General features: G+C 43.9%; 1 protein-coding gene across 1 annotated transcript; it reads left to right on the top strand.

The window, feature by feature from the left end:
• Positions 1–48,922: 48,922 nt before the first annotated feature.
• LOC133774237 (chondroitin sulfate proteoglycan 4-like) lies at positions 48,923–128,561 on the top strand. Its single transcript, XM_062211898.1, has 10 exons — positions 48,923–49,001; positions 57,071–57,234; positions 57,657–61,214; positions 63,075–63,545; positions 70,317–70,493; positions 87,055–87,253; positions 91,059–91,190; positions 96,970–97,142; positions 123,828–124,011; positions 124,979–128,561. Exons 1-10 carry the CDS (start codon positions 48,923–48,925, stop codon positions 127,024–127,026), a joined length of 7,185 nt encoding a protein of 2,394 aa, XP_062067882.1. The 3' UTR covers positions 127,027–128,561.
• The last annotated feature ends 15,618 nt before the right edge of the window (positions 128,562–144,179 follow it).

The raw sequence follows: 144,179 nt of genomic DNA, 5'->3' as shown, positions 1-144,179 counted from the left end.
CAACCTGCAGTGCCGGTATCCCATATGGGTGCTAGTTCAAGTCCTGGCTGCTCCACTTCTGATCCAGCTCTCTGTTAATGTGCCTGGGAAAGCAACGGAGGATAGCCCAAATCCTTGGTCCCCTGCACCCATGTGGGAGACCCAGAAGAAGCTCCTGGCTCCTGGCTTTGGATTAGCTCAACCTTGGCTATCACAGCTATTTGAGGACAGAACCAGTGTGTGGAAGACCCCTCTGTGTCTCTGTCTCTACCTCTCTGCTACTCTTTCAAATAAATAAAATCTTTTTTAAAAAGAGTAAACTGGAAAACAACTGATATTTCTGTGCAGATCCTGTGTCAGAGCCTACAGGTGCCCATGAATGACATGTTCCCCACTTACTGGTCACAAGATTGACTGCATTTTGCACCCTTCCCAGCTAATAGGTGTGGCTGTGACATGGAGTTCTAGTCAATGAAATGTGATTGAAAGTTATCAATGTCACTTCTAGGCCTGACCCAAGAAAGTCTGTTTGCTAGAAGCTTTATATCTGTTTTCTTTTCTGAATGTTCACATGTCTTTGACCCTTGAGGACAGAACCACAAGATGGAACACATCTGGGTCTTTTACATCTTTTTCAAAATGTTTTGTTTGTTCATCTTTTAGATTTATTTGAAAGGCAGGGCGAGAGAGAGGAAGAGAGAGAGAGAGAGAGAGAGATTCCATTTGTTCCTTCACTACCCAAATGCCTTCAAAAAAAACCAGAAGGTCTGTGCCATACTGAAGAAGGAGCTAGGAACTCCATCTGTCAGTACTACATGGGTGGCAGGGACTCAGATTCTTGAGCCATCACTTGCTACCTCCCACGGTGTGCATTAGCCGGAAGTGGGATCAGAAGTGGAACCAGGACATGAATCCAGGCATCCCCATATGGGATGTGTGCAGTGCCCTAGGAGAGCAGACACAGAGAGGGAGGGGCACGGGTGGGCACGAATCTACCCAATCATTCCCAACATGTCCAGTGTGACAGATCTGGTCACAAAGACTCAAACGGGGAAACAAAAGCCAAGTGGTCAGTGCCATTTCTTTGTCTGACAGTTGATTTTCCTTGGTTGGCAAGACCTGGGTTGAGTTAACAGACAATGGAGGTTCCCATTGTTTGAGTCTTCACTTCCTGAGAACACTGTTCACAATTTTGTGGCACACAGCATTATCTCATTACAACTATTTCAGGCTTTTCATCACCTCTGTTGTTAGAAGTCATCTGATGTTAAAACAGGATCATTTTACGACTAGATTTCTAAGAACTTGGAGTGGGAGGATAGAACTAACTTCTTCCTTGTTATTTGCTATATTTCAGATACCTTACGAAATATGATTTTTTTCATGTGACACTCTGATGTCATAATTATTTGCATATTATAGGTAAAAAATGAGATTCAAGAAGGTTAATAACTTCAATTAGGTCATTGCATGGTAAATGATAATGCTAGGTGTTGGATATAGAGATTGTTTCACTCCTAAGTACTTTAGAGTTAATAAATGGCTACCTCAGTTTATAAGTAACAAGTCTTGGTTCATGAAGTTTTTTTTAAAGATTTATTTATTTTATTTGAAAGGCAGAGTTACAGAAAGAGAGAGAGAGATAGAGAAGGAACAAGAGAGAGAGATATATATAGAGAGAGACAGAGACAGAGAATCTTCTATTTGCTGGTTCACTCCCCAAATGGCCACTAAAAGCTTGGGCTGGGCCAGGCCACAACAGGAGCTAGGAGCCTCATCTGGATCTCCGACATGGCTGGCAGGGGCCCAAGTCCTTGGCCATCTTCTGCCACTTTCCTAAGCACATTAGCAGACAGCTGGATCAGAATTGGAGCACCTGGGACTTGAACCAGTGTTCAAATGGGATGCCAACATTACAGACAGCTTAACTACTGTGCTACAATGCCAGCCCCAAAATTCTTTTTAATTATGCTTGCCTTAAAAATGATCATTTTATAAAATTTCACAACACTCATTCTAGGTATATAGCATCAACACTGTCTTTGGTTTATGTCTGAAGGAAACCGAGGTAAAGAGACATCGAATGAATTTTTCTAAGTCAATAAATCAATTTTGAACTTGTGTAACTACTGAACTCACTTATTATATCTAGCAGTATTTTTCGATAAGTTCATACACAATAATGGTTTTGGCTAATAGTGAATATCTTGTTTCTTCCTCCTTTGTAATCTATGGCCCTTGTATTTCCTTTTCCTGCCTTTATTTAACTGAAAAAAACTTTAAGATGATGCTGAATGAAATGGGAAAGGAGATTTAAAAAATTCATGGTAGATACAGAATATAGATGACACATATGCTTTTCATTGGGTCCATTTTGTTGATGGTTCCCAGCCTGGATTCCCTGGTCCTGAAAGAGTATGGACTCTTTCAGTGTAGTATGGGAGCACATATACTTTTTCCACCCAATGTTCAAATACAGAAAACAAAACAAAAGAAAAAAACCCCAAGCCCAGATTAAATAAAGAAGCAGGCTTTCCGACATACTTCTGTGGTTTGCTCCTAGCACACTTTTTTTTGTTCCATTTTTGGCTCCTTTGTTGGATTCTCCTTGTCTCCTTCTCTCTCTTTACAAGTTTTTTTTAAAAATTTACTTGACAAGTAGAGAGACAGAGACAAAGAGACAGATAAAGAGAGCCCTCCCATCTACTAATTAGTTCCCTAAATGGCCTCAACAACTGGGCTGGACCAGCGCTGGGCAGGAGCTGGAGCCAGTAACTCAATCTGCTCTCCCACGTGGTTGGCAGTAATGCAGTTACTTGAGCCATCACTGCTACCTCAGAGTCTGCATTGCTGGGAAGCTGGAGTCAGGAGACAGAGCTGAGAATCGAACCCAGGCACTTTGTTTTGGGATATAGGAATCTCAGCCACTAGTCTGAGTGCCTCTCCTCTCCTCCTCTCTTAATGTTTGAAGTGTCCATGACTTAAGCCTTAGACTAAGTCTTTTGCTCCACACTAACTCCTTTGGTCATTTCATCTTGTCTCATGACTTTAAATATATTCTTTTTTTGGACAGGCAGAGTTACAGTGAGAGACAGAGAGAAAGGTCTTCCTTCCGTTGGTTCACCCCCCAGATGATCGCTACGGCTGGCGCGCTGCGCTGATCCGAAGCCAGGAGCCAGGTGCCTCCTCCTGGTCTCCCATGAGGATGCAGGGCCTAAGCACTTGGGCCATCCTCCACTGCCTTCCCGAGCCACAGCAGAGAGCTGGACTGGAAGAGGAGCAACTGGGACAAAACCGGCGCCCTAATCGGGACTAGAACTTGAGGTGCTGGTGCTGCAGGCGGAGAATTAGTCTAGTGAGCGGTGGCGCCAGCCAACTTTAAATATATTCTACATGCAACAAAAGTATATTCCAGTCCAAACTCCTTTCCCAAGAAAATATGATAATGTCATCTCTCTGGGCTCCTACATCCAAATGCATACATGACAGCATCTCTTGGATTTCTAATAGACTTCTCAAAATTAGCATATTCCAAACTGAATTCCTGATCTTCAACCACTGTGCTGAAAAGGCCCAGTGAGGAAAACAAGAGCAACACCATGCATTCCGATACAAGGAAATATCTTAGGTGGTAGACGACCTGAAAGTACAAAGAAGTGGAGGTGTCTGAAGGGAATACAAAGGGTATGACACCCAGGGGTCAGGCACTCTCAAGCCTGAATTATCGGAGGTCCTGTTGTGTCTGATCTGGATCTGCTGGGTCACTATGGAAGCTGCCAGAAATCTGCTTGGGGTACTGACTTCTAGACTCACCCTTACTCTCATGTTAGCAATTGCTGGCAGCCACCATAGGTATGGAAGTTGGAAGACTCTTTCACCTTCTGATCTACGACTATTACTTCCTAATAGGAAGCCGCATGGCCAGGGAGCCTGAGAAGTGTAGTTTTCAGGCCTTTACTCCAAGAAGTAGAGAGAGAAGAGGAGGGCAAGTGGGAGACTGAGAGTCAACAGTCAGCAACCTGTGAGCTCTCCACAGCTGCTCCACTCCTGTTCTTGCCCATCTTGGGGAAGCGTAGTTCCATTCTCCCGCTCCTCAGACCCAAAGCTTAGGTGATATCCTTGACTTCTTTCTTCCTAAAATATTCTAGCTAATGCAGCAGGAAATCCTATTGGCTCCACATTTGAAATTTATCTGTAATCTGATCACTTTTCATCACCCCTGCCTGACCCGAGCCACTCTCTTCTCCTGTCTGGATTATTGTAAATGTGTTCTACTGGTGTTCCTGCTGCTTTTCCCAATATATCGGGCATAAGTCAGACTATGACATTACTCTGCCCCAAGCCTTCCAATGGCTTCTCTTTTCTCCCTGAATAAAAGCCAAAGTCTTTCACATGGCCTATGAAGTCATCTATCTTCTCCCCTTACATTTTCTCCTCTGAACACAAGATGAGTACTTCAAAATTCAACCTGCCTCCCTTCACCATCCTTTCTCTCCCCACTTTTCCTAGAACATCACTGTCAACCAACCAAATGTTCACTCATTCATCCCATGTATTGGTCATTGTCTATAGCTTCTTGATAGAATGTAATCTCCAAATGGAAAGGCTTTCTGTTTACTTTGTGCATGGTTCCATCACAAACACTCACAGAACAGTGCCTGGTATCACATGGGGGCACTCAATCTGTATTTGTTCAAATCGGTGTCAACTGTTACATGCACACACATGCACACACACAAAATACTATATATATGTGTGTGTGTGTGTGTATACATATAAAACTTATAACATAATTTATGGGAATAATATACAACTATAGATTACAAAGAGGTGTTTATAATACATGCTATAAAATATATTTATTCATGTGTATCCCAAGACCTCTATTGAAAGAGGAAGGAGAAGGTGAAGGGAGAAATAAAATAGGGAGGGGGAGATAGTGAGGTACAGAGGATCAACAGAGAGGAGGAAACCTCTTAAGATGTTACTCCAGGAATGCCACAGTAATGGCCGCTGCTTTTCAAACCATATCTCCTACCCTCATAACTACTCACCCTATCTCTTGTCATTGAACACTCTAGACTTTCATATCTATGTTGGTTGTTTCAGATCTTTAAATAACAGACACAACTGGTCTCCAGGGCTTCCCCAGAAGTGCCAGTCACAGATAGAATTCAAAAAGTGCATAGTGAGCTTATGCACTGGTAGCATTTCCCATGCTCTACCACGTCCTGAATTCTGTATGGGCCACTCCTGACCTCATCACTGATTTCTGCCTCGTCTTTTGTATGTTTTGGTGCATGTCCAGTCTCCCTGGTGAGAAGGAGTTGAAGCAGCTGGCCTATGATCTATTTCTCACCCCATTCTTGGGGGATGCTCCCAAGGGAAAGAAAAGAAGGCAGACAAGTGGGTTGAATTTCCATGTCAACATGAAACCTGGACCTGGAAGTAGACCTGTGATGTTTCCTAGGAGGAGAGTACTTTTCTGTGGATGGCTCTTAACAGAAAATCTTCAGTTTGCTTAGGGAAACACACCTAGGCTCTGTGGTTAGTGAAGCTTGGTTGCCTGCAGAATGTTCTTGGAAGTGGTGATATGCCCCAACTTTTATGTTTCCTGCTATCAGGTGACTTGTGGCTCTCACTTGCAGACTTCTTCTTAATATGGCAAAAAGCAGGTGTCTAGGCTGGCGTGGTGGCTCACTAGGCTAATCCTCCGCCTGCGGCGCCGGCACCCCAGGTTCTAGTCCTGGTTGGGGCGCTGGATTCTGCCCAGTTGCTCCTCTTCCAGGCCAGCTCTCTGCTGTGGCCCAGGGAAGGCAATGGAGGATGGCCCAAGTGCTTAGGCCCTGCACCCGCATGGGAGACCAGGAGGAAGCACCTGGCTCCTAGCTTTGGATCGACGCAGCACGCCGGCCGTAGCAGCCATTTGAGGGGGTGAACCAATAGAAGGAAGACCTTTCTCTCTGTCTCTCTCTCTCACTGTCTAACTCTGCCTGTCAAAAAAAAAAAAAAAAAAAAAAAAAAAGCAGGTGTCTAGTGTGGGAAGAAGGACCTGGGGAGGCACATGCAATGTCCTCAACCTTCTCTGCTTTGTCTGTACTCCCTGAATGTTTGTATCTTGGAATTATTAATACAACTTGATCTTGAGTCAGATCTCTAATCCATTTGAATTAAAATAAAAGTCTTTATATTGTTAGCTCACTGTCCTATTTGATCATGGGCTCCAAGAGCACCAGAATTCTACACAATTCATCCCTGTGTCCTCTGTGTGCCTGGCATTGTGTCTTTTATATGATAGCTACTCAGTAAATAACTGCAACAAAAATATTAAATGATTGATGGATTATAAGAAATCTATAAGATGAAGACCTGATGGAAAATGTAAGAAAACACATTTATGCAAATAGAAATGATGTACTTGCCAGTATTCTGACCATTTTTTTACCATTCTCCCTACTTTGGAAATAATGTGCTTTAAATGTAAGTGTGGTTTATCTGCACATTAAATTTGACATTTCTTTATATGTGAGCAATGAAAACTATAAAATGGTTTTGGCTTTTAAAAGTTTTCCATCTTAAATTCAATTACAAGGCTCATAGACACATTTTAAATGCTGCTTAACTAATTTGGCTCACAGCAGGTCATCAATCAATGGATGTACCCAGTAGTGCCGATTTTGGCTTTCCTCAGCCTTTACCACATTCATCATTTGAAGTTCAAATTGATCTCCATGGAGAAAAAGAGGTTTGTGTTTCTGCTAATGAACAAAGCAGCTGTCCAGGCATGGAAACTCAATTTCAATTTGTTCCATTGTGATAGTCATTCTAAGTATGGTAGGCTGTTTTCCAGTCTTCACACAGAGCAAAAACTCACAGGTATGGGCATAGGCGGTGTGTTTAAGGGTTATTTATAGTGTTATATATCACAAAGTATCTCCTCTATTGGTCTAAAATTGTGTCCCAGATCACCAACTGTGTTGTCACTTCTGGCTATTAAAGGATCCCCTCCCCACAGAAGGGGCATCTGTAAGCACTCAGGTCTAACCTGAAAGGGAAATGCAGTAGCACAATGACCTGCTGACAGATAGAATAGGACCTATCTTGTATGAGTTCCCCAAAGGCAGGCCCTTGGACAAGTGCTCTGATGTTGGTAGTTTATTTGGGAAATGATTCACGGAAGATGGAGGAGGGAGAGAAGGAAGTCAGTGATAGGAGAAAATCCGTTAAGATGTTGTTAAAGGGAGAGTTACTACTGTTGGCAACCAGACCTCCTTCCTGTTGAATATCTTCTAAGGAAACAAGAGAAATGCACATTGGATCTGTTCCTTTGAAAACTGGTTACTTGCATTCTTTTTATTATTATTATTATTATTTGACAGATAAAGTTAGACAGTGAGGGAGAGAAACAGAGAGAAAGGTCTTCCTTTCATTGGTTCACCCCTCAAATAGCTGCTACAGCCAGAGCTATGCCGATCTGAAGCCAGGAGCCAGGTGCTTCCTCCTGGTCTCCCACACAGGTGCAGGCCCCCGAGCACTTGGGCCATCCTCCACTGCCTTCCCGGGCCACAGCGGAGAGCTGGACTGGAAGAGGAGCAACCAGGACTAGAACCCGGCGCCCATAGGGGATGCTGGCACCGCAGGCGGAGGATTAACCAAGTGAGCCAAGGCGCCAACCCCATGGTTACTTATATTCTGACAGCCCTTCCTCATTGGTTGAGCTTTGTCCCCGGGGGGTATTTAATCCCTGAACTTTCCAGAATGCCAGGTGTATGGGCTGAACAAGTTCCTATGTCACAAGAGAAAGGCCCAGGCAGAGGACGGAAGGATAGGGGAGTTTAATGTGGACACAATGCACAGGACTTCTCCTCCCAGCTTAGGTTAACGAGGTGAGATTGAAAGGACGTGAATTGGGGCATCAGCAGTGTTTGTGTCAGTTTATCCTGTGGCCCAGCACAAAAGTGTGAAGGAACAAGGCAGACATCAGGTACGAGTTGATTTGGGGTGGGGAGAGAAAATGAGAAAGAGAAAAGTGAACGAAGGCTGGGATGATGCTCCTTGAATGTGAGTGGAGGGGTGGTTTCTGTTTGGGAATTCTGGGTCTGAGAACCCAGATAGGACAACTTTGGAGGACATGCTTCATTGCTGTTCTAGAATTTTCCCTGACCCCTTTCCTCTTTCTGAGCTTCGGGGATTCTGTCAACAAACTAAGAGAGTCAGACTCTGTATAATGGCAGAGTCTTATGAGGTGTCTCTCAGCCTCATCATAATCGTTTTCTCACTTTGCTCATCTTCGTTCAGTTCTCATCACTCATCGTTAGTGAGTTGGTTCCTAGCTCTCTCTTCTATGGGCTTTCGTTACATCTTTGAGGGCTTGGGGTCAAGTGGCTGAGGCCCACCTTTCTATACATGTGGTTGGACAGGGAACAAAACACCAAAACTATTTCACCTTTAACATCTCGCTTGTTTTTTTAATCACTCAGTTCAAACTTTCAGGATGACTTGAGCCCTTTGAATGTTTTTCTTCAGCAAGAGTGCAGTGTTTTGTTTTACTGACACATCTACATTTCAGTGCTCCTCATCCCTCCTTTCCTTTGAGTGCCTGTTTAGACTTCTACCCAAATCCTACCTGGATCGTCATGGTCTCGTCCCTAAAATAAAGTTGTATTCTCTTAAGTTACCTCCTTGTCTTCCCTTTCTTAAACATGATGAGCCACTCCATCCATACTTTCTTACTATTCTCCCTTCTATTACCAGATTAATCTTTTCTAACAGCTCTTATCACTCAACTTTACTGCTCAAGGTTACTTGCTGGTCTTCCATTGCAAACCAATGTAAGTACAAATTTCTAAGCCTGAAAATCCAATTTGTGTTTAATATAGCCCCAGTTCAGACTTATTAAGTGCTCCCCACTCTGTGCCACTGTTATATCACGTTAGTGGTTGCAGCCAGCTTGCAATCTGTCTAGTTCCAATCTGTATATTTTGTTCATTTAGCAGACTCCTTTTCTTAAATTAGCTGTTAGTTGCTCATTTTGGAACACTGAGGCATTTCACACATACAAAATTTGGATTTCCAACTTCCTCTAAAATATTGAGAGATCTAGCAACATAGGGTCCCGTCCATACAAGGTATGTGCAGCTGGATATGACTAGTAGCTACTACTTTTGGATTATTATGAGAACCCCAGTGTGCCCAATCCTCTACCCATTCATGTCATTTATACAATGTGTTAGACCTCTAAAGGAACTTGCTCTCCAGCTCTATGTGGTCCCTAATTCCTGCTCAACTGTGTAACTCAATGATATGACTCTACTGAGGAATTCTCTGGCCATGCACATGGTTGTCCTACACAAAAGCTAGACCAGAACAAGAGAGTTGAAACCCCTGAAAGTAGTCTGCAACCAATGATAATGGAGGTAAACACATAAATACTCTAAATTCCCCACTCTCAAGTGAGCGGGTTCTCTGGCATGCTCTGAGCAGTCTTAGAGTGGGATGGAGCACCAGTCAGCTGCACGGCAACCTGCTCATGTGATCTGCATTAAATAGACTTCCTTTCCCTTTCAAGTCTTTTTTTTTTTTTAAATAAGATTTATTTATTTATTTGAAACGCAGAGTTACATAGAGGCAGAGGCAGAGAGAGAGAGAGAGAGAGAGAGAGAGAGAGGTCTTCCATCTGCTGGTTTACTCCCCAGATGGCCACAATGGCCCAAACTGCACCCATCCAAAGCCAGGAGCCAGGAGCCTCCTCCAGGTTTCCAATGTGGGTGCAGGGACCCAAGGACTTGGGCCATCTTCCACTGCTTTCCCAGGCCATAGCAGAGAGCTGGATCAGAAGTGGAGCATCCAGGTCTTGAACCGGCACCCATATGGGATGCCAGCACAACAGATGGTGGCTTAACCCACTACACCACAGCACCGGCCTCTCTCTCTTGAGTCTTGACTCTTCTACTGAGCATCTTAGGATCGCTTCCCAAATTAACTATTATTTTCAAATATGTTTCTCAAGGTCTGTTTGTGTGGGAGCCCTACTAAGACACATTCCTGCTGCTAAACATTTCCTCCCTGTGACGGTACCCTCCTGCTTTCCCTTATCCTTTAACATCCACTTAATTTCCACAGTTCCTCTTCTCCCTTTGAGTTAGACTCTATGGGTTCCTCAGTCATGAACATTTTCCTGAGCCTTCTCATGCTTGTATTTACTGAAGCTTGTGATGCTGGTGAACCCTGCCTGGTAAGGATGCACGCACAACCCACAACGAGGAAAGTGAAGCTTTGGCCAGTGGGGCATGAGGGCCTGTGGATCTCTCCTCCCCTGGCCTAAGTGTTCTGAGATCTTAGCAGGCTTCTAGGAGGATGAGTCTGTGGAACTGTCCATCAGTCACTTTTAGTAGCAGCCACTTTGATAACCCAGGTCACATATTGGCTCTTCCTTCTCACTGCTGGATGGCGCTGCATTCCTTATGATAGTAAGTTTCAGCTTCAGACTCTGATTTCTGAAACCCCCAGGCTAAGATATCTGCTATATTATTGACAAACACAGTTCTTTGAATGATGGAATTGCACTTGGCTGATTTTTGTACTTAGCATTGTGCATACTACTGCACCATTTGTTTAATCATATTAGTTGATTTCTCTTATTAAAAAGTATTATTTTCTTGGGAGTTGATGATATTGTGTACAATGAATGGCTATCTATGCCTAGGAGTGTATGAAAACAAAAATCTTTGCCCCATGAACGAATTATACAATATCAACTTATAATGCACTTATCATGCACGAACTCCATGTCAGGAACTATTTTGAGATTGGGAAAAAGCCTGTTCATACATATAAATGAGGGGTGAGTGCTGTGGTGCAGTGGGTTAAGCTGCCACTGGGATGCGTGTATCCCATCTTGGAATGCCTGGTTCAAGCCCCAGCTACTCCACTTCTGATCTGACTTCTTGTTAAGGCACATGCTTTGAGGCAGCAGATGATGGCTCAAGTACTTGAGTCCTTGCCTCCCACATGGAAGACCCAGATGGAGTTTGGGATCTTGACTTCAGCCTGACCCAGCCCAGACTGTTCCTGGCATTTGTAGAGTGGACTGGTGGATGGAAGATCTGTCTCTGTCTTTCTTTATCATTCTGCTTTTCTAATAATTAAGCATTTTTAAAAGGTTGTAGAAAATGGAATTAAAAGATTTTTTAAAGGTAAAGAAAGAAGGGGGGAAAATGGAACCTAGGCCCTGTTTAAACAATTCATCACCTACAGTGAATCACATATTTATAGAGCCTGAAGTTTTGTTTATACAGTCAGTACTTCTAACCTGATCCCGTGCTTCTACAGCAATTAATAAAATAAGGCACTTATGAAATATTGGAGCCACTTGTACTGAATAAATCTAGTAGGGAAGTCTAAACTTCAGAAAATTATAGGAGATGGTAGATAAGCTTTCAAAGAGAATAGTAAGGGAAATAACATGAAATAGCAACGAAATGAATCAGCACTAAATCATGGGCAAAAAAAAGTGCCCTTGGTCCACTTCAGAGATGTGAAACAGAGGAGAAAAAAGAAGGAAATGGTCCCAGAAGTGTTTGGTATTTGAGAAAGCCCAAACGTCAGAGTCTAGACTCTGTATTTTTCCATGGCAAACACTTTGATATCAACGATGCTGGATGTTATCAATCTGAGATGATATAATAAAAATTTTTGTATTATCTGAGTTAAGCTCTGAGGTTGGCAAATGTGAGGAGGGAGCCAACCTTTTGCAATTCAGTAGTGGAAGGGTGAGACATTGAGAAGCTTATCCTAGGGGCTTCCATCATAAACCCATGGAAAGGTTACTGGGGGTGGCAACAAATACATATTATGAAAAAAGTATGCAGAGGTTTCAAAAATGTTTGCACCAAAATATACTTTTTTAAAAAATTATTTTTGAGAGGCAGAGAGAGAGAGAGAGTGCACCCATCCACTGATTTACTTCCCAAGTGTCTGCAATAGCTGGGCTGAGTCTGGCCATAGGTAGGGGCTGGGAACTCAATCCAGGACTCCCACATGGGCAGCAGGGACTCAATTACTTGAACCATCACCACTGCTTTCCAAGGTCTGAAATTAGGAGCCAGTTCTGAGCCCGCTCAGGAGCCAAGTGCTGGGAATGCAATCCATGTCTCCCACGTGGGTGGCAGGAACTCAGCCAGCTGAGACATCACTACGGCCTTTCAGAGTCGGCACTGATGGAACGCTGGAGTCAGGAACTGGAGTTTGGGGTTGCCTCCAGGTACTCTGCTCATCTTTTACTCCATTTTCTCCAAACTTCTTGAAATGTCATGGTAGAGTGCCATCTTACAGAGCAGGAACTGGGTCGGCATTGTTTGTTGGAATGAAAGTAGTTAAAACATTTTTGTGTCTTTTTTTCCAGAGACACAGAGTCATCTATCAAGGTTTTTACTTTAGGCATACCTAGATCGCTACCTGCTTCCATTAGCAATCCATGGCTGGAGGATGGTTGCCTGAATTTAGGAGCAAGTAGAGCTGCAGAGAAGTTGTAAAGGAAATGTAAATGTAAAGTTGTAAAGGAAATGCCCGGCCATTAACTCTGCTCCTTCCCAGGAACATGGATTTAGATATCTTCTGTGCAATGATGGCATAATGGGCAACTGTGAGTCCTATTTTGAATTCTCTTACCCACACTTGTCTTTTATTCAACCACACATCAGAACTAAGTCTAGAGATTCCAAGTGGCATGCCCCGACACCAACCCATCCAAATTTTTTGGTATCAGAAAGATAAAAAATGTGATATGGAGTTATTTAGAGATAAGCTGTTTAGTCAGGATTACTGGTGTGTTGATGGGAATGTAAATTAGTACAACTATTATGAAAGATAATATGGAGAATGCTCAGAAATCTGAAAATTGTCCAGCTATCCCAGTGTTGGGAATTAACCCAAAGGAAATGAAATTAGCATATGAAAGAGGTATCTGTACTCTCATGTTTATAGCAACTCAATTCACAATTGCTAAGATAAAGAATCAACATAAGTGTACATCAACTGATAACTGGATAAAAAAATATGGTATATATAAAAAATGAAATATTACTCAGCCATAAAGAAGAGTTAAGTCCTGTCTTTCCCAACAAAATGGATGCAGTTGGAGACCATTATGCTTAGTGAAATAAGCCAGTGCCCAAAAGATAAATATTATGTTTTCTCTGATTTTTATAACTAATATATAGAGTACAAAAAATGTAGTGTATATGAGTGAAATTGAAATCTTGAGATTTGATTACTGTTTATAGCTCTTGTACATACTCCTGAGGAACAGTGGTCTTTTTACTTACTACTTGTTGAATTCTTTATTTAATAGAGGATTAAGCATGTGATTACAAAGTAAATTGAAAGCAAGCTATTGCAAAAATTAAAAATAAGAAAAGGAGAAGGAGGTGGAGAGAGAGAAGTATTATTATGTATTTAAAACTGTGTATATGAAACACATGAAATCTGTTTCCTTTATATAAATAAATAAAATAAAATAAAACTCATTACTGGGAATAAAAAGAGATTTTTACAAGAGCCAAGTATAAACTTACTTGGATTGTTTGTTACAATAAGTAGCCTCCCTGACTGGTGCAGCCTCTGTGAGATCTTCAGTCTGCACTCTGTAGATAGATTTGAATGTGTGGTCAATGAAAACGCTCAACACTAACTCCAGGCTGACCTAGTTTCAACAGAGAGAGAGGAGGGAAAGAAAGATAGCAAGCATGGGCTCTATTCTTTCTCCATCCACATGTAGATGTGGACAAAAACAAAATAAAACAGTTGTAATTATCACTAATGTATGCCCCTATGCCTGGACCAATTAAGGTGTCTAAAGTGATGAGATGATGGTACTTAGTGGTTAGGAACATGAGCTCTGAAACCAGGCCAGATGGATTCATGCACTATCATTTTCTACCTGGGACACAATAGACTGGCTGCCTAACTTCTCCTTTGCCCATTATAAAATGAGAATAATAACAGTACATACTGGCATTGGTGTGAGAAACAATGTTAATATATAAAGAGCTTAGACCAGGAACTGGTGCACAGAACAAGCACTTATATAACATTGGTCTAGCTGAGTCATAGGCTAAGAGTGTGTATATATGAGATATTTATAATAGGAAGAAATACCAGTTTACCTCTGTTATCGCATTTGATTCTTGCCTCAGTCCTACAAGGCAAGCCATATTGTTTTCATTTTACGCACGGGGAAGCAGAGGCACAGCTGGCCCTAGCTCACACGATGAGTGCACAGCATTTAGGAGCTTTCAGGATACCCTGAAAGGTCTGATGGACATTGCCAGATGATTATGTATCAAGCTTGCTCGAGCTGCTCAACACTGCTGGTGGAAAAGGCAGTCCTTTCTGAACTGTGATCTGAAGGCCTCCTCGGGCAACAGTTCACTGGCTACTGTGAAGCACCATTGTAGGCCAAGGAGCCGGCATTAGAGACACCTAGGCCTGTGTTGTACTTTTACCTTTTTAACCACTCATCGGCTTCGTGTTTGGGGTGACAAGGATGCTGGATCTCTGTGGATCTCACTTGGCACTCAGAAACATGTAGAGAGGTTGGACATGCAAAACCATCAGGGCACAGAATACAATTGCTGGTCTGAACGTGACTTGGGCCTTGTTTTTTTGCTTTTAAGAATCTGAATGCAGCACATTAAGGCGAGGGAGTCTTTGTAGCCGACCATTGTAACTAGAAGATAGAGACAAGAACTTGGACTCTAGTACCGGACACAGACCTGCCTTTTGTCGTTGTTTTGGCTTCTACGTTGGCCCTTGAGCATCAGATCGATTCACCTTCAGAACACGGAGGCAGATAGACAAAAACAAAACCAAGTTACTTAGATAGGGCCTTCAAGGTGGTCGCTTACTTGTAGAGAGTTCCTTAGAGCTGTGTAGCACTGTAGAGTTTGGTCTGATGTGCTGGGGTCCCCAGATACGGTGGCCATCACTTCCTTCTCTCCCTGTCTGAATATGCTGCCCCTCCAGCCGGGGTGGGGTCTCTCGTTCCTCTCCCCTCGAATCTGCTCTGGCTTGGTACCTTACTTCAATCAGCAGATTAGGTAGAAATGACTTGGCCAGCTGCAGGCCTACCTTTAAGGACTAGGGCAGCTTTTCTCTTCTCTCTAGGAAGCCAGACTCCATGTAAAGAGGCCCAGACGAGACCTGTGTAGGAGGAGTGAGTGTGTGGAAAGAGAGAGACCTCTTGGATGGAGACTGAGGGCCCAGACAGGTGAATAAAACCTTCTTGGACTGTCTGGCTCAGGTTGTGTCCATCTGAAGACAGCCCATCTGATGCCAACTGGAGCAGAATTGCCCAACCGAGTTGTAGGTCAATACCTGATCCACAGAATTGTGTGAAAGTGTGTGTCCTCGTGGTCAGCAGGGGGGCTATGGTCGGAAGTATCACTAGGTTCCTACATCTGCATATATGAAATTCCTTAGAGTTGTGTAGCACTGAACCTTAAGTAAAATTTATTTACCTTAAGTAAAATTTTAAAAATAGATTTTTAAAAAAGAAAACTGAAAAAAAGAAAATAAGAAAGTGCATGTCATTATCATGTTAAATTGCATACATGCAAATTGTATATATGAAAACATCTAAACTGTAAATATGAAATACATGAAATTTGTTCCCTTTAAATAAATAGAATATTTTTTGTTTTTGTTGTTTTAGCCAGGGAGTTTTGGGGTGGTTAATTATAGAGCAAGAGATCTTTCTGCAACATGGGGGTATCCTTCAATAGCTTCTGAAAGAAAGCCAACCTGTCCTGTATTCTTTTTTTTTTCAAAGATTTATTATATTTATGTGAAAGATAAAGTTACAGAAAGAGGTAGAGACAGAGAGAGAGGTCTTCCATCCACTAGTTCACTCCCTAAATGGCCGCAATGGCCAGAGCCGAGCGGAACTGAAGCCAGGAGCTAGGAGCTTCTTTCTGGGTCTCCCACATGGGTGTAGAGACCCAAGGACTTGGGCCATATTCACTGCTTTCCCAGGCCCACCAGCAGTTGGATTGGAAGTGGAGCAGCTGGGACTCAAACCAGCAGCCATGTGGGATGCCGGCCCCGCAGGCTGGGGCTTTACCCCACTGCAGCACAGTGCCAGCCCCTGTCCTGTATTCTTGACATTAATCCCAGAATGATGACAATGGAAAGCCAACCACGGCAAGTAAGAGTCACTGAAGGGCAGTGGTACTTGCAAAGACTGCGAGCCTTTCCCGTTTTCTCTTCTGAAACAGCATCTTCTGATGCTGGCATCCTACCCAGATGAATGCCAAATCTTCATTCAATTCAGTTAAAAAAAAAAAAAAGACTTTGTGAGCCCTTTCTTTGTACTAGGTTCTCTCCCAGGAGCTGGAGGTACAGCCCGAGACACCAGATTCAGGACCTCTGCTCCAACAGCGCTTCTAGTGGAAATGCCAGGGAAGCAAGCAGAGGCCTGCGAGTCGTACAAGGCACGCCCAGGGAGGTTTCTCTGAGGAAGTAAACTTGAGCTTGAGGCTAGCTGGGGAACAGAAGCCAGGCAGAGGATGAGGTAAAGGTGGACAGAGGAAGCCTGTGCAGGCGGAGGAACACGGAGATCGTCATCAGGCGTGAAGGACCAGGGAGCTGGGCCCAGCTCTGAGCTACCTGCAGAACTCAGGTAGCTTCCTTTCACAGCCTGACTGGCCCAGGGCAGCCGTTTCCAGGTGTGCCTTGGTTTTGCTCTCCTTCCAGAACAGAGGCCTGAAACCATCCTGCAGTGGTTTCTTTTCCTAATCCAACCTTTCTTCCCCTACAGATCTGGATTCTGTTCTGATTCTCATGGCTCCTCAGCTTATTTGACTTTTCCATTCAGTGCTTAAGGATTCCTCCTTAAGCAGGAATCCTATGATGGGCTTTTTCTTTGGTCTTGCGTGTAGAGCTTTTATGGTTTCTCCAAGTTCAACCTTCTTTTTGAATCAGCACAAATGTGGACTCACGTTCTTTCTGTCTCTTTCTCTGCCATTCTCCTTTACGTACATGCGCACCTGCATATGCACCAGTGTTCCCAGTACGCTTTCAAGAGCTCAAGGGGGAACAGAGAACAACGTGCTGTGTTGTTCTGTTTTTTTCCCAACCGCTGGAAAGCTTCAGGCTCTTTGAGATCAGAGTCATCATCCACTGTGGTCTCTATCACATACCCAAGATTAGGAAATCAGTAAGTCACATAATGTCTCTGAGATTCCGTTGTATCATTTGCTAACTGGAAAAAATAATAGCTTCCCAGAGTTCAAAGGCTTGTGAAGGATAAATTGATTTATACTCAGAAAAATACTATTCAAATATAGTGCTTATTATTCTTCCTAGTCAGAGAATCCAAAGTAGCCGGTGTCTGACACATGCATGAATCATGATACTGAAAAGGTTAAAACAACAACTGAAATGAAATACACCAGCCGGATGGAAGCTGGTCTCTGCGAAGGGCAGCTTCAGCCTTAGCCAATGATTGTAACTTAGGAAGTGGACATCTAATGGCTGGGGCCACTGGACAGGGTCCTTGGTTAGCAGCCAGAACAGCATGACCCAGACAATGGGAGCTTAATGAGCACTTTCTGTTTCTGGGGTTGCTGATGATGGGAGATGATGAGGATCTTCCAAGGTCCTCTTAGACAAGAAGGTCAATACATGAAGATGCTGTTGAAGATCACAAGGATTTAGTCATTTTCCTAATGGTGCTCCTGGGAGGTCTTCTCATGTCTAGATTCACTGATGAGTAGGCAATTATTTTCCACTGATCTGGCTGTCTTCTATGGCTTTCCAATTTACTGCCTCACTGCAGAGCCAATCAGTAGATATTTGTAGTGGAATCTCGCTGGTTGGCTGAACACTGTGTCTGACAGCTGTGCTTGGAGTGCCACAGGCAATTAACCACAAATCTCTCTTTTAATGAACCAGTTTTCCAGGGACTCAATGGTGGGCTGATGTCTTGTGAAATACTCTTGTGGGTTTGGAGAGAAGACAATGGGCCACATTTCATGACTCAAGGCACATGGCCACCTTGACTGTGCAGTCAAATTTCCAAGCATATAACCAGAAGAGTCTTAGGGGAAAAGCCAGGTGAAACAGGATAGTCACTGCAACATCAAGCGATACTTACTTCTGGTCTGTGAGACATCTCTGATGGCAGCAGAAGTTGCTGGAGAAAGTATACTAAGGTTTTGTGTTGCCAGGATGTAACTGAGTAAGTTATTAGTGTGTTCCAATAAATTAACTGGTGTTCTTGACGATTCACATTGGGGGATTAGTTTGATCCCTGCCTCATTTTAAAGTAGCCTTTGTTTCCCTAGGAAATACAACAGGGTTACAATGGTGATAAAATAATAATCTCCAGTTCAGCTTCTGCAAGCAAAATTACCATGCCCATTGCCACAGGCTGAAAAAATAGTGGTTTCCCCCTACCCCAGGGCATCAAGAATCTGACACGTGTCCACTGGTTGTTAAGGATACTCTCTCTTGCCTCTGCCACCATTCTTGTGCTCCCAGTTTCTGGCAGATGAGGCTATTCTATGTCTTGGCCAAACACTGGCTGAAGACTCAGAGGATGAGTTTAGCTATGTGACCCTGGGTAAAACACTCAGCGAGTTTCTCTCTGTCCAAGATGGGTCCATGGTCTGCTTTCTCTCTTTGCATTCTTGCCATTGGCAATCTCACAGCTGTGGCTGTTAGTCTTCATAGGTTAAATAAGTCAACATTCATTCCAGAAGTATTTACTAACTGTCCACTATGTGCCAGGCACTGTTATTAATGCTTGCTGAAACACACAGATACACATATACTCCTATCTTCATGGAGTTTCTATTGGCAGAAGGTGGACTCTGCACAATTAAAAAAAAAAAAGTAGGATGTCAGGTGGTGTTAAGGGGTGGGGAGAAAGACAATTCAGGGCAAAGAGACTCAGAGAGGGTTGGGATCACTGTCATTTTAAAGACTGGCATTGAAGAAGGCCTCAAGGAGAAAATGGTGTCGAGCATTGTCCTAACAAAGGGAGGCGTGGAGAGGGAGTGCATTCTTGGCAGAGGACACAGTGATGGCAAAGGCCCAGGGGTAGGGTGAGGCTGCAGGTGTGGGGTACAGCTAGGGGGCTGGTATTCCTGGAACTGAGTGGGCAGGGAAGAGGGCAGTAGAAGATGAGGATGGTTCAGAGGTGGGACTGGTCCCCAGCAAGTGGGGCCATTACAGCCTTAGTGAAGGCTTTGGTTTTACTCTGAGTGAGAAGGGAGGCAGGGGCAGAGTTGCAGCTAGAGAGAGATCTGGATGATGATTGGAAAGATCATGCTGCCTGGGATGAAAGGGGTGGTTTCAAATCAGAAACGGCCAAACCAGTTAAGTCATCTGCAATAGTCAGGGCGTAGAGCAATGGTGGCTTGGACCAGGGTGGTAGTGTTAGAGGGAAGGGAAAGTAGTCAGGTTCTGGGCTATTCAGGCTCCGCTAGGAGGATGGGCAGGACAGCTTCTCATGTCTACGTCTCCAGTAGACTTCTCTCCCAAGTGTCAGTCACGCACCCTGAAACTGTCTCTGAACAACTCCAGTGGCTGTTTCTGTAGTACTCCAAGTTTATCATGCCCATGACCATCATCCCTTGATCCCACTCCCACACTAACCACCTCTTCTCTCATTATTTTTCCTGGACATAGCACCTTAGAATCAAAAGAAAATATTCCCCATTCTCTCTATATAACTTGTAGTTGACAAATTCTATAGATCCTTTCTGAAATTGCCATTTGAAGCCACACTTCCTTTCCAATCCCACTGCCGCAGTGGTATTAAACTTTATCCTGCTCCTGAAGATTCAGTTCCTTAAGCACTGGGTATTTTGTATGGGCAAGGCATTGCTGAGTAAGCAAGGGAGGGTCAAACACAACCCCAGCCCTCAAAGTGGTAGTGAATTACCAGATGAGACCATAGTGAGGTAGGCAATCACTACCTGATCACAAAACAGTCATAACAAGGCTTGGACTCCAGTCCCCTGGTTACACTGGGGAAGGGGCTGGGGTTAATGCCACCCATAAGTGCAGGGCTGGCAGAAGAGGGCCTGAGGCACAAAACACTGATGTGTGCTTTGCAGAGCGCTTCCTTGGGTAGCAGCTTAAAAGACCCACAGAGAGACTGGACTTGCTGGGAGAACCACCATGTCTGGATTGACATAGATCAGAACTTGACTCTCAGCTCAATCATTCATCCCCTCCAGGCTTTTGGGTGAACTGTTTAGTTCTCTCCAAGGAAATTTCCTAGCATTTAAGGACAATAAATAGAAAAAGTTAGGATCTGTTAAACAGTCACAATATTGGGTGACACTTACTGGTCTACTTTTCACAATGTCAGTGGATTCACTTTCCTAAAACACAAGTGTTGGATTTTTTTGGTATGATAATTTACCACAAAATGCTTTGATATAAGGAACATAATGCATGTGTCTTAAACTTTAATGCACGCTTTTAAAAAACAGTCTGGCATCCTTATGTCTTTTTACCAATAGAAATCATCTTTTCTTCCTTTAAAGATTAAAAAAAGAGGAAGGATTATTTCCTTTCTTATTTCTCTTTGGAAAAAACAGCACATTTGAAAGTACTTATTTTGTGCCTGATATAGCCCTGGGACTGGGCAACAGGAGCTAAAGATTTAATAATTGCCTTTTGTTTTCAAGCATCGTATAGTTGAATGGGAAAAACAGGATTCGTATATGAAACTATAGCGCAATATAACAGTAAGGGAAAATCTAACAAATGAAATGATCATTGGAAAAAACAAAAGGCGGCTCTGTGGGAACCACAGAACTCACACTGAGGACCAGATATTGACAGATGGCAATAGATAGGAGAACATGGGCGGAAGGAATTCCACCTTGAATCAGTGATGCTCTATTCCATTCCTCTTTAACTCTCTGATACAGTCTTCCCTTGAACTCTGTACCATTGTCTGTTTTCCCATGTACTGTTACATTCAGCAACTTCTGCATCGCCACTGATGAAGATCTCACTTCCTCACTCTATCATAGACTTTAAAAACTCATTTTAGAGCTGCCACAAACCCCCTTCTGCAGAAGCCCTTGGCAATACTTGGGCATTTCAATCCTCCTGGTCATTTTCTACTATCTCTTGCTGAAAGTAGGACTCGTGTTGAACAAAACAAAGCCTGGTAAAGAAGCTGAGGTCACAGTTCAGAACTTTTCTTTTTCTCTGGGAGTTTCAATCACCCAAGTAAAGCAAAGCTTTCCCCATAGGACCCGAACAGCTTAGGTTACCAGTTTGAAGTTAGAAGAGCCCTATTATGCAATTTGTTCCCACTATTTTCCTCATTTCACACTGGAATGTTGATCTTAAGCAACCATCTCTTCTACAAAAATACACAGAGCATCTTTTCACACAATATCCCTTTTTATTTCATTTGGCTGGAGAAAGGCAGCTTTGTGCAAGGGAATTTAGAGCTTGTCAATGGAATCTTGTTAATCCCACGTGAGCTTAAAGAAACTAGATTACGGTTTCCCTTCCTTTTCCTCGAAGTGAGATCTACATTGTTTTATTTCGCGGATCTTCTTGGACATAGGACTGGATCCAAAGGTGGCACATTAAAGCAACAGGAAGCTACTTTCTTAAAACTTAATGGCGCCCTCAAGTGGCAAACTGAATTTCATGGTAGTCCTTTCAGGAATTCTTGTTTCTTAGCAGCAGGAGAAATTGTCTTTTCAATGGTCAAAGCTACCACTCAAGTTCATCCGTTTTTAAGATGATTATGTAAATGACCTGCCTTTTAGCCTTCAGTTCCTGGAGCCCTTGAGGGATTACGTGCTCCCAGGTGCCATGAGAACAAAATTTAGGTGCATGTACTGATGCTACAGAGCGTGGCAGGTGGATGATTTCTCAGAACCTTCTCATGCTCTCAGAATCAGTGACTCCCACAGAGCTGATGTGTGAAGAAGGGAGGGAATCTGAGAAAATGGGGAAATGCTTTGAAAGATGGTCTGGCCTTCCTCCGCCTCCACGTTCAGTTTCCAGCAAGCGCAGTGATTTACGCTTTACAAGGTAGTAAATAGTGCTGAATTCTTCAGTTTCCTCTGAAGTATCAGTGGTCAAGTTACTGGTGGGATCAGTGAACCACTTGGGTTATTGTTTTTCAAGGCTGACTTTGAACATAAAGTCTTTGAAGCATTCCAAGTACATGGATTCAGAGCTTCCCATAGACTGGTAAACCATCAACCAGACCCCCTCCTGTTCCTTGGCACAGTAGCAATGAGCTAGCTGATGTGAGAGATGAGACAGCCCAAGGCTGCAGCTGGGTAGTCCAGCACCTGTTGGTAACCCCCTGGCTTAAAGAATCAGCTCCCTAAGAGGCTGGGAAGCATTGCACCTCCCTTCTTCAACCAGGCTGAATGGTCTGATTCAAATCCAGTGTTGGCATAGCCCTAGAACCTAGGTCTACTCGCCCAGTACATGGCAAGCCAATTACTGACATTGAGGTGGTAGAAGAAAAGGCATTTATCGTAAAGGACCGAACAAGGGGTAGGAACTATTATAGATTGAGGCTGAGGTTGAGGCCTGACTTGGTAGAGGAAAAGAAGCTGAAAGACTCAAAAAGAAGAAAATACAAAATCAGATCTGCTTAGTTGGTACTAAAGATAAAGATTTCCTCAATTCTTGTACTCACTTCAGAAAGGGGAGCTGTGTACCTATTCCCTTTTTATTCTCTTGCCACATAAAGTTGACTCCATAAAATGAAAACAGACTAGAAGATGGAAGGGTTTCATCGTTAAGGGTGAAGACTCGTGTTCCATGCTTTCATGTTGTGTGCTGTGCTGGGAGTGGAGGGAGTGGGTACTGTGTAGCAAAGAAGACACCCCCACCAGCTCTTCCCTGGAAAGCTAAGCAGACACTGGGGACTGAGACCCAGAGGTGGATGTACTAAGATTTAGGCTCCTGATTCACGCAGGCCAATGGCGGCTCCCTCTGTGTAGACGTCACTGCCTAGAAGCCCAGACTCAAATGCTAGTCAAACAGATACAGCTTTGGAGGGACAACATTACAGGGTCTCTTAATGTCAGCATTATGGGTATTTTAAGGGCAGATCATCTCTGTGGTGAAGGCAAAGGCCCTGTCTGTGCATTGTAGAGTGGTCAGCAGTATGTCTGGCCTCAAACTACTAGATTGACAATCATAAATATCTCAAAATAAGAGGAACAGTTGTTTTTTCATATTATTTGTTGAACTCTTTACTTAGTGTAGGGTTAATCATATATGCTTAAAGTTAATTGAAAATAGATATTTGTAAAAAATAAGAATGGGAATAGGAGAGGGAGGAGGAAGAAGGGTGGGAGCGTGGGTGGGTGGGAGGGAGGGTAGGGTGGGAAGAATCACTGTGTTCCTAAATTTGTATTTATGAAATGCATGAAGTTTATATACCTTAAATAAAAGGTTTCTAGGAAAAGAAAAAGAAAAAGGAACAAACAAAAAAAAAAGCCCTCAATGTTGCCAAATGCCCCCTGTGGGATGGGGGAGGGGAAAAGAGGGCAAAATCATCTTTGATTGGCAACCACTGTGAATTGCATGTTGGAGCTAGGCATCGATCAGTCCATTGCTCTAAGGATCGTTCTCTAAAGACTCTTGTTAAGCCCGGGGTCAATGGCCAACTCTATCAAGATATCAAAGATACTCTGGCCAAGAGATACCAGTTACTTTCCAGTTAAATCCCAGACACAGGGGCCCCAGGCGAGATGGTTTTGATTGAGTCAGTCTGATCAAGTAGAGATGTGCATCCTGCCTTCTCTTTCTGCATCAGGTCTGTCCCATCTCTTCAGAGCCCCTCGTGTGGCTCATCCGAACGCAGGCTACCAAGAGGTGAGGTGGTCTGCAGACGTTTGCACTAGGATTTATGTGTCATCTGAACTACTTGCAGTGTATCATTGTGCTAAGGTATATGCATGTTTAAAATGAGGGAATGTCCTGAAACAACATGTTGTTCAAACCTAGTAAATGAACCTCGAACAGGAGAATTCTGGCGCTACAGAATCTGTAAAATGGGGATATTACCAGGGTTTACCTCGTAAGTTATTGAGTGAATAAAATTAGTAAAGCACTCACACTTAATATACTCTTAAAATGCTAGTTGTCTTGTTTTAGTTATAATTACTACTTTATGTTGTCTTACCTATCAAAGAGTCATTTTTGGGAAGAAGTAGGGTAGTTTATAGTCCTGAACCAATTTCCCATAGAGCTTTCCACATGTCTCATATCTAACCCCCAGGCCATGTGCAGATGCCTGAAACAAACCCACCCACTATACAGAACTCAATGCCAAAGGAAAAACTCACATTGAAATGCTCCCCCTTTTGAATTCTCTTTTGAATATTCTATCATCATTGAATGAATGAATGAACTATAGGTAAAGTAGAACAAATATTTTTGAAGCATCTATATTATTCAAGGTGCCACATCTGTATTATTAGGCATACATCTATCACGCAGGCACTCAAATCACCAGGCTAGCCAGCAGGGTGTGACGAGAGCAGAGAGTACGAGGTGCTCAGGAGGGACAAGGAGGGAGATGTGACTTCTGCACACAGCAGTTTGATGGCGAGGGTGCGTGGAGGGGAAGCGTATGCTGAGTCTTTCTCTTGGGCCCTTGGGTTTTATTGCATTACCAGGAAACAGCTGCCCCTCAATTACGGAGTGGAAGGCTCAGTGAGGTGGAGGTGTCAGTTTCCCACGTGCCATCTGCAGAATCTGAAACCCCAAACTCCTGCAGAGACCGCATCACACTTGCTGAACCTTCCAGTCATGCCGCCGGCATTAATGTCCTCCATGATGTCTGAGAAGTGCTCCACAGAGAGCAAAGAATGGAATCACAAGTTTTGCTGAGCCACGGAAACAGGAGCTCTCTTGGACATGCACAGAGGTTGCCTCGTTTTGTCAGTCCCTTCCAAGTTAAGCAGATAATTGTATTGAAAATCTCTCTCTCTCTCTCTCTCTCTCTCTCTCTCTCTGTGTGTGTGTGTGTGTGTATGTGTGTTTGAGAGAGAGAGAGAGAGAGAGAGAGAGAGAGAGAGAGAGAGAGAGAATTGCCAATTGCTTTACATTAGAGGGAAGAAGATGGGGTCTAGCCTTGAGAGTAAATGTTACTTGTATTGTCTGTGGAATAGTTTACTTAAAAATAATTTGTATAAGAGAGTAGATTCCAGGTACTCTGAATATGCACCTAAAAAAGAAAAGGGAACTCTATGTGATGTTACATTAACGCACTTGACTATAGTAATCACTTCACTGTGTGTGTATCTGTTCAAGATAAGAATATCAAACATCAGGTATATCCTAAATATATACGATAAAAAAAACAAAAATCTGTAATTTGTATAAACAATTTGATTTTTGTGTACAAGTTAACGCCAATTTGCATCCTAAGTGTGATGAATAATCTTTGAAGTTCATAGAGTTGTTAATTAGTTGTGAAGAATCCTAAACATTCCTAAACCTCAATCAGAAAACTGATTTCTTAGTTCTTATTAAATGATAAAACTGAGGAAGACTCATTGTTTAGTGGGAGAGATGCAGCTTTAAGCAGTGAAATCCACAGCAGGAAAAAGCATATGACTGAGAGCGTTAAACAGGGATTATTACTCTTTAGTGAACATTAAGTGGCACATGTGGTAAGCCCAGAACTGTATTATTTTTTAAAAATTTTATGTATTTATTTGTATATTTATTTTATTTGAGAAACAGAGACAGAAGCAGGAAGAAAGAGAGATGGAGAGAAAGCAAGAGAGAAAGGGAGGGAGGGACAGAGAGAGAGAGAGAAATCTCCCACTCATTAGCTCATTCCCCAAATGCCTGAAGCAGCTGGGGCTGGGCCAGGCTGAAATCAGGATCCCAGCACTCAATCTAGGTCTCCATGTGGGTGACAAAGACCTAACTACTTGAGCTATTATCTGCTGCTTTCTAGGGCACACATTAACAGGAAGCTGGAACTGGGGAGTGGAGCTGGGACTCAAATCCAGGCACTTGGATAGGGAACTCAGATGTCCCAAGTGATATCTAATCTCCTTGGCCAAACACTTGGCCACTAAGGCCAGAACTTTAACAACTGGTTTCCAAAGCTAAAATGCTCTGGGCCCACTTCCACTGGCTTCGTGGAAAATACTTTCACCAGACTTCATTGTAAAGGTGGGCGTCATCCACATGGAATAGACCTTCCATGTAAAGGTTGATCATGTGGCCAAGATGGAGAATAAGACCTCTCTCGCCATCCACAGACTATCAGACTGGGTTGCGTCTTTGGGTGCAATTTGTCCCTTTTGTCATTCAACACTTGATGGTGAGCTTATGGTGAAAGGGCTGTCTAACTCGCCCTGTTAGAATCATCAGAGGATCGGTTTTCGATATTTATCAAAGAATCTGATATTTGCTGAAAGACAAAATGGACTTAGGCCAGTTTGCCACAGAGTAAGAAGCCCTTGGATGGAAACTCTGGGCATGGGGAGGTACTATAGACACTTTGTTTAAAGGTCTCATTGGGGAATGCAGGCTTCCTGAGGAAGGGCTACGCTGGCTCCCCCAGCGTTCTGTGAAGCCACTGTCTGACAGAGTGGGCTGTCCTAAGAGGATCTCTTGAATCCTAAGGACCATTTGATGAGCAGCCACCCACAGTTGTGGCCCTGGACAGACGCTGGGCTTTCCAGAGCTGTCTCGGCTACTGCTTCATCAGAAGACGTCGTCCAAGCAGCTAGACTACAGTGTGTGGCACAGTACTGCAGACACAGGAGCAGCAGGGGCCAAGGGAGTTGGTTTCAGAGAGACTTGGCTTTCAGTCCTGATTCTCTCATCTGTAGAAGAGGAACAAAAGCAGGAAGGAGATCTACTCCTCATCCACAGGTCCTTGGTGGGAACCTATTTTTTTTTTCTACTTCATGGGAAATAGAATCTGTCTCTCAATTACTAGATAGGAAGGAAAGATGATGAGGTTTCAGGACTAGGGAATGAATGAATGACTTCATTATTAATGAGTGAAGGTGAGAAGCCTAGGTCGACTTTAATGGTGTTACTTGGGTGATGCCTCCCACAACTTCAACAACTGTTCCTGTATCTGGGTAGGTTGTGTTGAAGGACTAATCCCGCATCTAATCTTGCCTAGAGAAAGTACCTCACATGGCGCTGGGTCTCCAGGGCTGACTCTCAGAGGAAATTGATGAAATCCTCGCTGGTTCCTGTAAATCCACCCATCTGCCTTTCCTCCTGCATTGTTCTGGAACCTTCTGGGAGCACCGATGTGGACGTGGTCATTACTGATTATCTCGTGAAGAACACAGCTCATTTCTTCAGAGCAGGTTTTAATTATGAGAAATTAGGAAGAAAGCAGAGGAATAGAAGGGTCCCCACAGGAACAAGGGTAGAACTAGCATTTTGGGATTCCAGGATGTATATTTTACTGACTTTTAAATGTTCTAAAAATATCTGAATTCAAAAGTATTTCCTGATTCTCAAGTATTTTCCTATAAAACCAAACAAACTAATAACCTCAAATGGAATAAAATTTCTAATTCATTTCTTCATCAAGTATTGATTGTGTGCCTGCTGTGCAACAGCCCCTGTTCCAGACCCTGGGCATGACAAAGAGATGATGGTGCCTTGGATTAGGTGAGTAGTTGAGATGGAGTAAAGCAATTGATTTGGGGTCATGTCCAGATATCAAACCAGCAGGATGTTGAATTTAAGGATAAGAGATAAGCAAATATTAATTGTTAAGGTTTTGTTTTGAAGCACTGGATAGATTGTGGTGTCATTACAGAGATGGGGAGACAAAAGAGGACCGGGGTGGAGGCAGAAATCAAGGGTTCCATTTTTATTGTTGATTTTGAGATGCCTATTGGACATTGGACAGAAGGCCAGTAGGCTTGTCTTGGTCAGTTTGGGCTGTCATAACATAATACCACAGACTGAATGGCTTAATAACATTTATTTCTCATGGTTCTGGAGGCTAGGAAGCCCAAGATCAAGGGGCCAGAGCATCCTGGTTTGTAGACAGTCATCTTCCTGTTGTATCCTCACATGGTAGAGAAAAGAGAAAAAGCAAGCTCCAGTCTCTCCTTAGAAGGGCACTAATCCCATGTACTCTCATGACCTAATTACCTCCCAAAGACTTCACCTCTTAATACTATCCCATGCCATTAGGATGACAACATATGAATTTCAGGAGGCAAGCACATTTATTCCTTAAGTAGGCCTTTGGAAAAACAAAGCAGCCTAAAAACCAAGGGGAATGTTAGAACTTACAGGAATTAATTTGGGAGTAGTTTCCATGTAGTACTCCAACCTACAGGGTGGGAAAGAGTTTGTGGATGGAGAGGAAAGGAGCAGGCAGGGCTGAGCTCTGAGGATACAACCTACAGAGTTTGCCTAAGGAGCCAGAGCCAGTGGTGGAGACCAGGCAGGTGCAGTGGCAGTCATAGGAGGCCAACCTGGAGCTTGCAATGTATGAATGAAATGCATTAAAAGAGGGAACAGTCAACTTGGATGCTATTGAAGGTTGACTAAGATGAGAACACATGTATGTATGCCATTAGATGTGGTGATGGGCTAGTGTGATAAAAACAGGCACAGAAACAAGAAGGCCATGTTAGGGTTCCCAGAAAAGAGTCTGGGTGCTGGGGAAGTAGAGATGGCAAAAGGAGATGCCTCTTTCTAAAAACATCCCTTTTCTGGGGCCAGCACTGTGGTGTAGCAGGTAAAGCTGCCACCTGTAGTGCTGGGATCCCATATGGGCTCTGGTTTGAGTCCTGGCTGCTCCACTTCTGAGCCAGCTCTCTGCTATGGCCTGGAAAAGCAGTAGAAGATGGCTCAAGTCCTTGGGTCCCTGCACCCGCGTGGGAGACCTGGAAGAAGCTCCAGGCTCCTGGCTTTGGATCAGCGCAGCCCCGACCACTGAGGCCAACTGGGGAGTGAATCAGTGGATGGAAGACCTCTCTGTCTCTCCTTCCCTCTATGTAACTCTGACTTTCAAATAAAATAAATAAATCTGTTTAAAAAAAATCCCTTTTCTTTTATAGGAAAGGAGGTGCACTGGCTATAGAAATAGGGTGGAATTTGGAGCTAGGAGGCTGGAGTGCTAGAATTGAGACTCTTTCTGTTAGATGGTCTTGAACAAATACTCTTCCACATGTTGTTCTCAATATCTTTATCTGCAAAATAGAGTTGACAACGTTGCTTGCGCCACAGAGGATTTTTCTTGTTTATTTATTTTGGTCTTTAAATATTAGTATTTGTGGGGTGGGCATTTAGCCTAGTGGTTTATTTGCTGGTTAAGACACCCATGTCGCAACTTGGAGTGAGTAGGTTTGATGCCCAGCTCTGGTTCCAGCTTCCTGCTAATAATACAGACTGTGGGAGGTGGTGGTGATGACACAAGTAATTGGGCACCTGCCACCCATGCAGGAGACCTGGACTGAGTTCCTAGCTTCCAGCTTCACCATTGGACTAGTCCTGGTTGTTGTGGACATCTGAGAGTGAACTGGTATATAGAAGTTCTTTTCTTCTCTCCCTCTCCTTCTGCTGCCTCTCTCTGTAGTTCTGCTTCTCAAATGAACAAATAATTTTAAAATGTGTTAATATTTGTTTTATGCCCTTGATCGCAGGGAACTCAATGTAGTTTATCTTTCCATCATATTTTCCTGAGGTGAAAAAGGCAATTTGTTTAGTGACACTATAAGAATCAAGAGTGAGTGGGCTCTGTGGTACATTGAGTTAAGCCACTGTTTAGGATGCCTGCATCCCATATCAGAGAGCCTGATTTGGCGCAGGCACCTCTGTTTTTGATCCAGTTGCCTGCTGATGCACCTGGAACACAGCAGATGATGTCCCTAGAGCTTGGGTTCCTGCAGCCCATGAAGGGGACCCAGATGAAGTTCCTGTCTCCTGGTCTCATGCTGCCCTGGCTCTGGCTGTTCCAAGAACTTGGGGAAGTGAACCAACAGATGAATGATCTCTTTCTCTCTCCCTTTCTCTCTCTCTTTGTGTCTGTGTGTGTCCCTTTCTCTGTGTTGTTCTGCCTTTCAAATAAAAAAATCTTTAAAAAAAGAACCAACAAGTAATTATTCTCTTAGAATATCTCCTGATTTGATCATGATGGCTCATCAAAATTCCATGAGAGCAGACATGGAATTAGTACCCTAAGTATCCGCTATCCACTCATTCATCCAACAAATAGTACTCAAAAACCAATTAGGGTCCATGCACTGTTGTTGGCACTGGGCTTGCTACAGTGACAATCCAAGTCCCTGCCACCTGGAATTCACCTTACATTGCGGGAAGGCAGACAATACGTAAGGTGGTATATCAGGTGGTGATAAAAACTGTGGTGAAAAGTACAGCCGGTTAAGTGGGACAAGGCAGCTACATTTCTACAGGTGACTCACCAGTGAGAGAATGTTTAGGCAGAGACCTGAGGACAGAAAAGAACGAGCCACAGGGGCATCTGAGCCTCCTGGGAAGGGCACTGACAACAAGGCGAGTATAAAGGGGATGTGCTGTGCGCATTTGTTTCCCACAGAGCTGACTCTTTCTCACTACACCACTGATGTGTTTATCTTGTTGTTCCTCAGAACTTGCAGTCTCACAAAACGGTAGTTAGAAAAATCAAAATCTAGTAAAATGTTAGGTTGCTAATGTTTGGAAAAAGTGTGTAAGTGCCACTACTTCCATGTGGCCCTTTGAAGTGTGCTGATTGAGGGCAACATTTCCCACCCTCTGGCAATCCTGAGATTCCTCCTTCCCTGGCTACCACATCTCCCTCCAGTTCCACCTGTGCATTACAAAGCCGCTGGCCCCTTCTTGATACATAAGGCAATTCTCAGGTGCTGGAGGAGGGAGGGTGTCTTAGGTGGGATGAGTAGGGATAAGAAAGTCTACAAGGGGGTGAACTTTTGGTGCAACAGTTAAGATGCCATTTATGGGATGCTTGCATTCCATATCAGAGTGCCTGGTTCAAATCCCAACTCTTCCATTTGTAATCTAGCATCCTACTGATGTGAACCTTGGGAGGCATCAGATGCTGGTTTGAGTACTTGGATCACTGACATCCATGTGGGGTACCTGGGTTGAGTTCACAGCTCCTGGTTTCAGCCTGACCTAGCCCAGGCTGTTGTAGGAAACTGTGGCATGAACCAGCAGATGGAAGATTTCTCTCTCTCTCTCTCTCTGTCTCAAATAAATAAAAATTTTAAGAAAAGAAAGTTTTTGATTGGCATGTGTTAATGATCTAGGGTGTATTGTTCACCCAACACCTAGCCATTTCCTTCCGTCTTTCCTGCATTGTGGTGTTTATTGTAAATTCTGAGGCTCTGATCTTCTTTTCCAGAGAGGAGTAAATGGGAAAGGGATGACTGAAGGTCAGAGGCAGGTGCAGGTTATGTAGGGCCTTGGAGACCCTTGCAGAGGATATCGGATTTTAGAGATGTATAAAATCATGAAGTTTTCTTTTTCTCATCTTTGTGCAAAAGAAGCAACATAGAAGGGACAGCACTGTGACACAATGGGTAAAGCCAAGTGTTTGGGTCCCTGCCACCTACCTGGGAGACCTGGATGAAGTTCCTGGCTTCAGCCTGGCCCAGTGCTGGCTGTTGTGGGCATTTTGAGAATGAACCAGTGGATAGAAGATCTCAGTCTCTCTCCTTCTCTCTCTCTGTAACTCTGATTTTCAAATAAATAAATAAATGATTTTATTTAAAAAATAGAAGCAGCATAGATAGATGTAATTATCCCTAAGCTACCCTATTATCAGAACTTTTAAGTCTATTGATTTTCTTTCCTTCTACTTCATCTGCCTAAAAAACTCTCAACCCTGAATCCATACTGCACTCCACCTTCTCTGTGTTTGATGGAGCGGTCTGTACTACAGGAGAAAATAACACAATCAGGCTGGTTGATAAAACTAACTCTCTCTCTATGTCTGCCCCAACACACACACACACACACACACTCATCATATAATTTATTGTTCTAAGCAGGACACTGTTGGGTGTTACCCTGTACCATGAATAATCATGAGCAGACAATAGACATAAAGTAGAACTGTCTCAGACACACTAGGAGAAATGATCAGCCTACTTACCAACACAGAGGGGAAGGCAAGGAAGGCCCAAAGATTACTGCAAATGTTCTGGGCCTGTATGGTGCCTGGCAGCACGTGGCAGCCATCCTTGCATCCCATTTCACAGAGAGAATGGGGACTGCCCAACTCAGTCACACCCTGGCCTGTACACCTGCCATACGTGTGACTCATCCTCACCTCTGCTTCCATTCAGGGCAAACTTTCATTTCCATCTGAACCCCATGCCCTCTCACTTCTTTGAGGACCATTGCTAGCATCCCCCCCCCCCCAACCCCATCACCTTCAATCTCTCCCTTTCTATTTTTCCCAGTCTATGATCAAGTGCTAATCCAGAGATCCCTTTCTTGGTATTATGTTCCCCTCACTGTGTAGCCTAACTCTACCCCTACTCACCTAATCCTACCTCTTTGAAGCAACATCTGGACAGTGTCTCCTCTTCCTTGCACCCCATCATTCTGAGCAATAAAATTCTTGTCTCCTGCAGAGCTATAAAGCCACTCTCATCAATATTAGTGAGTTCTAGCCAAATCACCAAAACCACTGGGTGATCTGGGTCTTCATCTGGCTTGATCTCTCTGGCGCCCTTTGGCAGTGTTGAGCATCCGGAACGGGCACCCTTGACCTCCTCATCCTCTGTGTAGCCAGATTGGCCACTTCACTCATTGACTCTTTGAGGCTTTACATCTGCTGTCCCCTTCGCAGTCCATTGCTGCTGGTGCTTTCCCATTAACTAACTTCCCACGGAAAGATAAAACGCTCGGCTGTTTCTGCTTCCTGCAGATGGCGCCAGAGAGACGCAGGGAGCCTAAGCAGGTGGGCAGAAGAGGGTTGTGGCAAAGCCAGCAATGCTTTCCTTCTGCCTTGAAAACACGCAGCGTGCTGGATGTGGAGGGGCCATGTGGCCGAGGGATCTCTTTTGCATCCATTTCTTTCCAAGTCTCACCCAATTGTGGGGTGAAGGTAGGGCTGAGTCATACGTGTAAATTGCAAAGGAGGGAGGCAAATAGTAGTAAATGGCTCTATGGAAAGCAGGGTTCCACAATTTTAAATCGATTTTGTAGTTCTGAGATAGCCAAAAATAGCTTCCTGTGGCTTCTTATATTTCCTTAACTAGGGTTACCACAAGGCAGCTCTGTGTTAAATGTGCAAGTTCAGCAGAAACAGCTCTTTCCCTAATGAGGCCTGGTGCCTGTCGGGGTGATGTCTGAGTCCCGGGGCTGCTCAGTGGGGAAGGGTGGTGGAGGCAATCGCTGGTGTTCTTGTTGCTGTCAGGTTCACATTTCAATGGCCATAAACTTCCCTGGAGCTCAGGGACTCGGCACAGGGCTTCTGTGTGGGCCCTGACTCCATGCAGACCCTGTGGGTGGGTTTGTGGGGAGCATTTCACCACTCAGAGCAGGCTGGGTGGGCCCCCTTGTCGCTTGGTGGGTGGCTCCACATCACAGCCCGTGGCCTGATGGAGACTCGATTCTGAGCAAAGTTAAGCCCGAGACGGGGCAGTCGGAAGGCAGCGTTCACCCGTTGTGGGAAGGTTTACAAGGGTTCCTCTTGTGGCTTATAGACAAGAGCCCTCTTTGTGTGCTGTGTGTTCTTGAAAGAGCTCAGTCAAAGTTCACTGGCCACGGCCCCAAGCGTCAAGGCATCATGGAATGTCAGAGCTGGCAGGGCCTCAGAGACCTGCTAGCCCAGTCTTGTCGTTTTGCTCAATAAAGTTCTCAAAATGCGGCTGGTGGCTTGCCCCCACCATTGCATCAAGTCGTATGATATCAAAATGTTTTTCTTTCTGTGAATGGGAAGTGATTACCAAGTGAAGCAGGAAGGTTTTTAAAAGCTAAATTCTTAAAATGTGCGATATAGCCCCAGCACCCAGGACTTCCCACACCTTTATTAACCCATTGCCATAGCCATCTGTCCTCCAGGTTACTGGACACCACCCACCGGGCTCTGCCAAGGCTCCTCCAGGATCACACTTGTGCCTTGAAAGAATCTCCTCCAACTTCCTAGGCCCTGCCCTTTGGTTCTTTTCCTGTCTCTGATCACACACACACACACACACCAGCTTTCTGCCAGTTCAGGCCCCAAGGATCAGTCCCAGGATAGGTGGAAATCAAAGGTCAAGATGCTTCTAAATGTGCAGGTTTGATCTGCGCTCAGGAGTCCAGAGGGGGTGGGAGGACAGGCCAGTCAGCTTTCCCCACAGTGTTGTCCTGCATCCAGAAGGGGCCTGCAATAATAGTTTGAGACAGGAGTTTGTAATTTTGCCTTTGTGAGAATGCTTTTATTTACCATTCAGACAGGTATTCATGCACACCTATGAAGCCCATTCCCTAGAGAGCTGGGGGAATTGTAGCTGGGGGATTGTAGAACAAAAGCTACCATCACTCAGGGGTTTTGCCTACATTCTCCTCTGTCAAGCAAAGAACAAAACAGCCAACACAGAGGGAGAAAGTGGATTGCTCTCCAGATCAAAAGAGCTTATTCTGAACCAGGAGGAACAATGACTAGGGATGAGGGGAGAAGGAGACAAGGAAAGATGGAGGTTCTGAGATTCCTCCAAAAGCTGACCCCGAGAAAGCTGGCCAAGGCAGAAAGGCCATGCTGCCAGCTAGGTCAGCCAAAGATGAAGGAGCTGCCTCCAGGGGTGGGGGGGCTCCACCCACGACCCCCGGAGAGCTCATCAGAGAGAACGCACCTGCACCTGAGCCCTGGGGTGAAGTTCATGCTTCCCTTCAGTTGGGGTCAGTGAGGACTTTGTTCCTGCCAGGGAATCACCCAAGAGTTGATGACTCTAGGCCTTGTTCTTGCTCGCGGTTTCATTTATCCATTTGGAAATTAAGCTCAGGAAGCAGTGGAGAAGTTAGCGGACTGCTCATGGGGAAGAACCCGCGTACGTATTTGATGGGGCTAAGCCAGACAAAGCTGCGAAATCATGCCAACTCCTGACATCTTGGGCACCGCCCTTCTCACAGCGGTGAGGAGCCAGATGGGCAGTTAGGTCAGGTCCCTGCTGGAACGAGAAAAGGGAGAGTCACTGTAAGGGTGGACAAAATGCTTGCTTCTCCCCACACTCTACCTTTAGCAAGATAAAAGCCCAGATCCCACTCCTCTGAGTTTCTAGTTTTATCATGGGAATAGAATGAGGGTTACCTATACCACTCTTTTGAGGGCTTTTTTGCTTTATCCTGAGCAGGCTAGACAGGATTACAATCCCGGCCCTCTCATGGGTTTCGTCCCCACACTCCCTGGTTGACTGTTAGCTACTATTCTGTTCCTCCCTGGAATTGTGCTTAAAAGACCCACTTGACAGTGTCTCAGATTTTCCTCTCTTGGAGTCCTCCTCTTGATGCTACAGCAGGAGGTTTCTGACTTAAGTAAATCTTGCTTTGCTCACTGTCCTGTCCCGTGGAAATTCTTCTATGTGAGACGAGAACAGAGGTCTTGGCTTCACTGCCATTTCCCTGTAACCACAGAACTCCACCTTGTCGTGTGATCCCTGGGACAGAAGCTGTCTCCCAAGGGAGAAAGAATGGCTGATAGTACCATGTCCTCCTGCCCCTGCACCCTCGTTCACCCTCTGCATTGACCTACTCTTTAAAGTCCAGTTCCAGCCCCACAAAGGGCTCTTACTCTCCTCGTTTGCTCATCATTTATGAAGGGCCTTTTAGTGGAGTTCTGATCCTTGCAAGCAAACCAGTGTGGTGAATTAGTATTGTTTAAATGAAGCAAATCTTGCATCCTCCTATACCCTCTTCCCAGGTATTTCCCTTACACTTGGTCTTTGCATGTCCTTGAACCGTATTCTTCAAGAAAGGAATATTGCACGTTGCTTAAAGGCAGCAGGGACAGTTAAAAGTCAGAATTCTGCTGACCATCATGGGTCAGGCACACACCTCTCACCACTCACATGAGCAGGGGCTGCAGAGCCTTCACAAAAAGCTGCCTTCCTAAGTAATGGCGCTATTAGCTACTGCTCCTGCTTGCAGTTAGTACTTAAACTTGACCTTTGGGGGCTTTCTGGCCTCAGAGGGGGCAAAGAGGCTGAATGAGTCAGACCTGCCTCACTCTTGTCCTCCTCTAGTTTCCCAAGTTACCTACTCCTCTGCCAAACATGCCCCAGCTCCCACCTTATTAGCTCTGGGTTCTCTTTGGGGCAAGAACCTCTTATAAAGCATTTATCTTCCTACAAGTTGAGGAAGAGCAGAGACACTTACCTTGTCCTACCTGGAGAACCTTTCCCATTTCCTTCTCAGAGTGGCTACCTTGGACTCCCCCTGGGGCTGGGCAGAGCTTTCCTTCCAGTGTGGAGACTCCTGCATGTGATCCAGGCTCTGAGTATATGTCACGCGAAGGGGCTGCGTGGGTTCTGATGAGTGATAAGGGGCTTGTAGTTGGCTCAGCTGGAATTGTTCTGCTTTCTGCAGGAAGAGGGTCTGTTCTTTGAGAAATTCAGGATCCTTGATAGAGGCCCTCAATAAATCCCTGTCCTGCCTTAGGCAGCTCCCCTAGAACCCAGAGAATTTAATCTTTGCAGTGAACTCTAAGAAGGCTTTGTGTACCACACATATACCCCTCACTCCTTTTTTTCTATTGACTTCTCAGGACAAAGTATCCCAAGGTACTCTTCAAAGCTTGGTATTTCTGAAACAAGCAGTGAATTCTGGGAATCCCCCATTCTCTCATATCAATACCAAGGACATAGCCATTGCCTCAAGGAAATTGGCTCAAACTCAAACACTGATTAACCAGTGTGAGAGTAGGGTTGATTTCATGGGAATTCTTAGGATTCTTGGATAGACCCCTTAATGTGGCAAATACAAGTCCCAGTCAACAACTCATATATGCATGAATGATAACTTTATTTTCTAATAATCAAACTCAAGATTTCATATTCTGTTCTGCTGAGTGGCTAAGACTCCATCTTTATTACTCAGTGTTTCCTCTCTTCACCACTCAGCAGACTGAGAGGAGGAGGACTTCCTGGGTTGGAGGACAGGACAGCTGGGACAAGGCAGTGACAGCAATGACATTGGTGGGCCCCCAAAGACAGCGTGAGTTCCATGGAAGCAGTCTGACTCCCCACATCTGGATTTATAGGCCCCAAGAAGACAGTGAGACCCCAAGACAGATAATGTGTGTGTAATGTGGGTTGAGATCCAGGGTTCCTTACAGAGAGTTCCTGTACCAGGTGTGACTCAACAGCAAAGTAGCTTGGAAGAAATGGAAAGGAAATGACACTAGATGGAGCCATTCCAATGGGAATGAGGCCATGTGCTGCAGCCTGCATGCACAACACTCATGGGTGTTGAGAGCTGTGCAGCAAATGGCCACTCTTCTCCAACCCCCTCTGATGTCCTGGCACCATACAAGGTCCATGGAACTCTAACACAACTTGGAGGCCCTTGAAGAGAGGAGAAGCTCAAGGGACTGAAATGTAGTTCTGTAGCCACAGCAGGTTGGGAGGTCAACACAAATCCAATTGAGTTTTGGAAAAACAGAATATTCTCATTTGTACACATCTAAATCTGCAAAGCTAGAGTTACACGTGAACTCTAGCAAAGTGCAGATTGGTTGAAAGAACCCAGAAGAATCCTAACAGAAGCCAAATTCATGAAGGACATCAAGGCTCCAGGGGGAAAAGACAGCCAATAGGAAGTTACTCACTGTCTGTGGCTTTCATTATCCTTTGTAATCGGTTTTTCTTTGCCAATATACTCTCAGTAAAGACTGAGACAGAGGCTAGCACCTTTCTCTCTAGACTGTGGTACCCAGTCCTTCACTAGGGTAGACAGAGGATTTTGTTGGTGCTTGCAAATGTGCCATCTCCACATGACCCATTGGTCCTGTGACTGCTGCCAAAGCATGGCATCCTTTGTTTTGTGGTAGAAATTTTAGAGAATGGATCATATCTGATAGTTTCCGTCCCTAAGGTAATGTCCCTTATATCAAGTTTCCATTTTGGCCAGTCAGGTGGTATCGGAGGGTAAGAGGTCTTACAAATCTGACATCACTGCTCCAGCTGGGCACATCTTGAATGGTTAATGGGGTGGACACATCTAGACAGGAGAATTTGGGGCCTAGAGGATTGACCCATTTACAATTATCCTTTATTAAAAATCACCCCTTTGCATGTCCAATACTCCTCTTTATATTGTACTTTCTTGAAAGCAGGGGCTGTAGTTGATCTCTCTACACACGATAGCATCTTCTGTGTACAATTTGCATTTGAAAGAGTTCAATGAATATTTGTTGAATTAATTCATATCACAATATTTTTTCTCTGCTCTCTAAAGCTTCCTTTCAGAGTGAATAATGTTCAGGCCAATAGTTACTCCTGTTGCTTGGCTGGAGCAGAATAGTGCCAGTCAAGATGATGATATGAGAGGGCAATGCTTTTGTGGGTGGATTTCTGACCAGATACTATAGAGAAACATCTTGGGGCCTTGTGTTGTGGTAAATGTAGTGGGTTAAGCCACTTCCTGAGATGCTGGCATCGTAAATGGGTACCCGTTCAAGTTGCAGGTGATCCACTTCTAACTGAGCTCCCTGCAAAGGCTCCTAGGAAAGCAGCAGAAGACTGCCCAAGTACCTGGTCTCCTGCACCAATGTGGAAGAATGAGATGAAGATACTCTGCACCAGCATTGGAGAGTGAGGTGAGAACAGACTGCAGCAGCTGAAGCCACTGGTGAAAAAGCTCCAGGAAGAGCCTAGAGGGAATCAGCCTTGGAGCCCCATGGGGGATAGTGTACCTGCCAAAATAGAGGAGAAAAAATGAAGGGGGGCACATTTCTCTCTCCCCAATCACCCTACAATGGCATCCTGAAACAAGCTGATAGAGAGCAGGCACCCATTTTAGACATACACAATAGCTGCGCCAGCTCATATCTGCCCCTAGCAACCAGCCAAGCAGTCTTCTGAGTCTGGTGGAGAGAACAGACAGGGGGCTGGGTGGTCATGACTGTGAGAGGCTTGTGTGCCAGGAATGAAAACCTTGAGGCTACATGGGAGGACTCAGATTGTGGCTGGGACTTTGGGCAGTCTCTGTGGGAGGTTCCACAAGCTCAGGGATCCCTGGTTACCTGGTGAGGGACATTGCTGGGAAATCTGAGCTTACACTGAGAACTGCATAGATCCTTTGTGTGGTCTTTGTGGCAGAGCAGATGAATAATATACAGACTGGGGCTAGCACCCAGGCACTGGTCTCTTTTGAGGAGAGGAGCTCAGCAGAGTCTACGCCAACAGAAAAGAACAAACCTCCCTTCTGATAAAAAGAGAGAGAGAGAGAGATGTACCACATCAGAATTGGGTGTGTCATCTAAGACATGCCCTTCACCCTAAATGCAGAGGACAATAAAACATACCAAAATTTGTGAGATATAGTAAAAGCAGTGTTAAGAGGAAAGTTTATAGCAATAGGTGACTACATCAAGAAATTGGAAAGGCACCAAATAAATGAGCTATCAATGCATTTCAAGAATCTAGAAAAACAACAGCAAACCAAATCCAAGACTAGTGGGAGAAAGGAAATAATTAAAATTAGAGAAGAAATCAACAAAATTGAAACAAAAAAAAAAAACAAAATTGACACACCATTGGCCCAATTAACCAAAACTAGGAGAGACCTAAATCAATAAAGTTAGAGATTAAATAGGAAATGTAACAATAGACACTACAGAAATAAAAAGAACTATCAGAAATTACATGGCTGTATGCCAACAACCTAGAAAACTTAGAAGAAATGGATAGATCCTGGACACATACTACCAACCTAAATGGAACCACGAAGACACAGAAAACCTAAACAGACTAATATCCAAATCAGTAATAGAGACCCTCCCAACAAAGAAAAGCCCAAGACTGGATGTCTTCACTGCTGAATTCTATCAGATATTTAAACAAGAACTAACTCCAATTCTTCTCAAGTTATTCAAAACAATTGAAAGGTACAGAGTCTTCCCAAAGTCTTTCTATGAAGCCAGCATCACCTTAATTCCTAAACCTGAACAAGATACAATAGAAAAAAAGAGAACTACAGACCAATTTCCATGATGAACATAGACACAAAAACCCTCAACAAAATTCTAGCCAATTGAATCCAACAACACATCAGAAAGATCATTCACCTGGACCAACGGGGATTTTTTTCTGGTATGCAGGGATGGTTAAACATTTGTAAATCAATCAATGAGATACATCACATTAACAAACTGAGGAACAAAAACCATATGATTATCTCAATAGATGCAGAGAAAGCATTTGATAAAATACAACACCCTTTCATGATGAAAACTCTAAGCAAATTGGGTAAAGAAGGAACATTCCTCAACATGATCAAGGCAACTTATGACAAACCCATGGCCAGCATCCTATTGAATAGGGAAAAGTTGGAAGCATACCCACTGAGATCTGGAACCAGATAAGGATGTCCACTCTCACCATTGCTATTCAATATAGTCCTGGAAGTTTTAGCCAGATCCATTGGGCAGGAAAAAGAAATCAAAGGGATACAAATTTGGAAAGAGGAAGTGAAACTATCCCTATTTGCAAATGACATAATTCTATATATAGGGGATCGAAAAGACTCTACCAAGAGACTATTGGAACTTATAGAAGAGTTTGGTAAAGTAACAGGATATAAAATCAATACACAAAAAGCAACAGCCTTTGTATACATAGACAATGCCTAAGAAAGCTGAGAAAGAACTTCTAAGATCAAACCCATTCACAATAGCTACAAAAAAAAAAAAATCAAGTACCTTAGAATAAATTTAACCAAGGAGATCAAAGATCTCTACAATGAGAATTATAAAACATTAAAGAAACAAATAGAAGATAGAAAAAATGGAAAAATCTTCCCTGTTTATGGATTGGAGGAATCAATATCAAAATGTCCTTTCTTCCAAAAGCAATTTACAGATTCAATGCCATACCAATCAAAATACCAAAAACATTCTTCTCAGATCTATAAAAAATGATGCTGAAATTCATATGGAAACACAAGAGACCTCGAATAGCTAAAGCAATCTTATACAACAAAAACAAAGCCGGAGGCATCACAATACCAGATTTCAAGACATACTGCAAGTTATAATAAAAAAAACCTGGTACTGGTACAAAAACAGATGGCTAGACCAATGGAACAGAATAGAAATGCCAGAAATCAATCTAAGCATCTACAGCCAACTTATATTTGACAAAGGAGTTAAAACCAATCCCTGGATCAAGGACAGTCTCTTCAACAAATGGTGCTGGGAAAACTGGATTTCCACATGTAGAAGTATGAAGCAAGATGCCTACCTTACACCTTACACAAAAATCCATTTAAAACGGATTAAAGACCTAAATCTATGACCTGATACCATCAAATTATTAGAGAACATAGGGGAAACCCTGCAAGAAATTGGCACAGGCAAAGAGTTCTTAGAAAAGACCCCAGAGGCACAGGCAGTCAACACCAAAATTAACAAATGAGATTATATCAAATTGAGAAGCTTCTATACTGCAAAAGAAACATTCAGGAAAGTGAAGAGGCAACCAACAGAATGGGAGAAATTATTTGCAAACTATGCAACTGATAAAGGATTAATAACCAGAATCTACAAAGAGGTCAAGAAACTCCACAACAACAAAACAAACAACCCAGTTAAGAAATGGACCAAGGACATAAACAGATATTTTTCAAAAGAGGAAATCCAAATGGCCAACAGATACATGAAAAAATGCGTAGGATCATTAGCCATTAGAAAAATGCAAATCAAAACCATCAAGAGGTTTCACCTCACCCTCCCCCCGCCCCGTTAGAATGGCTTTCATACAGAAATCAACAAACAACAAATGCTAGCAAGGATGTGGGGGAAAAGGCACCCTAATCCACTGTTGGTGGGAATGTAAACTCATACAGCCACTGTGGAAGATAGTTTGGAGATATATCAGAAATCTGCCTATAGACCTACCATATGACTCAACTGTCCCACTCCTGGGAATTTACCCAAGGGAAATGAAATCAGCAAATAAAAGAGTTATCTGCACCCCTATGTTTATTGCAGCTCAATTCACAATAGCGAAGACATGGAATCAACCTAAATGTCCCTGATCTGTGAGAACTAATAGAACAGCTAAAAGAAATTCTGTAGAACTGAAATTGACACTATGAGAAGCAATTACTTGAAGAGCCCTTGTCTCAACTGTTGAGGAACTGTTTTTTTTTCTTCACACTATTTTTTCTATTCTTAACAGAGTTAATTATATATGTATAAAGTCAATCGAAATTGATATCAGTAAAAAGAGTAGTAAAAAGAGAGGCAGTTTATAGTTGGCAACTATAAAGCTTTAAATTTCTGCACACATTCCTAAAGACTTACTTCTAAGGGTACAGTTTAAAAACTTGCCATGGGATCCCAAATCTCATTAAGCTGGGTAGTAAAAGTGCCGTCTTAAGTCTCAAAGTGATCAGATTAAGTGTCAAAGTGATCAGATTAAGTGTTAAAGTGATCATATAGATAGGATTAAGTGTTAAAGAGATCATATAAATAAGATCAAGTGTCTAATAATAGATAGAATTAAAAAGGAGAGAACTTTCCAACATGGGAAGCAGTCCACACAGCAGACTCAGTATGAAAATTGCTTTGAAAAGCACTCTGACCTCAGAATCAGAGGCATTCAGGTTTGGCTGAAAAGCCCATGAGAGAATTTCAGGCATGGAAATCCAAGACACTGTGGCAAAAAATGTCCTACATAAAAGATCTCTGTGAGTGAGATCTCAGTGGAAAGAAGTTACCATCAAAGAAGAATGTACTTTCCTCTGAAGGGAGGAGAGAACTTCCACTTTGCTTATGGCCTTGTCTAAATACTGAAAGAATTTTTGGATTCAAAAGGCTTCCATAGCCTTAGTAGCTCATGTCAAGAGCCTCAGGTGATCACCGGTGTCATACATATGAGCGTTAATTGTTAAATTAACAATAGGAGTCACTGTGCACTTACTTCCCATGCAGGACTTATGTCCTCAATGAGTTGTACTATACGAGTTAACTGTAAAATTTGTTCCCAGTATGTGTGTTTGTGTGTGTGTATGTATGCACAAATTGTTGAAATCTTAGTATAGAGTTGGTCTTCTGTGTATAAAGTTAATCGAAAATGAATCTTAATGGAAAATGGGACTTGGAATGGGAGAGGGAGGAGGAGGTGGAGTGGGAGTAGAGGTGGAAGGGTGGGTGTGGTGGGAAGAATCACTATATTCCTCAAGTTGTACTTATGAAATTTGTACTTTTTAAATAAATGGTTTCTTTGGGGAAAAAAAAATCCTGGCTCCTGGTTTCAACTTGGCCCAACCCTGGCTGTTGTGGTCATTCGGGGAGTGAATCAGCAGATGGAAGATCTCTCTCTCTCTCTGTGTATCTCTCCTTCTTTCTCTGTAACTCTGACTTTCAAAGAAGCAAATAAATAAATAAATCTTAAACAAAAAAGAAATAGCCTTAGAGTCACCATATATAATGGGTATATACATACATAATGGATATATAGACTCAGCATACACAACAGGTATAAACAGTGGGGGTAAATACAACCAAGCTTCTTGCTTTCTTGTTATTCTAGAACCATCTGAACTGCTAGGTAAATTGGCTGGAGACCACATTTAATCCTTGAAGCATTTAATTGATAAATTAGGACTAATTTAAAGAGGAGCAGCAAATGCTGCTCTACAGGGAGGTTATTCTCAGCCCACTCTTTTAGACAATTTGACCAATTTTTCTAAGTTAAAACCCCAAGTTCATAAGTAATCATCCCTTGGTGTATAAAGACATCTAAACATTTCAAGTTTCTCTGTGTGCCAATTAAAATAGCTCCATTGAAAGGGTGGAACTGTCCAGATGATAATGACAATGATAATGAATTAGAATGGTGAGATGCTGAACCTGAAGGAAGTTTATAGATCAGTTAACCACCCTCTCAAATTATGGGTAAGAAACTGAGGCTGGTGTAGAACATGACTTGCCACACATTTAGGACCAGAGCTATGACCCTCACCTATCCACCTGGCCCTGGGTGCTTTGGTCCCAAGAAAACCAGCACTACCATGGGGAGTTGAAGAATGCTGCTTATTACTATGACAACAGGAGTAGTCTTTAGCAGTATATGTGGCTAAGTCCATGGAAAGAAAATACAACATTCCTCCATCGTGAAGGAAAGATAAGAACTGGCTCATTCTCAGGGATGTGGACTTAGCTAGTCATGCTCAGAGGGTGGCAGGAAACCCATGGGCTTGGTTGCCTCCCAAGCATAACAGTGTCCAGTGAGTTCTTACGATGAGCCAGGCACCAAGTTCAACACTCTGTCCTCACACGTGTGCTAAACCACACAGGCTGGATATGGGATCAGCCTGATGATCTTTATTTCACAGACAAGGAAACAGTTGGGACGTTTGAGTGATTTTTGTTGAAGGACACATACCAACGTCACTTACTAGTATGTGCGCTAGAATTGCACTAGTCTTTCAAGTCACCAAGCCAGTGTTCTTAGCCAGAGATGACATTTGAATACAGCCCCCTGTGGGAGACATTGGTGACAGCATAAGCCTCTCTGGGGTATCTTATTCTGTGCTGCCTGTAATTTTTGATTTCTGTGGATACTGGGTCAGTCTGCACTGAATGGGCCTCTCAGCTCCAGGCAGACCCTATCAAAGGCTGTACCTCTAGCACTTTGGTTGGACAGAGTCAGCTCGGTGTGGGGTCAGTTTATGCCTAGAAAACACATTCCTCATGGAGAGACTTTCCATTTGATTAGAAATGACCTAGAATGCTACAGCTGGAACTATTATAGTAATTTAGTGTGAGTGCCCCATATTGGAGAACAGACAGAAGTCCAGCTGGAAATGGCAGGAAATCAGAGTGGCTAAGAGTAATAGATTTGTACAGAACCTGGGAAACGGAATTCTTTTTGGCTGGTTCCCCTATTAGTTGCTTGTCAGCCAGTTGATTCTTCATTCCTGTTTTTATTCTTTTTAAATTTTTTATAGATTTATTTATTTGAAAGGCAGATTAATAGAGAGACAGGAACACACATACAGACACACAGACACACACACACACAGAAAGAGAGACAAAGAAAGAGAGAGAACGTCTACCAATTGGTTCACTTCCAAATGGCTACAACAGCCAGTTCTGGGCAAGGACAAGGCCAGGAGCCAGGAACTCCATCTGGGCCTCCCACATGGGTGGCAGAGGCTCAAGAACTTAGGTCATCTTCCACTGCCTTCCCAGGTGCATTAACAGGAAGCTGGATTGGCAGCTGGGACTCAAGCTGACACTTCAATATAGGGGATGCTGGCATTATAAGCAGTGGCTTAACTGGTTGCACTGCAACACTGGCCCCTACTTCCTCATTTCTTGCTTGTTGGTCAGACACTGATCAACTGCACAACATTTTTGAGACTGGGAAGGTGGCAAGGATACAAAGGAACTAAAAGACAAGTGCACTGAGGAGAGGGGCTGGACTCTTAAAGGTGGCTTTAAGAGTTCTTGCCAGGGGTCTAGGCTCTTCAAGCTGCTCTGAAATCCTGTTCTCATTTAGTCTGAAGCTAAAGAACTGATGAGGTGGGCCTTACAACCTAGAGAGGAGGAGAAGTTGTATAAAATGAGGGAGTTGGATTCCTCTACATTAGGCGCAAAGCCATCACTGATATCAGTGAACTTTCTCTGACCCTCTAGCTCCAGTCTGGTACAAACTCAACCAATCGTCACAGCGCTGAGTGAGGTAGGAGCTGTCCTGCCCATTTTGCTGGGAAGCTACAATGCAGCAGCAGTGTTTTCAAGGCCCAGAGAGGACAAGAGATTTGCCCTTGGGCACTGAGGGGAGTCTGCCATGCAAAGCCACTGGCCAGGTTCTTAGCTACAACACTGCCGCTTCTAGATCAGTCTCAGAATCTCCATCTAATCCCAATATGTCTTTGGTTTTGAGACTGAACATGGAGAAGAGGCTCCTATAAGTCCCCACATTAATGCGCAGATGACCACTGTGGGAAACTGTACCTCCATCCATTAGGGAGCTCTTTAGAATTCACCTTGACGTTGTCCCACCCCCAAGTGCAGAGGTTTGGATATGCATTCATTGGCTCTGTTCCATCAATGGTTGAGGCCTACTCCTGTGAGCAGGTCCTGGCTGGAGACAACCAAAAGACATAAGGAAGTCATGTGTACCAAGGGAATCTCAACTGAAGATAGACAGTGTTCTTGACACTCATGCCAGGGTCCACCCCCAGTCAGCTGGATCTCTATGCCTCATCTCAGGGACTACAAGTGTGTGGTCTATAGGACATAAACTATAAGGAAAGGCAAATCATGCTCAGATTAAAGTTGAGAGGGTTCTTTTGGTTGTAAGGAATGGAAGCCAACTTGAGCCAGTGTGGGTTAAAATGGAACATGACTGCATCATGTGATCAAATCTCAGAAAAGACCAAGGTAAGCTGGTCTCAGGGATGAGTGGAGATGGCAGGGCCCAGGCCCATGCAGCAAATCTGCCGCACCTGCTCTCTCCTGACTGTAGGCTAGTACCTTTGAAAAAGCAGAGGGCTTGGCTACCTCCAGCTCCTGCTTCTCCAGAGAGGGGCAGACTGTCTTAGATGTCTTCCATGGCAGTCTGCAAACAGGAACTGACTAGCTGTGCTTGGGTCAAGTGCCCAGCAAATATCATTAAAGTAGATGCCAGCTCCTACTTTGCACACAAGGTGGGTTTGGGGCGTGGAGGAGGGGGTGAGGTTTCCAGGAGAATGGAGAACTGCTGGGTAGACTTAACTGTGTCTGCCCAGAAGTGGAACAGTGGCCTCATATTATCTGCTGAAGAAAAAGGACAAAATTTGATTCTCTGCTCCACCACACTAGAAGAGGAAATGAAGGCATCATTAATTTCATTAGGACTGTTAGGTAGGAAGTCAGATATGAGCTTATGTGTGTGTGACAAAGGCCTAAAGAGTTGACATCTAGGTCCAGCATATGCATTTAAAAGTCATCCCAATAACCTTCCAGGGGCAGCCCAGTATCTGCATTTCAAATATGCATCCTGCCCTGCCCTTCTACCCAATAACCATCTTTCCTCTAAGGCTCCTCTAAGGCGGGGCGATGCCAGCCAGGCTTCCCCCTGTCTGATAACTTCAGGGGGAAAACTCAGATAGGAATTTTTCTATTTACATCCAAGAAGTCCTTTGTTCCAAGAGGAGCACAGATGGGGAGGCAAGACCCATCCCCTTAAAAACCCCCGTCCTCAACCGGACTGAGCGCTCAGCCCTCTGCCTCTCTGCTGAGCCGCCCACCTGGCCTGCCCAGGTGTACTCTCAACCATGTAACCTCGCTCTCCCCCAGTCTGAGCGACTGGGCACTCTCAGGTCCTGTCTAGAGAGGTGCCTATCTGTTCTTACAGATGTCCCTATCCTAATAAACCTTGCTATTTGCTTTCCACTTACTCTGTCTCATGCCTGAATTCTTTCCTGAATTCTTTCTTGCGTGAAGACAAGAACCCTGCCATTCTATGGTAACAGGAACAAAATACCACTTGCATTGATTGTCCTTGTAGCACATGCATTGACATTTTAATCAACATCAATGTTGCAGAGAACAAGGCTAAAAAAAAAAAAAAAAAAAAAAAAAAAAAAAAAAAAAAAAAAAAAGCAGCCCAGAGAAGCTGATTCTAGAAGGATCTGGTTCTTCTTGGCCAAATCCTGTCCCCTTAAAAATTTTTATTGTATCTGAAAGGTGGGGGGTGGGGGGGAAAGGGGGAGAGAGAGAGAGAGAGAGAGAGGTATCTGAAAGGCAGGGAGAGAGAGAGAGCGAGAGAGCACGCAACCATCTGTTGGTTCACTGGTCCATTGCCTGAAACAGCCAAGGCTGGGCCAGGCCCAAGCCAGGAGCCCAGAACCTCCAAGTATGGGTGGCAGAGACCCAAGTATTTCTGCCATCACCTGCCATCCTGTGCACTAGCAGGAAGCTGAATCCAAGCAAAGGAGCCTGGGAATAACCAGGCAAGCCCAAATGGGATGCGGGAGTCCCAAGTCAGGCCTCAAACCCTGTCTCTTAGGCTCCACTTGGGTGGGTTTGCTCCAGCACTCTCAGTCCCAGGTGGGGCTGTCCCTCTCTATGATCACGTGCCAAAAGTCAGGCAGCGACCCCCACCACAGGGGACTCTAGGATGTTGATGAGTTCTTCTGATAGTTGCGCCAAGGATTTAGTGAACTAATTTGGGGTCCATACTTTAAACAACCAACCAAAGTAAAAGCTCCCATTTGAGAAGAAAGGATTAGGCCACCTATCCCCTTTATTTCTTACTCCTCTGCAGGTACTTCGCGGTGCCTAGGCACCAGGCAGACCCTGGGGATACAGCAACAATAAACAAAGTTGTCTCCTCTCCTAAAACTCACCCTGGTCAGGGCAGCCGCTGCCCTCGGGGGTTCCGGCCCCTCTGGGAGCCCCCTCCTGCCAGTCCTCCAGCCGGCCCACCCTACTCTGGGTTTGTCCCAATCACCCGCTAGCACACGCCACCAGACCCCACCACAGGTGCCCTGCCCCTTTGGCGCCTGCCTGCGCGCTGGAGCCCCCCAGGCAGCCCCTTTGGATTTCTGGGTGGAAAAGGCCCGGCCTGCTCCGCAGGTCCCAGAGGGAGGCCTTGCGCTTGATGGGGCCCAACAGCTGCAGGTTGTAAAAAGCTCTCCCCGCCCCGGCCCAGCCCCTGAGCCGTTGGGGGCGGCGCCCCCTTGCCCAGCTCCGAGCCCGGGCGGCCGGCGGAGGAGCCGGCGCAGGTAGCTAGGCCGCCGCGGCGGGATGGGGCGGCCCGGGGCCCGGCGCCTCGGCCTGCTCACCGCCTGCCTGGGGCTCTGCGCGGCGCGCGCGGCGCTCGGAGGTACGCGCCCCAAACTTCCCTTCCCTTCCGCGTCGCCAACCCCAGCCGACCGCGCGGAGAGGGTGGGCGAGCGGTGACGAGGCGCGGGGCAGGGACGCCTTCGGAGCTCTGGGGACTCTGCGGACCGCGGCCGCCCCGACTGTGGCTCTCTGGCCGGACGGTCCTGACTGGGGGCGGACGGGGGAGGAGACTGCGGGGCCCTGCGCTGTGGCCTCGGCGCCGCGGCGGAAAACTTCCAGCTCCGAGGCGGCTGCGGCCGGCTCCTCCGGGCCCAGGGCCTGTGCCACTGCTGCGCCCTCTGCCTCCAGGGTTAGGAGTTCTCGGGCCGACGTCCTGGTGGCGCTGGGAGGAGCAGAATGCAAGATACCTGCTGGCTTCCCTTGGATCCTTTTGGCTTCTGCCCCTTCGCCAGCTCAGGCCGGGATTACTCGCCTGCACGTGACCAGCACGGCCTTGGGGGTGAAATTCTTTGGTGACTGGGCCGTTGTCCTGGGCGTATTTAGGTAGACTCGCGAATTGAAGTTTCTTATGCAGGGTGCAGACTTTAGGGAAGGCGAATGAGTACCTAATCATTTATACTTTTTAACAGATTGAGCCCAGTACTTGGGCCTTCCTTCCCTCTAGGGCTCTTTGGAATTGGATTCAGTTCAACAAAAGGTCAAGGCCTTGTGTCTCTGTAGTGTTTGGATTGTGCTGATTAGTTGCTTCTGTTGTAGGCATAAACAAATACGGATGCTCCGCGCATTATAATGGGGTTTCTCCTCCTCTTCCACCTCCCCCCAGCCCATCGTAAATTGGAAAAATCGCAAGTCAGAAATGCATTTAATCTACCTCACCTCGGGTATCAGCTCATAGCTGAGCAGGGCCTGACGCGGTACACTGCGGCCTGTTGCTCCTTGTGATTTCCTGGCTCATCCCGAGCTGGAGGGGCAGTTATCGTTCCATATATTGCTGGCCTAGGAAAAGACCAGACTTCAAAATTTGAAGTATGGTTTGTGCTGCATGCAAATGTATGGCTCTTTGTACCCCTGCGGACTGGGAGAGAATGTGTGTTGAGCCACTGTCAAGGCCAGGGCTGCCTGTAGCACACTGCTGCCTGTAGAGCCTGGTGCCAGGAGTAGCTCACAGGAGAGGACTCCTCACTCTTCCCCTGGCCAGGGTGGGGGAGGGTTCCAGGTCTGTTCCCAGCTCTGTACCTTCCTTCCTGGCTCCTCCTGTCCCCAAGGTTCTGTGTGGTTGCAGGGTGGATTGGACAGGGAACTGGAGTGACTATGACTTGGGGAAGGCAGGTAGGAGTTGGAGGCCCGGGAGATTTGGGAGGGCAGTGAATGGGCTTGATGGACAGAGTGGTTGGTTATAGGTAAGGAGCCAGAGATCCAAATGGTCAGTGTGGGGTGGTGGGAAGCCCATGGCTTTGGAGTCAGGTGGATTTCAGTTTCAGTCTGGATGCTGGCGTATATTCGCACAGTGACCTCAGGGAAGTCATTTGACTTTGTGTAACATTGAGACAATAACAGCACCTTCAGAGAGGCTTACCTAAATCGATATAACAGCTGTGGGTCACTCAATAAATGCTCATTTTAGTCCGTTTTGCATTCCTTTCCACCCCATCTGTGCAATTAACTCGGGTAAGAGTCAATGGGCTAGGTATCCATTTAGGGGTAAAAGAATGTGTTCAATGAGAATAAAGGATTCCACAGGATACACTTCAACATACACAGTGTGTGTTTCCATTGCTCCGATTGCATGACAAATATTGGATACTGGAGTCCTACCAAAACCTACTGTGTATACTTCAGGTGGAAGGAATATTTCCTTGAGTAGCCAGATGTATGACTTCAGTTGGGTTTCTTCCTTATCTTTGTGATTCAGGCTGTTGAATTGAAGAATTGAATTGCCAGAGGCTTGGGTGAGCTCTGCTGGCTGTCTGTAAAGGACACAGAGTGGTCAGTTATTGTCTTGACAAGTCTCACCACTTTGGGAAGCCACCCTTGGTTGAGTTTCTTGATCTCTTTATATTTGGTTATTAATCCTTTACCAGTGGCATAGTTTGTAAATAATTTCTCCCATTCTGTCGGTTGCCTCTTCACTTTCCTGAATGTTTCTTTTGCAGTATAGAAGCTTCTCAATTTGATATAATCTCATTTGTTAATTTTGGCTTTGATTGTCTGTGCCTCTGGGGTCTTTTCCAAGAACTCTGCCTATGCCAATGTCTTGCTGGGTTTCCCCTATGTTCTCTAATAATTTGATGGTATCAGGTCATAGATTTAGGTCTTTAATCCGTTTTAAATGGATTTTTGTGTAAGGTGTAAGGTAGGGATCTTGTTTCATACTTCTGCATGTGGAAATCCAGTTTTCCCAGCACCATTTGTTGAAGAGATTGTCTTGCTCCAAGGATTGGTTTTAGCTCCTTTGTCAAAGATAAGTTGGTTGTAGATGCTTAGATTGATTTCTGGAGTTTCTGTTCTGTTCCATTGGTCTATCCATCTGTTTTTGTACCAGTACCAGGCTGTTCTGATTTTAACTGCCCTATAGTATGTCATGAAATCTGGTATTGTGATGCCTCTGCCTTTATTTTTGTTGTATAAAAATAAACTTTTAGGGGCAGGCACTGTGGCGTAGCGGTAAAGCCACCATCTGCAGTGCCGGCAGCCCATATGGGCTCCGGTTGAGTCCCAGCTGCTTCTCTTCTGATCCAGCTGTCTCCTATGGCCTGGGAAAGCCATAGAAGATCGTCCAAGTGCTTGAGCCTCTGAACCTGCATGGGAGACCTGGAGGAAGCTTCTGGTTCCTGGCTTTGAATTGGCTCAGTTTCTGCCATTGGAGCCATTTGGGGAGTGAACCAGTGGATGGAAGACCTTTCCCTCCCTCCCTCCTCCTATCTCTCTGTCTCTCTCTCTGCTTCTCTGTAACTCTGCCTTTCAAATAAATAAATAAATCTTTAAAAAATAAATTTATATACTTAAGGCACCTGTGGTATGTATTTAAATAAAGGCAATACATAAAATGGTATACTATAAAAATTACAGAGTATTACATAATGAAAAGGTAATTCTAATTTTCAGTGAAAGCTAACAGTTCTGAAATATTTTCAAAACACTTGGGCCATCTTCCACAGCCATCCTAGGCACATTAGCAGAGAGCTGGGTTGGAAGTGGAATAGTTAGAACTTGAACCAGTGCCCATATGGGATACCATGTTGTAGGCAGCACTTTAACCCCTTATATCACAATGCAGGCTGCAGAGTCCAAACTCTTTGAGTTTTTTCAAGGCCATCATCTATTAGGTGCCTACTGTGTACCAGGCACTGTTCTAGGCACTGAGAATTAGGTAGTAATTCCAACTAACAAAGACTTCTGACCTCATAATTTTACATTCTATTGGGGATAGTATAGTATTGGGGCCAAGTGATAACCAAGAAAGCAAATTAAGAAGGTATGTAGTGATTACAATAAGGGTCTTGAAAAGTACTTGTATATGTGCATTTGTGTGCATTTATTTCATACAGAAAGTACCTTCCAGGCTTATGCAAGAATGTTCAAAACAGCTTTATAATGGCCAAAAGATTGGAACTAGAAATGTCCATCGGCCGAAGAATGGTTAGATGAATTGTAGTATATCCAGATAAAATGTACTATTCAGCAGTGACAGGTAGGAGCTACTGATACAGGCAGCAACACAGGTGCATTTCAAAGGTACTATGATGAATGAAAGAAGGAAGACACACCAGAGAATCAATACGGTATTGCATTTACATGAATTCAAAGAGATGCAAAACTTCTCTGCAGTGAACTGCATCAGGACAGTGGTTGCCCGAGTAGCCAGCCTCTGGCATGTGCACATTTGTGTGTATTACCCAGAAGGCTCAGAGAATCCCTTTCAGAGGCACAGGCAGCATCTGTCCTCTGCTTGTCCCGTCGCCCTCATGCTACTCCTGCCTCAGCCAGGCTGTCATACTTCGTGCTGTGCCCAGCCAGACTAGGCTTTCAGTTCACCCTTCTCCTTTCTCTCCTGTCTTTTCTCTCTCCACTACCTCTCTGTTTCACCCGCCAGGTCTTCCCAGAAGCCCTAGCTTTGACTGAGACCCTTCTCTCTTGATGAGGCAAAGTGTTTCTGGTGTGGCCCACATTTCCCAGTTAATCAAGCAGCTGTAGTGGATGAGCATTCTTTAACGTAAATTATCGGATCCTCAGCACCAAATAAAACACAAGGCCTCATTTGTGCACAGAATAACCTGTGTGTGGGATCTATCACTTACCTCTGCCTCGGAGAGACAGTTTGTAGCTGGATTGCTCCCTCCCTCACAACCCCAATTGACAACAAAGGAGCTTCTAGTGTATCAAATTGCTTTTAAGATTTATTTATTGAGGCCAGTGTTTTGGAGTAGCAGGTAAAGCCACCATCTGCAGTGCTGGCATCCCATATGGGTGCCGGTTCTTGTCCTGGCTGCTCCACTTTTGATCCAGCTCTCTGCTATGGCCTGGGAAAGCAGTAGAAGATGACCCAAGTGCTTGGGCCACTGCACCCACATGTGAGACCTGGATGAAGCTCCTGGCTTTGGATCAGCCCAGCTCCAGCCATTGCGGCTAATTAGGGAGTGAACCAGCGGATGGAAGACTCTCTCTCTCTCTCTCTCTCTACCTATCCTTCTTTCTCTGTGTAACTCTGACTTTCAAATAAATAAACAAATCTTTAAAAAATCACTTAAAAATATTTATTTATTTTCTTATAAGTTAGAATTACAGAGAGAGAATGTGAGAGAGAACATGAGCTTCCAATCACTGGTTCATTCTCCGAATAGCCACAATGGCCAGGCCTGGGCCAAGCCAGAGCCAGGAGCTTCATCCGGGTCTCACACGTGGGTGCAAGCACTTGGGCCATACTCCACTGCTTTTTCAGGCCATTAATAGGGAGCTGGGTCATAAGTGGAGCAGCCCGGACTCAAACCAGCACACATATGGGATGCCAGTGCTGTAGACAGCAGCTTAACCCGCTGTGCCACAATGCCGACCCCTATTGCACCAGCTTTCTAACATCACCTAGGTGTACTCTTCTTCCCAAGCTGCTTTCTCCTGCAGGCCCCTTTATTTGGTTAATTCTGTGTCTTCAAGTCTTGATAATATCTGGCACATGGTAGGTGATCCATAAATAGTAAACAAAATTAAAAAGAAAGCACAAAACCAAAATCAAACAACAAAGCCAGAAAGATGTATTTTGGAAGAAGGAATGAGAACCACTTCTAGGGTGCATATAATGAATAAAATAATCTTCCTCCTGTGAGAAATTACAGAGCAATATCAATGTTTGCCTTCCACAAAGCAGTATCTTATGAACCTTGCTGCCAAGCTCGCTCTTCACTCATGCCTTTTATTTAAGTGCACAAAACCAGAAAGCCATCTCTGATTTTTGTTCAACTTGATTTGTTTCACAAATACTGAAATCACACCTTCTCCTTTAGTAGAGGTTGGGAGTGACTTTTTTTTTTTTTTACAAGCCAACTTGTGTTTCTATCATTTCTTTAGTGTTATTTGGAGATAACTAGTAGGGGTTGCAAAAGGTGGGATCAACTTGGACATACATGAAGTTATGAACTGGCTTTAGGTTGTCAAACCAGAAGTTTTTAATGTTCTTTGTTTTTTTTCTTGAGGCAATGGAAATTTCTGGCCACCAACTGGGATAGGAGTTGATTTAGTGCCAAAGAGGTGAAATGTGGGAAAATATAAGGATATTGTTTATTAATGTTGCTTAGTCATTCTCCCCAGTTGATTTCATGATTCAAAAACCATTTCCTGGTTTTGAAAACTTAACAATACCACCTTCAAGTCAATCAAAAATTGGGGTGAGGGAGTTCAGTAATAAGACACCCATGAGGATAAACCCAGATAGGGTTCATAATTGCTTGTATTAACTTTAAAAACTTTGGCTGTACATTCTGGTTTTATGGCATTTAATTATTAAGGGCACTTATGAATATCAGAGTCTGTGGCAACTCTATTCATCTGTGTATTAGCTTCATATCTTGATTAAAATACTGGAATGATGGTTGGAAATGTTTGATTTTTATCCTAACTTTGTTTCTAACTGTTGACTTTGTACAAGTTCCTAAGCTTCTACGGATCTGATTTTACTCAAGTATAGAATGAGAAATCTGTTTAATTTGGTTCAGTAAGCACTTGCAGCTATCTGTTTTAGGTCAGATCCCTGAAAGAAAGAGAGAGAGTCCAAGACAGGGATTCTTTTGCAAGTGAACCATTGAGTAATTTTTCCCAGGAGGCAATATAAGAAGTGAAGGAAGCAGACTATGGCAGGAAAGCCAAGCAAAGATGTGGTTTCAGCTGATGTAACATCAGCTTGATTGGCTATGGAGCATATTTGTCAAAAAAGAGTTCCATGTATTTTATAGATCTGCTTCCATCAGTCATTGGCTGTGGGTTACCATACAGGGTAGGGACTGACTATATTGGAACTTCTCGTTAAGGCAATTCGTCAGCTGAAGGATGGGTGCATCAGCCCATTAAAGGGCTCTAAGTGAGGCAGAGTCTGTTACACCATCTGTGTGCCTACCATTGTGCTAAGTACTAAAGAGAAAAAGATGCAAAAGATATGTCTTAAGAAATTCAAGGAAAATTAGTGTGGAAGATGCATACAGAAATAGTTATTTCAATACAGCATGGTAAGTGCTAGAATAAAGAAATATGCAGAATGTTGTAGGAACAGAGAGGAGAGGCAGATATTATAGTTTGAGTTCCCAAAAGCAGTGTCTGAGATGGAGAGGAACATGAAGGCTTCCTTATAGAGTACTCATGGGTCAACACCTGAGGATAAGAAAGGTAGAGAAGAGAAGAGGAGGAGGATGGATTGAAAGAAATGGAAGTCCAGTAATATGGTCTCAATGGAAGCCACAGCTGGGCGTGAGGAGGAGTTTTGAAGATGAGAGAGCTGTCTCCTAGCCTCATATCTTGCTAGCAACAAGGGTACGAAGTCCTTCATTCCTGAAGGAGGATCAGAGTGGTCTGTCAGTATCACAGTGTCCTCCACAGTCTTCCTCTTAGACCACTGAGATTCCCTTCTTCATGTAAATTCTGGCAGCCGAGCCTGGGTGATGATCTTCGTGTTACTCCATATCCTTTGAAGATCCTCTTACACTAAATTGGCATCTCTGCTGCTCTCAATGGCATCCTGATGTTATCACTTTAACTTTTATTCATGAGTGGTTTGACCCTTTGTCAACATGCTCATCTGAGGCAAGGGTGACTGCCTAGAAAGTTACCAGAGGCATTCAAGAGGGTGAACTTGGACATCGAACACATTCTTTGTATCCTCATTGTCCAAGAATATTTCAACTGCTCCTGATGGTTCAGTTACACTGACAAATTAGGGACAGTCTTTGCCTGCACATTGCTTGATATAAGAACAAATGGTGAGAAGTGCCTTTCAAATAAAAAGAATCTTGCTATTGCTAGTGAAAGAATTAAACTGAGAACTTTGACACCATAACCTAGATTTATGGGAACAGGAGTACAGTTCCTTAAGTGGGTCACTGAGAGTGGAAAATGAGGTCATCTTGACCTAGCCCCTTGGTTCTCAGACCCATATACCTCCTAGAGACAGCATTGTGAAAAGATCTTTGATTTAAAGATACCTTGTGTCCTGGAGGATGTAACCCTGGAGGGATAAGGTATTGCCTCTGGCTTGGTGATTTCATGTATCTTCATCAGGCCATTCCAGCACTCTAATGGGCCGGGACTGGTGGTATATTAGGTACTAGGAACCATGGATCCTGTGGTCTTGGTAGCATTCTTGGGTGGATGGAGAAGTTGAGCTGCAGTCTTAGAGAAACCTCTTGAGAGTTCTGAATAGGGAATGAGCTGTTCCTTAGTTGGGGTGAGAGTATACTGAGCCTTATACACTTGTGCTGGATCTGTGGTCCATCCTTGGAAGCAGGTGTGGGCTTAGCAAGGCAGCTTTCTTCATCAGAGACAGTCTCTTTGGGGGATGATACTATAAGATAGAATAGTCACTCTGTAGTAAGATTTACTAACTTATACTCATTTCTTATTTCCCCCCAGCTTCTTTTTATGGCGAAAGCTATGTAAAGCTCAACATCCTAGAAAGTACCTCTGAGCTATCTCTTCAATTCAAATTTCAAACCAGCAAACCACAGGGATTGCTTTTTCTTGCAGCTGGGAAAAGTGACTATTGTATACTAGAACTTCTATCAGGAACCTTACGGGTATGATTTTTAAACATCTTTGAAATATATAAGCATTTGATTACTGGAGAGAAAAACAGTAAAAATGAAAGGGAACAAAATAGCTATATAGTTGGTGACAGTTGTTTCATTACAATAAAATGATATGCCATCTGTGTAGGTTAGGATCTTTTCCAGTGTTACCAGCTTGTCTTAAATATTCTGAATCTAAGATTTTCCGACTTCAATATAAGACCAGTTGCATGATATGGTTGGCTTAAGCTATGTATGTGTGTTAAAATGTTATATTGACCCTTAAAAATGTTCAAGTATTATATGTTAATCTAAAAATAAATATAAAAAATAGTCCATCTGAATATGTGGGAAGAGTTTTCATGTAAAAGTCTCCCCCCCCCAACACTATGAGATTAGATTAACTAATTATGATTTTTTTTCTCTTTCAGGTGAGAGTGAATTTGGGTGCAGGTGAACAAGTGCTCCTTTCTGAACAAAGACTTAACATGGATGACTTGGTTTGGCATTTGGTGGAACTGTACTGTGTTAAGGATAATATTTCCTTGATCATTGACAAACATTACAAGACAACTGAGCAAATAGCTGGTGGGATGCCTAGGCTGAGCTTTCAACACGGAATCTACATAGGAGGCCATGGGGGACTTAATGTTCCTTACGTCAATGGAGAGTTTCCCAATTTTCGTGGCTGTATGGAGGATGTAATATTTAACCAGAGGGAGATCCTTAAGTCCCTTAGATCTTACCCTGGTTTTAAGAAGGTCTATGAGGTGTCGCTAGGATGCAGTGATGAGTTTTTTGCAGGGCAGGACGAAGCCATCAATTTCTTTAGCTCCAGATCCTATGTTACTTTTCCAGAATGGAAGGTGCAAAGGGAAGGATTATTGGAATTTGCTTTGCAAAGTGGAACTCAGCAAGCCTTGCTTTTATTTCAGTCAGGCAGAGAGGGAGATTTTGTTGCTTTGGAAATACACGAAGGCCTACTGAAGGCTCATGTTGGAAGGGGTACGAGTAAAGCACAGCTTTCTTCTTCTTGTGTAGTTAATGACAACAAGTGGCATGTTATTCAACTCAAATTTATGGGAAGGTATCTAGACCTAATGGTAGATAAGCAAGGAGAAAGGACTTTGCTGCCTTTGCAAAGCAAACCATTTGTATCTGAGGGCCCCCTCTTCCTGGGAGGTCTTGATAACCGAATGCGGGAAGAAGCAAAGAGGTTAGAACTTGCCTCCATACCCAGGAAATCTGCTCGGGGAATCTCTTTTAAAGGGTGCTTAAGAGGCTTGGAAATCAACTCAGAAAAGAGAGCCTTAAGGGACGCCCTTGTTTCCAAAGATATTTCAGCTGGGTGTAAAAGTAGCATAAACCCTTCCCTAACAACAATGGAAAACCTGCTGCAGTCAGAAGTTTCCTGTTCCACTGCCATCCCTGAGACTACCAAAGCTTCCCTTCAAGATGAAATAAACCATTTCTTGCTTTTGAATAACTTAGAGGTCCAAGAAGGTGGACAAGCCTTACTGGAACAAAAGCATATCAGGTTAAACGTGGAGTTCGAAGATCTGGGTCTCTATCATTCTCAAATACTCTTCAAGATTGAGGAAATGCCCACTCATGGGTTCCTTCAATTAGATGTTTCACCTGAGCAGAATATGGAGAAGGCTTTTACTATGTTAGATTTGTGGCAAGGAAAAGTTTGGTATGTCCATGATGGCTCAGAAGAATCTACAGATCATTTCACATTTTCCATCTCTTCCAAAAGCAAGAAGGAAATGCCATTGTATCTGCAAGATCATGCTCCACATGTGTTTCACATTACTGTCCTACCAGTAAATGACCCCCCGTACCTTAAGCTCCCCGAAGGAAACTTGCTTCTCCTGTTTGAAAATTCTAGGAAACGAGTGACCCCTGATGTAATACACGTGTCAGACCCTGACACAGACTCTTTGAGTCTCAGTTTTTCAGTTCTTGGTAACTTCAATTCAGATGCTGGATTTTTAGAAAATGCCAGTGATCGTGGGAAAGCCATTAGTGGTTTTACACAGAAAGATTTAAGAGATGGCAACATTTTCTACGTGCACAGGGGTCATCGAAACTCTCGGATTGTTCTGAGAGCAAGTGATGGAGAGCTGGTGAGCAATACAGTGGTGTTGCGGGTGATGGCTGTTCCTTGGGACTTTGAAGTGGCCAATAGAACTGGTGTGGTTGTACAACAGGGTGGCACTGTCCTGATTACACGGAGTAACTTGTCAGTAGTGGTTAATGGTCAACCGCCTGAGATGCAGACCCGCTACGAGATCACTCGTCCACCTCAATTTGGCCAGGTTCAGCGGCAGGGATCAAATGGGGAGTGGAAACACGTTAGCACCTTTTCTCAGCATGCCATTGATCGGAGTCGGGTCCGCTATTGTAGTACAGTCAAAGAATTGCAGCTTGAAAATGTTACGGATTATTTTAAGTTTAAAGTTAACGTGGAAGGAAAAGTCAATGAAGAGCTGATGTTTCCTGTGACCATTCAATGGCTGAAGTTTATGCTTCTGAAAAATGTTCCTCTAGAGATCACTCAAAAAAACAAGCAAGTATTGAGTTCTAATCATTTGCAGGCTGCAACAGAGGGGGTGGAAGTAGCTGAGGAGGGACTACATTTTAAGTTACTGACCCCACCTACGAAAGGGAAATTGCTACTTGGCGATAAAGTTCTAAAAACAAACTCAATCTTCAGCCAAAGAGATATTACAGATGCTAAGATAAGTTATGAACCTCAGGAGAGGCCCAAGGAAGATTCTCAAGACAATTTTAGGTTTTTGATTATTGCAAAACACATAGAATCAAAAGATTACACCTTCAGAATAAACTTTAAAGCAGATAAGGTGCACATTATTTTAACCAACAAAGAATTACTTGTAAAAGAAGGAGAAGGGAAAGTAATCACAAAATCAGAATTATTTGTTCAAACCTTAGACAATCAAATCTTCCAATATAAAATCACCAAGAGTCCTCAACATGGGAAATTGAAACTAATTAGCTTTACAGATTCTCTAGAAAACAGTGACAATGTCACTGCTTTCACTGATCAAGACATTGTGGGTGAACGGCTGATGTATGTTCATGATGACTCTGAGACCCAGTATGATGAATTCTTCATTGTGGCTTCCACCAAAGGTCCAGACCAAGAGGAAGTGGTCGGGGATCTTGACTCAGAGCCTTTGTCTACAGAAATCCAAGTCACCATCTCTGTTGAGTTAAAGAATGATGAGAAGCCAGTGCGCGTGGTGGATAAGGTTTTTCATGTTGTGCGGAATGGCCAGCGCTTGTTGACACAGGAGGATCTCTGTTACCATGACCCTGACTTAGATTTTGATGACGGGCAGTTGCTGTATACTCGGCGAGGCATCCCAAATGGGGATTTGGTACAAGCCAGTGACCCCACTCAGAAACTCTACAAGTTCAGGCAAGAGGACCTGCGGGAAGGGCATGTGCTCTTCAAACACTGGGGTGCAGACTCGGCTCGCTTTGTGCTATTTGTGACAGATGGTGTCCATTATACATCGTCCCTTCTCGAGGTCAGTGCATCAGACCCTTATGTGCAGGTGGCCAACAACACAGGGCTGCTTGTGCAGAGAGGACAAGAGGGCAGTGTCACAGCAGCCAACCTGAGTGTCACCACAAACCAGGATGTCAGAACGGACCACGAGGTTGAATTTCACATCGTGCAGCCCCCAAAGCATGGCACAGTCCTAGTCAACAAGACTGTGTCCCACTCATTTTCCCAGCATGACTTGAAGCAAGGATATGTGATTTATAGGCATGATGGCAGTGGTGACTTCGATGTGTTCAACCTAACAGTGAAAGTCAAAGATGTCTACTTAGAAGTGAGAGTTTATGTTCAAGTATGCTTGGACGGCTACCAACATCACACCCACATTCTGCAGAGAAAGACCCTTGTAGTTGAAGAAGGGAAACCAGTAAAACTGAGTAGAGGAAGGTTCCAGGTAGGTATTTGTCCTACACATCAAGTGCTTTCTTTCCCAGAACTCACAAGTTATGTGTTTACTTCTGGAAGCTCTCTTGATATCAGGAGTAATTTTATTTTAAAGAAAAATATAAATGCTATTGAGAAGATAATGATTTTGATACCACCAATTTTCTACACTTGATATTAGCCAAAAGGCTGAGAAGCAATGATACTACCAATTTTCTTACAATTGGAAATGGAATATAAGCAATACTCAGCTTTATTTTAAAGCTGCCTTTGCATGTGCAAATATGTGCATGTGTTTAGTATGAACTGGGAATAAGAAAGGGAAGTAAATACAAGGAGGCTTAAAAAATCTTCATGAAAAATATACATTATCTTTTAATTCTGTTTTTCTTTTTTTTTAAAGATTTATTTTATTTATTGGAAAGACAGGGTTACAGAGAGGTCAAGACAGAGAGGTCTTCCATCTGCTGGTTCACTCTCCAGATGGCCCCAACGGCCAGAGCTGTGCCAATCTGAAGCCAGGAGCCAGGAGTTTCTTCCGGGTCTCCCACATGGGTGCAGGGGCCCAAGGACTTGAGCCGTCTTCTACTGCTATCCCAGGCCATAGCAGAGAGCTGGATGGGAAGAGGAGCAGCCAGGGCTAGAACCAGCGCCCATGTGGAATGCCGGCATTTCAGGCCAGGGCATTAACCTGCTGTGCCACAGCGCCAGCCCCTTAATTCTGTTTTTCATTAATTTTTTGGAGCCCCCTCTTATTATGGTACATTAAGAGATCTTTGTTTTTTTTTTTTAATTATTTATTCATAGCAGCTCTGCCAATATGTGATTGAGTTACATTCATGATGTGATGAGGCTGGGTACAAAAATTTAGAATGATTTAACAAACAGAAAAAGGATTTCTTAAGTGGCAGATAGTGTAATATAACACAGTTTACTTCCTAAGTTCTGATTGTGGTTTTGTTTAGTTGAAATTGATGATAAAACTGGCCTAGAACAGTGGAATGCCAGACGTGAGACCAGAGCTGCCTGGTCTCCTGGGGCTCCTACTTTGAGGCTTCCAGCAAAGTCCTGTTAATCAGAACTAGAAGAGGGTGTTCTTTTTACGATGATTCTCTACAGGATATGGGATGTGTATGTTCTAATTTTTGAGAATTGGCCACAAATGCAGTCTATTCAGAATCTACCCTCAGGACCTCAAACAAATTTGCTTGTTTACTAAATGCAAGCAATAGCTTCCAGTGGAAAAGAATTCAAATTAGAGTGGGTTTAGTAAATAATGTGATTTGATTAAGGAAACGTGGAGCCCACCAGCTTTTCTCAATATTTTTTCAAGAACTTAGAGAGTTTATATTTAAGTTTCACCACAAGGGGGCATGCACAATTCAGTGACTGTAAAGCAGAAGCAGTCGGTTTTGAGGTGGGTTTTGCTGAATCCATAAAATAAATAAGTATGGAAAATGCTGAGCTAGTTAAATTGGGGAGGAAAAAGCTCCCCTTTAAGAACTTGCCATTTTAATGACTCAACTGCTGCTGCTTCTACCATCTTTTATTCCTTTTCCTTTTACCATTTAATTTCTGTCATTCCCAATTTCCTGAGTCCTGGGTATTTTGCTATTGTGAACAATGCTTTGTTAATATATTAGAAGCTACTCAGTTGTTGTTGACTGTTATTCTTCTGTGACTTGGGCTCATGTTTAAAATATTGGGATGGGCACCAAAAGAGATCCTGGCTCAAACTGCATGTCAAGCCCTGGTTGTACCTTAAGTCTTTTGTGGATATTAATAGAAAGGATTTAGGTTCATCAACAGTATTGACTCCCACATTTATGAATGTGTTCCTCTTTTTGTGTCTGTTGTGTGTGGACTCAAGGCTGGGAATGAAGATAATTTTCCTTCAGAGGCAATGTTCATAGTCAGAACTCCGCCCATGCATGGATTCCTCCAAAAGTCCATACCAGAAGAAGGCAGCTTGAACACAGAAGAGCGGTCCCCCTTGGTTTTCACACAACAGGATGTCAATGCTGGCCATATCCTCTATGTCCAGACAGTGCCTGGCCAACAACAAGACCGTATCTCCCTGGATGTGATGACTGGTTCCCAAGTTGTGAGTGCAGTGGAGATCCTGGTGGACGTTGTCCCTAAGTGGATTCCCCTGGAGGTGCAGAACTTCACAGTTCAAGAAGGTGGCTCCAAAGCACTCCTGCAAGACCATCTCAAAATTCCAAGCCAATATTTTGAGGGACTTGACTGTGAATTTGTTCTACTTGAACCACCAAAGCATGGTTATATTGAAAGTTCTGATTTACCAAGAATAAAGCTAATGAAATTTACGAGGAAACAGGTAATAACTTTCAGTTGATATGTTGGAGTATGTTAGGTAAGAGAAAGAAAAATTGGCTACCTATCACTTAGGCTTATGACTTTTGCGAAGTGGGGGATCTTGGAAGGTTTCTAGTTCAACCACTCATCAGGTGCTGGAACCTCCACAAGCCAGCCACTGCTTAGATGTCCTCAGTGATGGAGAACTTAACTCCTTTTTGAGATGGGCCCTTCTAGTTTAAATACACTATGATTGTTAGAGTTTTTTTTTTTTTTTTTTTTTTTTTCAGACTGAGCTGAAATATGCTACTTGGAGACTTCTAGTTGTGGTAACCCACAGAACGAATCATACCTTCTTTCATGAAAACCCTTTAAATATTTGAAGGGAAAGGCTGTCAAATTCCCTTGGACTTTTGTCTTCTTCAGATTAAATTATAATCCTTCTGCTTACAGGCCATGGGTTTCCTCCACCACTCTGACTTCTTAATTCTAGATGAGTAACACATTGTCACTGCCCCTCTCTGGAATCTCAGGATAGCGCCAGATACTAAACCCACTTCATGCTCTCATCACTGATGGAGGGTTTTTTCTTTCTTTTCTTCTGTCATGCAACTTATAGATGCTGGCAGACTCTCTGTCATCCCCTGTGCTAAGCATAGGGGGTATTAATAGCCAGAAATGGCCCAGTCCCTGCAATCAGGGAGGTGGATTGTCTGCCAGTCTGGCATCCCACCAGCATAACCAGTGCTAACCCTCAGATACCGTCAGCTTTCTTTGCCTTGGCTTAGAATGGTATCATTGGCCAGCGCCGTGGCTCAATAGGCTAATCCTCCGCCTAGCGGCGCCGGCACACCAGGTTCTAGTCCCGATCGGGGCATCGATCCTGTCCCGGTTGCCCCTCTTCCAGGCCAGCTCTCTGCTGTGGCCAGGGAGTGCAGTGGAGGGTGGCCCAAGTGCTTGGGCCCTGCACCCCAAGGGAGACCAGGAGAAGCACCTGGCTCCTGCCATTGGATCAGCGCGGTGCGCCGGCAGCAGCGCGCCTACCGCGGCGGCCATTGGAGGGTGAACCAACGGCAAAAGGAAGACCTTTCTCTCTCTATCTCACTGTTCACTCTGCCTGTCAAAAAAAAAAAAAAAAAAGAATGGTATCATTGTCAGACTTACTTTGCTGTCTTTTGAATACAAGAATAATTTTCTTATTTTTTTCCATTTTTGGAAAGTAGCTTGCAGATTCCCATCACTTCTTCCTAAGCCATTAGAATACATAATCTTCAGGTTGGAACTGTTAACCACCACCTCTTATATTTGAATGTATTTGTCTCATCAGCTGAGAACACACATGTAGCTTGCTTAATCTTGTTTCTAAGAATTTCAGTGCATGTACTGATTTAATCATTCTAATAAAAGTACTTGTTTGGAGTTATTGGGTGGAGTTACCCTGGCAAGTAAAACATTCCTCAGCCTTAGGGCTAGAGTTGTGGCGTAGGGGGTAAAGCTGTCAGCTATGACACCAGCATCTCCTATGGGTGCTGGTTCAAGTCTTGGCTGTTCCACTTATCCAGCTCCCTGCTAATGCACCTGGGAAAGCTGCAGAAGCTGGTCCAAGTCCTTGGACCCCTGCACACATGTGGGAGACCTGGATGAAACTCCTGGCTCTGGGCTTTGGCCCAGCCCAGCCTTGGCCATTGTGGCCATTTGAGGAATGGACCAGTGGATGAATATCTCTCTGTCTCCTCTTTACCCCAGGCCATAACTCTGCCTTTCAAATAAATACAATAAATCTTTAAAAAATATATTCCTTGCTCTCAAGAAATGTGGTGGAAGAAGCAGGATCATCAGCTGTAATGTAAAGTGTACTCCTCTTGCTTCTCACACGGTGTTTTGACAATGGTGCTCTGATATATCTGATTGTGATTAAAGAGCATAAGCAGCCTTCCTAGGGTGAAGAGTGTTTAAGCTAGACTTTGAGAGAGAAAGAGAGCAGGGAGATACCAGGAGGAGGAAACAGAAAAAAGCAATGGCAAACAAAGGGAACAGTATGGCCAAGGGCCTAGCAGCATTCTCAGGGATGGGAAGATGTGTTTGAGGCTGAGGAGTGATGAAGGCTTGGGGCTATGCTTTGGAGGAATTCTCACCTGTGTCCACTGAAGATGTAGCCTGAGTGACCTGTCACGGTGGCTGGACTTAAGCAGGTGGCATTAGAGAATCATGGGGAGAAACAGAATGCCAAGGGTTGGAAAAGACCTTCAGACATCAGCACTTCTCGGCTGGGGACTCAGGAAGTATGATTCTTTAGTGACTCCATGTGGGCATCTCTCAGTCATGTATTCTTCCTCAAAGGCCAGGCCAACCCATCCAAGATAACCACTGCTGTGTTGAGTACATTTTCACTCATGTATGCTAGGTGAGAGGTTTGATACTAAATTGTGGTACTGTCTTCTGAGTATTACACTGTGGTCTGGTCTTAGTCAAATCTCAGTGAATTCGATTATTGTTTGTGTTTTATCCTAGCTGTGTGTTTAAGAACAGCTGATTGAAATCTGTGTGCTGAGGTACATGTATTTCCTGTAGCACCCATGTGATAGATGTAACCTCCTTCACAGAGAAGAGTCAGGGTCACTTTCCACATGACAATGCCTCTTTGTGACTCCCGAGGCGTCCAGGTTTTGAGACATTGTCATTTCACATACAGTGACTGAGACCCTTAAATTCTGGAGGCTGTAGCCTTGAATGGCTTGGGGAAGAGGAATCCCTGGGCACATTTGGCCTTCATCTATTTAGCAGTAGTTGTTGAGTGTGTTATGTGTTAGGGACGCCAGTTCTAGGTAGTGGAAATAAGGTAGTGAACTAAGTAGGAAATCATCCTTCCATTATGGAGATTCGTTGTGATGGGAGAGAGGCAATAAATAATCCAAATGTGTGAAACAAATGGTGTGCTGAAGGAAGGGTAATGCTGTGGAGAGATATAAAGTGGAAAAGGGACGCAGGAAGTGCTGGGGCTTTAGTGTGTGTGTGTGTGTGTGCATGTGCGTGTTTGCATGCATGCACGTTAATGTGAAATTTCTAATAGTGTGGTCAGGCAAGGCCACCACTGAGAAGGCAGCATTTGAGCGGACACCTGGCGGGGTGATGGGTGAGTGATGGGTGGAGTGGATGTGGGGAACAGCATTCAGGCAGGGGAAAGAACAGGGTAGCAGCTCCACATGGGGAGCATGCCTGGCCTGTCTGAGCGGCAGTACGTTGTTCAGTGTGGTGGGATCCTCATGCGTGGTGGGGAGAGCAGCAGATGTGGTTAGGTCACTTTAGGGGAGGGCCTAAGACTTCACCTTTGACCCCAAGAAAGGAGTAAGATGGGGAGCAATGGGGGATTAGAGGAAGTGATCAGAGAGGAGCAACGCCAAATGCCCCTGAACAGCACTGGTAACAGTGACCAAATACTTTGTAATCTATCAAGATTTTCTCAAAGTTTGTTGGATCCCTTAATGTCAGGTAGGCAGATGTTTTTACAGTTTTAAAAGCCTAGGCTTAGGCAGATCCTCCCCATACGACCTCTTGCTTTCAGATGAATACCATGAAGTCAATGATTTGGGAAAGTACCACTGCAGAGAGGAAACATGTATGTGTCCTGGGAAAATGCTCTGGAGACAGCCACTGTTGAAAGGCTCGCTCCCTTCAACATTAGGTCACAGCTCCCCTGCTCTCTAAGCAGTACCATCTTCTCTGTTTCCAAACAGCTGAAAACAGCATGTTCCAAGAACACGTGGTCAGGCCTCTAACCTGGAAATCTTCTGCCTCCGGAACTCCAAAGAAACTCTCACAGCACCTGTGCAGAGTGGTCAGCATGCTCCCCTGAGACCCTCCCTGAACTTTTCAACTCTTGTCAGAAACACCTCTGAGATCAAAAGGCTTTGCTCAAAGGAAGTGCACCACAGGAATGGGCGAAGTTGAGCTGTTAGAAATTTTGGCTGTATTTTATGAAAACAAACACAACTCTAGAGACTTTTTCAGAAGTCCAGTGACTCCTTTCGGGGTTTGGAAGTTCTCTGCCATTGTATGTTTGGGTCACAGACTCACTAAAGCTAAGTTCTCTGTTAGCTTTAAAATTCCCTTGGTCTCTGATTTGGGTCCCAATTTCATTAGTGTTCCTATTATAGTCTGAAAGACATGAAAGGCATTCTTATCAAATTTGTGGTTATTTCAGGTCCAAGGGGAATAGCTAAGTCATTGGATGATTATTTTAGAGTTAAAATGGAACAGATGAAGTCTAGCCAGGATAAAAAGTAAATATTTGCCTGTGGGTTCTTACAATGAAGATCTGCTTTGATAGAATAATTTGATTACAATGTATTTCGTGATTGTCTTTCCACAGGAGATATGTGTTAGCTAGTTATGGGTAGCATCCCTTAAGAATTACACAAAAAAGCCATTGTATTCTGAAGAAGAAGCTGGATTAGGAGGTAGCAGGTATAACCTTATATACAACTAACAGTTAAGAGACTGATGCATACCTAGAGAAATCAGTGGGAATTTAACAGTTGCTGTGGTCCATACATCTCCAAAGAAGAGAAATCCAAATGGTAGGTAGAAGTTTCAGTCTAAATAGTTTGAATTGCCCTACAAGGAAACCCAGGCAGTGGGTAGAAATTTCAGAGTCTGACAGTTTGGATTTGCTCAACAAAGCAACCAGTCACTTAAAAAATTAGCCATTTTTTAAAAAGATTTATTTTTATTTATTTGAATGACAAAGTTACAAATGGGGGGGGGGGAAGAGAGAGAGAGCGAGAGAGAGATCTCTTTCATCTACTGGTTCACTCCCCAAATGGCCACAATGGCTGAGGCTAGGCCAGGTCAAATCCAGGAGCCAGGAGCTTTATCCAGTTCTCCCATGTGAGTACAGGGGTCCAAGCACTTGGGCCATCTTCTGCTGCTTTCCTAGTCACATTAGCAGGGAGCTGATTGGAAGTGGAAGTGGGATAGCTGGGACATGAACTAGTACCCACATGGGCTGCTGGCATCGTAGGTGGCAACTTTACTCTCTATGCCACAATGCCAGCCTTGAAAAATTAGCCATTCTTAATAAACAAGTAGAATCTGAATGTTATTGAGTGTTGTTTCATTGGAAAAAAGCCTGGATTATCTTACTTCAAAGACATTTTGGATTTAGAAATAGCATTTGAACTCAGGTCTTCTGATTTCCAGCCCTGTATTCTCTGTCTTAAACCATATCACTCATTTGCTGTATTCTTCCTTATTATTTCTATGGCTTAGCATCATTTAAGAAAAACAATACTATCCACCAGAATTTGCACTCTAATTGTCAGACTTAAACTTCACAGGATGAGAGATTTTTAACACACAATTATTCTTAGGTGTTTAAATTTAACTGAAAAGTGATCCCTATTAAATATAAGAATGGGAATAAGAGAGGGAGGAGATGTACAGTTTGGCACATGCTCAATCAGACTTACCCCTAATGGTAGAGTTAGAAACATGCCAGGGGATTCCAATTCAATCCCATCAAGGTGGCATGTACCAATGCCATCTCACTAGTCAAAGTTATCAGTTTTAGTTCATAATTGATCATAATGATAGGATTAAGTGTCAAAGGGATCACATAAACAAGACTAGCGTCTGCTAATACTAACTGATAGAATTAAAAAGGAGAGAACAATCCAACATGGGAAGCGGGATACACAACAGACTTATAGAATGGCAGATGTCCTAAACAGCACTCTGGCCTCAGAATCAGCCCTTAAGGCATTCGGATCTAGCTAAAAAGCCCATGAGAGTATTTCAGGCATGGAAAGCCAAGACACTGTGGGGGAAAAAAATGACCTAAATGAAAGATCTCTGTGAGTGAGATCCCAGCGGAAAGAATGTGCCATCTAAGAAGGAGGTACTTTTCTTTGAAGGGAGGAGAGAACTTCCACTTTGACTATGGCCTTGTCTAAATAAGGTCAGAGTTGGCAAACTTAAGAGGCTTCCATAGCCTTGGCAACTCATGACAAGAGCCTCGGGTGATTATTGACGTCATAAATAAGAGTGTCAACTGTTAACAACAGGAGTCACTGTGCACTTACTCCCCATGTAAGATCTCTGTCCTTAATGTGTTGTACTATGTGAATTAACGGCGTAACTAGTCCTCAAACAGTATCTTATACTTTGTGTTTCTGTGTGGGTGCAAACTGTTGAAATCTTTACTTAATATATACTAAATTGATCTTCTGTATATAAAGATAATTGAAAATGAATCTTGATGAAGAATGGGATGGGAGAGGGAGTGGGAGATGGGATGGTTGCAGGTGGGAGGGAGGTTAGGTGGGGAAAAAGCCACTATAATCCAAAAGTTGTACTTTGGAAATTTTTATTTATTTAAAAAAAAACCTCTGCTTTGGTAGTGGGTTAAAAGCCTGGGACACAGTGTGTCCAGGCTTCTTTCTTCTTCGCCCTGGCCTCTTGCCAGGAGGGAGCTGGCTGTAGCCCTGCGCCCCCAGAGCATGTGGCCTTTGGGCCACCCACCCTAGGTTTCCTGGCCTAGATGCTCCTCCACCTGGCTGGTTCCTGGTGCTCGATTGCTCCCTTGCTTTATCCAAATTAGGGACATTTTCTGTTACTATTTCACCCAGATCTACTCCTCTCTCTTAGATAAAGCTCTCTCTCTCTCTCTCCTATGATTTCTCTCACTGAATAAAAGCTTAAAATGTAAAAAAATTGGAATTTATGTTACGGCAATTTATTCATATGTTAAATCACATTTCGGCTAGTTGGTGATTTTTGCTATTGTTGGTTATAGGTTGAAAATGAACTGATTTACTATGTTCATGATGACAGCGAGGAGCTTCTTGACAATTTCACCATCTTTGTAAATAGCTCAGAGCTTGGAAAACAGAGTCTGCCCCAAACTCTTTATGTGACTGTTGAATCTATAAATGATGAAGCTCCAGTAATAACAGCCAATAAAATCCTCCAGGTAAGTGATTCATGAGTTTGATTTATCATTACAACCTCAGGCTACCAATTTTATTTCCAATTATTTTTTTCTGTTGGTAAATAATAAGTCGTAGAACTATGTATATACAGTTGTTAAGTACCCACTGGTTTTAAATAAATAATAGTTGTCACCAGGACATTCTGCCGGGTACTGTTGGGAGACAATAGAAAACCACAATGAATTACCTTCATATTGCTTTTCTTGAACAAGTACCACTCACATTCTACCTCTTGAGATATGGACTTTTCAAGTTAGGTTAAGAAGGTCTATGCATGTGGGCAACTTCTGCTAGGTTGGTAGCATATGGTTAAGGGACTGGGTTCTGCAGCAGACAGAGCTGAGTGGACTTCTAGATCTCCACTATGAGCTGTGTCACTTTGGGCAAGTTATTTAGCTCGCAGATTTGCTCTCAAGGCAGAATTGTGAGGATTAAATGATAAAATGGGGGCAGGCATTTCTTTATGTTTTATTGTTGGAAGTTTGATTATAAAGTGTTGTGTTGAAAATCTTTTCTGATCATGTCTATTAGGAGTTTAATGTGCTTCCGTACTTGGATGTCCCTTGCTTTATCCAAATTAGGGACGTTTTCTGTTCCTATTTCACTGAATAGGCCTTGTAATCCATTCCCTGTTTCTATAACTTCAGGAACTCCTGAGACACGTATGTTTGGTGTTTGATAGTATCCTGTAAATCTCAAACATTATTTTCAGTTTTCTAATTTTTCTTTTTTCTTTTTTTTGTCTGATTGAGATATTTCCAAGGATTTGTCTTCTAGTTAAGATGTTCTTTCTTCTGCCTCACCAAATCTGTTATTGGGCTTTCCATTGTATTTTCTATTTAACATATGGAATTCTTCTTTTCTAATATTTCAGTTTGATTTCTCTTTAATATCTCTATCTCTTGGTAAAATTTTCTAGCCATATTGTGTATGGATTTCTTTATCCCATGAATGTTTCTCTGTGTTTCTGAGTAACTCTGTGATCATTCTTTTGAATTCACTTTCAGGCATTTCTTCACACTCTAAAATTGAAGTAGTGTGTTCCTTTTGGGGAGTCATATCATCTTCCTTGTTCATGTTTCTTATGTTTCTATGCTTATTTTTAGGTATTTGTGAAAACACTTAATTGGTTTTCTCCTCTGATGGCTTTTATCTTTGAACTGTGCCTCTGTGGCTTAGTGGAGTGTTTGCTCTTTCAGTGGATATCCAGAGGTGTGTGCTGGGTGGGGCCAGGAGCGAGGCAAGAGTCCAGGGTGACACCCAAGTTGGGCATGCTAGATCTTCTCTATTGTCAGCATGGGGAGGATATGAGCACATCTGCTGGCATAATCACAGCCTTACCTACTCTCCTTAAAGGTGATCAATGCCCAGGGTTAGCCCACAGTGGCTGCAGCCCCCACCTATGCAGGCACATGAACCACACGGTCTGTGTGGTTCTCTCTCTCTTTTTTTTTTTTCTTTTTTGACAGGCAGAGTGGATAGTGAGAGAGAGAGAAAGACAGAGAAAGGTCTTCCTTTTTGCCATTGGTTCACCCTCCAATGGCCACTGCGGCCGGCGCATCTTGCTGATCCGAAGCCAGGAGCCAGGTGCTTCTCCTGGCCTCCCATGCGGGTGCAGGGCCCAAGGACTTGGGCCATCCTCCACTGCACTCCCGGGCCATAGCAGAGAGCTGGCCTGGAAGAGGGGCAACCGGGACAGAATCCGGTGCCCCAACCGGGACTAGAACCCGGTGTGCCAGCGCCGCAAGGCGGAGGATTAGCCTGTTAAGCCACGGCGCCGGCTGGGTCTGTGTGGTTCTCAGTGTGAACAAGGAACTCTCTGCAATGACTCACCCAGGCAGTCAGAGAGCTGTGAGCCTTGGTAGTTTGAGCCCCAGGGCCTGGGGGAATGGGAGTGCTCACGGTGCTCCACCCACTGCCAACCTGTAGGGCTTCTTGATGTCTATCCTAACATCCTATAACCCAAATTTCTTCCCCAAGTTTTTTTTTCCAGGATGAATCTAACAATAAACCATTTTGACTAAAAAAATTATGATTAAGGCTGGTGCTATTATAATCCAATAGATATTTTAAAATTTTATTATTTTTAACCTGTTTTTACTTCATTTGAAAAGCAGAGAAAAAAAGAGGGATCTTCCATCTGCTGGTTCATGCCCCAGATGTCCACAACAGTCAGGGCTAGTTCAGACCAAAGCCAGAAGCTCAGAACTCAACATGGGTGTTCGGCATGGGTGGCAAGACCCAAGTACTTGAGTTGTCATCTGCTTCCTCCCAGGGTGTGCACTAGCAGGAAGCTGGATCAGAAGTAGAGTAGCTGGAACTCAAACCAAGTACTTTGAAATGGGACACGAGTGTCCCAAACAGCCTTTTTTTTTTTTTTTTGACAGGCAGAGTGGACAGTGAGAGAGACAGAGAGAAAGGTCTTCCTTTACCGTTGGTTTCCCCTCCAATGGCCGCTACTGCTGGCGCAACGCGCTGATCCGAAGCCAGGAGCCAGGTGCTTCTCCTGGTCTCCCATGCGGGTGCAGGGCCCAAGCACTTGGGCCATCCTCCACTGCACTCCCGGGCCACAGCAGAGAGCTAGACTGGAAGAGGAGCAACTGGGACAGAATCCGGCGCCTGGACTAGAAGAGGAGCAACTGGGACAGAATCCAGCACCCTGACCAGGACTAGAACCCGGTGTGCCGGCGCCGCAGGCGGAGGATTAGCCTATTGAGCCACGGCGCTGGCTGCCAAACAGCCTTTTAATAGCTGCATCAAATGCCTACCCCAACTCAATAGATCTTGAAGGATATTTTTGAAGTTGCAAGGATTTAGACCACCAAGCTACAGAGTGGCACAGCAGATAATACCATCTCTGGATGATAGTTAACACAAGCAGAAAATGGGTCTTAGGTGAGAGGTGGTCAGGGAGGGGACAGAGAGGAGCAGGAAGAGAACTAGACCAGCAAAGAAAAATGAAGCAGTAAACCTTTCCTGTTAATTTATAAAATACCTAGGACCAATTAAATGATTGTGCAGGCATACCTAGGAGCCCACCAGGGGCAAATCTATCTAGCAAATTTTACATTGTTAACAAGTGCTAGGGTTTTTAGCATTTGTTTTAATTTATTCAAAACACTTATATCTAGGAATAAGCTTTTTAGTGTTTTTAAAATATCTTAGAACTTGGTGCATTATTAAGTCTCTACAATTTAAATGAAAAATGAATAGTGTTTATACCTTTGGAATGTGTCGCTTTATTTTTTTAGTTTGCTTCATAGTCATTACCTGGGTAGCCTGGTACATTGGTTTGGATGTTAAGTGTCCTCCAAAGGCCCACGTGTTGAAGGCTTAGTCCCCAGGCTGGCACTGTTGGGAGGTGATGGAACCTTTAGGAGGTGGGGCGAGTGGGAGATCCTGAGATCACTGGGAGCGTGCCCTTGGAAGGTAGTTCTTAAGAAGGGAGTGTTATACAAAGCCTTTGTGCCCACCCAGGCTCGCTTTCTCTCTCCTTTTGTTTTCTTGCTTTTCATGGGATCCTTTCTGTGCGTGGACTTTCAGCCTCCAAAACCATGAGCCAAACAAACCACCTTTTCCTTCATAAGTAGCTTGTCTAGACTATTTTGTTGTATTATGAAAAGCTGAACACACCTGGGAACATATGTTCCAGCTGCTCAAACTCATCTCTTCCCCCTCTGTTTCCAGCTGTGTTTTCCCTTTCTCCCCCACACAGAGTCTCCTGTTGTAGCAGTGCCCACTGAGCTCACTCCACAAAGTGATTTATTGACTAGAGTATAGACTTTCCCCTGTCAATTATTATTAAACACAGTTATAAAAGTTATTTAAAAATATTCATTTATTTGAAAGGCAGAGTTAGAGAGAAGGAGAGATCTTTTCATCTGCTGGTTCCTTCCCCAAATGATTGCATCAGCCAAGGCTATACCAGGCCAGGGTCAGAGGCCAGGAGCTTCATCCAGGTCTCTCATGTGGGTGGCAGGGCCCCAAGCACTTCCTTTTCTGCTGCTTTCCCAGGCACATTAGCAGGGAGCTGAATAGGAAGTGGAGTATCTGGGACTTGAACTGGTACCATATGGGATGCTGGTGTTGCAGGTGGTGGCTTAACCTGCTGTGCCACAACACTGGCCCCCAAAGCTCATTTTTTATTGTGTGCTTATCTAATGCTGGACCTCTTCTGTTCATTTTCACAACTGTTGAAAGGAACCCTCTGATGAATAACCTTATTTATAGAATAGGAACACTGAGGCACCGAGCGATCCCAAGGGAAGGTGTGGGTTGAACCCACGTCTGTCCGAGTGTGACACCACACTCTGTTGCTTTCTCCAAGTCCTCCTGACTGACTCGAGCTCTTTCAGTACATCTGCATTGTCAAGGTTCTCTTTATTAGTGAGATTAAGGATGCTCCAAGCCCATTGTGTCTCTTGCTCCATGTAAAGTGGCTTCTAGAGGATTTGGGTGTTTTGCTGTGTGCCCGGGAACTGCAGGGCGGGAAGGATCCAGGGGAAGAATAAGGAGGTCCTGGTGTATAAAGGTGTGGGAGAAGGACTGGAGTTGGGAAAACAAGGAATAAGGTGGTCAACCCTGGGGCTCCTTGGAGAAAGAATCGAAGCCCTGTTTCAGGCCTGGCTTTCAGTTCTGAGGTGCCCTCGATGATCAGGCGCACTATCAACTTAATAACCCTTTGACTGTGTGAAATAGACCCGTTAGCTTAGGCTGTTCAGAAACGTCATAATGTGAGAGAGAAAAGCACACCCTAGGCCTTGTCTCTGTCCTCTTCAGTCTGAGGTTCTACGGTCTCCTTCAGGCACTTGTGGCATTGCTCCAGTGGTCTGCCCCAACTGCCTGCTCCCAACCTTGAGTGTTTTCTCTCAAGATAAAAAGTAAGAGTAGCTGGGGGCAGGGACCATTACCTCATTCCCTGGAGAGCCTGGATCTAGCCAGGAAGTGGGCAGTGTCCTAGTTTGGATGGGTGTGTCACTCGATGGTGGTTCTTTCTGGGTTTATTCATTTATTTATTTTGTAAAAATATCTTGTGGTCTGCCTTGAAGGTTTTGGGTTAAAATGAGGAGACCAGAGTATAAGGCTTGTAAACTTCCCACATACACTTCAGCACAGTCACTCTGGGCCTCGTGTTCCTTAATAGCAAAACCATCAGGAGGGGAGTTGTTTTATTTGGTCTTCTCTCAGTTCCTGCCCATTCTAATGCCCCGTGATTTTACGAGCATAGAACTGGCCTGGTCTTCTCTGGTTGAGGCTGGACTTGTTCAGAGAAGCTGTAGAGATGTGTTTTGTATTGGATAGATTTACTCCAGTCTAGACTAGGTGGAGTTTTTCCATTTAAGAGTGAACCATTTGTCTTCCTTTGATTGAGAAACATGAATAATTTTGGCTTTAAAGTCAGTCTGTCTAAACTCTGAAGGTGACTGGGTACTTCTGTGGTACAAGCCAACTAATTACATAAAGACGTCAAAATAGTTTTGGTAGAGCTTACTCGATTGTTTTAAAATGGGGAGAAATCCCAAGATCTGTCTCTCCAATTGCAGGCAATGGTCATGATGCACTAGTTAATGAAAACCTTTTCCTGTCAGGGTGTGTTGGCTCATTTACCAAACCTATTTTTTACCTTGGTTTAAGTGGTTGACCATTGTGAATAATGCCTTAGGGGATTTTATTAATTTCTAGTCATAGGTACAGAATCAGTTAGAGGACTTCTCTTTAAGAATGAGTGTGTTGGGACTGGCACTGTAGTGTAGCAGATAAAGCCATCACCTGCAGTGCTGGCACTCCATATGAGTACTTATTCGAGACCTGGTTGCTCCTCTTATGATACAGCTCCCTGCTAAGGCCTGGGAAAGCAGCTGAAGATGGCCCAAGTGCTTGGGCCCTTGCACCGACATGGGAGACCCGGAGGGAGCTCCTGGCTCCTGGCTTTGGATCAGCCCAGCTCCAGCCATTGTGGCCATTTGGGGAGTGAACCAGAAGATGGAAAAGATATCTCTCTCTCTCTCTCTCTCTCTCTCTCTCTCTCTCTCTCTCTCTGTCTCTGCTTCTCTGTAACTCTGCCTTTCAGATAAATAAGTAAATCTTAAAAAAAAAAAAAAGGATGAGTGTCAGCTCCTTTGGGAAGTCTGTTGGACTATGGCTGCCCAGCTTTCTAGACGTGATGTTCTTTCTAGACGTGATGACGCTTTCTCTGACCACTCTGCAGAAATAGCACTGTCCTGTCCTCTGTCTGCAGATCTAGCTTTCTTCTTTTTAGTCCCCATCACTCTCTGATATTAAACAAATCAAAGAATCCTTTGTGTGTTTCCTTGCAGAAATGTAAGCTCCATTTGGAAGGGACGTCATCTCTCTTTTCCCTGTGTTGTCTCCCATGCCTGGCAGAGTGTCTAGCATAATGTAGGCTCCATAAATATCGAGTAGCTAAAGCCTTCATGAACCTTATGCTTTAGTAGGGAACACAAGACAATAGTGATATTTAGAGTGATGATTGGCTCTATTTTTCTGCAAAGGTCTTAAGAGGATAGACGATCGGTGATACTGCAGAGGGAGTTATCAGGAAGGTTTCTGTAAGAAGAGCTCATTTACAAGGAGCCGAGATGTCGGGGATTGCCAAGACCTTCCCCACGTTCACTGATTTCAAGAACTCCTAGGACTCAACATATCCATGGCTAAGATTTAGTGCAGTGAAAGAAGTGAAGCAAAATCACCAAAGGAAAAAGGCACGTGGGATAAGGTCCAGAGGAAACTGGGTCAGGCTCTACGAGTTCCTTCTCAGTGACGTCACCCAGGACACCCGTCATTCCTCCAGCAACAAGTCATGACAACACAGGCAAAGTGTTGTCTGCCAGGGAGGCTCATTAGGTAATGAGTGCTCCAAATTGTTCCTGGGGGCTGGTCACGTAGGCACCCTCACCCTACAGGTGAAAAATCTGAGACTTCCATAAGGAAAGCAGGTATCCAGTGTAAACCATATTGTTTGTACAGTTTAGACACGGTGAGCCTTCCTTATTATTTAGGAGAAGTTTTAAATAGGTATACAAACTTCTCTAACAGTCAAGTTCCCAGAAGCCAGCCAAGGGCCAACCTGGCAAGCAGACCTTTCTAGGAAAGCCAGTCTTAAGCCAGCTGTGTTAACTCTTTTCTAAATAAAGGTTTGGTTGAGGGGCGATTAGGTGACTCAATAATTCATTTATATGAATATTGGAAGAGTATTCCCAACAAAGGAATAGTCAAGAGCAAAGTTAATGAGTATGATGTGTTTGAGGGCATGAAAAGTCAAATGAAAGGAAGAAAATGATAGATATTGGGCTCCTTGGTGTGAGAGTTGATTTCTGGACATAAGGGCCCCCGAGCATCGACCGGTTTTGTTCCATTGACTTTCCAAAGATAATGCCGGGGAATGAGTCAGGCTTGTTTCTTAAAGTATCCTATAAATGATTAAATGGTTTCTCATTTAACTCTCTTTCTTGAAACAAAAATTATAACAGACTTGGGGCACAGACAGGTTAATTCACTTGACCAAGGTCAATTAGTCAGTGAAAGAAAGTGGGATTTGGGCCCTAGTCCGAGCACATTGTCCACACTCTGCCTATCCACAATGAGAATGATCTAGAACAATGTTTTAAAACTGCAGGTTGTGGGGCTGGCGCTGTGGCACAGCAGGTTAAAGCCCCAGCCTGAAGAGCCAGCATTCCATATAGGTGCTAGTTCTAGTCCTCTTCCCATCCAGCTCTCTGCTATGGCCTGGGATAGTAGTAGAAGATGGCCCAAGTCTTTGGGCCCGTGCATCTGCATGGGGAACCCAGAGGAAGCTCCTGGTTCCTGACTTTGGATTGGCTCAGCTCTGGCCATTATGGCCATCTGGGGAATGGGATAGTGGATTGAAGACCTTTTTCTCTATTTCTACCTCTCTGTAACTCTGTCTTTCAAATAAATTAAAAGAAAAAACAAAAAACTGCAGTTGCAACCTATAGGTCTAGACTGTAAGATCAACAGGAAGTACCAGAAAGTACTGTGTTTAGTGAAGTGAGGGTTGTTTAGTGTAACTTTTGTTCAGTTATACATGTATTGGATTTTTAAACACAGTATACTGGGGTGCTATGTAAAATGTATGTCTAACTTTGCGTATCAATCAAAGCATTGTAGGCCACTCTTCTAACAAAGCTGGATGCTTTGAAGGGGATTAATCACTTCTTTTTTTTTCATTGCTTGCTCTTCCTGTTTCAGGAAATCTTGCGCTTTTATAGGCTGAGTCAGTGCCAGGAGTTCATAAGTTGAATCTTCTATCCACCAGGTCACTTAGAAACTAGGACTGTTATGGACATAAGTATCTCAATTTTTATTCTAAGATTTTGCCCTGAAGAGAGTTAAGAATTCAAAACAGAGCCAAAAATACAGCGTGCATGTGACAGCAGAATGTATTTAAAGGAGAGTGAGTATACATTCGTGTGAGTGTGGACAACACCATGTGGAAAAATCCGTGCCGGAGAACTGCCTACAAGGAGACAGAGAGTAGGAGCAGGGCAGAAAGGGATCGTTAGGCAAGATTCTGAATCCAAAAAGCAAAAGGGCATTTTCACATGCGTCAGGGCCATTTATGAGGTGAGGGGTGGTGCCTTAACTGAGTATGCAAATAGGGTGGAGTTTGGTGTGTGTGAGGCTGTCTGGGAGTTTCATGGCATCTCCATGTGGAATGTAACTTCTACATTGCCATCATGGCACCTCCTCCTGTATGGTCCTGGATGAGACACAGGTGCATCATAGGAAAGTGGGTGTACTGGATTGACAGGTAGAGAGGGTGGAATTACAATTTAGGGCTACACAGAAATTGTGAGATAATATTCCAGCTCAACTATTGCTACCTAGTCTTCCTGCCCATTCCCCCACAGTAGTACTACAAGGCTGTAATATAGCCTGTAAAAAGAAAACCCTCCTTGGCCCCCTCGAATGCCCTTTGTCAGGTAGCATTGCCTTGTGGAAGGGGTCTCTTTGTTTCCAGCAGGGAGTCGCACCGTTGCCCTTGGCTTGGAAGCCCCCTTGCAACTCCCCATCATCAGAACCCTATGTGTAAGCACAGCCCTGCCTGCCATGATGATGCCCAGTGGCCTTGTGCTTTTTAGCAAGAAAGGAAGTGGGGATGGAAAGGCCAGGCACATTGCCTGCAAACCTGGCTGATTCACTTTATGTACTGCTTTTGTGGCCCAAAATCGTGATGGTGGAGGCAAAAAAAAAAAAAATAGTAAGTTATAAACATTTAAATAGTCCAGAAAAAGAAGATGTAGATGAAGGCATATAATCACAAGATGGCTTTCTTATTATATGCAGTATAATGTTAATGGAACTACTTTAAGGATTTTATAATAATGAAGTCTTGTGCACTGAAATTTTATGATACACTCATAATATCTTTTATCAGTCTCAGCCTCATTTAGACTTGATTAAAAAGGGCCAAAAAGCAGAAGTTGGTCTTGCTAATTTTGAAGGCTTGTGTAGGCTGTTTATGATAAATAGGCTATTACTTCCTGCCCCTATTTTTTTATTATTGGAGTGTGATATCTCTTTCCTAGCCACTAGAGTATATAGGATCAGTGACAAATGAGAAAACTTCCTGGAAAGACTGCATATTGGCTGTATCACAGGGTGTTCTCATGGCTTGATAGCCTTTAATAGTATTAAAGTTGTCACCCATCAGCTCTGTTAACTTTTGTTTAAAGATTCATCTGTTTGGAGGGCAGAGTGACACAGAGAGAGGGATAAGAGAGAGAGAGAGAGAGAGAGAGGAAATGAATGAATGAATTCTTCCATCCTCTGGTTCACTCTCCAAAAGGCTGTAACAGCTAGATTTGGGCCAAGCCAAAGCTATCAACCAGGAATTCCATCTGGGTCTCCCACATAGTGGCAGAGGCCCAGGGTACCTGGGACATCTGCTGCTGCCTTCCCAGGCTCATTAACAGGAAACTGGATCAGAAGCAGAGTAGCCAGGGCTCTTGAACTGGTACTCTAGATATGGAATGTTGGCATCAGAAGCCTCAGCTTAACTCACTGTGCCACCATGCTGGCCCCATTAACTTTTTCTTAAAGCTAATGTATAAAGAATATGCATTTAACCAAAATAACCAAGAACATAATGAAATAGGGAAAACGAATATATGTTGCTCTTATTTCTACTTTCAGAGACAGATTTTAAAGCTCAAGAGGTTAAGTGACTTGCCTTAAATAACAAAGATGGAGTGTGATAGAGTCTGGAGCAAAGGCAGCTTCGCAGTCAGCACTGCACAAGGTCTCCACATTCTATGCTGTCTCTGCCCTTACACCCAGCATTTTCTCAAGAAATTCAGATTATCTTGCATGATCACTCACTCTTTAACTTGTCATCAGGGCCAGGAGAAGGTGGCAAGAAAGTCCCTTCGCCATCTACTTGAGAGAAGGAGGTGGGAGTGTGAGGGTTTATTTCAGCATCCTGTTTAGACGTTCACAGTCTAAGATTGGGCAGCCCCAGTAGTTTAGCATCTGGTGGAGGTTGGCAATGGCAGAGTGTGCGTGGAGGAATGATCGCATGGAGAGCCAAGAAGAACAGAGCATCAGGGAGCTCCTAGGTGGTCTCTGCATATAAAGCCATTGTGATTGCATCATGGAGCTCCACACCCATCAACCTAACCCAATCCATTCTTGGATCAAACCTCAACCCTAATCTGTTACCATTGGCATTAATCCATTAACTGTTAACATAAGACTTTGGGGGTGAAATGTCTGCATGATTTTGGGGAGCCAGTCTGTAACACCTGCTAAAAATGTTTGTGTCCACAAGGGGGCTTCATTTTCCCATTTTTTAAGTTTTTCTTTCATTAAATCTGTACATTCTGTTTTGTTGTTTTTATACTGAAAATGGAATCATTTGCTTGTTTTTGATAAGTGTTTGTCATCACTAAAAAGAGTTTCAAGAGCTAAGGAGAATGAAATGACTACTGAAGGCCTAGGGTGAGTCAGAGTGCCACAATGAACTCGTGAGGACTTCACATCCCTCTTGTGAAACTCCAAACAAAGATGTGGGTTTTTACATGTAAGGACCCAAATTTGGATTAAATTAGATCATAATTATATTTCTAAGCCCCACTGGCCAGTTAGGGAGTGAACCAGTAGACAGACAATCTCTCTCTGTGTCTGTGTCCCCCTTTCTCTCTCTCTCTGTCACTCTGCCTTTCAAATAAATAAGATGAATCTTAAAATTAAAAAAATATATAATATTCTAGATTCAAATGTTAACTTTTTCAGATATTTACTCTTTTGACGCTTAGCTCTTGGATTTTGGGTTACTTTAAAATCTGAATTCAAGTTTGAGATCATTGTTTTTTTTCTCCCGACCTACCTGAAATGTTACCAGTCACTGGGCAAAACTCAGGCCCTGCCTGAAGCAATGGGGCTGTTAATTGAACTATACTTGGGTTGAGTGGAAATGAAGGCCTGGGGTTGAGAGCTTTTGTTTTGAATGGCAAGGTTTCCATGGGTTTTGGAAGATGGCGTATTCCAAAGGCAAGAGGAGGAAAAGGCACTGTTCCACAGGAACTGCAGTGGAAAACACACTTCATCCAGCTTTTGCGTGCGTAGTGTTGGAAAAAATGAGTGTGGACAAATCAAGGGAACAGAGATGGCAGCATGTTGCCAAATCTGTTTCAGTTCCTGCAGAAATGTGAATAAGACATATGGATGGATTTTTAAAATGTAAAAAGTGAAAAGCTAGAATGGCGTGGCATTTTGTTGAACCGGACAGCTTGTATATTTTCTAGAAACTGTACCCTTCCCATGGGCTACGTGAAGGCTAAAACCTTGCGATTCGAACCTGAGATTGATTAGCATTTCTGGCAGCTATTAAAAAGTTGATGTCCTTAGATCTTCATGCTGAGAAACCCTCTGTGAGCATATTCCAAATGGCAAGATAGAGGGGCATCTAGGGGCAACACAGTTGTTAAACAGATAAACTACTCACCCAAATTACGGAGGAATAGTGTGGGATTAAACAATCTGCAGCACGTATTATAAATTAGCCTCAGTAGTGGTAAGTATGACATTCTTTATGACTTCTAAGTAATGTTGAAAAATCACATCCAGGGACTGGCATTGCGGTGCAGTGAGTAAAGCTACCACTTGTGACACCAGCATCCCTTATGGGTGCTGGTTCATGTCCTGGCTGCTCTACTTCTGATCCAGCTCTCAGTTAATGGCTTAAGAGAAGCAGTAGAATATGGTCCAAGTATTTAGGCCCCTGCCACCCATGTGGGAGACCTGAATGAAGCTCCTGGCTTTGGCCTGGCCCAGCCATGGCCATCTGGGGAATGATAATGAACTAGTGGATGGAAAACCTCTCTCTCTCTCTCTCTCTCTCTCTCTCTCTAACTGTGCCTTCCAAATAAATCTTTCTAAAAAATCATATCCATCCTTAGAGCCACGTCTGATGGAGAAGATGGATACAGAAAGCTAATATTCACTGAAGATTTACTGTGTACCAGGAGGAATTGTTCTAAGCACTCTATATATATTAAGTCACCCAGAATACATAATAACCCTATTATTCTTTTGTTTACTGATGAAGAAATTAAAGTCCAGAGAAGTTAACAAATGTGTCCCTGCCCAAAGCAGTGACTTGAATCCACAGTCTTAGCTGGACAAAACCAAAATCAAATGGTCTTTGAACAACTGAAAATACTTTCCAAAGCTGCATGTTGAACAGTGACATTACTGGCATATGTCCTTCACTGTATTCACCTTGAAGAGTTAAACATTTGTTTGGATATAAAAGTTCTGGATGTGTGTGTGTGCCTATAAGGTGTGTGGGGGTATTTATTTGTGTACAATTACATTCTTTTTTTTAGAGAAGTCATCAGCTTTTTTTTTTTTTTTTTTTTTGACAGGCAGAGTGGATAGTGAGAGAGGGAGAGAGACAGAGAGAGAGAAAGGTCTTCCTTTTTGCTGTTGGTTCACCCTCCAATGGCCGCCGTGGCCGGCGCATCTTGCTGATCCAAAGCCAGGAGCCAGGTGCTTCTCCTGGTCTCCCATGCAGGTGCAGGGCCCAAGGACTTGGGCCATCCTCCACTGCACTCCTGGGCCATAGCAGAGAGCTGGCCTGGAAGAGGGGCAACCAGGATAGAATCCGGCGCCCCAACTGGGACTAGAACCCGGTGTGCCGGCACCGTGAGGCGGAGGATTAGCCTGTTAAGCCACGGCACCAGCCACAATTACATTCTGAGCTCAACGGTTCAGTATCAAAAAGTGAGGGGACACTTCACAAAGAGGTTTTATCTGTGCTGTCTGTAGTTGGTGCATTAGAAGGAATCAGAATGGGTTTTTATCTTCTGGTCCCATGATACTTGATATGGAAGCAGGAAATTATGTATTCTCTGGACTGTCTGCCTTAAATTATATTTCAGTGGCTATTAGATGGTGAGTGGGCCTGGATTAAGTTACTTCATCAAGGTCCTGTTCTATAGAGGAAAATGCCCCCCCCCCATTTTTAAATTCAGACCAGTTCAACTTATTTTATTTATTTTTTTATTATTTATTTGAGAAGGAGAGAGGGCGGGATAGGGAGAGAGTGAGAAAGACAGAATGAGAGAGATATCACTTGCTGGTTTATTCCTCAAATGCCCACAATGGCCAAGGCTGGATCCAGGAGCTGGGAATGCAAACCAAGTCCTCCACAGAGTGGCAGGAACCCAACTACTTGAGTCCTCACTGCTGGCTCTCAGGGTCTGTGTAGGTGGGATGCTGGAATCAGGAGTCAGAGTTGTGAATCAAACCCAGGCATTCCTATGTGCCCCTCAGAGGGGGCAGGCACAGTGGCATGGGGGTAAAGCTGTGGCCTGCAGTGCTGGCACCCCATACGGGTGCCATTTTGAGACCTGGCTGCTCCACTTCTGATCCAGCTCTCTGCTATGGCCTAGGAAATCAGTAGAATATGGCCCAAGTACTTTGGCTCCTGAACTCACGTGGGAGAACCAGAGGAGGTTCCTGGCTCCTGGCTTCAGATTGGCCAAGCTCTTGCTGTTGCAGCCATTTGGGGAGTGAACCAACAAATGGAAGACCTCTCTCTCTGCCTCTGTATCTGCCTCTCTGCAACTCTGCCTTTCAAATAAATAAATAAATATTAAAAAAAAAAGCCTGTCCCCAGTTCCCTTTAACTGGAGAGCTTATCTAAATTGCTTAGGGTTGAATTTTTAAACAAGTTGGTAAAAGCTTTGAAGATGATAAGGTCCTAGTCAGACAACATGTAATGACCCACAGACTCAGGAATGTGCACAGTGTTTCTGTGGGTATGAAAAAATATGTAAATGCAGATAGAAATGTGAAAATTGAGTTAGTGATAAAACCACTTATTTTTAGTGCTAGCAAAATCATGGGACTATAAGATTATAGAAACTCAGAACAGCTTAATTCCCTCCAATGTGACTCAGAATCCAAATAAGCATTTTAAACTCAACATGTTCAAAATGGAACCCCTGATCTTATTCCTCCAAACTTCTCCACCTGCTGCATTCCTTACTTTTTTTTTTTTTAAAAGATTTATTTATTTGAAAGTCAGAGTTACACAGAGAGAGAAGGAGGGGCAGAGAGAGAGAGAGAGGTCTTCCATCCACTGGTTCACTCTCCAGACAGCTGCAATGACTGGAGCTGCGCTGATAGGAAGCCAGGAGCCAGGAGCTTCTTCCAGGTCTCCCAGGTGGATGCAGGGGCCCAAGGACTAGGGCCATCTTCTATTGCTTTCCTGGGCCATAGCAGAGACCTGGATCAGAAGTGGAGCAGCTGGGACTTGAACTGGTGCCTATATGGGATGCCAGCACTGCAGGCCACAGCTTTAACCCCTATGCCCAGTGCCTGGAACTCCATCCAGATCTCCCACATAGGTGGGTCCAGGCGCTTGGGTCATTTTCTGCTGCTTTCCCTGGAGCTTTAGCAGGGAACTGGATTGGAAGTGGAGCAGCCAGGACTTGAATTGGTATTCCTAAGGGAAGCCAGCATTGCAGGCAGTGGCTTAACCCACTTGTGTCAAAACACCAGCCCCCTCTTTATTTTAATGCAGAGGAACCTTCTGGTTGCTGAGGCCCAAACCATGATGCCATCCTCTTCATCTTTCTGTCTTCCACATCTCACCACATCAAGTTCACGAGCACTGCTGGCCTGACCTTCAGCAGACACCAAGGCTGACCCACTTCCCACTGCCCCGGCAACTTCTGGCCGCCTCTCTTCTTTGCTGTCTCCAGATTGTGGCAGTTGCCCCTGCTCCCACCCAGGCCCTCCCACATCCCACAGCCTGTTCTGACCTGGAATTGAGTCAGACCAGGTCACACCTCACACAAGCCCCACGTTGACTCCCCACTGCACTCAAGAAAAGCCTAGGTCATTGCAGTGATGTCCCAGGTTGGCTTGCTGTGGCCTTCTGTTATGTTGTTGACTCCTCTCCTTGACTCTTCATCATGCTAGCCCTCCCACCTTGGGGCTGCTTCCTCTGCCTGGAGGGTACTGCCTAGGCACTCACACATTCACAGGGCCCCTGCTTTACCATCTCCAGCCTTTCTGCAAACAAATACTCAATTCAGCAGTCTCCCACTCCTGAATCTCCCTCATCTTGCTTTATTTTTTAAACATTTTTTCATAGTGCTGTGACTTTCCAAGACATTATGTAATTTATTTCTTTTTTATGCCTGTTCTCTCTTCTCTGTGTCCCTTCTTCTGCTCTTGCTAGAATGTGGGCTCCATGAGGACAGGTATCTTTATTTTCTCACATGTTGCAAACACCCAGACCAGTACCTGGAACACAGTAGATGCTCAGTAAGTGTTTGATGAACTATTGAATCAAGATGTTTAGGCAATATAAATATAATATAAATAGACTCTAAATGCAATTGGAAAATGGAATAGTACTCAGATACAGTTGTAGATGAAAGATATCAATGCAGCAAAATTGAAAGGCTATAAGAACTAAATATTGTTTGCCTGCAGGACAGGTAGGATAAAGGGAATAAAAAAATGTAGTGTTATTTTCTCCTTAACTATTTAAAAACTGGAACTATTTAAAACTATTAAAAAGCAGGTAATTACCTGTTTCCTAAAGTGACAGACAGACACCCCCAAATCAATCCTTCTAGATTGGTTCTGTTACCTGGGATTCCATGTGGAGTATCTAGCATATACCTGGCACACAGAAGGTGCTTAGTAGCCATCCATTCTTATTGTTATATTTTATCTAAATGCATATGCACTTTTTAAAGTTATTAATTTTGAATAAATAATTGTGAATGCCATTTTAAACAATCAAAACCTCATACACCTTATAAATTAAGTAAACTCTGTAGCATGCCTTGCATTTCATCTGGCATTTAATTATGTATCTGTTTTGAATTAAGAAACTTCATGCTTTGAAAACTCTGCAGAGTTGGTATGGTTTTTAAATCTTTATGCAACGGGCTAAGGTGCCATAGCTCTCCATTTTTCTGATGTGATGTGGTTGGGATTGGTCCTCAAAATGTCTGTGGGTCTGTTCTTTTCAAGGTGTGGGCGAATTCTGTCACAGAGATAACCAGTGGGGACCTCCATGCAGAAGACAAGGACTCCTTGCCGCAGGACCTGGCCTACTGGGTCACTCCACCCAGCAACGGGCATTTGGCTCTCAAGTCCTTTCCTGGCCGAAGCATACAGAACTTTACCCAGGCTCAAATCAATGAGGGCCAGCTGGTGTTTGTTCACACTGGTATGTCATGGAAAAAGAAATGTGAAACTAAAATGGGTCTCCATCAGTGGTTCATGTGGTAGTCATACTCAAGTGTGACTGGCTGAAAACCATAGGCCACTACAAACTTTCCAAGCACTGCAATTTTATAAAACAAGTGACATGTTTTAGTAAGGCTAATAATGGTGGGTACCTGTAACTCTTATGTGATTTTTTAAAAAGCTTTATTTATTTTATTTAAAAGGCAGAGTTACAGAGAGGCAGAGGCAGAGGCAGAGAGAGAGAGAGAGAGAGAGATCTTCCATCCGCTGGTTCACTCCCCATATGGCTGCAATGGCTGGAGCTGTGCCAATTGGAAGCCAGGAGCCAGGAATGTCTTCTGGTTCTCCCACGTGGGTGCAGGGGCCCAAGGACTTGGGCCATCTTCTGCTTTCCCAGGCCATAGCAGAGAGCTGGATCAGAAATGAAGCACCCGGGACTTGAACTGGCACTCATATGGGATGCTGGTGCTGTAAGCGGCAGCTTTACCTGCTATGCCACAGTGCCGGGCCCCTCTTATGTGATTTTGTCAAATTTTCATATAAGGTCTATGCTTAAATTTCTCCAAGTGCATTTTCCCAGCCACCAAGATAGCTTCTCTTCTCTGTCACTCTCCTTCCATCATTTAACGACATAGGGTAGCTTGATTTGGACATTTGTTTATTACCTGTTTCCCCTGCTTGAGAAAAAGCATCACAAAAGGGTCAAGACCTTTGTTTTGTTCACTCTTGTGTCTAGACCCCTGACTGGAACATAGGAGACGATTTAAATGCACATTTGTTGACAGATGAAAGTGCTGAATACCTGATAGGTTCTAGGTAATGTTCCAGAAGTTGGGTATACATTCCTGAACCAATACTTGTCAGTGAATGAATACATTAATGAATGAATGGCGGTAACTGTAGTCCTAAGAGATCCTGGCATTGAAAGGCGATTTCTTCTTCCTCCTGTCCACCAATAAATCAGTAAAGCCAAAGAGTCCCTGGAAGTCTGCAGAAGGGATGACCCCACCCCTTGACAAGGGTGGCCTGGCTTTGTTTCCGGGCTGCTCCGGTCAGTAGATTCAGAGGAGAAGCAGGTCACTCCTGGCCTGCAGTGGGACTGGGAGGGAGCATGGGCCGGGAGGGCATGGTCAGGAAGCAACATGTCCTACCTTTTCAGTTATTCTTAAATGTCTTCTTTGAAATCATAGTAGAGAACACAGAGGAAATAAAGGGGAGCAGAGTCTAAACGCCAAAATCCTAATGACCTGATTATCTTCACAGTGAAAGCAAAGAATCTGAAAAGAATAATTTACTGGGCGGATGTTCTCACCTAGTGCTCCACCCTGTAGCCCTGGCCCTGAGGTTGATTTTATTAGAACAGGTCCTCAATCTCCCCACATATGTACCAAAGCATTATTGCTAGGCTGAATGGTGTTGCCTACACATATGCATTTCCATTTTTAAAATGTGTGCAGATGTGCTAATTAATAAAATATCACTCATCTCAAGAGGCACTGGATTGAAAGGGTGTTGGGGCAATTATGTATGTGTTTTTCAGTACTAGATAGTGAAAATCCAAGTACTATATGGAGAAGACCAAGAATGTTTTTCACTGTTGTGAAAGGACGATCCTGTTTTCAAAATGGAGAGAATAGCTGTGCACAGGAAGTTTTTTTTTGTTTTTTTTGTTTTTTTTTTTTTTTTTTGCATTTCTGAAACTCTACCATCCACAATGCCAGGGAGTCATTGCCTTCTCTACCCACAGTCGGGCACCACAGGAGGTACGGTCACATCATCCATTTCATTTCATTCTCAGAACCGTCAGGAGCGATGACCCCATTTTCAACATGTAGCAACTGAGGCTCAGGTAGATGAAGTTGACCTGACCCCAAAGCCGAGCTGTTTCCATTAGCTGCCTTCCACTGACAGGCAGAGCAGGTTGAGGAACTGAAGATACTATTTGCAATGAGGGATTAAGTCAGAAGTTAGCTCTCTGGGTTGATTTATTTATCAACTCCTAGGTCAATATTTGCTTTTGGTGAGTGAGAGAAGATAATTTCTCTTAGGAAAGCAGATTGTAGACCTAAAGACAAGCTGAACGTGAGAGCCCATCCATTACATTTTCTAAATGGATGTGGAGGCAAGCTAATAACCCTCAGAGTGGCTGGAGCCCAGCTGCAGATGAACCGGGAGCTGCAACCAGCTGCTTCTCCCTTGGTACATCTGTCCATCATCAGCCACAAACAAAGGCTTAGTTCTAATTAGTCTCTCTTAGCATTTTATATTTGCAAAGTGCTCTGCCATTAATGTAATTCACTATTCCACATAACAACCTAGGAGCTTGATAAAACCAAGATGTGAGAGGCTAAGTGATTTATTTAAGGTCACCCTTCTGAAAGTGCTGCCAGGAAAAATCAGAGATTACACAATGGAAAAGCATATGTCAACCCTATTTTCGTGTTTCCCTCCTTATCTCTCTTTGGTCATAATTAGTCTGGTAGGGCACACCCATTACAATACTCTTTATTTGTTATAATTCCTTTTGATTCCATTTCCATTGTGTTTCCGGAATCATAAAATATTGCAAGTGCCTAATGACAGGCTGCATTCTCTCCTTAATTTCATGTTTCATTAGATCCGACTTTCAAAGTGCTACTTCTGGAAAAACAAGCAAATGAAAAGTAACATTCGCTTTTGAAGCCCTGTTCTGAATTAGGCAGACTCAGATTTCTCTCTCTTTTAGTGGTGACTTTGGAGTGTAGTGGGAGATGTTTAACAGTCTATAACCTTTTCCTTTTCCTTTTTTTTTTTTTTTTTTTGTGAGGAATCAAACACTGCATACATAACAAAGTCTTGGGAGACTGTTAAACCACCAACCTACTCTGTATTAAGTCATGTTATCGAGAGAATACTTGAACATAATTGCAGAATCTGACCATGCCTCCTTGGTTCCTTACCACATGTCCCTGAGGGTGACAGAGATGTAGTACTACTCCTCGTGTGGTGCAAAAAGGTAGGGCCTCAGCATTTACCACTGGATGGACATTTTTAAAGTCTGGTGGCAGCATGAACCCTGAGCTCTCTGCAAACTGGTCCCGCCCTGTGCTGTTGAGTCAGATTGGGAAAGCCCTCCAGGGACCTGGATCAATAGGGGTCTGTCACAATCCCACTTCTGCAGTAAGTTAATTTATAACCTTACTGATATCACTAACCCCTTGACAGAAGTGTGGGAGTAGAATTCTCTCCTTGTAGAGATTTAACAAAAGCAAACGTGGTCTTTTTCCTCTGTTAGTGGAATACAACTGCCTTTGAGACAGATGAATAATTAGAAGCGCAGGAAGCTATCTGGAGGGGTGAGTATTATTAACTTCACCCTAGTTTTGAGTTTCAGTATTATCAAGTCAACATTACTAATGTTTCAGAAGTGTGTGTGTGTCTGTGTGTGTGTTTGTGTTGCAAACATGCATTATTTTACTGGTAGAAATTGATTCCAAAAGAATAAAATGCAAGTGATGGATATATCTAAAAATTATTTTTAAATTTCCTGGAGATGACATCTTTGCTTTCTTTTATTGTGCCTTGTGGTGGGGAAATCTACATTTTAGACCTTCACTGATGCTGTTTCAACTTTGTGTCTTTGGCCTCAAGAAGTTCACGGAAAATTTGCATTCACTTTTCATTCCATTTTCCCACAAAGCTTTTTGAAGCCCCTCATTTAGCACATGCTCAGACTGAAGAGGGTCAAAGTGGGCCGCTTTTGCAGAACAACCAGCCTGACCCCAGCACAATTCCTTCTTCTCAAGGGGCAATGTCAGGAGGCTTCAGCTTCCAGGTTACCGATGGTTCGAACTTTGCACCTCGACAAATTTTTAGCATCATAGCTCGAGCTCTGACCATCAGCCTGGAAGTCAACAGAGGACTGCGCATCTTTCCAGGTAAGATTTTAACTCAGGCAAGTCCTTGGGTTTTCTGTGTTCTTCTGCTTATCAAGAAATTTTCCACCCTCAGGGTAGGAAGTAGCATCTTTCACATGGACCGATACCAACAACATTGCTAAAGTCCCAGAAAGGGCTTTTTTTCCCCTACAAGAATTTAACCAAAGCCAGGCCGAGTCTTTCTGCAGACCTGGTCTCGTTTCTCTTCTCTTGTCTTCGGGACAGAGTGTGCTGGTCAAGGGTGGCCAGGGGGAGTCTCTGAATCTGCTGACTTTGTGGCCCGGGTGCACTATTTCCTACTTTGTCCTCCTTAGAACCATTGAAGGAACAAGGAGAGCCAGGCTATGCAGTGGCCTCCTCATTTTACTTTCCTGGATTTTTGTTTTATTTATTTCTTTGCTTGAAAGAGTTACAATGAGAGAGAGAGAGAGAGAGAGAGAGAGAGAGAGAGAGAGAGAATATACAGAGAGAGAGAGAGAGAGATTTGTTGGTAGGGGAAGGAATCTTCCATCTGCTGGTTCACTCCCCAAAAGGCTGCCATGGCCAGAGCTGGGCCAAGTTGAAGTCAGGAGCCCGGAACTCCCTCCAGGAGCGCAATCACTTGGGCCATCTTCTGGTGCCTTCCCAGGTACATTAGCAGGCAGCTCGATTGGAAGTGGAGCAGCCAGGACTTGAACCAGTACTCATATGGGACACCACTGTCGCAGGCAGCACCTTAACCTGCAGCACCACTATGCCAGCCCTCTCGGGGTTTCTCTTATCTTGACCATAAAACACTGCACTTGCTGGGGAGTTCAGTGAGAGCTTGCAGCCTGTGTTCTGCCCTTAGCCAGGGACATCAGCCTGGCCGTCACAGAAAGCACTGAGTGAGGGTGTCTGGCTCAGCACCTGCATCAGAGGGGGGAAGATTGACCTAATGGCAAGAGTAACAAAAAGGGGAGAAAAAAGATTGAATTTGTTATTTTGAATAATCACTAAGGTGAACAATATGGAAAACAATAAAATTTCAAATGTCCTGAATGTTTGGAGGTTGGGGGGGGGGGGGCGGGGGAAGCACCCCTGTGTGCTGTGTCTTATTTAAATGATATGCATTACCAATAAAATACAGATGGAGAAAGACACTAATAATTTCATTAATTATAGCCACTCTTGCCAGTTGTTCTAACCACTGGGAAGCTTGCAAAAATGCCAGTGCCTGGGCCTCAGCTTACATCAGTGGAATGGGAGTTTGTGGAATGAGCTTGGCATCATCTTCTTAAAGTCCTAGATGGTTCTGAAGTGGGGCCAGGATGGGAATCTGTGGGGCTGGACTCGGGACCAGCCCTTTAATCCCTGCAGTGATGTGACGTAAGAGCTTCTCACAGGAAGCTGGCAGGGTTTGTGGCTTACACAGCGAATGCAGCTTGGCCAGGCAAGCTTGGTCAGCAAGGGTTGCAGGGTCCTCCTCCTTCTGTAATAGACACAGAGAAGCCTGACTTTTTGTTGGTAGCTATTAAAAAACCTATGTTTAGGAGAAATTTTTTATGACCTTAAATATTTGAGTTAATGAAGAGGAATCTTTTCAAAATGTTATGAAATATGTTAACCAAGATTCTTCTCTCTTGAATCTTTTCTCTGAGAGTAAGTGTGATGCTCCCACCAATTTTTTTCAGGGTAATTAAGGTGCCATTTAATTTTTTTTAAAAAAAGTAAGCAAACTATTACATCTTAGTAATATATGAAATGTGATCATCTGTTTTTAAAAAGTTCCAAAATCAGGGTTTTTCTGGGTAAACTGATTCTGGCTTACTCACTGAACGTAGTTGTGTTAATGGACAGACAAAGCCACTGCAACTTAGCAGCTTTTGCGTTTCTGGTGCCTGCTTTACTGAATAGTCCTTTGGCAGGAAGAAGATAGTAAAGTGGCCCAGGTGAAAGTATCAGCTTTGGAGAACTACGCCAGAGAGGCCGTGCTCACAGCCCTCTGTTCAGTGTTTGCACACAACCTGAGGAACGTCCTCTTCTCCTTTTCCAACATGCCCTACACGGTCTTGACCTCATCTCCCTGTCCATGAGCCCACCGAGGGAACGTGCACATTATTCTCAAATCCCAGAGGGAGATGTTCCTTCTGGGAAGCTCCTCAAGACCAACAGCTCTGTTGGTCTCCTGGGTTGCTGTCGCCTTCCATCCACACATGGTGACTGGTTTCCTGCTCTAGCTCCTGGGGCCAGCAAGGAGGAAGCTGGGTTTTTACATCCATTGCCGTTAAATGGCTCTGACATGGGATCCAATCCCTACCTGGGTGAGTGTGGAAATGAGAGCTGTGGAATCCCAGCTTTTAGAGTGGGAATGGAGCCCATGGGTCATCTAGCCTTGCTGATCCTGGCACTTTTTCTACCTTAACATCCCCCAGAATCCCCTGGTGTGAGCATGGTTCAGAGACCCAGCTAAACCTGTGCAGTATAGCTTGGACACTAGCCACCCAAGGTTGGTCCTGGCTGGCTGTGTGAAATCATGGGGTGATGACGACAGGTGCCCCACCTTTCCTTTTCCTTTTTCCTCATTTTCCTACCATGTAATGTCAAGTTCTGCCCTGGGGAGGGGTGCACAATGTGTCCCTCCTCAGGATGTGACTGAAGGCACCAGTTGTCAATCATGGTTCAGAGCCTATACAAGTATGTTCCAAGATATCAAGGGAATCTACTCCTTTTTATAGAACTACAGCCTTTTAATATCTGCTATATAAGTAGAAAATCTATTCCTATTATAGGTTGGCTATTTGCTACTGTTGGTATCTTGTGTTCTTATAGTTTTTTGTATTTTTTCATCTACTGCAGTAGATGGTTAAAAAGAATTTAAGTGATATGATGTGTATAAAAGCAAGATAACAAAACAAAAAGGTTTAAGGTTCTGTAATAAGAGACACAGGCAACAAGATTGGGTGCCAGCTTTGACCCACATCCTATTCTCACATCAGGCAGCAACACTCCTTTATTTGTGGGCAGTGTTCCAGGGCTGGCTGTATTTTAACAAGGGTTTCCTGAGAGCATGGCCATCATGGTAGCTGTATATTTGGTTTCCTTCTCAGTGGAGGAAATAAAAGACTTGCTGTCCAGAACAGTCACTGTGCAAAACATGGTGATGTTAAACGTGAGTGACACAGACTGGCAAAGCAGCACAGGTTCAGAGGAGGGATGTCTCCCCTAGACTGGAACCGTCAGAGAGAGCATATTGGCCAGGACAGGTCTTGAGCTATCCCAGTGAAAGGATTTATATTTTGAGGGATGGCACTGTGGAGGGATTCAGTATGGCAAGAAGAGAACATGACCATGGAAGTGAAGACCAGGGAAGAGGAGTGTGTTTGGAAGGTGGGAAGTAATTTATTAAATGGTTAATCACATTATTTCCTTCCTTGGACATCTTTTACCCACTGAATCCAAATAGAATGATATAGGCAATATCGTGTCAAGTTTAAGAATACTTCTGAGTCTGTGTGACTTGCATTTGACCATGAGGGAAATTTCTTAACCCCTCTGAGCCTCAGCATCCTTTCTTAGTGATGAAGAAAGAATTACATACATACTTCCTAGGGTTACTGTGCTATCTGAAAGCAAAGGCAGGGGCTGTATCTGTGCTGTTTCTAGGTATATATTTGCTCCTTAATGTAGAGCTTTTTCATCTGTTAAGCAGTTGATAATGTTTGTGGAATACATATATAAGAACTCCAAGCCTGGGACCATGAAATCCTTTGCAATTATGATGGTGGTGGTTCTTCATGAACCAAACAAGCTAGGATACAAGTACATTTGAAAAATGTCATATTTAATTTTTACTTATTTATGTATTTGAGAGGCAGAGACAGACACACACATACAGAGAGGGAGGGTGGGAAAGAGGGAGTATGAGAGAAGGCAAAAGAGACAGAGAGAGTGTTTCCATCCATTGGTTCACTCCCTAAATACCTACAGTGGTTAGAACTGGACCAGGCCAAGGTCAGGAGCCAGGAATCCAATCTAGGTCTCCTGTGGGGGTGTTACTTTGTGGCTCCCAGAGTGGGACTCTAACCCAGAAACTCTTAAATGGAATGAAAGCATCCCACTCAGTGTCTAAACCACTGTACCAAACACTCTCAGTTTCCCAATGGACTATGTAGTTCAAGTCCCTAGGTCTTTGTGCTGGCTGTTTCCTTGGCATAGGGCAGCTTCATTTCTTGTGTACACCTCTGAGACCATGCTGAATTATAGTCTCCTAGACCTCTCTGTCCATTCCACACTTTGGATTCTCAGAGCTCTTTCAAATATGCTTACACTTTTCTAGCTCTATCGTGGTTATTTATATCTACATCACTCACTCTACTCCATTGGCTTTTAAACTTTTTTTCATTATCCTAAGTCTGAATTTCTTTTTTTAAAATTTTATTTAAGGTATACAAATTTCATGTATATTTCCTATATACAAATAGAGGAACAAAATGATACTTTCCACTCTACCCTCCCTCCCACCCACACTCCTACCCTTCTTACTCTTTCCTCTCCTACCCCCATTCTTATTTTTTTCAAAGATCTATTTTCTTGAAGGCATCAGTGATGAACTATTTGTTTTTGTTTCTCTATGCCAATTAGATGCTCAACTATGCACAAGATCTTCTTGATTGAGTGAATAAATCTGTTTCATTTGAAACATTTTACATGGCTGTGGTTGGAAAACCATGAAAATAGTACTCTCTGCTCTGGTTGTCTTACCTATCAAATAGTTAAGTTTCTGAATTTAATAAATTTTAACAATGTAGAAAAAGAAAAATAATGTTAGTCAGAAGGCTTCGCTGGTTGACTCAACTTCACAAGTGATTTATCAATACCTACTCAGAGGGCTACTCTGGAAAGGCCTAATGCTAAAGCTGTTTAGCAAGGACTTACACAGGAGGGATGAGGTCAGAGTCTGGGCTGGATGCATTATGTGTTCAATTCATACCTGTCATGCTGCAGGCTGGACGTGTAGCCTGCATCGTTGGAAAGTAAAGGGATGTGTACTCTGACCTTGTGCTCCTCCAAGTGTGGTCTGTGGGTCTTCTAGTCTGTGAACCGAGAAGAAAGGGAAGCAAGAGGAAGGGTTTAGTTTTTATAACTTGACAGCACTGTGTCATTTTTATTGTATTTTATAAAATTATTGGTCCACAGTGGAGTAGGGAGGAATCCTTCACGACAAAGCATTCGAGAAGCGCTGCTTTCCCTTGGGTGTCCCTAAGCCTCTCTTGCCATTGGTCACCAATGAGGTCATGTTAGCCACCCTGTGTGTTACTGGCCCTTCCCTTCTTGACATTCACATAGGCCTTCATTCTGTACAGTGTCCATGCAGGGTGCACATCTGGGGATCCCCAGAAGATGTCTCACATTTGCTCAAGAGCCAGCCTCTCGCCCTAGGTACCAGCAGATGGACACACCACTGAGGATCTGCATCCATGCTGCCTGTGCGGTCTCAATGCTGTACAATTTGTCTTCCCCTTCATGTGCCCAGAGCTAAGCCAGGGGCCATCCACACCCTGGAATCCCGTTTTTCCTCTAAGGACCCCTGGGCCCGGGCTGGGGTCAGGTGGTGAAGTGAGAAGCTGGTTTTCCCTGGGGCGGCAGTAGCACAGCAGGCCCACAGATGGGTACAGGAGGGATCACTGGCTCCTCACAGGCCAGTTTCACGTTGGCGCGAGTCAGTATCCACATTTATAAGCAGGTATTTTCCAAAGTGTTTCCAGGGCTCTGTCAAGAGCGTTTCACTAGCTGGCAGCACGTTTCCATCTTCACTTAGGTTCCACCAAGCCGCTTTCCTCTCGTGACCTGAGAGCTGTAACCAACGATGCAGACGGAGCAGGAAACAGAACTGTGACTTTTACGGTCGTCAGTTCCCCTCGGCTCGGGAGGTTGGTGAGAATGAACTCTGACAACTGCACGGAGGATGTTTCCGTTTTCACCCAGCATCTGGTGAGTTCTGATGTCCGTGCCGCTGAGCAGGGCAGGCCTCTCATTTGTCTTCCTCCTGTTAACCCGAGCGGACGTGCCCATTTGCCCAGGCCATCACTCATTTCAGCTGTGCGGGGCCTATATCCAGACACCTGGCAGGGGCACGACATGAGACGTGATTGTCAGAAAACACTAAGCAAATGTGAACCCTATGTCTAAAAAACACAAAGGGATCCTTTTACCACTGAGACTGACTGAAAAGGAAATCTCAAGCATAGCTGTGGGAGTAAATCCTGCAGGACCTGTGTGTGTGTATGTTCATATTCAATACATGAAATGACAAGGTTATTTAATATAGTACAATTACATGTATCTGTATATACATAAATATGTGTGTGTGTATTTAATCTGTAACCAGAGACATCTGTTTTAAACTTCACGGGTATTTTGCCATCACCACCTTCACACAGCTTCTTATTTAAATAAATTAACCTACCTGTTTTCTTTTTTTTTCCCCTGGGGCATTCTAGCCAGGAATCTGACTAACCAGACATATTTATTTATGTGATTTCATTTTCTAGAAGTCTGTGTTTCCAAATAGTCTACTTGAATATGGCCATTCTCTTGTTTGCCTTTTTCCAGCCTGAAGCTCTATGCATGGATCTGTTAGTTGAATTGGCTGTGGCCTTAAATGGCTCAGGAATGAAAAAAATCTAAAGTCAAGTTCAGAGGAAATCACGAGAGTAAACTGTATGTCTGCCATTAACCTTTGAGCCATTTGTCTTCAGTGTGATTTGGCAGGATTCAATTTGGCTTTTGCTTACAATTGCCTTTGTCTGGGATGCATTTAAGGAAACAGGTCATGAGGCTAGAAAAGCTGTAGTGAGATGCTGAAAAGAAGAAGCACAGATTCTCTGGTTCACAAGTGACTCTAGCATCCCCCACAAAAAGGAGTAGGATGAAGACTACATTGTGTGGGGAGCTGAAATGAACCCACAGACATCAAAACATGCCCAGGATCAGATTGCATGTTGGATACTGACAAGAATGATACTATACAGAGATGCCTTAGCTTCAGCCATGATGATCACTGCAAGCATTATTTTCAACTATTTTTGATTGCAATTATATCATGGTTTAGACTCAGGGGCCAGGAATCTTTTTTCTGCCAAGGGTCATCTGGATATTTATAATGGCATTTGCTGGCCATACAAAATTATCAACTTAAAAATTAGCCTGCAATAAAAGATTTATTGAATTTCGAGTCCTGCCTGTGGTTGCTTTGGCGGGGCTGGACCTAATGATTTTGTAGGCCTTACATGGCCCATGGATGGATGGTCCTCATACCTGGTTTAGATCATATGGTCTCAATGGGCTTTCATGGGTATAGAAGCCAAGATTCACTAGGTTATGTTGCGTAACAACTCCCAATCTCAGTGACTTAAAATGGCTAAAATGCATTTCTCAGTTGTGCTGTACCTTAGCTGTGGGTTGCCTGTGGTTTTGCTTCAGGATCTGATTTGAAGGAGCAGAATCACAAGATGACTCTTAAGGCTTGTGTTCAGCAGTGGCATGCAGAATTTGCATTGGCCAAAGAAACCCACACAAGCCAGCTTGATGACTACAATTCCATTGTCGGGGGAGGGGGAAGGTATAATCTTATTTGGGAGGAGGCATTGACTATTTGAAACAATCAAACCATCTACCCCAATGGGCTAGCCTGGTCATCGAATGCTGCCTCTAATACTGGAAATCAGGGTACCATTTCCTCTGGAAACAAGCTACCTAGAGAGTACTACATGTTTGCATACAGGAAATGAATGGAATGAATAAATGAATACTAGATAGAAGGCCCCAGGGCAAGCAAAGTCTTGATTGATTAAAACCTGGTTATGCTGAGGTTTCATTTCTTTCGCTTTATAATTCCTTCTGCTTTTGTGAGCAAAGAGGCCAGTGGTCAGAAAACCTATTTGCAATGGCAGGTATTGGCCAGAGCAGGCGAGGTGTTAGGCTGGGCTCGGGCTCTACAGCGATGTCTGGGATGAAGGGTCCTTCCTTGACTGTGGGTTCCTATGGAGACAGGAGCAGGCTCCAGTCTGGAAGCACAGACAGGGCAGTCTACAAGTTGGGGTGGTGAGGGAGGGGTTTCCTGTCCTTCCTGGACAGACTGTACAACCGACAGCTGCCACACCAGTGGCCTGGACTAGTGCTTTTACTCAAAGGATGAGGGAGAGACTCTTTTATTGTGCACAAGGCATTAGATTGTATCAGGCTGTTTCTATCAGGCATACCTCTGGATAAATGATCTTTTTCTCCCTAAAACAACATCTCAGCCGTATTTAGAATCTCTAGAAATTCAGCATAGCAGCCCACAGTTTCTGCATCGTTGGTGTGCAACTTGCAGAGGGAGAGTTTTCCATTTAAGAATCAGATACCCTGTTGCTGCTCTTTGATCTACTGTTGACTACTTGTGATGAGCCCAAGTCCCATGGACCCTGTATTTGGAAGATCTGGATTAACTCTGTGACTTAGGGCAGATGAATGTCTTTGAACCTCAGTTTCCTTGACTGTAAGTGAGGAAAATAACAGTAATCTGTGAACATTCACCATGTACCAAGAACTAGTCTAGCCTCTCACCATATTACTCCTTATCCCCATGTAAACACTTGGATCCCAAAGCACAGGAAGGTTGAACTTGCCATGGGTACACAGGAGTAGCGGAGCCAGGACTTGAACCCAAAGCCTCTGGATATGGATGATGCTCCTGTTGACTAAGCCATATCTTCCTCCAAGTGTTTAAATGTGGCCTAAGACAGATAATGTATGTGAGATGTGTAGCCCATTCCTCCACATCTAGCAGATACTAAGTACTGGCTGTTACCGTCTTTTTGTCTTGGAGATTTGAGAAGTCCCTTTCCTCTCCTTGTTGAAACATGGGTTTCATAGAGAGGGCACTTCTCCGGGACGCTGGGATTGGCTGCTGTGTTTACCCTGACCTGCTACAGCAATTTAATGAATGGGAATGAGGTCATCGAGGACAGTGACATTTGCTCCACCTTACAACCTATTTACACTTTCCTGTTGTCTGGGCAGAGTCCCTGGTATTCGCTGAGTGATGACGAGAGCAGAAGCCTGAGGAAAATGTAAGGGGCCTCGTGGCAGGAGGCACAGGCTGGAGGAGAACTTAGGGGCGGAGCTGGGGCAGCTCCAGGGACTCCTCCCCAGGGGTCAGTGTGAGGACGCAGGGACGGACTCCTCATCGAGCAGCCAAGAGCCGCTCTGGTGAAGCTGGCGAGTTCTCACAGAATGGGTGCATGCCATTAAACTCAGTCCCTGTCCCGCTGCCCTGGAGCCGTCCTAAAGAACCTGGGTGATGCAAGGAGGGGAGAGGGTGTGCAGAGAAGACCCCTGAGGATATGGACCAGCACGCATGCCCTGCCTCTTTCAGGCAGTTTGGTGGTTCAGTGTGTGGATGTGATTTCCCGCATATATATGTATTATATAAGTGGAGTCAGCATTAGACTTCTAATCTCAACAGCTTCGATCTCAACTCTCTTTATTATGCTTCGTGTCATACTTTGACAAAATAATTGTGAGGAAAATATTTGTATGTCATCACTTAAAAATATTTTCTTATCCCACAATAAATTCACTATAAATGCATGCTTCATAATTATAAAAATAATATCAGAAAATATGAAAATGCTGCATTTTGATGGAGGAAGTGCATGGTGCCACCCATGAATTCAGGGCACTGGGTGTTCATCTGAAGGCACCCGGATCCTGATGAGCATGTGTGTTCCAAAAAAGCACTTTGATTTGTAACTAGGCAAGAAGAAACCTACTTTTCATCTTGCTGGCTTACCCCCTTCTAGACCCTGCCTCCTTTTTCACATGTAAATGGAATGTGAATCTTTCTCCAACTTTATTGCCTCTGTCAAATATGTCCTGGTCGACTCAGTCATGTGAGAAAGGCTCCAGTTACTCCCGGCTGTTCCAGATCGTTGGGAAGTAAGGGGAATGGTGGAACCAGACTGTGGAGGCGGCATAGTTGATCAAAATCTCTTCCCGGAAGCACCCAGTGGAGACATTATTTACATGTATTATGCAGCCATCAGAGTTAGTCTTGTTCAATCTGGTAGGTGACAGAGAGCGGTCCTCAGGATACAGCTTCAGTTGTCAAAACCGTCTGTGTCCAAGGAATCAAATGGCTTTGATTACCATGGGGTTTCCCAGCCCAGTTGTTCTAAGAGCCACTTCCATCCTCTGCCCTGCTTGGTGTCCGACTGGGACAGTGTTTCAGGCAGTCAGCGCTTGAGGGTCCCTGCACGCCTGTACCTGAAGGGACTGAGTTGTCCTCAGCCCTGTTCCACCCAATGCCACTGTGTCATTTGGGCATAAAGCTTGCAGTGTCTCTTTATGGGTGGAGAAGTTTTAAAAATTGCCATTTTAATCAGTGGATATAGTTCATGAAAAGAAATCTCAAATCTCTTTATAATGCTTCGTATAATACTTTGACAAAGTAATTGTGAGGAAAATATTTCTTATATCATCGCTTAAAAATATTTCTTATCTCAGAATAAATCTACTATTTTCCAAACCATACCATGTGAGCCTACCAAGATAAACAAGTAACATTCTTGTGATTCACCGGATGTCTGCCTAAATGGGAAAAGCTAAACCACAAAAACCTTTGCTGAAAATCTTGCATCCTGAAGAGTTAAACATGAGTACACAGGGAAAAAATATGATCAGATTTTAAAATTAAATGAAGTTTATTTATTTTTTTTTACAAATTGAGATAAACGACTTCATTTCAAAGAACACATGAGCAAAATAAAAATTGGATTCTCTAAGGCACTGATCCCATCTAAGTCGAGCACAGAGTCATTCCAGTGCTTCTTGAGATCACTGAGCGTCCTTAAAAAGCCAAGTGTTCCGGTGTAAGGCTTAGGATACCCAGTCTCTCTTCTTTCCTGTAAGGCCTTTGCTGGCGTTGCCGCCCTGTGCTGTTGTGGATGGGAGATTGTGCATCTTAGTCTCTACTTGTACTTGCAGTATACACACAGGTTTAGAAAATGATACAATCGAGAATCTCGCCAGCGCGGGAACGGAGGTCGGTAAGACAAAGACCTGAGAAGTCCGAGACATTGGGGGGAGGGGGAACAGAGGCCTCTCCCTTCACTCACCAAGCAAAACAAAGAGCACCGCGATTTTACATATGTAAAGCTCAGCCAAACTCAGTATCTTTAGCGAAACTGGAGAACACATTGAGGGCTGCATAGATCAAACGAATACCCACAGAGGCTAGATTTCAACTACCCTCAACTCCACTCCCAACTGAGTCAAAAGAAAAAAAAAGAGAGAGAGAGAGAGAGAGAGCGCGTCCCAGCAAGGAGCAAGTAATCCGGGAGAGTCGCTCTTTACACAGCCTTAAACCTCAAGAAACAAGCATAGCTCTCTAGCCACACCCATCACAGCCCCTAAGGCTCCAACAAAACAGACAGCTCACTCAGAGGCACAGTATAACGAGAGAAAAAAACAAAAACAAAAACAAAAACAAAAACACCACAAATTATCTCTAACATGCCAAGCAAGAAACATAGAAGCGGAGGTACCAAAGATAAGGATAGCACTATGACGCCCCCAAGTGAACAAGACACGCCAATGCAAGATTATGAAGATCAAGAGTTAGAGCAAATGCACGAAGCAGATTGCAAAAATTTCATAAGAACATTAAGAAGTTCTCAAAAACAAATTCTTGAACTACAGAAATCCTTAATGGACAAGATAGAAAATCTCTCCCGTGAAAATGAAATATTAAGGAGGAATCAAAATGAAATGAAAAAATTAGTGGAACAGGAAACTGCAGTACTGGCAAAAAATCTCAATGAAATGAAGAACTCAATAGATCAAATGGCAAACACATTAGAGAGCCTTAAAAACAGAATGGATGAAGCAGAAGAGAGAATATCGGAATTAGAAGACAGAGAACAGGAAAGGAAACAGTCAAATCAAAAAAAAGAAGAAGAAATCAGTAATCTAAAAAATACTGTCAGGAATCTACAGGATACTATTAAAAAACCCAACATTCGGGTTCTAGGAGTTCCTGAAGGCATGGAAAGGGAGAAAGGATTAGAAGGCCTTTTTAGTGAGATACTAGCAGAAAATTTCCCAGGTTTGGAGAAGGACAGAGACATCCTAGTACAGGAAGCTCAGAGAACCCCTAATAAACATGATCAAAAGAGATCCTCACCAAGACACGTCGTAATCAAACTCACCACAGTGAAACACAAAGAAAAGATCCTAAAATGTGCAAGAGAGAAACGCCAGATTACTCTCAGAGGATCTCCAATTAGACTTACAGCTGATTTCTCATCAGAAACCCTACAAGCCAGGAGAGAATGGCGAGATATAGCCCAGGTACTAAGAGATAAAAACTGCCAGCCCAGAATATTATATCCTGCAAAGCTCTCATTTGTGAATGAAGGTGAAATTAAGACCTTTCACAGCAAACAGAAATTGAAAGAATTTGTCGCCACTCGTCCAGCCCTGCAAAAGATGCTTAAAGATGTGTTACATACAGAAACACAGAAACACGGTCACCAATATGAAAGAAGGTAAAGGAAGGAAACCTCAGAGCAAAAGATCACAGGAAGCTCAAACCAGATATTAGAAAATATCTTTGGCAAATGGCAGGGCAAAGTTACTCCTTCTCAATAGTCACATTGAATGTTAATGGCTTGAACTGTCCAGTTAAAAGACACCGATTGGCCGATTGGGTTAAGGACCAAAACCCATCCTTTTGCTGCTTACAAGAAACCCATCTATCCAACAATGATCCATACAAGCTGAGAGTGAAAGGCTGGAAAAAGATATACCACGCCAACAGAAATGAAAAGAGAGCGGGCGTAGCCATCTTAATATCGGACAACATAAACTTTACCACAAAAACTGTTAGGAGAGACAAAGAGGGGCACTATATAATGATTAAGGGATCCATTCAACAGGAAGATATAACGATTATCAACGTATATGCACCTAATTACAGGGCACCAGCCTATTTAAAAGACTTGTTAAGAGACTTAAAGGGAGACTTAGACCCCAATACAATAGTACTGGGGGACTTCAATACTCCACTCTCAGAGATAGACAGATCAACAGGACAGAAGATGAACAAGGAGACAGTAGATTTAAATGACACTATAGCCCAAATGGATCTAACAGACATCTACAGAACATTTCATCCTACATCTAAGGACTTTACATTCTTCTCAGCAGTACATGGAACCCTCTCTAGGATTGACCACATACTAGGCCATAAAGCAAGTCTCAGCAAATTCAAAAGAATTAGAATCATACCATGCAGCTTCTCAGACCACAAAGGAATGAAATTGGAAATTGGCAACTCAGGAATCCCTAGAGCACGTGCAAACACATGGAGATTGAACAACATGCTCCTGAATGAACAATGGGTCATAGAAGAAATTAAAAGAGAAATCAAAAATTTTCTGGAAGTAAATGAGGATAACAGCACAACATACCAAAACCTATGGGATACAACAAAAGCAGTGTTAAGAGGAAAGTTTATATCAATAGGTGCCTACATCAAGAAATTGGAAAGGCACCAAATAGATGAGCTTTCAAGTCATCTTAAGGATCTAGAAAATCTGCAGCAAACCAAACCCAAACCCAGTAGGAGAAGAGAAATAATTAAAATCCGAGAAGAAATCAACAAGATTGAATCCAAAAAAACATTACAAAAAATCAGCCAAACGAGGAGCTGGTTTTTTGAAAAAATAAACAAAATTGACACCCCATTGGCCCAACTAACTAAAAAAAGAAGAGAAAAGACCCAAATCAATAGGATCAGAGATGAAATGGGAAACGTAACAACAGACGCCACAGAAATAAAAAGAATCATCAGAAATTACTACAAGGACTTGTATGCCAGCAAACAGGAAAATCTATCAGAAATGGACAGATTCTTGGACACATACAACCTCCCTAAATTGAGCCAGGAAGACATAGAAAACCTAAACAGACCAATAACTGACACAGAAATTGAAACAGTAATAAAGGCCCTCCCAACAAAGAAAAGCCCAGGGCCAGATGGATTCACTGCTGAGTTCTACCAGACATTTAGAGAAGAACTAACTCCAATTCTTCTCAAACTATTCAGAGCAATCGAAAAAGAGGGAATCCTCCCAAATTCCTTCTATGAAGCCACCATCACCTTAATTCCTAAGCCAGAAAGAGACGCAACACTGAAAGAGAATTACAGACCAATATCCCTGATGAACATAGATGCAAAAATTCTCAATAAAATTCTGGCCAATAGAATGCAACAACACATCAGAAAGATCATCCACCCAGACCAAGTGGGATTCATCCCCGGTATGCAGGGATGGTTCAACATTCGCAAAACAATCAACGTAATACACTACATTAACAGACTGCAGAAGAAAAACCATATGATTCTCTCAATAGACGCAGAGAAAGCATTTGATAAAATACAACACCCTTTCATGATGAAAACTCTAAGCAAACTGGGTATGGAAGGAACATTCCTTAATACAATCAAAGCAATATATGAAAAACCCACGGCCAACATCCTATTGAATGGGGAAAGGTTGGAAGCATTTCCACTGAAATCTGGTACCAGACAGGGATGCCCTCTCTCACCACTGCTATTCAATATAGTTCTGGAAGTTTTGGCCAGAGCTATTAGGCAAGAAAAAGAAATTAAAGGGATACAAATCGGGAAGGACGAACTCAAACTATCCCTCTTTGCAGATGATATGATTCTTTATTTAGGGGACCCAAAGAACTCTACTAAGAGACTGCTGGAACTCATCGAAGAGTTTGGCAAAGTAGCAGGATATAAAATCAATGCACAAAAATCAACAGCCTTTGTATACACAGGCAATGCCACGGCTGAGGAAGAACTTCTAAAATCAATCCCATTCACAATAGCTACAAAAACAATCAAATACCTTGGAATAAACTTAACCAAAGACGTTAAAGATCTCTACGATGAAAACTACAAAACCTTACAGAAAGAAATAGAAGAGGATACCAAAAAATGGAGAAATCTTCCATGCTCATGGATTGGAAGAATCAATATCATCAAAATGTCTATCCTCCCAAAAGCAATTTATACATTCAATGCAATACCCATCAAGATCCCGAAGACCTTCTTCACAGATCTAGAAAAAATGATGCTGAAATTCATATGGAGACACAGAAGACCTCGAATAGCCAAAGCAATCCTGTACAACAAAAACAAAGCCGGAGGCATCACAATACCTGATTTTAGGACATACTACAGGGCAGTTGTTATCAAAACAGCATGGTACTGGTACAGAAACAGATGGATAGACCAATGGAACAGAATAGAAACACCAGAAATCAATCCAAACATCTATAGCCAACTTATATTTGACCAAAGATCCAAATCTAATCCCTGGAATAAGGACAGTCTATTCAATAAATGGTGCTGGAAAAATTGGATTTCCACATGCAGAAGCTTGAAGCAAGACCCATACCTATCACCTTACACAAAAATTCACTCAACATGGATTAAAGACTTAAATCTATGACCCGAAACCATCAAATTATTAGAGAGCATTGGAGAAACCCTGCAAGATATAGGCACAGGCAAAGACTTCCTGGAAAATACTCCAAAAGCACAGGCAGTCAAAACCAAAATTAACATTTGGGATTGCATCAAATTGAGAAGCTTCTGTACCTCGAAAGAAACAGTCAGGAAAGTGAAGAGGCAACCAACAGAATGGGAAAAAATATTCGCAAACTATACTACAGATAAAGGATTGATAACCAGAATCTACAAAGAAATCAAGAAAAACCACAACAACAAAACAAACAACCCACTTAAGAGATGGGCCAAGGACCTCAATAGACATTTTTCGAAAGAGGAAATCCAAATGGCCAACAGACACATGAAAAAATGTTCAAGATCACTAGCAATCAGAGAAATGCAAATCAAAACCACAATGAGGTTCCATCTCACCCCGGTGAGAATAGCTCACATTCAGAAATCTACCAACAACAGATGCTGGAGAGGATGTGGGGAAAAAGGGACACTAACCCACTGTTGGTGGGAATGCAAACTGGTTAAGCCACTATGGAAGTCTGTCTGGAGATTCCTCAGAAACCTGAACATAACCCTACCATACAACCCAGCCATCCCACTCCTTGGAATTTACCCAAAGGAATTTAATTTGGCAAATAAAAAAGCCATCTGCACATTAATGTTTATTGCAGCTCAATTCACAATAGCTAAGACCTGGAACCAACCCAAATGCCCATCAACAGTAGACTGGATAAAGAAATTATGGGACATGTACTCCATAGAATACTATACAGCAGTAAGAAACAATGAAACCCAGTCATTTGCAACAAGATGGAGCAATCTGGAAAACATCATGCTGAGTGAATTAAGCCAGTCCCAAAGAGAAAAATATCATTTGTTTTCCCTGATCGGTGACAACTGAGCGCCAAAGAGAAAACCTGTTAAGTGAAATGGACACTATAAGCAACAATGAACTGATCAGCTCCTGTCCTGACTTTAGATGTACAATGTAATACTCTATCCTTTTTAGTATTCGTTGTTGTTGTTGTTGTTCTAGTACTATTGGTTGAACTCAGTAATTAACACACAATTATTCTCAGGTGTTTAAATTTTAACTGAAAAGTGATCCCTGTTAAATCTAAGAGTGGAAAAAGAGAGGGAGGAGGTGAACAATCAGGAACATGCTCAATCGGACTGGCCGCAAATGGTGGAGTTAGAAATGTGCAGGGGATTCCAACACAATTCCATCAAGATGGCATGTACCAATGCCATCGCACTAGTCCAAGTGATCAATTTCAGCTCACAATTGATAGCTCTGATAGGTCTGGGAGTCAAAGAGATCACACAAACAAGATAGGTATCTGCTAATACTGATAGAATCAAAAAGGGAGGGAAAGATCCAACATGGGAAGTGGGATGCACAGCAGACTCATAGGATGGCAGATGTCCTAAACAACACTCTGGCCTCAGAATCAGCCCTCAGGGCATTCAGATCTGGCTGAAGAGCCCATGAGAGTATAGCAGGCATGGAAAGCCAAGATACCATGGGAAAAAAAAAAAAAGACCTAAGTGAATGATCTCTGTGAGTGAGATCCCAGTGGAAAGAACGGGGCCATCAAAGAAGGAGGTACCCTTCTCCGAAGGGAGGAGAGAACATCCACTTTGACTATGACCCTATCGGAATAAGATCAAAGTCAGCGAACCCTAAAGGCTTCCATAGCCCTTGCAACTCATGACTGGAGCCCAGGGAGATTACTGACGCCATGAACATGAGTGTCAAATTGTTAAGTCAGCAACAGGAGTCACTGTGTACTTACACCCCATGCGGGATCTGTCCCCAATGTGTCGTCTAAAGCCAAGTGATGCTACGACTGGTACTGAAACAGTATTTTTATACTTTGCGTTTCTGTGTGGGCGCAGACTGATGAGGTCTTTGCTAATTATATACTGAAGTGATCTTCTGTGTATAAAGAGAATTGGAAATGAAAAAAAAAAAAAAAAACAACCTGGTGTTAAAATGGAAAAGGCATAGAAAATTAATTATTTTGAAAAAAAAAATTATGTAGGATCTCTGTCTTTAATGTGCTGTACATTGCTATTTTATGCTATAATTAGTAATCCAATGGTAGTTTTTTCACTTGATGTTGCTATATGGGCAAAATGTTGAAATCTTTACCTAATATATACTAAACTGATCTTCTGTGTACAAAAAGAATTGAAAATGAATCTTTACACGAATGGAAGGGGAAAGGGAGCGGGAGGGGGGAGGGTTGCGGGCGGGAGGGAAGTTATGGGAGGGGGGAAGCCATTGTAACCCATAAGCTATACTTTGGAAATTTATATTCATTAAATAAAAGTTTAATAAAAAAAAAAAAAAAAAGAAAATGATACAATCAATTCTGGGTTAGGAATTTTGTCTCATTACTCCTTCTCCCGGAATCTGGTTTATTGCTGAATAACATTTATATTTTAAGGAATTGTGAATACATTTCCCACAGAATAGAGATTAATTTATTTCAACTTAATGGAGAGTACAATCAACTTGATGGATCATTAAACTTTGATCTTTGAATTTGCAGAGGGAGGGAGGGACCAGGGTCTTCCTGTGATTGACTATTCCTGCCCACCCTCACCTCTGCTTCCTTGGGGTCTCTGGCTTAATGGCAAGTGGACTCAGCTGTCTCTGTGGACATTTGCCACCAGCTTTTTGTCTTAGCTATTTTGTTTTTGTCATTGTAATTCACTGAATTACATGCCAGCATATTTTCCCATGTGTAGCAATTACTGCAATGTATTACCACTTAGTCACCCAAGTTCCAACTGAAGATCGTTCTGGATACTGGCCTGATTTTAAAAGCCAAACCATGGGCTCGCTTTTGAAAAAGCAGACAGAACCCATTGCCAGTGGAGTGAGAGTAGTTTATCCTTTTTCCTTGTATTAATTTCTTAGGGTTGATGTAATAAATTACAGCAAATGTGTTTTCAAACAACCAAGAAGGAAATAATAAAACAACCAAGAAATGTATTCTCACACTCTGGAGGCTAAAGTCTGAAGTCTAATTCACTAGGCCAAAATCAGGTTGTAAGCAGGGCTGTGTGCTTTGGGGGGAGGTTCCTGGGGAGAATTCCTTCCTTGCCTCTTCCAGCTTCTGGGGGCTGTGAGCATTCCTTGGCATGTGGCCATATCACTGCAGTCTCTCTCCTGTGGTCCCACTGCCATACAGATACATTTCTGTCTGTGTTAATCCCCCTCTGTGTTACCCCTCTCGTAAGGATACCTGTGACTGGAGTTAAGGCCCACCTGAATAGTCCAAGAGAGTCTTCCACACTCGGGATCATTAACTTAATCACAGCTGCAAAGACTTTGCCCTGTAAGGAAACATCCAACAATTTCCAGAGATTAGGGCCTCATACTTATGGGGACATTTTCATCCCACTATGTTCATGCATAACAAATATAAGATGTCCCAGTCTACCTTCTGCTGTTTCCTAATAATCATCGTCTAGATCTAATTTGTTAGTTTTATTACAGGTCTACACACTCACCATGACATAAAGCCCATGAGCATTTTTGTTTTCTTTTATATAAGTGTGGATTTGCTGCTCTCCACCAGGTCAGTAGAGGGACCTATGGCTGGGTTCCCAAAAAGGCTTTTGGTCTAGTAGGTTTCCGCAGACTGACCCTGTCTGGGGAGAGCACTGGCCACAACTCTTGGATAATTTGGACCCGATTTTCAGTTGTTCATTTCCAGCTATAGATTTTAAGATACCACCCCCACCTCCCTTTTAGGAACTCAGGTTTCCTGAAATGCCTTTTCTGTTACTACTAGGGAGAATCATTCCTGGGATTTAACCCAGCCCTGCTATGTTTAACTAAAACCTGGGCATTATCCAAGCCTTGGTACCCTAGGACTTCTCTCCTCAAAGAAGCTTGGTCCCTCTGCCCATCTGCCCTCTGCAGCCATGGTGGTGCCCAGGCGAGGGAAAGAAGGGAAGACACACAGAGAGGAGTCACTCCTCTGAGCTCATCTTTTGGAAGACAGGATCTTAGTGCCCTCAAGTGCAAGCTTTTAGGACTTTTTAATTAATCCTTATAAAACCTTGACATTTGACTTCTTGGATTTTCTGGTTTCTATAGTTTCCTTCCCCTAGGACTATCTACCCAGGGTAGAGATTTATTTTTGGTCACTTCTCTTTCCCTTGCTCCACCGGCCAACCCCTTCCTGTTGCAAAACTTGGAGCCTGGGCAAAGCCATTCTGTCATGGAGAATCATGTGATTGGCTTCCAGGTCTCCATCTCTCCCCTTTCAGCCATGACCCTAGAACTTCTGGACCTGACCCTGAGCTAATGAGATAAAGTGAGTTATATAAAGTGCCTCATAGAGTGCAGGAAGTTTATATTTAGGGCTCAATAAAGTTAGGTACTATTTATGTGTTTTTGTTAAATAAATGGTAAGAAATATCCTGGGTTGCCTTATTCCTAGTGCCTCATGATTATAAGTATACATAGTTTATAATTAAATTATATAAGGCATCTTAAAGTAGTTTGTTTTTTTAGCTGTACAAAATGTTTTTATATCATTATTTTATAAGCATTTTTTAAAAAACTTTTTTTAATTTACTTTTTAAACTTTTGCTTGTATGTTTTTGCTAAAAATTAAGACAGAAACACACACATCAGCCTAGGCCAGAGGGTCAGGATCATCAATATCACCGTCTTCCTTGTCCCCTAGAAGGTCTTCAGGGGCAGTAACCCACATGCAGCTGTCGCCTCCTACGGTAACCATGCCTTCTTCTGAACACCTCCTGAAGGACCTGCCTGAGGCTTTTTTTCCCCAAAAAACCTTTTATTTAAGCAATATAAACTGCAATCTTAAGAATACAGTGATTGGGGCCGGCGCCGTGGTGCAGCAGGTTAAAGCCCTGGCCTGAAGTGCCAGCATCACATATGGGTGCCAGTTCTAGTCCTGGCTGCTCCTCTTCTGATCCAGCTCTCTGCAGTGGCCTGGGAAAGCAGTAGAAGATGGCCCAAGTCCTTGGGTCCCCGCACCCACGTGGGAGACCTGGAGGAAGCATCTGGCTCCTGGCTTCGGAGCAGCGCAGCTCCGGCCATTGCGGCCATTTGCGGAGTGAACCAACAGATGGAAGACCTTTCTCTCTGTCTCTTCCTCTCACTGTCTGTAACTCTACCTCTCAAATAAATAAATATTAAAAAAAAAAAAGAACACAGTGATTCTACTCACCGTACCTGCCCTCCCGCCTCTCTTCCTCCACCCTCTCCTATTCCCATTCTTATTTTTTACTAAGATCTATTTTCAATAGATGAATAACTCTATACTAAGTAAAGAATTTAACAAATTGTATGAAAAAAAAAAAAACTGTTCCTCAACAGTGGAGACAAGGGCTATTCAAAGTCATTGCATTTTGGAAAGCCAAGACACTGTGGCAAAAAATATCCTACATGAAGGATCTCTGTCAGTGAGACCCCAGTGGAAAGAAGGGCCATCAAAGAAGGATGTACTTTTCTCTGAAGGGAGAAGAGAACTTCCACTTTGTTTATGTCCTTGTCTAAATACTGACAGAGTTTGTGGTCACAAAAGGCTTCCATAGTCTTGGCAGCTCATGGCAAGAGCCTCAGGTGATCACTGATGTCATAAATAAGAGTGTTAATTGTTAAATTAACAACAGGAGTCACTGTGCACTTACTCCCCATGTAGGACCTCTGTCCTTAATGAGTTGTACTATGACATTACTATGACAATTAACTGCAAAACTTATTCTCAAACAGTACTTTATATATTGTGTATGTGTGAGGGTGCAAACTGTTGAAATCTTTACTTAGTATAGAGTTGATCTTCTGTATGTAAAGTTAATTAAAAATGAATCTTAATAAAGAATGGGATAGGAGAGGGAGTAGGAGATGGGGTGGGAGTTGGAGTGGGAGGGAGGGTATGGGAGGAAGAGCCACTATATTCCTAAAGTTGTACTTATGAAGTCTGCATTCATTAAATAAAAGCTTTTAAAAAAGTCATTTCATCTTGAAGTGTTAATTTCACTTCTATAGATTACCTTTTAGGTACTCTATTAGTTATCACAGATCAGGAAGAACATATGCTATGTGTCCTTGTGGGACTGGCTTATTTCATTAAGTATGATGTTTTCCAGTTTCATCTATTTTGTTGTAAATGACAGGATTTCTATTTTTTTTTTATCGCTGTGTAGTATTCCATGGTGTATATGTCCCATAATGTCTTTAACCAGTTTTCAGTTGACAGGCATTTGGGTTGATTCCATATCTTAGCTATTGTAAATTGAGCTGCAATAAACATGGGGCTACAGATAACTCTTTCATATGCTGATTATATCTCTCTTGGTAAATTCCCAGAGTGGGGCAGTTGGGTCATATGGTACGGCTATATTCAGATTTCTGAGGTAACTTCATACTGTCTTCCACAGTGGCTGTACAAGTTTACATTTCCACCAACAGTGGATTAGGGTACCTTTTTTCCCCACAGCCTCACCAGCATTTGTTGTTTGCTAATTTCTGTATGAAAGCCATTCTAACTGGGGTGAGGTGAAACCTCATTGTGGTTTTGATTTGCAATTCCCTAATGACTGGTGATCCTGAGCATTTTTTCATGTGTCTGTTGGCTATTTGGATTTCTTCTTTTGAAAAATGTTTGCCCATTGAATAACTGGGTAGTTTGTTTTGTTGTTGTTGAGTTTCTTGATCTTTTTATACTCTTTAGTTATTAATCCTTTACCAATTGAATAGCTTGCAAATAATTTCTCATATTCTGTCAGTTGCCTCTTCACTTTCCTGAAAGTTTCTTTTGCAGTATAGAAGCTTCTCAATTTGATATAATCTCATTTGTTAATTCTGGCTTTGCTTGCTTGTGCCTCTGGGGTCTTTTCCAAGAACTCTTTGCCTGTGCAAAAGTTTTGATATATTGTGTTGTCATCTTCATTCATTTCCAGAAATTTTTGGATTTCTATGCCCCACTGTTCATTTAGGAGCAAACTGTTCACTCTCCATTTGTTTGCATATGTTCCATTGATTCTTAAGTTGTTGATTTCCAGCTTTATTGCATTGTGGTCAGAGAAGATGCATGGTGTGATTTAGGTTTTTTTTTAAATTTGCTGACTTGCTTTATGGCCTAGCATGTGGTCTATCCTGGTGAGAAGAATGTGTATTCTGCAACTGTAGGATGTAAAGTTATATAGATATCTGTTAGGTCCATTTGGTCTCTAGTGTTGATTAACTTCTATTTCTCTGCTGATTCTTTGGTTGATCTGTCCATTTTTGAAAGTGGAATTGTAAGTCCTCCATTACTATTGTATTGGAGTCTCCCTTAGATTCATTTACATTTCTTTTAAATAGCCCTGAATTAGGTGCATATATATATAATAGTCACATCTTCCTGTTGAATTGATCCCTCAGTCATTATATAGCGCCCTTCTTTGTCTCTTTTAACAGTTTTTGTGTTAAAATCTATTTTTTGGTTCTGTTGGTATGGGATATCTTTTTCCACCTTTCACTTTCAGCCTGCATGTATCTTTGTTGGTGAGATGTGTTTCTTATAGGTGGCAAATAGATGGGTTTTGTTTTTTACTCCATTCAGCCAGTCTGTGTCCTTTTTTTTTTTGGACAGGCAGAGTGGACAGTGAGAGAGAGACAAAGATCTTCCTTTTTCCATTGGTTCACCCCTCAAGTGGCCGCTACGGCCCCCGCACATTGCGGCTGGTGCGCTGTGCCAATCCGAAGCCAGGAGCCAGGTGCTTCCTCCTGGTCTCCCATGCGGGTGCAGAGCCCAAGGACCTGGGCCATCCTCCACTGCACTCCTGGGCCACAGCAGAGAGCTAGACTGGAAAAGGAGCAACTGGGACAGAACCGGTGCCCCAAGCGGGACTAGAAACTGGGGTGCCGGCACCACAGGCAGAGGATTAGCCTAGTGAGCCACGGCACTGGCCTAGTCTGTGTCTTTCAACTGGGGAGCTGAGGCCATTTATACTCAAGGTGACTATTGATAAGTAATGACCTGGCCCTGCCATTTTCCCATAAATATTCCTGTTGTTGACTTTGGATTTCCTTTGTACTTTTACTGGGAGATTTTCTACCTTCACCTTCTTTCGTAGTGATGACCGTGTTTCTGTGTGTACCATATCCTTAAGCATCCTTTATAAGGCTGGACAAGTGACAAATTCTTTCAATTTCTATTTGTTATTAAAGGTTTTTTTTACCTTAATTCATAATGAGAGCTTTGCAGGGTACAGTATTCTGGGTTGATAGTTTTTTTTTTTCTTCTTAAGACTTGGAATATATGTCACCATTCTCTTTTAGCCTGTGGGATTTATGATGAGAAGTCAGCTGTTAGTCTAATAGGAGACCCCCTGAAAGTAATCTGGTATTTCTCTTGTGCACGTTTTAGAATATTTTCTTTATGTTTTACTGTGGAGAGTTTGACTACAATGTATCATGGCGAAGATCTTTTCTGGTCATATCTATTAGGAATTCTATGTGCTTCCTGTACTTGGATGTCCCTTTCTTTCTCCAAATTAAGGAAGTTTTCTGTAATTATTTCACTAAAAAGGCCTTCTAATCAGTTCTCTCTTTCCACACTTTCAGGAACTCCTAAGACCCATATTTGGGTCATTTGATAGTATCCCATAAATCTCTGACACTGATTTTTTTAGTTTTCTTATATCTTTCTTTCTTTTTTTTGGTCTGACTGTAAAATTTCCAGATTTATCTTTTAATTGGGATATTCTTTAGTCTGCCTCACTGATTCTTCAGGCTCTCAACCGTACTTTTTAATTGTGCTATAGAATTCTTCCTTTCTTAGATTTCATTTTTATTTCTCTTTAAAATCTCAATTTCATGAGAAAAAAATTTATTCATGTCATGGATGAATTTCTTTAGTTCATGAATTTGCTTCTGATTACTTCTACATAAACCTATGATCAATTTTTTGGATTCTGTTTCTGGTATTTCTTCAATCTCATCATCTTCACAATCTAGTATTGAAGTGTTGTGTTCTTTTGGGGCCATCATATTGTCTTCCTTATTACTGTTTCTTGAATTGGTGCATTTGTTATTCAACATTTGTTGTGATGGTTTTTTTTTTTTTCTCCCCCCTGTGATGGCTTTTATCTTTGAACTGTGCCTCTGTGGCTTAGTAGAATGTCCATTCTTTCACTGAATACCCAGAGGTGTGTGCTGGGTGTGGTCAGGGAACTTTGTTTAGTCCTCCAGAGTAAGGGGAGTATTGAAGTTGGGTGTGGTAAATTTCCTCTTTTTTTTTTTTTTTTTAAATCAGAGGGGAGGTTTGTTCAGCTCAGTGTATTCTCACGCTCACCTCCTCTCCTCAAAGGAGACCAATGCCTGTGTACTATCCCTAGTGGGTACAATTTTCATCCATGCTGCCACAAGAACCACACAAAGGATCTGTGCAGTCCTCTATGTGAACATGGATCCTGCAGCAATGACCATCACCAGGAATCAGGGTGCCCTGAGCATGTGGAGCTGCCCACAGTGACTGGCCAAAGTCCCAGCCACACCCTGCACCCTCCCACGCAGCCACAGTGTTTTTATGGTCCCAGCACACAAGGCTCCCACAGTCATGAGCTCCCAGCTCCCTGTCAGTTTTCCCAGCCAGACTCAGGTGTCTCTTCTCAGTTGGTTGCTGGATGCACAGAAATGGAACCTGGAGCACCTGTTGCGTATGTCCAAAATGGCACCCACCCTCTCTGAGTTACTTATAGGATACTGGTGCAGGGTGTCAGGGAGAGAAAAACGTGCTCTCTTTTTTTTTTCCTCTAGGTTGGCAGGTACACTGTCCCCCACAGGGCTCCAAACTGGACTCCTGCCAGGTTCTTCCTGCAACTTTTTCACCAGTGCTTTGGGCTTCTGCAGTCTGGTCTCACTTCACTCCAGACCTGGTGCTGAGACTCTCGGCTGCTGGGGTCCTGAGTTTTGTGCATCCACACCCTCCATGTAGGTCCACAGTGTCCCTCTAATTTGTGTGGAGTTTTCTCTGCCATTTTCTCCCTTTCCTGAGACTCTCTCCACTTTTTTTTTTTTAACTATCTTTCCCTAGTCCAGGGCAGTAAGCTCCCTCCAGTTTTTTCTTTAAGCAAATATTTATGGAAATGCCTAGTATAAAATGATGAAGAAATATTTATTTTCCAAGGAAATAGAAATAAGCTTCTGTAATATGTGCCAAAATTCCAGCCTACAAATCCCTTCATTTTTATGGGAAAATATTTATTTTATTAGACATGTTTTAGAACTTTCTAATTACTTAATATTCTCATGCTATTATTCATTTTTTAAAAAAGTGCTTAACTAGAATCCCCAGATATCCCAGCAAGGGATTGGTTACTGAGGATTTTGATGCTTTGTTGAGTAAGATATGTGCAGATCCTACATTTTTAAGCACTGTTATGACAGTAGACTGATTGGGTCAAATGCAGGTTACAAGTGAGATATTATTCTACATTTTAATGTGTAAATGGTATTCAGAGAGATTAAATCACTTGTACAGACAGAAAATGGTAGCATTTATATTTAAATTTTGACTGATCAATCTAAGGTTCTTTTTTAATTTTTATATTAGAAAGGGAAGAGCAGTAATTGTTGGAACCAAAGAGATCCCAATAAAATGCTATAGAAGAAAGAACTCTTATCTCTAAGCCTGGAGATCTGGCTTCTGTTACCATCTCTGCTACCAGCTAGCCCTGTGATGGGGAGAAAAGGAGAATTCCCTAACTGCCAATTTCTTTTGAGTGTCTCAACAGCCTCATCTGTAAACTAGAGCCTCTGAGCTTTCAAAAGCCAAATCTCTCTTTTTAGCCTCTGATAAATGGTTTTCTTTGTGGTTCTGTTATAACCAAGGATATGAGAGCCAGAGGTTTTAGAGCTCCGAGATCCAAGGGAAGTTATAACATTGTTCTTTCAAATAAAGGCACTACTTTGAGACATTCTAGAATTAGGAAGCACATATTGACCCATTTGTAAGTAAGTTAGGATGACAACTTTAAGTCCTAGACTAATGGAACAAATTTGGGATAGCTGGGAAAAGGGTCAAATATCAGCCTCACCATGGATATTCTAAGGACGTTCCAGAAAGACTCTATTACTCATAGGAAATAAAAATATCTCCTCTCTCTCTTATGGGAAAATGGCGGCAGAGAACATATTATTACCTCAGTTCTTTGTCTCACATAGAAGAATTTCCAAGCGGACAAGCAGAGATTTCAAAAGCAAGATTTATTAGAGTCAAAGACCTCAGGCAGAGTGGCATGGAGGGAGGCTTCTGAGAGAGGACAGAACCTAAAGGGGCTGATGGTAGTGGGGTTTTTAAGTACAATTTTGGGGAAGAAACTGTCAATAAGGTGGTGACAGACACAACAAAAGATGTGATTTATAATCCTTTATCCTGTCTGGCTTGCTCCTGATTTAAAAAAAAAAAAAATAATCCAGAAGGGTAGGATAGGTAGCTGGTTTTCACAGTAAACTGTGAGCTCAGGAGGATGGAATCACTGCTCCCTTGCTATTCTTATGGTAAATTTGGAGATTCCTAAGGAAGGAGGAGGGACACTTTTGATCTTGCTAAAGATAACTTTTTTGGGGGAACATTTTCCACCCTCAATTTCCAGATTGCCTATAAACCTGTTTGACTCCTCACATCTGTCCTTAATCCCAGAGTCCAGGTGTTCAGCTCAGTGGCTTTTCTCTCCAGACTGAATACAGTGGAAATATGTAGAGGTGATGGAAGTTGTTCCCAAGGCCACTTCCTACTTGAATGATAAAATCCCTAACCATCTCTGAGAGCCTTCTCGTCTCAGGTTTACCCCGTATTTTCTCTCATGAAGTCTTGGTCTCAGTCTTCCTTTCCTGTGTCCCCCCCTTTCCCCAACAAATACCACCTTTCCCCTACAACACACACACCTTAGAAGTTGGGTTTTAGCTGGAGAGGCCAGTGCTATCTTCTACAGGACGGACTTCACTCACCTGCCCCTGTTGGCAGGGCATAGCTGGCAGGGTGGCCTTCCACAGGCACCTTTGCCCCCCCCTTCACTTTTTTTTTTTTTTAAAGATTTAATTTGTTTACTTGAAAATCAGAGTTACAGAGAGGCAGAGGCAGAGAGAGAGAGAAGTCTTCCATCTACTGGTTCACTCCCCAGATGGCTGCAATGGCTAGAGCTGCACCAATTCAAAGCCAGGAGAGAGGAGTTTCTTTGAGGTCCCCCAAGTGGGTGCAGAGGCCCAAGGACTTGTGCCATTTTCTGCTTTCCCGGGCCATAGCAGAGAGCTGGATCGGAAGTAGAGCAGCCAGGACACGAACTGGCACCCATATTGGATGCCAGCACTACAGGTAGTAGCTTTATCCGCTATGTCATAGCTCCCCACCCACCCACCCCTCCCGCCCCTTCACTTCTAACTGGGCACTTACAGCAATCTGATAGCCGGTCTTAGGATCCAGATGCTCAAGATTCATCTAGGGAAATTCTCTCTCTCACACACTCTCTCCAGTGTCAAATTAGTCAATTGCTTGTGCACACTTCATTTCTCACTTGAAATGCCCTTTCAAGAATCCACACTCCAACAGACCTGTGCTCCTCAGGGCTCCCGAAGTACAAGGCTCTGTCAATTGCTCTTCTCAGTTCCTTCCCTCCAAAGTTCTCGACCGACCTCATCTCAACGGCCCTCATCTATGAGTCGCATTCCTCCTCTGGGACAATCACTATCCATATTCTATGTTAGTAAAATGGTACCATCTTCCTAAGCTCCGCCTGGCTTACTAGAAGTCAGGTGACCAAACAGCCCAATCACAAGCGTCAGCTCTACCCCCACCCTAAGGGGATTCGCTGCTCCCACGTCCTTACCTCTGCAAAGCTATAGAAGACCTGTTCTCCCAGCACAGGCTGCTGTTCTCTCTGTGCAAGGGGAGGCAGCCTGTTGGGTTCCCCCACTCAACAATGAACCTTCTCCCTTACTCCGGTGTTTGGTGTGTTCTGTGGTGACATTTCATTCTAGACATTGGAAAATCCTTAGATTATTCCAAGTAATACTTACATATTTACATACATACAGGGAAATACATACATTCATACAGGGAAACTGATTTTCATTTATGCCAAAAGACTAATGGACAAGCTGGATCAGCTTCCAAGAAAACCTTTCTTCTTGGTTAATAGATTGTGTTTCTTTCAATATTAGGAAACTAGTTTTCTTTCTTTATGACATTAGTCCTGTCTCAAGCGAAATAGAAACCTGTTAGGAACCATTCTCTTGCCCAAAAACCCATGGTGCAGTTACTGGTTTCTGGAAGGGGAAATACATTCATGACTAATCTTCATAAATCTTACATTGGCAATAGAAATGGCTATGACTACTAAATGCAACAGAATTACTCCTCAGGAACTGGAGAATTGACATGCTAGCTAGTACCAGAAATTCCTATTTTTAGAAAAACTGCAATTTCAAATGAGTAATCTTTACAGGGAAGTGTTGAGCAGTGAAATTTTTTCTTCCTCATTTAAAATCCCCAAGTGACAGCATTTCCTTGCCTTGTCCAGGCAGGGGAGAAGGTGTGAGGAATCAGGCAGTCAGTGTGGTCCCCATGGTCCCTGTGGTAATTGAAGGTACAAAATGCTTGTTTTTCCCAAAAGTTATCTTTAACAAGATCAAAAGTGCCTGCCCTACCTCCTTAGGAGTCTCCAGTCTTATGAGAATAGCAAGGGAGTGGTGAATCTATCCATCTCAGTTCCCAGGTCACTGTAAAACAAATTAGGTATCTCACTCTTCTGATGGCTCTTTTGTTTTGTCATGTGCAAGCTAGACAGGTAAAATAACTGCAAATCAGGTCTTTTGATGGGTGTCCTGTCCACCCCCCCCCCAACTGAATGTCAAGCTGAAAAGTTTTTTCTTCCCCAAAATTGTGCTTAAAAACCCCAATACCACTGACCCCTTCTGGTTTTGCCTCTCTTGAAGCCCCCCTCCATGCCACTCTGGGTGGAGGTCTTTGACTCTAATAAATTATGCTTTTAAATCTCTCTGCTTGTCTGCTTGGAAATTCTTTTTCCATGTGGGACAAAGAAGGGGGTAATATTTTCTTCGCTACCATTTCACCCATAACAAAGAAACAAAAAACTTCTCACCAACAGTTTTGGACCACTCTGGGACAGGTGTTTGCATTCCATAGAAACTCATGGTACCAAAAGCCTTTCTAGAACTCTGGTTCCAGGTGGATCTCCTGTCCTAGCGCTGAGCCTGAGCAATACATATTCAAGGACTCAAAGTTCTGTCAATTAATATAGTGTTCCTAAATAATGATGGATGACTCACCAACTTTATTTTTTTAAAAGATTTTATTTATTTATTTATTTGACAGGTAGAATTACAGACAGTGAGAAAGAGACAGAGAGAAAGGTCTTCCTTCCGTTGGTTCACTCCCCAAATGGCCGCAACGGCCAGAGCTGTGCTGATCTGAAGCCTGGAGCCAGGTGCCTCTTCCTGGTCTCCCACATGGGTGCAGGGGCCCAAGCACTCGGGCCATCCTCCACTGCTATCCCAGGCCACAGAGAGAGCTGGACTGGAAGAAGAGCAGCCAGGACTAGAACCGGCACCCGTATGGGATGCCGGCACTGCAGGCGGAGGATTAACCTAGTGTGCCATGGCGCCGGCCCCTCACTAACTTTACAAATGACAGGTTATCCTAGGTACTTTTGAGCTGAATGCTAGAATACTTTAGTATTCTCGAAAACTAGCTGTAAATTCAGATGATTATAATAACTAGCAGGCCAGAAAAAGATATAACCCATAGTAACTGAGGGTTAAATATTTTGTCTGGAGCCTTCCCTTCTGAGATGGCAGTTTCAGAACTCTGAATCAGTGCTGTTAGAGGGAGGACTGCCACATGCTATTTGGACACCAAAACACTGTAAAACTCATCTCCATTAGTTGAGTTGGAAAGGACATTGACAGCAATGGGCATTAGGGACTTAACAATAAACTTCTGAAAAATACCTCAGGCAGGGTGGAACAATTTGAATATCAAATTGAGGATAATCACAATGGAATGCAATACATCAGATATTAAAATTCATGAATATAGAATGACTCAACAACAAAACAAAAAAGCTCAAACAAAGAAAACAGTCTGGTGGTAATATCTGGAGGTTGGAACCAAGGGATCAACTCACTATAAAAACTGGTACATGAGAGAAAAGAAGCAAGCACTTCTCCTGTCTCTGTTCTACCTGCTTATTCTCAAAGAGCTGATGAGGAAGGTTCTCTTCATAGACAACCACCAGATAAGAAGTGAAGAAGGAATGCTGAAAGAAAGACTATCATTGTTTTGCCACTGCAACCATAATGAATTTAGGCAATGACTCTGTAAGGCTAGGCGCCTTGAAGAGATTGGTCAACCGGCCAACTTGTCAATCCACCTATCAGTCTTTTTTTTTTTTTTTTTTTTTTTTTTTGACAGAGTGGACAGTGAGAGAGAGAGAGAAAGGTCTTCCTTTTTCTGTTGGTTCACCCCCCAATGGCCGCTGCAGCTGGTGCACCGTGCTGATCCGAAGCCAGGAGCCAGGTGCTTCTCCTGGTCTCCCATGTGGGTGCAGGGCCCAAGGACTTGGGCCATCCTCCACTGCACTCCCGGGCCACAGCAGAGAGCTGGACTGGAAGAGGAGCAACTGGGACAGAAGGGACAGAATCCGGCGCCCCGATCAGGACTAAAACCCTAAGGTGACGGTGCCGCAGGCAGAGGATTAGCCAATTGAGCCACGGCACCGGCCACACCTATCAATCTTAAAAAGACTGAGAAAAGGCCAGCGCCGTGGCTTAACAGGCTAATCCTCCGCCTTGCGGCGCCGGCACACAAGGTTCTAGTCCCGGTCGGGGCACCGATCCTGTCCTGGTTGCCCCTCTTCCAGGTCAGCTCTCTGCTGTGGCCAGGGAGTACAGTGGAGGATGGCCCAAGTGCTTGGGCCCTGCACCCGCATGGGAGACCAGGAGAAGCACCTGGCTCCTGCCATCGGATCAGCGCGGTGTGCCGGCCGCAGCGCGCCTACCGCGGCGGCCATTGGAGGGTGAACCAACGGCAAAAGGAAGACCTTTCTCTCTGTCTCTCACTGTCCACTCTGCCTGTCAAAAAAAAAAAAAAAAAAAAAGACTGAGAAAAGAAGCAACCTAATGTTATTTTTGCTTTGCAGTCAAATACAAGAGGACATATATAATACAGCCTGTAAAACATTCTTATCCAAAAATTAAACCTTATTCTTATTAAGACCCAGTAGATTTAGCTTCCAGTATCTAGGAAACATAGAAGAGAGAGAAATATGTTAAATAACACCGTAGAGATGCAATCAACAAAGTTCAGAAAGCAGGAAAATCTATAAGACAAATAACCCAATTTATTCAGTGAATAAATCACAGGAAAAAAAGAAGGGGATCCTGTAGATAAAGAGATACTATGGAAGAACCAAACAAATGGGATGTGCAGACTTCTCAGGATCTTGACTGAAACAAAGCAACTGTTTTAAAAATTTAAAAAGGACATGTACTAACATGTACTATATCATCAGAAATTTAAACCCTGATTGAATATTTGATAATATTAAGTAATTATAATATTTAGGAGTGATAGCAGAATTGTGGTTATATTTTTAAAAGTCATCTTTAGTTAGTGCTGAATCATTTTTGGGTGAAATTATATGATGTCTGTAATTTGATTCAAAATAATCTAAAAAGTGAGTAGGAGTGTATCTGAGATAAGACTGGTTATGAGTTGATAATAACTGAAACTGTCTGTCTGGTAGGTAAAGGTTTATCATAAGCTTTCTGTAATACAAATACCTTAGGACATCAGTCATCTCAAAAACAATGTGCTTTTCTGTTTTTCATGAATAGATCCTGTCTGTGATAGGGTCTCTTAGGTTGAGAAAGAAGTTCTCATGTATTAAATGTTCCTGCATTTACGTGTGTATGTGAAGCAATTTGAACTTGAGAGAGTGAGCCCTGTGAAGACATGCATACCCTCCAGGTGGGGAATATGTTCCTCCTCATGTCATCCCAGAGGCTAATTTTTCTTACTGTCTGGCAGGTCAACGAGGGGCAGATACTCTATCAGCATGTGGATCGTGAGAATGCAGCCTGGACTGTACAAGACTCTTTTACATTCACGGCGTCCTCCCCACCGGCAGCTCTAGGCCCAGAGGAGTTTCATGTTACTATTTCATACGAGATTAATGAGCCTGGTCGGCAGAGCCAACTGCTTGCAAATACAGGTAATGCCACCAAGACATTGCCAGTGCCTTATCTATAAGTATGAAAGTAAGGACACTTTGGGATTAATTATTTCCCTATGTAATTGCCAATTCCTTGAAATCAACTTTTGGAGTGAAACTTAATAATCATAACAAAGTGATCTCTTTCCATGTCTTTTTTCTGGGCTCTGTTTCCTGGCATGAGCTTAATAGCTGTGTTGGGGTAAGGATGGCAACTTTGCTTTGAAGAATTTTATTTGTGTCTTCAGGTAGGGACTTCACCATGTCCATGACTGAAAACTCTTGACAGAAAATGAAAATGGCAAATAGGGCAAGTTCCTGAAAGGAAAAGAATATTGACAAACCATACCTGTTTCCATGGCAAGAGAAAAGTCCAATGGCAGATGAGTTAGGAAATTAACATTTAAAAATTTTTTTATTTAATATTTATTTGAGAGGGAGGGAGAGACAAGAAAAGAGAGAAAGTGAGTGTGCCCCCATTTGTGGGTTCACTCCCCAAATGTATGCAAAAGCTAGGGCTGGGCCAAGTGAAACTGGGAGCTGGGAACTCGATCCAGGCCCCCAACACGGGTGGCAGGAACTCCATCACTTAGGCCATCACCCACTGCCTCCCAGTGGTCACATTAGCAGGAAGCTGCAATCATGAGCAGAGCTTCATGTGTGTATCTAGGCACTCTGAAGTGGGATGCAAGTATCCAGACTGGTATCTTAACTACTAGGCCAGATACCTGTCCCAGAAATCATTTATATCTAAAGACTTTAATGTTTACTTGTCTGAAATGGTGATTTAACTGTGTGTGTTTGTATTTAAATTTTATTTTATTTTTTCATATGCCTTGAGTAGCAGAGCTAATTCAAGTACTGGAGCAACCGAAGTGTTTAGAACAACCTATTGGGACTTTGGCAAAGATGAGGGAAAAAGAGAACATTCTAAGGAAATGCCACTTTGTTCTTTGTGTTTTAACAGGAGCTGCTGTGAAGGAGGGAGGCAGAGTCCTCATTGATCAATCCAAGTTAGATGCTTCCAACCTCTTGTTTAAATTGTCCAAATCTCAGCACTCTTCCTATGAAATCTGGTTCCAGGTTATATCACTTCCTCACCATGGGACCATCACAGTTGGAGAAAGAAACATTACCAAAGAAAAACCCAATTTCTCCCAGTATATAGTTAATAAATTTGGAATCACATACCTTCATGATGACTCTGAATCCCTGGCTGATAATTTTACCTTTGCTGCTTGGCCAAATCGAAAGAACGAGTCCCCCATCAAGCCGGAGGCTGACTTCCTGGAAGAGCTATTTAACATCACCATCTCCCCTGTTAATGACCAGGCACCAGAATTAAAGACAAAAGGGCTTCAGCTGAGAGTTCTGCAGGGCAGTACGTTGGTTGTGGGACCTGAAAACTTGAAAGTGGAAGATCTTGACAATTCTCCCGATGAGATCAGATACTCACTCATCCGTAATCCTTCTAATGGCTTTTTGGCCATGGCTAACCGTCTAGACTCACCTATTCACCACTTTACACAGGCTGACATCGATCACTCTCAGGTGTGGTTCATCCATGATGGGAGCCCATCCTCTGGAGTGTTCTACTTCAGCGTGACAGATGGAGAACACCGCCCTCTCTACAAGCTCTTCCACTTGGACGTCATCCCCATTTCCATCACCCTCGTGAACCTCACCGACCTACTTCTCCCACAAGGTCAGACAAGTGTCCTCCTCACCAATGCTCACCTGTCAGCAGTGACCAATGGAAGAAGCCCCCAGATCACTTACAGGATAACATGGCCCCTCCGACATGGGCACCTGCTGATCGAAGACCAGGTAGTCACTAGCTTTGGACAGGAGGATTTGAATTCAGGAAAACTGTCTTACCGTATGACAAATCTCACAGCCTCAGAGGACCAGCTGCAGTTCTCAGTGTTTACGTCAGAAAGCAATCTGACAGGACAAACACTGGGCATCAGAGTGCTGCCTTTACTGCGGGTGACGTCCCACCTCACAGTGGCCAACGGAGTGGCTCATCAGTTGAGAAGAAAGGACCTTGATGCTACTGAGCTCGCTAATATGACAAACAGTGATCCCACATTTGAAGTGACAGAACCGCCTGTCCATGGAAGACTTGTACGAAGGGTGGTTCGCAGCTCTGTGACAGAAGATGCTACTCTGTTCACTCAGAGCGACATTGACCAAGGACTGTTGGTGCTTGATCCACACGCTAATCTAACAGGCGTCACTCTGCTGAATGACTCCTTCACTTTCTTGCTCAGGGCAGACCATGTGCAGCCAGCAATAGGTTATCTCCCCTTCACCATAGTGCCACCTGACTCCTTCATCTTGCAGACTTTCACACCAAATGTTCCTTTATTAGTCACTGGAGGTAGCCTTGTGACCTCGGTTCTTGCTCAGGAAAAGCCCATGATTTCCTTAGGTCCCACGGCACAGACAGACTCTCTGGAGAAGCCATCCCAGACCAGCTGGCAGAGAACAGAGCCCTGGGGTCAACACAGTGATGAAGAGCTTCATGTATATGGCAAGGCCTCTCCCACCAGGGTCATTTGGCCCCCAGCTGTGACCAGAGTCAGCCACAGGGCACCCACTCAGCCCAGAGTGAGTAATTACCCACTGATGGTCATTGTAGCCTTGGCTGTGGTGGTCTTCCTGCTGACAGTGACTGCAGTAGCCTTGTGTGTCTGGCTGCTGGGTCGGAAGACAGAAAAGGCCAAACCCCTCATCAAGCCCCAGACCAACGTGGAGCCCACAACTCCATGTCACAGGCCAGAAAGGAGCACCACTGTTCCCACTGTCACAGTGACTCCCCTTATCAAAAGCTCCAGCAGCCCCCCAGCCAGTCTTTTTAGGGTCCCACACTGTGAGAAAATGGTTTCTTCATTGCCTGAGCCAGTGGAAAAATGTGCTCCTTGGGAGACATGGCTGAACCTGGATCCAGACATGGTCAAGCTCTGCCGACAAACCAACCCAACACTGAAACACAACCAGTACTGGGTCTAGACGTGGGGCTCTTGTTAACTTATTGGCCACCTACTGTTTAGCAGGTACTAATAGAGACACTGAGATGTACGACAAAGAAATGTTAGTTGAATCAACATGGCCCTGTTGGTCATGCCGTGCTTAATCATGGTCCCTTGGTTAGTTGGTGGTTTATTGTAACTTTTGTACAACACTCATCAATTTCCATAGTGAGCTCTGTGTGTCCTCTTCTGGACCTTTCTCAGTATACATCAGCTTTTGTCAATATTTAAACCCTTTGCCAAGGTGCTACAGGACATGTTGGCCCCACTAAAAACGACAGTATTAACTTGGGACATAAAGTTGAAAGAGGAAGGCTTTGAATATTTTTCATTGAGGATTCATTCTCGCTCAGTGAGTCAGCAGGAAGTGCCAGAACTATTTTAGCATATAGGAGAGATACTTCATCAAATTACGAATTTGTTTATGTCATGTTTTTCTGTACTGTCTTCCTCTTCAGGGCCTCTAAGTTTGATTTCCTAATTCAGGGAATGCCTTGGTATTCCTGAGAGTGGGACAGCCTGGTCCCCTTTGAAGGTGTTTATTGACTACATTAGATTTCCTTTCTTTTTAAAATGATGTATTTATTTATTTGAAAGCCAGGGTTACAGAGGGAGAAGGAGAGACAGAGAGATCTTTCATCCACACTGGTTCACTCCCCAGATAGCTGCAAAGGCCAAGGTTGAGCCAAGCCAAAGCCAGGAGCCCAGAGCTTCATCCCAATCTTCCACATGGGTAGCAGGGGCCCAAACACTTGGGCCATATTCTGCTTTCCCCAGGTCTGCCCACTGTGTAATTAGAGAAGCAGTGGATAGTATCTATTAAAATGCTCTTCAATTATTGAGATACTTGAAAAACAATGATTTTGATTTTTCAGATTGGTGTCTTTATTATCTCTGTTCATGTGTTAATTGTTTTCTCAAAACTAGAGGTCAATGTTCTTCAACGGGGTGAGCATGGGTTTGGGGTAGCATGGGTTTGGGGTAGCATGGGCTGTGAAAGCTGTGTGAGGGGAGACATTCCTCCTTCCTTCCCCCTGGCCCAGAGGACATTTGGTGATTACTAGGGACAGGGGTTTTTTTTTGTTTTGTTTTGTTTTGTTTTCAAAACTGGTGGAAAGTCCTTGAGTCTACTGGGTAGGGGCCAAGGAGGATGCCACATATATAACAATGCACAGGACAGCTCAACATGACAAAGGGTTGTCTGGCTCCAAATGTCAAAGGTGCTGAGATGGAGAAAACCTGGCTTAAGCCACAATCTCTTGGATACCTGTTGAAGGATTAGTAAACTCATTACCAAGTCTAGGCAAAAGCCATTTCTACAAATAGAATGGGGGGAGGAGGGGTGAAATTCCACTGTGTATTTGAAACTGACTGGCTAATGGTACACATGAAAATTTTTTAAAAGAGAATGGATTAAAAACCAAACAAAATTTGACAGAAGTTTCATTTCTTTATATTTCTTGTCTAAGGGAAAGATTTTGCCTGTGTTAACAGGTGGAATGCATCAGGAGAAAAAAAAACAAGGTAGGATATTTACAAAAGAAAAGCTGAGGTCAAAGTGTCCTCATGCCTCTGATATGTTCCTTACTAAAGAGACTTTTTATTCACTCTCCTTTCCACTCTTCCCAACTCACTTTTAACTGCTCTTTGTAAAACAGATTTCATGATTTGCAGAATAAATGGGAGCACAACATATTTGGGTCTAGCCCATGTCTTAGGTACTTGGATCTGATACCATGGACAGCTGTTGCCTGCCATCCCTATCTGGGGACAACAGTTGCCAAAGAAAACTTCTCTAGTCTGCCTCCAAAAGTGCTTCTTTCCAGCATTTCTTGATTTCTGAATTATATGCAGCCCCCTTTCAAGTGTTTTGGTTTGGGGAGGAGAAATGAGAGGCTTAACCCATAGTTGCCTTGATCATTAAGCAACTCAGATTTGTTTTCAGGCCTATTCTAACCTGGGCACTTGGAAGAACTGGAGTGTGTGCTTCCACACAAGAGGGAAAGGCCAAGGAGCATCTTCGCTCCAGTGAGTGCTTCTCTCCCTTCATGGGCAAGGGATGCCTGCTCTCTGTGGAAGAGCCAGACGTTCTTGGCTCAGGGATCATGTTGGCTTCTGCCTAGAATTACCAGCATGGCAAAACGAAAATCTCTGCTTTCCCTTCCTCATTTTCTTGCTAGTTTTGCAACTCCAAACTAATAAGGTCAGTGTCTGTATTGGAAGGAGACACACCCAGACACGTCACAATAATTCACATTGTTGTTTCTGAATGTGCCTTGTGGAGCAGGAGCATCAGTGCTTCAGCAAGTCATTCATAAAGAGTTTGGAAAGTTGTCTTCCAGAAACTCTGGGATAGTCTACTGGCTTGCAGATGGAGTCAATTAAAAGGAAACAGTGCCTACCATTTGGTGCTAGCTCAAATACAGCATGAAATAAAATGTTTGGCAAAGCCTTGGTTAGTATTGAAAACTGAAGTTTTGGAAATTGAAAAATCAGTCTGAAATGGTTTCTCCCCTATGCCATGACTAGGATTGAATAGTTTCAACTCTTTGTCATAATGAATTCACTGCTTCTTAACAGATTACCGGTAAGTTATTAAGTGTATTTCAGAGGTTGGTATAAGTAAGGTAGTGTATTTTTGTTTTAAAGAAGGTATGTTCTTTCTGGAACTGGCTAGGGGTAGAAGGTATGTAATTTTTCTACTTCCCACAAATATTTTTTCTATTAGAAGGGCTTGGTAGATTGGAATCTTTAGTGGTCACTTCTCAAATCTATAAGCATTTTCTTAAAGTCCTAAATTATTTTAGGTGAAATGGGTGGTGATCAGAGCCACGCTCACCCTCTGCTTCAGATCAGTGGAGCTGAAGGGGGTACATTGGAGGATGGGTGGTAGACAATGGGAGGTGGTGGTACATATCAGATGATGCTTCCCAGATTTGGGATGGATCTGAGCCACCCCTCCCCTGCATCTCTCAGAGGTATTGCAATGAATCATGGGATTCAGCCCTGAGCAGAGAGGGGAGTGGGGAGTGAGCTTGCCTGGCTGCTAGACAAAGCAGACTTTGGCTGTTTTGTAGACATTGGAAAGAGGCTAGAGATTCACAGACATTTATTAGGCACCCAGTGTATGTAAGACACTGGGCAGAAGAGGCAAGACTCTGTCCTGCAATTAGTTTTGGACTGCTTGGTTGTGTTAATTTATTTTTTGATCTGAGAGAGAAATCGTTCTCATCAGCTAATTAATTCTCCCAAAAGCCTATAATGACCAGGGCTGAGCCAGGGCCAAGGGCAGGAGCCAGGAACTCAATTTGGGTCTCCCATGTGGGTGGGAGGGACTAAAATACTTGGCCTATCATTGTTACCATTAGGATGTGTATTAGCTGGGAACCTGAACTGGGAGCAAAGCTAGGACTCAGACCCAAGCATTTTTTATTATTATTATTATTTGACAGAGTTATAGAGAGTAAGAGAGAGAGAGACAGAGAGAAAGGTCTTCTTTCTGTTGGTTCACCCCCCCAGATGACCACCACGGCCGGCACTGCGCCAATCCGAAGTCAGGAGCCAGGTGCTTCTGGTCTCCCACGCCGGTGCAGGGCCCAAGCACTTGAGCCATCCTCCACTGCACTCCCGGGCCACAGCAGAGAGCTGGACTGGAAGAGGAGCAACTGGGACTAGAACCGGCGCCCACATGGGATGCCGGAACCACAGGCGGAGGATTAACCAATTGAGCCATGGCGCCGGCCCCAGACCCAAGCTTTTGATGTGGGATGCAGGTGTCCCACCCATCCTCTTAACTGCTAGGCCAGATGCCCGCCCTGATAGGTTTCTTCTAGTAGACTCCTCCAGAATCTCACGAAGCATGCCCAGACAGAGGTGGGGATTCAGAGGAGAGGACAAGGACAAGGACAGGTTTATGTGACGTCACTTGAAGTGTTACAAGTGCACGCTGCCCATCTGGTGGGGGGCACGGTTCTCAGGGAAGTCTGGCTGCTTCTCAGCCCCCACATTTCTGCACCCAGTGTTGTACTACCTGTCATGGGGTGCTCATATTCCTGCCAGGCGCAGGGACATGGCAGAGTGGCTAAATAATGGACTATCCATCTGTCTGGGAGTCTGGCTTTCTGCTTCCTAGCAATGTGGCTTTGAGTGAGGATTTCATTTCTCTAAACTTCAATTTCCTCAGCCAACAAATGATAATATTAACACTTGCCTCTTTGGGTTTTGTTAGGATTTAGTGCTGTAATCATGTACTATGAATAGGGTAATAGCGATATTTGTAAGGTATTTTCAATGTATTAGGGCTATATTAATTTTCTAACCTAGGCTTTCAGTATACTTAAAGAACTGGCACATTAAGTCAAGGGGGCACATTAAGTCAAGGGGGGCTACACAAAGCAGCATATTATTGATGGTGAATTTCAGATGGGTGATTCAGGAATAATGAGGTGTTTTAAGAAGGGAATGTCCCAAATGCTCAAACCCTAGCAGGCATCAGGGCCCTTTCTATAAATGGAGACTTGGAGAGAAAATGAAGGAAGGAACAGGTTCTGTGAGGGCAGCCTGAAGGTTGGCGGGATTAATAGCTCTCTCCCTAGTGGAGGGTGCTGAGCTGTCGGTAAAATACCACGCACCATTCCCTACCTGTCCTCGCAGGGATGGGACCCACATATCAACCAGGCCCCAGGACTGGGAACCTTTTCCCACCCTTCCTTCCTCCCAATCCAGTGGTTGGTCATTTGTGGATTGGCCATTTTCAATTCCAGAAATGACAAAAGCCTGCCTTTCTTTTCTTAAAATGTAACACCCTTAGCAGGGTCTATGCTGCAGTGCAGTGGGTTAAGCATCCACTTGTGATGCTGGCGTCCTGTATTGGAGTAGAGGTTAGAGTCCCAGCTACTCTGCTTTTTGATCCAGTTTCCTGTTAACACACCTGGGAAGGCCATGGAAAATGGCCCAATTGCTTGGGCCCCTGCCACCTGTATGGGAGACCAAGTTGGAGTTCCTGGATCCTGGCTTTGGCCTGGCCTAGACCTGACTATTACAGCTGTTTGGGGAGTGAATGGAAGATTGATAAACCCACCTCCCCACCCTGCTTTGCCTTTCAAATAAATAAGTCTTTGAAAAACAAACAAACAAAAAAAATCCTTAACTAAATGAAAAATTCTACCAACCATCATCATAATTTGACTTGCTATAAGCACAGGATCTTAAAGAATTTCAGAGGTGGAAAAACCCCAGCCTTTTGTGAAACATTCTCTCCTGAAGAATTCTCTCCCAAATCTGACCTCAGCCGGCACCAGCAGGATCAGGAGGCTGCTTGTGGGTCTTTTGGTCAGCTGAGGCAGAGGCTGGGAGGGAGAGAACTCAGACTCCTCAATGCTGGTGTTCCTTAGGGAGGTGTGATTGGGATGCCCTGCCACGGGTGCCTGTGTGTGTATGTGTGTGTGTGTGTGAGGAAAGAAGCAGGGGTGAGGGGTAATTCATTAATTAAGATTCAGACAAGGGGCTGGCGCTGTGGTGCAGCAGGTTAACACCCTGGCCTGAAGCGCCAGCATCCCATATGGGCGCCGGTTCAAGACCCGGTTGCTCCACTTCCAATCCAGCTCTCTGCTATGGCCTGGGAAAGCAGTAGAAGATGGCCCAAGTCCTTGGGCCCCTGCACCCACATGGGAGACCCAGAAGAAGCTCCTGGCTCCTGGCTTCAGATCAGCGCAGATCTGGCCGTTGCGGCCATGTGGGGAGTGAACTAGCAGATGGAAAACCTCTCTCTCTCTCTCTCTCTCTCTCTCTCTCTCTTTCTGCCTCTCCTCTCTCTGTGTAACTCTGACTTTCAAATAAATAAAATCTTAAAAAGTCAGACAAGGCTCCAGCATTGTGGCATAGCAGGTAAAGCCACCGCCTCTGACGCAGGCATCCCATATGGGCTCTGATTCAAGTCCCAGCTCTTCTTCCAATCCAGCTCCTTGCTAATGTGCCTGGGGAAAGCAGCAGCAGAAGATGGCCCATTCCTGCACCCACATGGGAGAACCAGAAGCAGCTCTGGGCTCCTGGCTTCAGCTTGGTCCAGCCCCTGATGTGTTCATTTGGGGAATGAACTAATGGATGGAAGTGCTTTCTCTCTCTCTCTCTTTCTCTCTCTCTTTCTTTCTTTCTTTCTTTCATTCTTTCTTTCTTTCTTTCTTTCTGTAACTCTGCCTTTCAAATAAATAAATACATCTTTTTTTTTTAAAGGAGCCAGTCCCATCTTCATGGGCTTAGTTTAATGTTCTAATGGTACCATCTTAAAATTCAAATAATTTTTAAATAAGGGGTTCCAGACATTCATTTTTCACTGAGCCTTACAAGCTATAGAGCTGGTTCTGCATCCTTGCAGAACTTGGTTCGTAGCTGCCACAGACACCTCTTAAGCGCTATTTCAAATTCTCGCACCTTTGCTGTGGCTGAAAGTCCCCAGCATGTTCACAGCCATGAACCAGGGCTCACTGTGCTGTATGCTTTCTACCCAGGGCTCCTCTGTCTCCAACAGCATTCCTGTGGGGGTTCAGGGCTGCTCAGCACAGAAGTGGGGAGAGCTAACTCCCCATGGAACAGCCCAGGGGAAAGTGGGTGAATGCTTTTGCCTTGCATCCTTGGTGTGAACGGTTCTAAAACACAGATGTGGGGCATCTCAGAGCATCCTAAAGATTGAGCTCAGCCCATCGGTGTGTGGACCCCCTTGGCTGTCCACTATCCCTGTCCCTCACTCCTGCTCCTACTTGTGGGTGAGTCTTGGCTTTGGAAGAAACGCATGCTAAGACTGAGTTCACAGCCTCCCTGTGTCCCATTTCCTAGGACTATGGGTCCCATGGCTAGAGGCCCTCTGCCTCATGGCCCTTTACAGTGACTATGGGTCTCCACCCTGCAGGACCTTTGACCACTGCAGCTCAGGTCTGCTGGGTCACTGCCATCGCCTTCAGACGGGAGCAGGAAGGCTTGTGCTCATAGGAGATCCTGGCCCAAGGCTTGTTTTGAAATCCATGAATAGTTTTCTCATAATATATGTTTTTTATGAACTTTTTTAAAAAAAATTATTTGAAAGCCAGGAGAGTCAGAGAGAGGGAGAGAGAGAGATATCTTTCATCTGCTGGTTTACTCCCCAAATACGTGGGCCAGGCCAAAGCCAAGATCCCAGAACTCAATCTGTGCCTTGCACATGAGTGGCAGGGGCCCAAGTACTTGAGCCACCATCTGCTCACTCCTAGGGTGTTTCATTAGCAAGCAGCTGCATTGGAAGTGGAGGCAGGACTTCAACTGAAGCACTCTGATAGGGGATGCAGGTGTTCCAAGCTACAGCCACACCCACTGTGCCACAAGGCCTGCCCCAATCTGTGACAATTTTTTACAGCCTGTCCTTGTTTTAAATAGACTGGAATTATGCTTTAGGGAATGTATTAGCTTTTGTGTCACTACAACAAAAATATTTGAGGAAACTTTTTATAAAGAGAAAAGGTGTATTTAGCTCAGCTTTGGAGGTTCAAGTGTGTGTGTGTGGCCACATTGGTTTTGCCTCTTACGACGGAAATAGCACAGAGGTGAAGAGGCCTCACCAAGTTACATTGGGGGAAAAGATCTACATGACTTATCACCGATGGTCCTCTTGATGGGTTGATTAAAGTGCTGTTTGCTAGGCATGTCCACTGTTGAGTCACCATTGTCCCCTTTCTGTATTCTCCTTGTTAGAAGCAAGTCACTAAGGAGGGAGGGGCTCAGGTCTACCTCCTAGAAGGGACACATCTATCTGCATAGAAGGAATTCTTCCAAAAAGATATTTCTTTTCTCACCATTTTATGTATTCAGGTCTCAGTTAAGCCCAAGAAAAGGGCATTTGTTGATCAAAAATACAGGGACATCTCTTAGAACCCAATGGCAGGACATGCTCACAGCCAGTATCACAAGACCTGAAAAGATACTAGGAACTGAGACAACAGACTGTGTGGAGAAAACAAGAACCATCCTCAGGGGTGGGTTCTACCTGCCATGGACTTGGGCTGGCTCCTGGTGTGAAATTCTTAGTTTGGCTGTCCTCTTCTGTCCAGTGCATCAAAACCCCCTAGATGGCCTGGGCATCTCCTTGGTACCCTGTGACATGACTGTCACAGCATGGGACATGACTGTCCCTCCAGAGCATAACAACATCTGGCTGCAGCTGAAGATCACCTGCCTCTAGTTCTCAAGAGAATGAATCTCATTTGCTCAGCTGAGACGACAGGTTCCTTTTTCAAGAGGCCCATTGCCCACTCGAGACCAATTATCTGTGGCCAGTAGTAGCCTGGAGTTACTTGGCCAAGGTCATGCCCTTCCTGTCCTCCCCATCACAGAACTCCAGGAAGGAGGAAGTTTGGTGGGTGTCGCTGCAGAGGGTTCCTATGGTGCTTTCCTTCAGCTCTTCCTGGAATAACAACTTCGTTCCTAAAGAGCATCAGAGGTCGCATTCATTTCAGAATCTACATGTGGGTTTTCTGCCCAACACACAGCTCTTTTCAGCAATCACCTCCATTCTCTCATAATTTTGGAATTTAGACCTAAAATGTAGCTGAAGCACTGCTGGGGGACTTACCAGGTCACTCTTACTGCCTCTCTGTCCCCTCCCCAGTGGCTGCCAGGATTTCCTTTAGAATGGCTTAAGGGAGGTGGACCAGGCAAATGGTTAACTTCTCTGGGCCTCAGTTCCCAAGTTGAAGAATAGAAAGTCTTGGGGCTGGCGCTGTGGTGTAGTGGGTAAAGCTGCTGCCTGCAGTGCCGGTATCCCATATGGGCACTGGTTCGAGTCCCGGCTGCTCCGCTTCCCATCCAACTCTCTGCTATGGCCTGGGAAAGCAGTAGAAGATGGCCCAATCCCTTGGGCCCCTGCACCCACGTGGGAGACCCAGAAGAGGCTCCCGGCTTCTGGCTTCTGGCTTCAGATTGGCATAGCTCCAGCTGTTGCGGCCATGTGGGGAGTGAACCAGCAGATGGAAGACCTCTCTCTCTCTGCCTTTCCTTCTCTCTGTGTGTGACTCTGACTTTCAAATAAATAAAATCTTAAAAAAAAAAAAAGAATAGAAAGTCGTTGCTTTCACACATCATTCTCCTCCACAAGATTATACTGAGGGGCTCTGGGAGATCCGGAGTCCCTACCACAAGGCTATCCTGAAGGTGAATATGGCCATGCATCCTTCAGGTTGCAACAGGAAACTCGAGGAGGCATACCCAAATTGGGACATTGAGAAGCAATTGGTACCAGACTCAATGTAGACATGGACAGCGTCCACGAAAACAAGTAGGAAAGTAGGAAACAAGTAGGAAAAGCAAGTAGGGCTTATTCCCAGGGCCAGCAACAGCAGGGAGCCATTACTACCCCTCAGTCAGAATGGACAAAAACAAGGATTGGTTCCTGGAACTGGGAGTGGCCGTGGGGTCCGAGCCACCTGGTGGAAGCTGTGGCCTTCAGTAGCCAGTCAGCCTTCGAGAGTTCGAGCAAGGGGCTGGGGAAGAAAGCCTTCCATCTTGCCATCCTCCCAGCTTCTGCTCTCCTCCCGGGGCTTCCATTGACTGAACCCGACCAGCAGCCATGAGCTGAGTTGCTCTTGATTCATAGAAGAGCAGCTTTCTGGGGTAAACAGGAAGACGGGAGGTGGACAGTGGATCAGGAAGGTGCACAAGACAGACAGCTGGTCTGGGCTGAGGCAGACTCAAGAGTCACTTTGCTAATCGAATCACCATGTTACCTTCTCATTTTCTTCTTGGTGCTGTCCTAAAGCTATTGTTATGCTACAGACGGGGGAGCAGCTTAGAGTTCTGCAAACAGTGAGGGGCCTATATTTTGGCCTGCATCTTCTACACACTACAGTAGGAAAAGACTTGAGCCTTTTCTCCTGCTGTTCTTGGGTTTCCTCCCAGCTCTGGAAGCCAGAAGTCCATCTTGTGACCCTTCCATTCTGACCCCTGGTGGCCCTGCTTCTAGAGAGAGCATTGTGCTGACCAACTCCCCCTGAGGAGCACAGGAAAGCCCCCATTAATTTTTGTGCAATGGAAAAAGCAGCCTCAAATTGCTTTGTGAGTAAGCGAGGTTTGCATTCTTCCTGGAAAGAGTTCTCTCAGGCTGCTATTGCCACAGTCAATTGAAAACTGGGAAGCTGTTTGCAGAAATTCTGTGCTATGCTTTGGAATGTAATTGAAAACAACTGTTCTGCTTTTACTGCAACATGCAGGGAGCTGGAACCAGCATTGGCAGCCGAGCCAGGAGCGGGAGGGAGAGGAATGGTTTGGGCAAGGGGAGGAGAAGATAGTGGTTGGGCTGGGGTAGGGGGGAGCCAGGGTGTGTAGGTTAGACGAAAGGAAAGTAGCTTGAAGTTTCCACGTGGAAGAAATTTCCTTCTGACCTTCTCCGATGGCAAAATAGGTTCTGGACTAGAAAACCTGGGTGACTTTCGGAGGGACAACACTGCCTCAAATCCAAACAGTAACAGGGCTGGTACAGAGCAGCATGGGAACGCTGGTCTCCTAAGAGCAGGCCAACTAGAGGCAGGCATTGCTACGCCTGTTTGTTTTAAGGTTTACATATGCTAATTAAAAGACAGAGTGACCAGAGCAGGGGTAGAGAGAGTGAGATCTTCCATCCACCGGTTCATGCTCCAAATGGCCACAATGGTCAGGGCTGGGCCAAGCCAAAGCCAGGAGCCTGGAACTCCATTTGGGTCTTCCCAGTGGGTGACAGTGTCCCAGGTACTTAGACCATCTTCTGCTGCCTTCCCAGGCACATGAGTGGGAAGCCAGATAGGAAGAACAGCCGGGACTCAAACCGGTACTCTGATCTGGGATGCTGGGGTCGCACATGGCAGCTTCACTTGCTGCACCACGATGTCGGCCGCAGCATGCCTGTTTGGAAGACAGGGGAGGTCACCTCCCAGAGCTGCAAGGAACACGCTCTGAATTTTCACAAGGAACAGCCCCACTAACTTTCTCACCTCCAGGCTCACTTCAGCAAGGAAGAACAGACTTCTCATCTCAGCATCCCCTTTGCCTTTGGTCCCCTGCACACCCATTTGCTCCAGCCTCAGACTTTCTTCATGAATCATAATTTTATTCCTAGGCAAACAGCCCAGACCCAGCGCAGATGCTGGTGAGTCTGTGCCAGCCAGGCTGGCAGTGGGGTTGCGTCTCCGCCTGAGCAAGACAGCTCCTCGCCCTGCAGGCACAGGGGCTGGGGAGCCTTCTGGCAGGTCCCACATACAGCATCCAGGTCCCTGAGGGACACAGGGAATGTGGGGGCTCATTTCAGCAGATAGGGCTCTGAAGTGCCCTTCCTTATAAGACAGAGAACATTCTTCCCATTGTCTTGGCGAGAGAGCGGAGAGAAATATGAAAGAGGAAGTTTTAGGGAACTGACAACAGTTTCTTCCTAGAGGTTTTTGTGGTTGGAGCATTGCAGATGAAGGTGGACTGCTACAAATCCCTTCAGCCACGGCATTTTGGCTGGAAACCTGGGCCTCTAAGGAATGAAGAGACTGGGCCATGGACGGGAGCATGTCCCCCGTCCTGGGCTCCTGTAAGACTCCACAGTCCCAGTGAATCTGCAAATGTCAACATTCCTGTTCTTGTGGGGCTTAGGAAAGGCACAGAATACTGAATGCTTAGAACAGTGCCAGGCATTTAGTAAGCACGGAATTAGGGCTTCACATGTACAAATGTTCTGCGACATACTGCTATGTTGTCCCTCAGTTTCCTCCCATGTAAAATCCAGATGAACAGGCTAGGCAACTTGGTCAAGGTCACCCCTAGGAAGCACACAGGAGTATTGTGAGGTGCCGCTCAGATCCCCTTTGTGGGATGAAGGGCTTACACCTCCAGCTGCTGAGAGCGTGGCTGGCAGACAGAGCACGGCTGGCAGCCCTCTGTGGGCATGGCCTTGGCTGAAGAGAGTCACTGAGCCCAGGCTGTGCTGGCTTCCCAGGGCAGCCATGTCCAGTGACCAACCACCCCAGCGCTGTCTTCCCATCTCAGGAGGATTCTGAAGGGTCCATCTCACCATCAGCGTCCTCAAGGACCGGGCTCAGGCCTTCTTGCTGCATCACAGCTCTGCTTCTCCCCCTGCCCCAGGCGGCCTCTTTCCATTCTCCAGCTGATCCCGGGAGCACTCCCTAGTAGGTCCTGCCCACTAAACCTCCACTCAGAGCCTGCTTCCCAGGAGCCCAACCACAGCAAAGCTTGAGCTGCCATTTGGGTGTGAACCTCCTGGAGCTACAGTCCAGGCTCTCAACCAATGCATTAGAGGGGTAATTATTCAAGCTGGAAGGAACCTTAGATGTCAGGTAGTATAACCTACTGTTAGTGCCTAAGAACCAAAACACTGCTTAAAGAGCCAGCGTCTTGCTCATAGGAAACACTCGGTGTTTGCTAATTGAATGGGGAAGCATGTATGTGAGTTAAGGCTGGGAACTCACGAGGATCCCTCTGTATCCACATCTATTCTCATAATATGAGGGGTTTGCTGCTGCTGAGTTTCTCTCTGATTTCCCAAAGAGCATCTAACAACAGCATGGCGGAAGTGGCGTTCCCTGGCATTCAGAGCCGTCTGTGTGATACCTTGAGGGGCAGACCCTAGAAGAGGGGCAGAGGCCGTTGGTGCGTTGTCCACTGGGAATCCTTCGGAAGTGCTGAGAGTTCATTCACGTGCCATCTTCACCTACCTTCCTATGGAACCATGTCGACCTAAAAAATACGTTGCAGCTCACGCAGCTCCGCTTGGTCTTCTGCTGAATGTAGAGGAGCAGGAGGTTCCCCAGGCGATCAGCGACAGAAGTGACTCCGGCACCTGTGACTGGGCAGGCTGCCACTCACAGGCTCTCTCTGCTACTCTCTAGTCTATTTGCAGAGTTCATGAAACTCTTCTCCTAGTATGAATGGGCCACAGTGATTGTTCTGCGCGCTCCCTAATCCTTCCCAGCTTTCCTTTGCATTTCAGCTAGAATGCTATGACCGTCCTGCCAGCGCACTGTGAGTGGAAATGGAGCACATGCGTCTCTCAGGCTAAGAAGTTCTGATTCCCATTCCTCCTCCATCTTGCATGTGCCCTGCAGTGGAGACCTTGGAGCATGGGTGGAGCATGTGGCCAAGCTACAAGATAGAAGAAGGTCTTCCAGCTCCCATGAGACTTTAAGTGGACAGGAAATAAGTCACTGATCTCTTGAGCCAGAGAGACTTCAGGAGAGTGACCGATGAGACAGTAGTCACTGCCCAGCCGTATCAATAGACGTCTACTTCTGAACCGGCTTGCCTAAAGAGCACGAAGTGATCACGCCCACTGGTTTGGAAAAGGCCAAAAGGAATGTGACACTCCTCTCTTGGACACCTGGTACTCAACACAGAGGCGGAAGAGCTGAGAGAAGGCAGGACTTCCAAGGCAGAGGCACGAAGGATGGCTGCTGGTGGAGGGTCCCCGGCCACTCTTGGGGTTTCCGTGGATGTAGAAAAGACTGGATCAGGCAGCTCCCGTGTGCTCTACGCCCACTGATTTCTATAGCTAACAGGGGTTGTGGCTGCGTTCCCTTTTCAGCCTCAGCCCAGCTGCATCCCCTCTGGCAAGTGCAATGGGAACTGAGAGGAGGAACTGAGCCAACACCGCTTCTCTGTGAAACCTCTGCTCCAGATCCCACTTCAAGCCCCACCTACAGTGGGCCTATCAGGCCCTGTCTGAACTGAGAACCCGCAACTCTTTCCCCCATGGGTACAGCTGTGGCTCCAGGCAGGGCTATAAGAGCAGACCGAGTAAGGGCTGTTCTTGTTTTGTGGCTATCACCTGGCCGCTTTTGTCCTTGGGGCCTCAAATGAATATGTAATTGCTGGCCCCATTGTTGAGTTGTGGCCCAGTGATCTTGTTTTCTGTGCATGGCTTGGCACCGAGCCTGTGGTCCCACAGGTTGGCCACCTCCTTTTGCTCCTGGCGTCTGATTCCAGAGCGATTCCCTGGGGATGGTCACTGGCACCCACCCACACCTCATGTAGCATCAGAAGAGGCAGAAGTTTCAGGTCGTGGGTAGTGGCGTGATTGCATGCACACTGTCTTGCTTCAGAGGACAGGATATGAGACAGCTAGAGGGTGATTCCGTGGTTGTCAGTGGTATAGATAATGTGAGAAATTCTGATTGCAGGCTGGCTGATCGCTTCCATTTTCACAAGTAACAACACAACACGGTCTCCACGCCTTCTCGGAGATGTCATAACAGGTGATGAGGTTAGCAAATCCAGTAAAAGCCCAGCGTTTCACCTAGTACACAAAGGCCATACTGGGGCAAATACTTGATTTTCCTGACATGTTCCCGCTCTAAATATCTAACAGTAAAAAAATTTAATCTGAATTTTTAATTAGTTTTCAACAGGTTCGATGTGCTTTTTAGACTCAGTTCTAAGAACACAATGATATTCTGTCTTCCCTCCCTTCCGCAGCAGTAGAGTACAACGTGTAAGTTATTTCCAAACCCTGGATCTCTCTAACAGTTACGTTCACAGTTTGACGTACATCCTGCTACGTTTCATGCTTACATATGGCCACATATTTTAAAAAAACATAATATATATTGTTCTATAATTTTCATTTTAAGGTATTAGAACATTTTCCATGTCAACAGGACATACTTCATCTTTTATAAAAAAAAAAAAAAAAACCTACACTACGTTTAAGGATGAAGGTGACCCATGCTTTTACTTCTTGCTTTTTTAAACAATACCTTATTTAGTAACCAGCCCATAAAGATAGAGAAATTACTTACACTGAGACCTGGTGTACAGTCCAGGCTCTGTTTTTCCCGTCTCGCATAAGCAAAGATATAAATTTTGGAGCCAACCTTTCTTATGTTTTGAGAATGAAGGATCGGTAAGTTTGAACAACCACGAGGATTTTTCATCATAACCGAAGCCATTTTATAATGTAAAAATTCCTTTTTTTTCTATTTTAAGTAAAGAAAGTCCATTCTTGAGAGTATGCTGTTCAACAGCTAAAACACTCTTGGGATTTCTTGGGATTTGTTACCTATCTGTGATTAATGCTGACTCCACTTCTGTTATCATCCGATACCAGCAGGCGCCATAATTTACTTCTTAATGCTTCACTGATAGACATTAGGTTATTCGCTCTTTTTTTTTCGCTCTATTTTTTTTTTTTTTTGACAGGCAGAGTTAGACTGTGAGAGAGAGACAGAGAGAAAGGTCTTCCTTCCATTGGTTCACTCCCCAAATGGCTGCCACGGCCAGCGCGCTGAGCCGATCCAAAGCCAGGAGCCAGGTGCTTCCTCCTGGTCTCGCATGCGGGTGCAGGGCCCAAGGACTTGGGCCATCCTCCACTGCCTTCCTGGGCCACAGCAGAGAGCTGGCCTGGAAGAGGAGCAACCAGGACAGAACTGGCGCCCCCACCGGAACTAGAACTTGGAGTGGCAGCGCCGCAGGCAGAGGATTAGCCTAGTGAGCCGCGGCACCGGCCAGGTTATTTGCTCTTGCTTTTTATTATGATAAGTGTGACCATGAGCATCTTTATACAGTACATCTCTGCATATCTGTCCTATAATTTATCTAGGACAAGCCACTAGAATTAGAAATGTTAGCTCAAAGTACATTTACAGTACAAATGTCAAACTGTGAATGACTACTTTCTAGAAGTGTCGTGAGAATTTATATTCTTACCAATGGTATGAGAGTGCCTTTTGGCACAGCCTTACCAGCTCTGATTATCACCAGCCCTATTATTGAAACAGGAGGATTACTAACTTGTCTTTCAAATTTTGTGTTTCTTTGTTATTGAATCTGAGCAACATCTTTTCAGATACTAATGGTCATTTGTATTGTATCTGCCTATTGATTGTTTACTTTTTGTTCATTTTTCTTTCATTTATATTTTCTAATTGATTCATAAAAATTTTATGTGTTATAAATATTAATCCTTTGTGATAGAAGCTGAAAATATTTTATGATATTTTTCATCAGTCTTTCATTTTTTAAAGAGCTGTATGCTTTTGTAAAAGCAAAGCCACAAAGTTCATTTTTCCCTTTACTGCTTCTGGTTTTGTGGCATGCTTGGGAAAGGCTTCTCTAGCTCAAGAGCATAAACTACCAGACATTTTCTTTTGGTATTTTTAAATGTGAAAAGCAAAAGGACCTATGAATGTTAAATCTTTCATCTTGTACAAAAATAAGTTCCCTCAAAATAGATTTAACTTATTTCTTCCTGACAGTCAATTGTTTCAATGCTGCATGTTGAAATAGGAAACATTTCATGATGTTACATATGGAAATATTTCAGATACTTTAAACTTGCATCTTTATTTTTATGCTGAAAGAAAATTGCGCATATGTGCATTTTAATCTAGACTGTACATTCTGCATCACCCCATCTCTTTTTCTGTACGCTTGTCCCATCTCAGGGGTTTTGATTACTTTAAATGAGGTTTGAGTATCTGCAATGGCCTGTTGTCACTCAGCAATCTTCCCATGCACTGATTTTTCAAAAGTTAGAATCAGTGTAGTTTCTCAGCGCCAGCATTGCGACATAACAGGTTGGGCCACCACCTATGATACCAGCATCCCACATTGGTGCTGGTTCAAGTCCCAGTTGCTCCACTTCTGATCCAGCTCTCTGCTGGCCTGGGAAAGCAGTAGACAATGGCCCAAGTCCTTGGGCCCCTGTGCTCATGTGAAAGACCCAGAGGAAGTTCTTGGTTCCTGGCTTCTGATTGGCACTGCTCTGGCTGTTTGCAGCCAACTAGGGAGTGAAACAGTGGATGGAAGACCTCTCTCTCTCTCTTTCTCTGCCTCTCCCTCTCTCTCTGTGTGACTCTGACTTTCAAATAAATCTTTTAAAAAAAAACTTTTGAGAAAAATTTAAAAAATGTATAGATTATGCTATACGGTGCATAAATATTATGTTGATATTTACCTTTTTCTGATGTAATGTACAAACACTAAAGCTATTTACATACGAGTATGTGCGTTTATTTGATAAAAGTTCCTTATCAACATCAGCAAATTTCCTTCTTTCTCTGTTTTAAATTTTCATGTGTATGTATATTCTATGCCTTATCAAAGTGAATGTGGGCCAGTGCTGGGGCTCACTAGGCTAATCCTCCA

The sequence above is a fragment of the Lepus europaeus genome, chromosome 15 (genome assembly GCF_033115175.1).
Source record: "Lepus europaeus isolate LE1 chromosome 15, mLepTim1.pri, whole genome shotgun sequence".
Classification (NCBI taxonomy): Eukaryota; Metazoa; Chordata; class Mammalia; order Lagomorpha; family Leporidae; genus Lepus; species Lepus europaeus.
The sequence above is the reverse complement of the archived record's forward strand: the minus strand, read 5'-3'. Positions and strand labels throughout refer to the sequence as shown.

What these genes read in the sequence shown, in the direction of transcription:
- LOC133774237 (XM_062211898.1), top strand. Translation starts at nt 48,923, where the DNA reads ATGGGGCGGCCCGGGGCCCGGCGCCTCGGCCTGCTCACCGCCTGCCTG. An exon ending in TTCTATCAGGAACCTTACGG is followed by an intron (nt 57,235 to 57,656) that starts GTATGATTTTTA and finishes TTTCTCTTTCAG; the next exon opens with GTGAGAGTGAATTTGGGTGC. An exon ending in CAGCCAATAAAATCCTCCAG is followed by an intron (nt 70,494 to 87,054) that starts GTAAGTGATTCA and finishes GTTCTTTTCAAG; the next exon opens with GTGTGGGCGAATTCTGTCAC.